Source organism: Syngnathus typhle, linkage group LG4 (assembly GCF_033458585.1).
Source record: "Syngnathus typhle isolate RoL2023-S1 ecotype Sweden linkage group LG4, RoL_Styp_1.0, whole genome shotgun sequence".
Taxonomy (NCBI): domain Eukaryota; kingdom Metazoa; phylum Chordata; class Actinopteri; order Syngnathiformes; family Syngnathidae; genus Syngnathus; species Syngnathus typhle.
The window spans coordinates 2,116,478-2,260,656 of NC_083741.1; the positions used below are offsets into that span (position 1 = coordinate 2,116,478).

General features: G+C 44.9%; 1 protein-coding gene, 1 long non-coding RNA gene and 2 other non-coding genes across 4 annotated transcripts in view; 2 read left to right on the forward strand and 2 right to left on the reverse strand.

The window, feature by feature from the left end:
• Nucleotides 1–24,006: 24,006 nt before the first annotated feature.
• LOC133153340 (U2 spliceosomal RNA) lies at nt 24,007–24,197 on the reverse strand. Its single transcript, XR_009714312.1, has one exon. It is a non-coding gene; the product is annotated as a U2 spliceosomal RNA (small nuclear RNA).
• A 3,308-nt stretch (nt 24,198–27,505) lies between these two features.
• On the forward strand, nt 27,506–92,567 carry LOC133153249 (uncharacterized). The gene is made up of 3 exons (XR_009714280.1): nt 27,506–27,892; nt 82,650–82,883; nt 92,370–92,567. It is a non-coding gene; the product is annotated as an uncharacterized LOC133153249 (long non-coding RNA).
• LOC133153341 (U2 spliceosomal RNA) lies at nt 34,151–34,341 on the reverse strand. Its single transcript, XR_009714313.1, has one exon. It is a non-coding gene; the product is annotated as a U2 spliceosomal RNA (small nuclear RNA).
• A 7,684-nt stretch (nt 92,568–100,251) lies between the features above and the next one.
• LOC133152748 (SH3 and multiple ankyrin repeat domains protein 2-like) overlaps nt 100,252–144,179 on the forward strand; it is a 63,336-nt gene continuing 19,408 nt past the window's right edge. The window contains exons 1-5 of the mRNA XM_061276625.1: nt 100,252–100,366; nt 107,089–107,240; nt 120,153–120,320; nt 127,721–127,837; nt 132,513–132,590. Coding sequence (XP_061132609.1) covers nt 100,252–100,366; nt 107,089–107,240; nt 120,153–120,320; nt 127,721–127,753 — 468 coding nt within the window. The 3' untranslated portion in view covers nt 127,754–127,837; nt 132,513–132,590. The remainder of the gene's footprint in view (nt 100,367–107,088; nt 107,241–120,152; nt 120,321–127,720; nt 127,838–132,512; nt 132,591–144,179) is intronic.

Here is a 144,179-nt window from a genome sequence, read left to right on the forward strand (position 1 = left end):
CGTACCCCTGGTACCTCAGAGCTACCCGGCTGCCGCGAGCGATAACCGGCGAGACACTTCCAGAGCCTCGGCTAAGCATTTTCGACGGCCCGCTGGTCTTCCAGCGGAGCTCCGGCCGGTCCTCGGGGGGGCGCTCCACCTAACTTTATACGCCCGATTAGGCTTCCAGGGCCGCGGCTAAGCATTGTTAACCGATTATGGAGCTTTTTGCGTACCTCCAGCTGGAGCTCCAGGGCCGTTCCGCCTAACCTTTTACGCCCGATTAGGCTTCCAGGGCCGCGGCTAAGCATTGTTAACCGATTACGGAGCTTTTTGCGGACCTCCAGGTGGAGCTCCAGGGCCGTTCCGCCAAACTTTTTACGCCCGATTGGGCTTCCAGGGCCGCGGCTAAGAATTTTTAACAGATTATGGAGCTTTTTGCGGACTTCCGGCTGGAGCTCCAGGGCCGCTCCGTCTAACTTTTTACGCCCGATTAGGCTTCCAGGGCCGCGGCTAACCATTTTTAACCCATTATTGAGCTTTTTGCGGACCTCCAGCTGGAGCTCCAGGGCCGTTCCGCCCAACTTTTTACGCCCGATTAGGCTTCCAGGGCCGCGGCTAAGCATTTTTAACAGATTATGGAGCTTTTTGGGACCTCCAGCTGGAGCTCCAGGGCCGTTCCGCCTAACTTTTTACGCCCGATTAGGCTTCCAGGGACGCGGCTAAGCATTTTTAACCGATTATGGAGCTTTTTTGGGACCTCCAGCTGGAGCTCCAGGGCCGCTCCACCTAACTTTTTATACCTGATTAGGCTTCCAGGGCCGCGACTAAGCATTTTTAACCGATTATGGAGCTTTTTGCGGACCTCCAGCTGGAGCTCCAGGGCCGTTCCGCCCAACTTTTTATGCCCAATTAGGCTTCCAGGGCCGCGGCTAAGCATTTTTAACAGATTATGGAGCTTTTTTGGGACCTCCAGCTGGAGCTCCAGGGCCGTTCCGCCTAACTTTTTACGCCAGATTGGGCTTCCAGGGCCGCGGCTAAGCATTTTTAACAGATTATGGAGCTTTTTGCGGACTTCCTGCTGGAGCTCCAGGGCCGCTCCGCCTAACTTTTTACGCCTGATTAGGCTTCCAGGGCCGCGGCTAAGCATTTTTAACCGATTATGGAGCTTTTTGCGGACCTCCAGCTGGAGCTCCAGGGCCGTTCCGCCCAACTTTTTACGCCCGATTAAGCTTCCAGGGCCGCGGCTAAGCATTTTTAACAGATTATGGAGCTTTTTGGGACCTCCAGCTGGAGCTCCAGGGCCGTTCCACCTAACTTTTTACGCCCGATTAGGCGTCCAGGGACGCGGCTAAGCATTTTTAACCGATCATGGAGCTTTTTTGGGACCTCCAGCTGGAGCTCCAGGGCCGTTCCGCCTAACTTTTTACGCCCGATTGGGCTTCCAGGGCCGCGGCTAAGCATTTTTAACAGATTATGGAGCTTTTTGGGACCTCCAGCTGGAGCTCCAGGGCCGTTCCGCCTAACTTTTTACGCCAGATTGGGCTTCCAGGGCCGCGGCTAAGCATTTTTAACAGATTATGGAGCTTTTTACGGACCTCCATCTGGAGCTCCAGGGCCGTTCCGCCTAACTTTTTACGCCCGATTGGGCTTCCAGGGCCGCGGCTAAGCATTTTTAACCGATTACGGAGCTTTTTACGGACCTCCAGCTGGAGCTCCAGGGCCGTTCCGCCTAACTTTCTACGCCCGATTGGGCTTCCAGGGCCGCGGCTAAGCATTTTTAACAGATTATGGAGCTTTTTGCGGACCTCCAGCTGGAGCTCCAGGGCCGTTCCGCCTAACCTTTTACGCCCGATTAGGCTTCCAGGGCCGCGGCTAAGCATTTTTAACCGATTATGGAGCTTTTTGCGGACTTCCAGCTGGAGCTCCAGGGCCGTTCCGCCTAACTTTTTACGCCCGATTAGGCTTCCAGGGCCACGGCTAAGCATTTTTAACCGATTACGGAGCTTTTTGCGGACCTCCAGCTGGAGCTCCAGGGCCGTTCCGCCTAACTTTCTACGCCCGATTGGGCTTCCAGGGCCGTGGCTAAGCATTTTTAACAGATTACGGAGCTTTTTGCAGACCTCCAGCTGGAGCTCCAGGGCCGTTCCGCCTAACTTTTTACGCCCGATTAGGCTTCCAGGGCCGCGGCTAAGCATTTTTAACCGATTACGGAGCTTTTTGCGGACCTCCAGCTGGAGCTCCAGGGCCGTTCCGCCTAACCTTTTACGCCCGATTGGGCTTCCGGGCCGCGGCTAAGAATTTTTAACAGATTATGGAGCTTTTTGCGGACTTCCGGCTGGAGCTCCAGGGCCGCTCTGCCTAACTTTTTACGCCAGATTGGGCTTCCGGGCCGCGGCTAAGAATTTTTAACAGATTATGGAGCTTTTTGCGGACTTCCGGCTGGAGCTCCAGGGCCGCTCCGCCTAACTTTTTACGCCCGATTGGGCTTCCAGGGCCGCGGCTAAGCACTTTTAACAGATTATGGAGCTTTTTGAGGACTTCCAGGTGGAGCTCCAGGGCCGTTCCGCCTAACTTTTTACGCCTGATTGGGCTTCCAGGGCCGCAGCTAAGCATTTTTAACCGCTTGTGGAGCTTTTTGCGGACTTCCGGCTGGAGCTCCAGGGCCGCTCCGCCTAACTTTTTACGCCCGATTGGGCTTCCAGGGCCGCGGCTAAGCATTTTTAACCGATTATGTTGCTTTTTGCGGACCTCTAGGTGGAGCTCCAGGGCCGCTTCGCCTAACTTTTTACGCCCGATTAGGCTTCCAGGGCCGCGGCTAAGCATTTTTAACCGGTTATGGAACTTTTTGCGGACCTCCAGGTGGAGCTCCAGGCCCGTTCCGCCTAACTTTTTACTCCCGATTAGGCTTCCAGGGCCGCGGCTAAGCATTTTTAACAGATTATGGAGCTTTTTGAGGACTTCCAGGTGGAGCCCCAGGGCCCTTCCGCCTAACTTTTTACGCCTGATTGGGCTTCCAGGGCCGCAGCTAAGCATTTTTAACCGCTTATGGAGCTTTTTGCGGACCTCCAGGTGGAGCTCCAGGGCCGCTCCGCCTTACTTTTCACGCCCGATTAGGCTTCCAGGGCCGCGGCTAAGCATTTTTAACCGGTTATGGAGCTTTTTGCGGACCTCCAGGTGGAGCTCCAGGGCCGTTCCGCCTAACTTTTTACGCCCGATTGGGCTTCCAGGGCCGCGGCTTAAAATTTTTAACAGATTATGGAGCTTTTTGAGGACTTCCAGGTGGAGCTCCAGGGCCGTTCCGCCTAACTTTTTACGCCCGATTGGGCTTCCAGGGCCGCGGCTAAGCATTTTTAACCGATTATGGAGCTTTTTGCCGACCTCCAGGTGGAGCTCCAGGGCCGCTCCGCCTAACTTTTTACTCCCGATTAGGCTTCCAGGGCCGCGGCTAAGCATTTTTAACCGGTTATGGAGCTTTTGGCGGACCTCCAGCTGGAGCTCATTCGCGCGAGACCGAAAAAAACAAAAAAAAACGACATGAAAATGAAGAATCGAAAAAGCTCGATTTTTTTCAACCGGGGCGCAGGGAGTCCTAACCGGGGCGCCGCCCCGGCTCGCCCAGGCTTAGCTACGCCTCTGGTCCAGACAATTATGACAATAATATTCCCATGAAACCTTAACTTTGGGTGAGCGTGGACTACCTCAAATTATTCCGAATTATAGCGAAAAACCGATGTCGTACGGCGTCGAACGGCGTCAGCACTATGTTGTTTTCAATAAAAACATGAAGAACTCACGTTTGCGTCAGTCAATTTAAATTTTTATAAAGGGTTATTCTCATTTGATGTCTTTAAATTCATCCGCGATCTGCCATCGAAGCGGGGTGCATTAAAAAACCAGTCGTACAGACGGAAACGTTTTGTGATCAAATCTTTCATAACGAGAATGATTTGAGTGAATTGATTTGAATGAATTGAGACGAAATTTCAGTTCTGAAGGCTCCTTTTGTCCCAAGCAAAGTGACAGATGGTGGGGAGGGGGGATAAAAATTGTAAAATTAATTCACTCAAATCATTCTCGTTATGAAAGATTTGATCACAAAACGTGTGTGGCTTTTTCTTAAATGAACACGTTTGACATTGCTATCGTGTCAGCTTTAAATTATATTGCGCTGTCATGTTAAAGCAAATTAATAAATGCAACAATATTAATTTGCTTTGAAAATACTTGAGTAATAAAATAAAATGGATGGATGGATGAATGATGATCACAATTAAGTAAAAAGTCTTCTTTGTAATATACCGTTTTTTTCCGTGTATAGTGCGCCCCCATGTATAGTACGCACCCTAAGAATGGCATGCTGATGCTGGAAAAAAGCTTGTACCCATGTATAATACGCATCCAATTTTTAAAAAAAATTTTTTTTAATTTTTTTTCTTTTCTTTTTTTAAGTCCCAATGATCGTCACACACGCAGGGAGGCAATGGGTCCCATTTTTATAGTCTTTGGTATGGTCTTAACTAGGCTGGATGTAATTTTCTTTGTTGGCGTTGATTTCTCCGACTGCCCGTAAACGCACCACCGCGCTCCGTGCGCGCACGGGAAAGAGGCGGCTCTGTATGGGAGAGACATTGAAGAGGAATAAAAACACCCTTGGAAACCAAAACTTGCCCCTCGTCGTGACTCGGAGCCGCAACAAATTTTTCGGTAGGGTACATTGTGACAGACAGCAAACTAGCAGGTGATCGAGCGAGCGTCTGATACAAGAGCATTGCGGTCGTATGGAGCGTGTTTGAAATGAACAGCAGAGACGAAAGGAACAAGGCAAAGCGTTGTGAAATAAAATATTACCTGTAATACGCATTTTGTTATTTGCTGATTGAAACTGCTAATTAAACTGTGAATTGAAACTAATAGGAAGAAAACATATCTCGCTCTTAATATGGCTGACGTGTCTTGCGCATACGTTCTGCGCATCTGTAATGGCGGCCTCCGTATGACGTCCGGTCCGCGATGGAGATTAAAAACAAACAATATTTGACAATAACACACCATCAAGGATTGCACCATCGCATCAAACGATGTGTTGTCAATTATGGATTTTTTTGACTAAGTGTGTTGGGCAGGATGGCTGAATGCGATGCGCGATTGACAACAAACAAGAAGAAAGGTGAGTTTTATTTCGGGGGAGATTTGTCATGTTTCGTCCCCAGTTTTGCTATGTGTCTAGGTTGCCATAGTTTCTGTTCGCGTCGCCCCTCTCTTCCTGTGTCACCTCAATCGATGTAACGTGTTTTGTATTTAAGTCCTGTCTGCCCCTCGCTCACCGTTGGATCATTGCATGTGTTACTGTCATTCTGTTCCTGTCTTTGGTAATGTCACCCTGTCTTTTTGTTCCACGACTTTGTCGGTCAGTCCTGTTGTTGGTTTTGTTGTACCATGACTTTCTTTAAAAAAAAAAAAAAATTAAAAAAAAAATTACAATTTTTTTTGTACCCATGTATAATACGCACCCCAGATTTTAGGACAATAAATTAGTTAAATTTTGCGCACTATACACGGAAAAAAACGGTATACTCCTTGTAGCCTGTACCCAAAAAGAGGAGTTTCTTTGCATCGAGGTTTATGCAAAGAGCTCACGTAATTATATTGTTGCGTTTTGGTGAAGTTAATGAGTGTTCTGTCTGTTTGACTGGTCTTTGAATGCACCCCGCTTCAATGGCAGAACGCGGATGGCATCAAATGAGAATAATCTTTTATAAAAATTAAAATTGACTGACGCAAACGTTAGTTCTTCATGTTTTTATTGAAAACAACATAGTGCTGACGCCGTACGACATGGGTTTTTCGCTTTCCAAATAACGGGTCGTCACTAATTATTTGTGTTTGGATAAATGTCTGAGCTATAATGGTGTAATTAATGATTAAAACTTGAAAGCATCTGTTTATTGTATTCGTTTATATGTTTAATAAAGACAAAGCCATCACAAAACTGTTGTAACTATTTAGATTTTGATCTAAATTAGCCTTGAATAAAGACTAAGCAGTCACATGAATTAACAGAAAAAATGGACAGCCGGACTCGGACTCGGACTCATGGCCAAGAGGCCGGACTCGGACTCGGTGCAAAAATCCGACCGAGTCCACAGCCCTGGTAGATTTACTCAAAACATTAACAGAGCAGCCTATTTTGACATGAAATAGCCTCGCGGGTACAACAGCTATTCGGTGACGCCCCCTGACTACAGTTGCCGTAATGTTGGGAAGCGATGCGACCTTGTAATTTACTAGTCGTACTAAAACGTACTGAAACATTTCGGCAGAGCACTGTGTACAACCAGTATGGATCAACAAATTCATCAATTGATGCATATATAAGGCGCTCTGCATTATAAGGCGCACTGTGTTTTTCTTAGTAAAATGTAAGTTTTTAGGTGCGCCTAATAGTGCGGAAAATACGATACTTGTATCAGGAGGTTGACATGCTGCTTGTTAAAACTGGCACTTGTGTCGGGAAGTTAGACCTGTTGCTTATTAAAATGAAAGGAGTTTGACTGGCCCACATCAGCAAAAATTGTTGGATACGGCTCGCCTAACATGAACCATTAGTTGCCACGGCAACAAGGTCTTCCCTTGCTACCAGCCGAAACCCCCATATTCCTCCAACCATGCATAATGCAACATTTCCACATCACTTGAGTTACTGTAAAGTGATGGACTTCATTTATAGACTTATGTGTGGACAACAGAAATCATGCTGACTGCAACAAGAAATTTATTTTGGAAAACAGTAATATGATGACTGGACAATATCATGTTAACAATAATGCTGGATAGCTTTGTACAAAATGCTGAGTTGTGAATCATCCATCCATATGTCCACCCGTCTGTCCATCCATTTTAATGACTGTTCATCTAGGGATGGAAATCAGAAGAGAAGTTGACGGAGAACGTGATTTAGGGTCAATGTACTTGTTTAATTGACTAACTGTACCTTTCAGTCAATGCAGCATAACTCACTTGAATATTCTGATCAATAATTTCACCATTTCTAACCATTGGTGTCATGCCTCATCCTCGGGTGAAATATTATGTCTATGTCAAAGTCTGCTTTATTGTCCATTTCGTCACATGTCAAGACATACAAAGAGATTGAAATTGCATTTCCCACTATGACACGGTGGAGACAAGACATATTACACCCAATTGGTCCACAGACAAACAAAACATTCAAGTAAACAATAAAAAAAGTAAAAATAAGAAGGCACATACAATGAATAAATAAGAGCAACTTGGCTGAAATGGTGCAATCGTGCATACACCAGACAGTCAGTATAATAGCGCAATAGGACAAGTGGAGTAGTTTAAGTGGAGTAGTGCCCAAAAGGCCAGGATGTTATGCAGCCGATTGTGGAGGGGGGAGAGGATCCTAATAGCCTGGTGTATGAAGCTGTTGGTAAGTGTGGTGGTGTGTGAGTGGAGGCTTCTGTACCTCTTCCCAGAGGGCAGTAGATCAAACAAATTATGAGCGGGGTGACTCACATCACTCACAATTGTAGTCGCCTTGCGGGTGAGGTGTAAATGTCCTTCAGGGAGCGGAGTGAAGCACCAATAATCCTTCCATCTGTGTTTACTATGTGCTGTTCGCGTTGCCCCTCCCCTCCTGTGTTACCTCAATCAATGTAATCACAGTCACCTGCCTCTTGTCACCTGTCTCATATTTAAGTCCTGTCTGCGTTTCACTCGCCTGTCGGATCGTTGATGTCTTGATGTGGTTCTTGTTTCTTTTGGTTCCTGTCTTTCCCAGTTCTGTTTTGGTTGGCCAGTCTGTCGGTCGGTCAGTTAAGTTCTGTCACTTTGCCGGTTCTGTTACTTTGTTCCCCTTACCCTCTCTTCCAACTACCTTTTCCCTTCAATAAACCCTCGTGTGCTGTGTGTTTCAGCTCGAGGTTGGAGTGACAGCTCGTTCAACTGACAGATCAGTTTCATCGACAACCTTCGTTCTTCTAACACTGACGAAACTGTCTGAAAAGTTATCAAGCCCGACTTGAAATCGGCAAGGCAAAGCGCAAAAGACTTGTTCGTGAGTACACCGAAGCAGCATCGCTTGTTTCAGAGGGGGAGTGCACAACTAGCCGCGAAGCTACAACACACTGCTTCATTGCTAAAAAACCAACAAGCGCGTTCCAAACATGGGTCCGAAGAAGGCATCAGCGGCTCCCCTCTTTTCGGTGGAGGAGACCGAAGATATTAAAAAGGCGTTGGACTTCCTCACTGAAGAAGTCTCGGTTATCAGGATGGAGCAGAAAGCTATCCTCAAGCTGGTCGAGGAGGTCAAAGCTCTCCGCAGCCGGAATGAGGAGAACGAAAAGAAAATCACCTTCCTGGAAAGCAGGGTTGCTGACCTGGAGCAATACACCAGAATCAACGACGTGATCATCTCCGGAGTTAATATCAAAGCCCGATCATACGCCCGGGCAGTGGCCGCTGGCGAGGGAGGTGAGCCCGACGAACTGGATGTTAGCTCCACGGAGCAACAGGTGGCTACTTTCCTGCAGTCCAAGGGGATACAGCTGGACTGCGACAACATCGAAGCTTGCCACCCTCTGCCCAAGAGGAGCCCCGGAGACAAACCCGCTGTCATCATGCGGTTTGTCAACAGAAAGCACAAGATTGCACTATTAAAACAAGGAAGAAAGCTGAGAGGAACCGACGTCTACATCAATGAGCACCTGACCAAGCACAACGCTGATATTGCCAAAAAAGCACGCTACCTGAGGAAGCAGAAAAAAATTCAACATACCTGGACTACAAACTGTAAAATATTTATCAAGCTCAATGGAACACCGGAGGAAGCAAAAGTGCTGATGGTAAGGAGTATCGAGGAGCTGGATAGATACCAATGATCATCATGCAGGACTGTAAGTAAACTCTACTCACAACCATGACACACATCGAAAGGAATCAAGCATCTACACCTGAAGACATCAGTAACATAACTCAGAGGATTAGTGAACACGACAAACTGGAATTCCAATCATTTCAATACACTGACCACAGTTCACTGGATATGGAACATGATATAGACCCGGATAACAACTTATTTAACTCAATCAACAATAACTGCAGTTATCATACTAATGAGGAATTTAATAGAATCAATACAGATAGTAGACTGTCTATTATACATATTAACAGTAGGAGTCTGTATGCCAACTTTACAAACATTAAGGATTATCTTCATCAGTTTACTCGCCCATTCAACATTATTGCAATAACGGAAACATGGATCAACGCAGTAAAAGAGGCGGACTTTGAGCTGGAGGGGTATGACTTTATACACATAGATCGACAAAACAAAGGTGGAGGAGGAGTTGCGATATATGTGGAAAAGACATTAAACGTCAGGGTGATACAGGATATGTCAATGGTAGTTAACAACATATTGGAATGCATAACAATTGAAATACTTAAGGAAAAAAAGAAAAATGTAATCATTAGCTGTATATATCGGACACCAGGTTCCAGCATTGAACTGTTCACAGAATGGATGGAGGAGGTATTTTCAAAGGTCAGTTGCAAAACAATTTTCATCTGTGGAGACTTCAACATTGATTTACTCAATCCAAACAAGCACAAACTGACCGAACACTTTGTTAACACAATATATAGCATGGACTTGTATCCAAAAATCACTAGACCAACCAGAATAACTTCTCACTGTGCCACTCTTATTGATAATATATTCACAAATGACATTTTAAACAACACCATAAGTGGGTTATTAGTCAGCGACATCAGTGACCATTTGCCAGTTTTTATGATTTTTGATGACAACTATAAAACTATCCAACTGGCCAAAAAACAGGAATACAGAAGAATTAAAACAGAAGAAACAATAAACGCATTTAAAAATGGTTTAATGTCACAAAATTGGGATATTATATACAATGAAAATAATATTAACTGTGCATATGAGGAATTCTTAAAAATTTTCAAAAGGTTATATGACAAATACTGCCCTGTAAAAGTATATAATAGGAAACTAAAGTATGTAGATCATCCCTGGATTACAAAGGGCTTACAAAATGCCTGTAAAAAGAAAAATACACTTTACAGAGAATTTATAAGACAAAGAACTAAAGTGGCAGAAAATAAATATAAACAATATAAGAATAAACTAACTAATATTAAAAGAGCTGCTAGAAAAGAATACTATAGTAAGATAATAAATGATAATAAAAACAACACCAAAGAAATATGGAATATAATGAATACTGTAATAAAAAATGGCTCTAAAAAAATTAATTATCCTAAATATTTTACTATCAGGAATACTGATGAGCATGATATGCAAGAAGTGGCTAAAAACTTCAATGCATTCTTTGTAAATACGGGACCTGATCTGGCCAAACAAATCCCAGATTCAGTAACAACTGAGGAGCAATGTAATAGTTTAATAGATAGGAATCTGAGCTCAATGTTCCTCAAAGCAGCGGATGAGAAAGAAATTATAAAGATAGTTTCCCAATGCACAAACAAGACATCCAAAGACTGCGATGACATTGACATGAGTATCGTAAAACGAGTAATTGAGGGGGTCTCTAAACCATTAACATACATCTGTAACCTATCATTTCAGACCGGTATATTTCCAGATAAAATGAAAATAGCAAAAATCATACCTTTGTATAAAACCGGGAACAAACACCACTTCACAAACTACAGGCCTGTATCATTATTATCACAATTTTCTAAAATACTGGAAAAACTTTTCAATAACCGACTGGACAAATTTATAGATAAACATAAAATACTCACTGGCAGTCAATATGGATTTAGATCCAACAGAGCAACATCACTGGCAATAATTGACACAGTGGAGGAAATTACTAAAGCAATAGACCTAAAACAATATACAGTTGGGATATTCATTGATCTAAGAAAGGCATTTGACACAATAAATCATGAAATATTATTCAATAAATTACATCGGTATGGCATCAGGGGGGAACCATTAGCTTGGATCAAGAGCTATTTAACAAAAAGGAAACAGTTTGTGAAGTTGGGTGACACTTGTTCAACGTGTTTGGACATTAGTTGTGGCGTCCCTCAGGGGTCAGTGTTGGGCCCTAAACTTTTTTTATTATATATAAATGATATATGCAAGGTATCACATAATTTGAAGATGGTTTTGTTTGCAGATGATACAAATATTTTTTGTTCTGGTAGTGATTTACACACCTTAACAACACTAATAAATAATGAATTAAGCAAATTAAAGGTATGGTTGGACAGCAATAAATTATCCTTAAACCTAAGCAAAACAAGAGTAATACTTTTTGGTAATCACAGAACTAATTTGAAAATAGAGATAAAGCTGGATGGGGTTAATATTGAAAGAGTGAATGAGATTAAACTTTTAGGGGTGATAATAGATGATAAGATCAGTTGGAAATCACAAGTTAAACATGTACAAACTAAAATCTCAAGGTGCATCGCAGTATTAAATAGAGCAAAACAGGTTCTGGATCATACAACACTTCGCATCCTTTATAATACATTAGTCCTTCCATATTTTATGTATTGTGTAGAAATCTGGGGTAATAATTATATAAGCACAATATATCCACTTATTATTTTACAAAAAAAAGCAATACGGATCATTCATGGGGCAGGATACAGGGATCATACAAATTCATTATTCTTAGAGTCAAAACTCATCAAACTCAAAGATATAGTGGAATTCCGGACAGCACAAATACTTTTCAAAGCAAAAAAAAATCTGTTGCCAACTAATATTCAGAATCTTTTCATTGGGAGGGAAGGGGGTTATAAATTAAGGGGGACATTTAATTACAGGATTAGGAAGGCACGTACAACAAAAAGAACATTCTGTATTTCAATATGTGGAGTTAAATTATGGAATACTTTGGAGGAAACGCTCAGGGAATGTTCAAACATCTATCAGTTTAAAAAAAGATATAAAGAAGAAATTATTTTTACAAGGTACAGGAATGAGGGTGTATGAGTACTAAGGGGTGCTTAGTAATTATTGATTTACGTTTCTTTGTTGGTTTTGTTTGTCTGTTTGTCTTGTTCAGGCTGTTTTTATTTTGTTTTTATTTGGTTTATTTCTACCATTCAGGTATTTTGTGTTGTATTTGAGGTATGTATGAATGTTAAGTGTCTGTGTGTGAAATATACGTACGTATTAATAGTGTGTTGGTACATGTTTAGTGTCTAGTGAGCAGCAGGTGGGGGATAATTTAGTAATTTAGTACTTTGTTGAGATAACTGAGGCAAAATGATTTATGGCTGGGTATTTACGGATTATTAAATAGGGGGTGGGATTAAATAAGTTATACTTCTTCCTACTCCTTTTCAGACATGTGAATGTGACTTATGGTTCTTTAGCGGCTATATGTTATATGTATGAATGTAGGTACGTCTGTATGTGTATATGCATGTATTTTGTCATGTCCTTTATTGTGTACAATAAGCTTATTCTTCTTTTTTTCACATGTTTGAAATAAATAAACGAAACGAAACGAAACCCTGGTCCAAGCTGCATTTGGTCGCCCTGCTCCATTCTGATCCGTGACAGGATGATCCAACCACTTCAGCAACCAGCACCTGGACCAACCTCCGCCACCAGCTCCCGCCGGATCCGTGGACGTTGCCAGACTTCGAGCCAGCTGCGCACAGCTCCGCCTTCCAAATGCCGCTGATCGCGGTCCGGACTTCCAAATGCTGCCGATTGCAGTCCTGACTTTCCGTATGCCACCGATTGAGGTTCAGAGTCTCCATTTGCCGCAGAGCGCGGCTGTGCTTCCTGTGTTTCCGCCGATTGCAGCTCTGACTTTCCGTATGCCCCCGATTGCGGTTCAGACTCTCCGCTTGCCGCAGAGCGCAGCTCTGCTTCACGTGTTTTTGCCGATTGCTATTCTCTCCCCGAGTTACCGCCGAGCCCGATTCTGTTCCCCGAGTTACCGCCGAGCGCGGTTCCGTTACCCGAGTTTCCGCCAAGCGAGGTTCCATTCCTCGAGTTTCCGCCGAGCGCAGTTCCGTTCCCCGAGTTTCCGCCGAGTGCAGTTCCGTTCCCCAAGAGTCCCCCGAGCGCGGTTCCGTTCCCCGAGTTTCTGCCGAGCGCGGTTCTGTTCCCCAAGTTTCCGCCGAGCGCAGTTCCGTTCCCCGAGTTGCTGCCGAGCACGGTTCCGTCCCACGAGTTGCCGCCGAGCGCGGTTCCGTTCCCCGAGTTGCCACCCAGCGCAGTTCCGTTCCCCGAGCAGCCGCCGAGTGCGGTTGTTTCCCCAGTTGCCGGACTTCGTTTGACCAGTGGGGTCAATTGGACTGGTGCGCTTCCCGCCCGCCACACCGTACACCCCGTGGGGGTTTGTTTTTTTAGGACGTCGGGAGCCATCCCTTGTGGGGGGGGTACTGTCATGCCTCATCCCCGGGTGACTTATTTTGTCTATGTTGCCATGGTTTCTGTTGGCGTTGCCCCTCCTCTCCTGTGCCTCAATCAATGTAATCACAGTCACCTGCCTCTTGTTACCTGTCTCATATTTAAGTCCTGTCTGCGTGTCACTCCCCTGTCAGATCGTTGATGTCTTAATGTCGTTCTTGTTTCTTTTGGTTCCTGTCTTTGACAGTTCTGTTTTGGTTGGCCAGTCTGTCGGTCGGTCAGTTATGTCAGTTTTCCGGTTCTGTTAGTTTGTTCCCCTTACCCTCACTTCAACTACCTTTGCCTTCAATAAACCCTGGTCCAAGCTGCATTTGGTTGCCCTGCTCCATCGATCCGTGACATTGGTCTGTGTTTTTCATAATTTAGACAATGTGCCAAATGAAATGCAGATAACTGATAAATTTATATCTCTAAACTAATTTATATTTAAATTTTATTGCATTTATATATTATATTGTATTTTATAATTATTAGTTATATATTTTTTATTATATTATGTTTACAGATTTTTACATAAATATGTAAAATAAATATAATAATAAAAAAAAATACAATGTTTTGACCCAATTGTATTCGTTTAACCTTTTAAATTTAAATGGTAACTCAATTTCTGGGCCCAAAATGACACGATTGTTGGTCGGTCCTTTTTTAAGTACTAGGATCAAATTGTACCCAATTGAGTTATTTTTGACCTACCGGTTTTTTCCATGTATAATGCGCCCCCATGTATAATACGCACCCTAAAAATGGCATGTTGATGCTGGAAAAAAGCTTGTACCCATGTATAATACGCACCCAAATTGTGACTCCTACTTAAGTCCGTGAATGTAAAATTATTTCAGAAAAAATATCATCTTTGGAAACAACCAGATGTTATTCTGCCGGTCAGTATCACTTTGCATGCGCTAGCATACTTAATACCGAAGAAATGTTTCGGATTTGTGTAGGGTACATTGTGACAGCAAACGAGCAGGTGATCTAGCAAGCGTCTGATACGAGAGCATTGTGTTCTTATGGAGCGTGTTTGAAGTGAACAGCAGAGAAGAAAGCGCATCTGTAATAGCGGCCTCCGTATAATATCCGGATTTAAAAAATATATATATTTTTTTATTTTTTATTTTACCCATGTATAATGCGCAACCCAGATTTTAGGACAATAAATTAGTTAAATTTTGCGCAGTATACATGGAAAAAAACGGTAATTGTTTTTTGAATGTGAGAATAAAAATAGATGAAGAAAAAAATATCTCTATACTGGATGTTAGAAGCAAACCTGGGACCAAATCCTGTGAGAGTCTAGAACAGGGGTGTTTGCAAAGTTTTTGACTTGCGGGCCAAACTGGGTTCTAAATTTTGACCGGGGGGCCGAAGCAGGAGCATATGGATGTAGTGTTTGTGTGAAGTAATATAAATGACAGGCAAAAGTCATTGCCTAAAAGCTTTTTACTTTTAGTAGATACTAAACCATGGATATTAAAAAAAGCTTTTTGAAAACAAATGCATTTATTAACAGCATTAGAAAATATTTCACCAAAAAACTATCAGTGATTCCTAGTAAATACGACACTGTTATGATGAATAACATTTTCCATCACTTCAGCGCCTGGAGATCAGATTTATGAAATATGTTTATCTAATGAGGCGAAATCACATCCAACGGCAAACATTCTGACCAAATACATCATCTTGAAGAATCAGTGAAAGAATACATCTAAATAAAGTAATAAAGAAATCAATAGTATTGTTGGTTTCCCTTTTTTGCTAGTGCATCATCGTCTGGAGCAATGTTCCCTCTAATTTTTCATGTATCTGGGCATACACACAAACTCCCTGAGCAAACTGAGGACTACTGTGAGCAACATCAGATATGCACGCTTTATTTTTCAATAAGTAACTTGGTCCACTTAAAAAAAGACAAAAATCTGAAAAATGTGATGTGTAGATGTTATACAGTATGTGAGAGTCCTGCTTTGGCCATGGGAAGAGTCCTGCTTTGGCCATAGGAAGAGTCCTGCTTTGGCCATGGGAAGAGTCCTGTTTTGGCCATGGGAAGAGTCCTGCTTTGGCCTGGCTGAGGGTCCGTTCTGGAAGATATGAGAGATATACACCTTTCAGATATAACATTTTGCTCACATTAAAACATTCACATTTTGCATAATGACTTGTGCTGTAGCTTTTGATACAGTGCAAATTCCTGTAACACTGTAAAATATCTAATTACACAATTTTTCTTGGCATTTCTACTACCCATAAATGATCTAATGGTAACAACATTTAATGATCAATATCCATAAAGACAAGATCTTAATGACCGTCACTAGAATATGCACAAATCTGACTTAAATTTTACCTTATTTTTCACGTCTGTCCTTCTCACTTCTCCAATGGTTGTACACTTTGTCCAGGTTGATGGCTTCGTCTGCTTCTTGCTTTGACTTTATGCGCATGCTGGTCCAAATGTGTCACTTCAAGACGATTTCTGGATTTTGTTTTGATATGATTCATTAAACTAAATCCTCTTTCACAGTCAGCACTGGAAGCTTGAAATGTTGCACAAATATCCACAAGCTGTGAGATCTCCTTTAGCTCCTCACATCTAAGTACCGTTTTTTTCCTTGTATAATGCGCAAAATTTAACTAATTTATTGTCCTAAAATCTGGGGTGCGCATTATACATGGGTACAAAAAAATATATATATGTATATATATTTTTAAGAAAGTCATGGTACAACAAAACCAACAACAGGACTGACCGACAAAGACGTGGAACAAAAAGAGAGGGTGACATTACCAAAGACAGGAACAGAAACCAAACAGACATCATGACATCATCCGACGGTGAGCGAGGGGCAGACAGGACTTAAATACAAAACATTACATTGATTGAGGTGACACAGGAAGAGAGGGGCGACGCGAACAGAAACTATGGCAACCTAGACACATAGCAAAACTGGGGACGAGACATGACAAATCTCCCTCAAAATAAAACTTGAAATCACCTTTCTTCTTGTTTGTTGTCAATCGCGCATCGCATTCAGCCATCCTGCCCAACACACTTAGTCAGTAAAATTCATAATTGACGACACATCGTTTGATGCGATGGTGCAATCCTTGATAGTGTGTTATTGTCAAATATTGTTTGTTTTTTAATCTCCATCGCGGACCAGACGTCATACGGAGGCAGTATGACTGCGCATGCGCACTATGGATCCGATGCGCAGAACGGATGCGCAAGACACGTCAGCTATATAAAGAGCGAGAGTTGTTTTCTTCTGTCAAGTGACATGGAGGTACGAGATTGTGTAAACTTAGGTAGTGAATTTGGCCCAGGCACATTGGCTATCCCAAAACATGTAGTAGTTCAGAATTTCACCAGGAGATGGTGTTAAAGCTTGACATAGGGGTGACCTGATGGAAATGAACAAATCTAACAAATTAAATAGTTAGCAATTGGGAGGACACGACCTGTTCAAACACGTAGATATGCACAATTTTGGAATATGAATTTGCTATGCCATAATTTTAAGATGCAACAGCTTGAGCAATATCAATATATGTGTTTAGGTTGGAAGAACCCATTATTGTGTTAAGTACTATTATGTGTTGAGATTGATCTTTATTAGACAAGATATATGTGATTCATGTTGCAATGTTTTGTCCAACCTGTATTTAACATTGGTGTTCCATCCATACCTGAATGCATTAAGTTAAGAGGAGACTTAAGGGCTGATACTAGAAGTAAAGAGCGAGCAAAACAGGAAACATCTGTTTCCGGTGATTGCAGCTTGAAGCAAGGTTGCCAAGACAACCAGTGGTTTCTAGCCGGCGTGGACAGGCATCAGCTAAGGAACATTCTCGAAACTTCTAGAAACTTCCAGGAAGGCCACCTGACGTGCGGGATGATGTCATTCTGATGAGGTAATACCAGAAGCCTATAAATAGGTTGCCCGGATACAGAGCGGGCGCGCTTCTTCCTAGTCAGGGCGATGGCCGTGACGCTGCCCGGAGTAAAAGAACAAGGATGGATTTTGCATTCTTTTTGAGATTGAACCAAAATCTACTAAGATGAATTTCCAGAGTCTTCGAATTGGACTTTGTCAAATTTTAAACTTTGAGGAAAGCAGAGGAGAGAGCCGATCCTGGCAGAAAGGGGAAGTCGCCACTTTTACTTTCTCCTCATGGCCAGACCTTTCCTCTTTTTTAAACAGAATTCGGATTTTGGAACAAAGGAGAGCCGATCACTCGACTTGTTCAACCAAATAGGATTTTAGACCTTTAGTCTCCTCTCTTGTTCTGTCTGGGTGAGTCTTGTTATTTTGTTTTTTCGACTTGCAATTCTTTTTCTTGCTTATTCATTAAATCTCTTCTTGAGCCTAAATTCGGTATCGATTATTTCGTATTAACTATGTCGAGCATGGTTTTATATGCGGTAATTACAACTTTAAAATGTCTTTATTTCCCTATCATAGTCATTCTTTGAATCCGTTCAATTCTTTTTAAAGTGAAGACAGCTTTAATCCTTAACATCAGGAATTGTCAGATCTGGTTCGAAGTAGTTATCTTGAGCTCAGCTAGGGCGAGGGCGCTCTAGTGAATTAACGAATCCTTGAGGTCTTAACAAAGGCATCTAAAAAATATCCGTAACGTAATACCAGCATCAAACGACAGGAGGGAGCCATCATTACGGTGCGGTCATACCGGCGACTTGTCTCGAATTGAGTTACTCGGCTTGCGCGTCGGATGACTTGAAAGGGGTTGGCGTCGTATAGAAATTACATTGATTCTGGTAGAATTAATTTAACTCGGGTGGTCAGCTACGGACGAGTCCCTCCGCCCCGGCTTATTGAACCCGATACTGGGGAGCCGGAGGCACTTCGATAAAAAGTGCACGTTTGACACTTCCTATTAGTTTCAATTCACAGTTTAATTAGCAGTTTCAATCAGCAAATAACAAAGTGCGTATTATAGGTAATATTTTATTTCACAACACTTTGCCTTGTTCCTTTCGTCTCTGCTGTTCACTTCAAAAACGCTCCATACGACCGCAATGCCCTCGTATCAGACGCTTGCTCGAACACCTGCTCGTTTGCTGTCTTAATGTACCCTACACAAATCCGAAACATTTGTTGCGGCTCCGAGTCACGACGAGGGGCAAGTTTTGGTTTCCAAGGGTGTTTTTATTCCTCTTCAACGTCTCTCCCATACAGAGCCGCCTTTTTCACGTCCGCACGCCTTTTTCAAATGTGCGCACTGAGCGCGGTGGTGCCTTTACGGGCAGTCGGAGAAATCAACGCCAACAAAAAAAATTACATCCAGCCTAGTTAAGACCATACCAAAGACTATAAAAATGGGACCCATTGCCTCCCTGCGTGTGTGACGATCATTGGGACTTAAAAAAAAAAAAGAAAAAAAATTAAAAGTTATTTTTTTAAAAAATTTAGTGCGTATTATACATGGGTACAGGCTTTTTTCCAGCATCAACATGCCATTTTTAGGGTGCATATTATACATGGGGCCGCATTATACACGGAAAAAAACGGTAGACCTTTCTCACTTGAAAAAGAAAAAATCTCACCCAATTTCACCGCTTTTTCTTCAATTTGCACATACTCCGACAGCTATTCCATCTTAAAAGAACTGCATTTCTTTTTTACTGTGGCTTGGTGAGTGGATGTATCGCCGCCTGTTCGTTTCGCCATGATGCGGGGTTTGTATTAGCATCAATTAACCTGCTAGCTAACCTGCACGGCGCATATAGGGAGGGCCCAGACGCAAGCACCGTCAATGCCATGATTGGCTTTGTACCGTAAGTGAACCGTATTGTATCATTGGCTGGACACCTGTCACTCACTGAGTGAGAAACAAAAAAAAACAACATTATTGGGTGAATTAATTAGATTAGTTCTAATATTAATATAATATTATAATTGATATAATATATTATAATATATTATAATCTAATATTAATTAATACGTTATGTCGATGTTGTTTATGCGCTGGATAGATTTTGGCAGAGCGCTGTGTACAACTGCGCTTAAACATTTTGAGTGAAAAATCACAGCGTGTAAAACACCGCTCTGCCAAAATGTTTCAGTACGTTTTAGTACGACTAGTAAATTACTAGGTCGCATTGCTTCTCAGCATTGCGGCAACTGTGGTCAGGGGGCGTCACTAAATAGCTGTTATATGGACCAGTATGGATCAACAAATTCATCAATTGATCCATGTTAGGGTTTGCAGAATATCTTCATCGTATGATTATGTTGGAATGTAACCTGTAATAATTTAACTAGCTTGTCCTGTCTAGACAAAAGTAGTTGACCAAAGTGCTAAGATCTTTTCAACTTATTGACTAGCTGCAGAGGAAGCAATCAAAGTTGCTTTGTTTACAGAACGTCGTAAAAGGTCCCCTGCTATGCTTTGATCAGCAGGGGACCGTCTTCACCTTATCCTGTGTGTTCCCACACCCCCACTTTCAACCCCACTCTGTTTCTCTCAATAAATAAGCACCTGACGAGGCCTGAGTCAGACTTCATTCGACCATCGCTGTAAGCACAGCGACGAGTGAACTCTCCGCCTGCAGGTGTCTAAAATGACTTGCTTGACTCCTGTGTGGTTCTTGCAAAATAAGTTAGAGTGAGCACCACCCTGACAATCCATATATAAGGCGCTCTGCATTATAAGGTGCACTGTTTTTAAAGTGCAAAGTTTTTAAGTTCGCCTAATAGTGCGGAAAATACCGTGGTTCACGAAGCATACGTATAAGGGCCTTCTTTCACCAGTCTCAATCCAAATACACAGTGTAGGTCCCTTTCAAATGGGTAGGCTAGAACAGTGGTCCCCAACCTTAATTGCGCCACGGACCGGTTACGTATCAGAAATATTTTCGCAGACCGGCCTTTATATAAATGAATACATTGATAATAAATATATAAATACAATGAAATAAAATGATCCGACTGTAATTGGGAGGGAATGGCCAATTTATTTCATCCACCCATCCATTTTCTGAACCGCTTAATCCCCACGGGGGTCTCGGGAGCGCTGGAGCCTATCCCAGCCGTCATTGGGCAGTAGGCGGTGGACACCCTGAACCGGTTGCCAGCCAATCACAGGGCACACAGAGACGGACAACCATTTGCACTCGCACTCACATCTGGGGACAATTTGGAGTCTTCAATCGGCCTACCAAGCATGATTTTTTTTGGGATGTGGGAGGAAACCGGAGTGCCCGGAGAAAACCCACGCGGGCCCGGGGAGAACATGCAAACTCCACACAGGGAGGGCCGGAGGTGAAATCGAACCCGCACCCTCCTAACTGTGAGGCGGACGTGCTACCCAGTGCACCACAGAGCCGCCAATTTTTTTATTTTTTCAAAATAAATTCGTACTTATTTTTGCTAGCTTTCCGGGCTCGACTGGGAAACATGTCACATGACCGAGACAAGCGTCTTGACCTGAATTAATGAATCGTCGATAAAAAAATATGTTTTTTTTTTTCCTGTACAGCTTGGTGGCCCGGTACCAAGTGACCCACGGACCGGTAGCAGCCCGTGGCGTGGTGGTTGGGGACCTCTGGTCTAGAAGAGCATGAAAGGCAAAGGTTGATATGTCGCAAAGAAGTTTGAAGGGTCATCATACTTAATGGCTACACCAACAAGAGTTGGGCCAAAAGAACAGACCTAAACTTATGCTGAAGTGGCAGGATTTAAACCCAAGCCTCAGGAGAGACTGGTACCTTAATCCAGCGCCTTAGACCGCTCGGCCACACTACCTAGCACCTGTAATGTCAACATTGAATTTTGTTGACAATTCTATTAAAACATGCGAAAATGGAGAATGAATAATTGGTTTCTCCACCAGCCCTTGGTACCGGGCCGCCAAGCCGCACAAGAAAAAAATAAAATATTTTTTTATCCACGATGAATTAATTCAGGTCAAGACGCTCGTCCCGGTCACGTGACATGCTTCCCCAGTCGAGCCCCCAAAGCTAGCAAAAATGAGTAAGAATAGTGCTGCCCAACTGAGCTTTGTTCATGATGTAATGAAGCATGTACACAACAGAGGCGAAACAAAATGAGTGACAATCAGAATCCAGTTGCGAGTTGGAACCGAATGCTCGTTTGCCGATTAGAGGACATCATGAAATACTAGTTCTGAGCAGCAGAGCGGCCCAGCGGGAGCGTACTGGGCCCGTAACCCAGAGGTCGATGGATCGAAACCATTCTCTGCTTCTTGGAACTTGTTGCCTGGTGGTGTTTGAAAAGCTTTAGATATTCTTTCAAGTCATGCTTTTGAGAAGAAATGTTGTACGGATGATATTTTCCACACGTTGGCTGTGCTGCATGGAAGTTGACTCATCCTCAATGCATACAGTTTACGAGGCATATACATGCCTTCTTTCACCATTCTCAGTCCAAATACACAGTGTAGTTACCTATTAAATGGGTACTCCAAGGTGGAATGATAGGCAAAGATTGATATTTCACAAAGACCTTTGAAGGGTCCTGATACTTTATGGCTACACTGACAGGAGTTGGGCAAGAAGAACAGAACTGAATTGATGCAGAAGTGGCAGTGGTGGGATTTGAATGCCCGCCTCAGGAGAGACTGGAGTCTAAATCCAGCGCCTTAGGCCACATAACATAATAACGTAACAAAGAAGAAACAACAAGCTGACGATCCAACAGCTTACCCGAGGCGCCTTAGGAGGCGCGACAAGCACATGTGCCCTGCAGAAACAACACCATACCTGTACAAACAGGTAACCTATTAAATGGGTACTCCAAGGTGGAATGATAGGCAAAGATTGATATTTCACAAAGACCTTTGAAGGGTCCTGATACTTTATGGCTGCACTGACAGGAGTTGGCCAAGAGGGTACCACCAGACTCTCAAACAGCTTCATACTCCAGGCTGTCAGGATCCTGAACTCGCTTCCCCGTTCTGCGTAGCGTCCTGTACTTTTACTGTCTGTATGCACACTGGCTTTTATTCGTTGTGTTATCTATTTATTTATTATTTATTGTTACTCTTATTATTTATTGTTTGTGCCTTCTTGTTTTTTATATTGCGTCGTTTACTTGTATGTCTATCGTGTAATATGTCTTGTCACCGTGGGATAGGGAAAACGTAATTTTGATCTCTTTGTGTGTCTCGGCATGTGAAGATGTTGACAATAAAGCAGACTTTGACAATCAATCGCAACAGGCGAAACGACTTCAAAGACAACGGGAATCCAGTTGCAAGTGTTGGGGACTAATGCTTGTTCGGCGATGAGGGGACAGATTGAGTTTTGAGTGATCGGCTGCAGGGTAGCGCGAATGGAGCGTGCTGAGCCAATGGCCCGGATGGCTTGATTGATTGTTGAAATAATTTTCTGCTATCTGGAGCTCGTTGAACAGCCTCCTAACTTCTTTCAAGTGTTGCTCTTGAATAGAAGTATTGTGACGTTTAGACTGTCTACACATTGATTGTTGCACATGAAAGTTGACCCATTGTCAATTACGTTTCACATGGAATATGTGTGACTACTTTCACCGGTCTCCTCATGAGAGACCGTAGCGTTAATTCAGTGCTTTAAACCGATCGGCCACACTAAAAACTCTTGAATCTTCTTAGAATCCCCAACTTCAATTTAAGATGCAGATGCCAAGTTCCTGCTGCGGCCCTGAAACAGGATTTGCAAGCCTTTGTGTCGCACTTGGTTCAGGACTCTCAATATTTAACAATCAAATCAGGGCGCAGACACAGTTTCCCACTCTCACAAATTACGCAGTCGAGATTCCCGTATTTGGAGAATTCGCAGGGGTTAATGTGACCGTCAGTGCAATGGGCACATCTCACCCTGGGTGAACTACCTTCGTGATCACAGTCAGGTTAGGTCTTATTCCTGGGGACACAACCACTTATTTTACATCCTCTCTGTTAGATGACGGTGCCATTTGTAAACTAGCGAATGGTGTGATGGTACTAGCCCAGTGCTTCTCAAATAGTGGGGCGCTATACCTGGGGGGCGCGTGTGACCCTGGGGAACAGGCTTTTTTTTTGGCAGTACTAGAATAAAGTGTAATTTTGTATTTTCACAGCAGGGGGCAGTGGCGCTCTCATTGTTACTTCTGTGACGTTTGCGACAGTGCAACATTTTACGACTTACAAGACAAGTTAGGATAGTCACGGTGGGGAGGGGGGGGCGCGAATAGTTTTCTTCTTGCTAGGGGGGGGGCGTAACAGAAAATAATTCAGAAGCACTGTACTAGTGGATGAGAAATGTGCGTGTGTGTGTGTGTATACTACTCACAGGGCATAAGTGGTAACAGGCGCAACGGTGGAGCATGCAACCGCTGAATGAGCTAATGCGACAAGCCTCTGGTGATGGTTGCAACCTGGGTTTGACTCACTGAAACTCGTGAGCAGTTGTGCAGATGTTTGTCGGCCAATTGTCCATCTGGCTGACCTGAACGCCTTGTTTTCTTCTGCCAGGCCTTCTGTGAAAAATTGAGCATCCAAACCGTCCTCGCTGCGTTTTATTGAATTTGCATTTCAATTGACCATCATAGGTAGGTACACCAGTCCCAGATATACTGAAACACCAGGTTGATGCGCAGAGTGGGCAGAGCAAGCTCTGAATCTCATCTCTCTGTTCCAAAAAGTAATTTAATATGAAGTCCCTCAAAGGGGACAAATCAGATATTCAAATGATAAGAACAGATACTATACTTGATCTTAGCCAAAAGGCAGAGAAGCAATGGACTATCCAAGTGACGGACTCGCTTACAGGCCTCCCTGTCCACCCATTCTCACCGACGATTACAGTACGGCACAGAGTGCTGCTCTTCTGGGCACTGGTAAATCGGTAACTCGGAAGTCCACGCCGCCACACACCTGGAGGTCGACGCCGGTGCTTGGGGCCGTGTGGTAGTGAACTGCGTATTTATGTTATAGTTATTTGCTATATTTTATTTCGTGTAGCAACTTGTATATGTTTTTATCGTTACAGTTCAGTACTTCTTGGCTCGTTGAACTCTTGTTTTGTTAAATAAAGAGACGTTTACCAAATCCACGTCTTTCCTTGTACTTTGTTAACGCTATAATATAGTTATTTACTAGATCTGTGGAATAACGACGAGGCTGACGTCAGGGCGCACGCGCGGCGTTGTTGACAAAGGACGAGGAATTTGATCGATGGATTTAATGATTTGGAGTGACACAGATGGTTTGATAATATCGTTGTTTATATGATAGTTATTTGATATATACTTTATATATCGTTATATGGGTCTGTGGAAGATTTAGAATATTTAGATGTCAGCGGCTCGGCGCATACGCGGCATCGTTTCTATTAAGGACGATCGATGGATTTAATGAATTGGAGTGACACAGATGGTTTTATAAACGTGTTATACCAGCTCAGTGGCCTAGTGGTAGAGTGTCCGCCCTGAGACTGGAAGGTTGTGGGTTCAAACCCTGGCCGGGTCATACCAAAGACTATAAAAATGGGACCCATTGCCTCCCTGCTTGGCACTCAGCATTAGGGTTGGAATTGGGGGGGTCAGATCACCAAATGATTCCCGAGCGCGGCACCGCTGCTGCTCACTGCTCCCCTCTCCCCCAGGGGATGGATCAAAATCACATGGGGATGGGTTAAATGCAGAGGACAAATTTCACCACACCCAGATGTGTGTGTGATGATCATTGGGACTTTAACTTAACTTTGTTTAGTATGTAATAGTTATTTGAATAACTCTGAATGTTACGTCAGGCCCGTTCTCAGCTCTTCGTTTGTGTTTATGTCACGTTAGCATACCTATCGTTTAGCCTGTTGTTGATCGTTCATGTCTGTTCTTGGTGGTGGATTTTGTCGAATACATTTCCCCCAAAATGCGACTTGTACTCCGGAGCGACTTATATATGTTTTTTTTTCACATTATTGTGCATTTTATGGCTCATGCGACCTATATTACGGAGCGACTTTTAGTCAGAAAATTAGGGTATATATGTTGTTTATTGTGCATTTTATGGCTAATGCGACCTATATTCCGAGCGACTTTTAGTCCGAAAAATACGGTAGTTCACAAGGCATATGCCTCCTTTCAGCAGTCTCTACCCAAATACACAGTGTATCTATTAAATGCGTAGTCCAGATGAACATGAAAGGCAAAGATTGATATTTCGCAAAGAACTTTCCAGGGTCATCATAGCAAACAGCTGCACCGACAAGAGTTGGGCCATAAGAATAAACTGATGCTGAAGTGGCGGGATTTGAACCTACACTTCAGGAGATACTCGAGCCTTAACCAAGCACCTTAGACCGCTCAGCCACACTGCCAACCACCTGCAGTTTCTACATTGAATTTAGTTGCCATTTCTATTTAAAACGTGAAATTGGAGGACAAATAGTTGGTTTCTCCACCAGCATCCAGGTTAGTGCTGTCCGACTGAGCTTTGCTCATAATGTATTGAAGCCTGTACACAACAGAGGCGAAACAATATGAGTGACAATCAGAATCCAGTTGCGAGTTGGAACCGAACGCTTGTTTGCTGATTAGAGGACCTCATGAATAACTCGTGTTGAGCAGCAGAGTGGCGCAGCGGCAGCGTGCTGGGCCCTTAACCCAGAGGTCGAGGGATCGAAACCATCCTCTGCTGTTTGGAGCTTTGGATGTTTTTTCAAGTCACGCTTTTGAGAAGAAATGTTGTACGGATAATATTTTCCACATGTTGGCTGTGCTGCATGGAACCTGACCCATCCTCAATGCATTCAGTTTACGAGGCGTATACATATGTGCCTTCTTTCACCGTTCGCTGTACGCAGAGTACCTATTAAATGGGTACTCCAGGTTAGCATGAAAGGCAAAAATTGATATTTCGTAAAGACCTTTGAAGGGTCCTGATACTTTAAGGAGTTGGGCAAGAAGAACCTAGACTTGAATTCAAGTCAAGTCAAGTTTATTTGTGTCAACATCATGACATCATCCGACGGTGAGCGAGGGGCAGACAGGACTTAAATACAAAACATTACATTGATTGAGGTGACACAGGAAGAGAGGGGCGACGCGAACAGAAACTATGGCAACCTAGACACATAGCAAAACTGGGGACGAGACATGACAAATCTCCCTCAAAATAAAACTTGAAATCACCTTTCTTCTTGTTTGTTGTCAATCGCGCATCGCATTCAGCCATCCTGCCCAACACACTTAGTCAGTAAAATTCATAATTGACGACACATCGTTTGATGCGATGGTGCAATCCTTGATAGTGTGTTATTGTCAAATATTGTTTGTTTTTTAATCTCCATCGCGGACCAGACGTCATACGGAGGCAGTATGACTGCGCATGCGCACTATGGATCCGATGCGCAGAACGGATGCGCAAGACACGTCAGCTATATAAAGAGCGAGAGTTGTTTTCTTCTGTCAAGTGACATGGAGGTACGAGATTGTGTAAACTTAGGTAGTGAATTTGGCCCAGGCACATTGGCTATCCCAAAACATGTAGTAGTTCAGAATTTCACCAGGAGATGGTGTTAAAGCTTGACATAGGGGTGACCTGATGGAAATGAACAAATCTAACAAATTAAATAGTTAGCAATTGGGAGGACACGACCTGTTCAAACACGTAGATATGCACAATTTTGGAATATGAATTTGCTATGCCATAATTTTAAGATGCAACAGCTTGAGCAATATCAATATATGTGTTTAGGTTGGAAGAACCCATTATTGTGTTAAGTACTATTATGTGTTGAGATTGATCTTTATTAGACAAGATATATGTGATTCATGTTGCAATGTTTTGTCCAACCTGTATTTAACATTGGTGTTCCATCCATACCTGAATGCATTAAGTTAAGAGGAGACTTAAGGGCTGATACTAGAAGTAAAGAGCGAGCAAAACAGGAAACATCTGTTTCCGGTGATTGCAGCTTGAAGCAAGGTTGCCAAGACAACCAGTGGTTTCTAGCCGGCGTGGACAGGCATCAGCTAAGGAACATTCTCGAAACTTCTAGAAACTTCCAGGAAGGCCACCTGACGTGCGGGATGATGTCATTCTGATGAGGTAATACCAGAAGCCTATAAATAGGTTGCCCGGATACAGAGCGGGCGCGCTTCTTCCTAGTCAGGGCGATGGCCGTGACGCTGCCCGGAGTAAAAGAACAAGGATGGATTTTGCATTCTTTTTGAGATTGAACCAAAATCTACTAAGATGAATTTCCAGAGTCTTCGAATTGGACTTTGTCAAATTTTAAACTTTGAGGAAAGCAGAGGAGAGAGCCGATCCTGGCAGAAAGGGGAAGTCGCCACTTTTACTTTCTCCTCATGGCCAGACCTTTCCTCTTTTTTAAACAGAATTCGGATTTTGGAACAAAGGAGAGCCGATCACTCGACTTGTTCAACCAAATAGGATTTTAGACCTTTAGTCTCCTCTCTTGTTCTGTCTGGGTGAGTCTTGTTATTTTGTTTTTTCGACTTGCAATTCTTTTTCTTGCTTATTCATTAAATCTCTTCTTGAGCCTAAATTCGGTATCGATTATTTCGTATTAACTATGTCGAGCATGGTTTTATATGCGGTAATTACAACTTTAAAATGTCTTTATTTCCCTATCATAGTCATTCTTTGAATCCGTTCAATTCTTTTTAAAGTGAAGACAGCTTTAATCCTTAACATCAGGAATTGTCAGATCTGGTTCGAAGTAGTTATCTTGAGCTCAGCTAGGGCGAGGGCGCTCTAGTGAATTAACGAATCCTTGAGGTCTTAACAAAGGCATCTAAAAAATATCCGTAACGTAATACCAGCATCAAACGACAGGAGGGAGCCATCATTACGGTGCGGTCATACCGGCGACTTGTCTCGAATTGAGTTACTCGGCTTGCGCGTCGGATGACTTGAAAGGGGTTGGCGTCGTATAGAAATTACATTGATTCTGGTAGAATTAATTTAACTCGGGTGGTCAGCTACGGACGAGTCCCTCCGCCCCGGCTTATTGAACCCGATACTGGGGAGCCGGAGGCACTTCGATAAAAAGTGCACGTTTGACACTTCCTATTAGTTTCAATTCACAGTTTAATTAGCAGTTTCAATCAGCAAATAACAAAGTGCGTATTATAGGTAATATTTTATTTCACAACACTTTGCCTTGTTCCTTTCGTCTCTGCTGTTCACTTCAAAAACGCTCCATACGACCGCAATGCCCTCGTATCAGACGCTTGCTCGAACACCTGCTCGTTTGCTGTCTTAATGTACCCTACACAAATCCGAAACATTTGTTGCGGCTCCGAGTCACGACGAGGGGCAAGTTTTGGTTTCCAAGGGTGTTTTTATTCCTCTTCAACGTCTCTCCCATACAGAGCCGCCTTTTTCACGTCCGCACGCCTTTTTCAAATGTGCGCACTGAGCGCGGTGGTGCCTTTACGGGCAGTCGGAGAAATCAACGCCAACAAAAAAAATTACATCCAGCCTAGTTAAGACCATACCAAAGACTATAAAAATGGGACCCATTGCCTCCCTGCGTGTGTGACGATCATTGGGACTTAAAAAAAAAAAAGAAAAAAAATTAAAAGTTATTTTTTTAAAAAATTTAGTGCGTATTATACATGGGTACAGGCTTTTTTCCAGCATCAACATGCCATTTTTAGGGTGCATATTATACATGGGGCCGCATTATACACGGAAAAAAACGGTAGACCTTTCTCACTTGAAAAAGAAAAAATCTCACCCAATTTCACCGCTTTTTCTTCAATTTGCACATACTCCGACAGCTATTCCATCTTAAAAGAACTGCATTTCTTTTTTACTGTGGCTTGGTGAGTGGATGTATCGCCGCCTGTTCGTTTCGCCATGATGCGGGGTTTGTATTAGCATCAATTAACCTGCTAGCTAACCTGCACGGCGCATATAGGGAGGGCCCAGACGCAAGCACCGTCAATGCCATGATTGGCTTTGTACCGTAAGTGAACCGTATTGTATCATTGGCTGGACACCTGTCACTCACTGAGTGAGAAACAAAAAAAAACAACATTATTGGGTGAATTAATTAGATTAGTTCTAATATTAATATAATATTATAATTGATATAATATATTATAATATATTATAATCTAATATTAATTAATACGTTATGTCGATGTTGTTTATGCGCTGGATAGATTTTGGCAGAGCGCTGTGTACAACTGCGCTTAAACATTTTGAGTGAAAAATCACAGCGTGTAAAACACCGCTCTGCCAAAATGTTTCAGTACGTTTTAGTACGACTAGTAAATTACTAGGTCGCATTGCTTCTCAGCATTGCGGCAACTGTGGTCAGGGGGCGTCACTAAATAGCTGTTATATGGACCAGTATGGATCAACAAATTCATCAATTGATCCATGTTAGGGTTTGCAGAATATCTTCATCGTATGATTATGTTGGAATGTAACCTGTAATAATTTAACTAGCTTGTCCTGTCTAGACAAAAGTAGTTGACCAAAGTGCTAAGATCTTTTCAACTTATTGACTAGCTGCAGAGGAAGCAATCAAAGTTGCTTTGTTTACAGAACGTCGTAAAAGGTCCCCTGCTATGCTTTGATCAGCAGGGGACCGTCTTCACCTTATCCTGTGTGTTCCCACACCCCCACTTTCAACCCCACTCTGTTTCTCTCAATAAATAAGCACCTGACGAGGCCTGAGTCAGACTTCATTCGACCATCGCTGTAAGCACAGCGACGAGTGAACTCTCCGCCTGCAGGTGTCTAAAATGACTTGCTTGACTCCTGTGTGGTTCTTGCAAAATAAGTTAGAGTGAGCACCACCCTGACAATCCATATATAAGGCGCTCTGCATTATAAGGTGCACTGTTTTTAAAGTGCAAAGTTTTTAAGTTCGCCTAATAGTGCGGAAAATACCGTGGTTCACGAAGCATACGTATAAGGGCCTTCTTTCACCAGTCTCAATCCAAATACACAGTGTAGGTCCCTTTCAAATGGGTAGGCTAGAACAGTGGTCCCCAACCTTAATTGCGCCACGGACCGGTTACGTATCAGAAATATTTTCGCAGACCGGCCTTTATATAAATGAATACATTGATAATAAATATATAAATACAATGAAATAAAATGATCCGACTGTAATTGGGAGGGAATGGCCAATTTATTTCATCCACCCATCCATTTTCTGAACCGCTTAATCCCCACGGGGGTCTCGGGAGCGCTGGAGCCTATCCCAGCCGTCATTGGGCAGTAGGCGGTGGACACCCTGAACCGGTTGCCAGCCAATCACAGGGCACACAGAGACGGACAACCATTTGCACTCGCACTCACATCTGGGGACAATTTGGAGTCTTCAATCGGCCTACCAAGCATGATTTTTTTTGGGATGTGGGAGGAAACCGGAGTGCCCGGAGAAAACCCACGCGGGCCCGGGGAGAACATGCAAACTCCACACAGGGAGGGCCGGAGGTGAAATCGAACCCGCACCCTCCTAACTGTGAGGCGGACGTGCTACCCAGTGCACCACAGAGCCGCCAATTTTTTTATTTTTTCAAAATAAATTCGTACTTATTTTTGCTAGCTTTCCGGGCTCGACTGGGAAACATGTCACATGACCGAGACAAGCGTCTTGACCTGAATTAATGAATCGTCGATAAAAAAATATGTTTTTTTTTTTCCTGTACAGCTTGGTGGCCCGGTACCAAGTGACCCACGGACCGGTAGCAGCCCGTGGCGTGGTGGTTGGGGACCTCTGGTCTAGAAGAGCATGAAAGGCAAAGGTTGATATGTCGCAAAGAAGTTTGAAGGGTCATCATACTTAATGGCTACACCAACAAGAGTTGGGCCAAAAGAACAGACCTAAACTTATGCTGAAGTGGCAGGATTTAAACCCAAGCCTCAGGAGAGACTGGTACCTTAATCCAGCGCCTTAGACCGCTCGGCCACACTACCTAGCACCTGTAATGTCAACATTGAATTTTGTTGACAATTCTATTAAAACATGCGAAAATGGAGAATGAATAATTGGTTTCTCCACCAGCCCTTGGTACCGGGCCGCCAAGCCGCACAAGAAAAAAATAAAATATTTTTTTATCCACGATGAATTAATTCAGGTCAAGACGCTCGTCCCGGTCACGTGACATGCTTCCCCAGTCGAGCCCCCAAAGCTAGCAAAAATGAGTAAGAATAGTGCTGCCCAACTGAGCTTTGTTCATGATGTAATGAAGCATGTACACAACAGAGGCGAAACAAAATGAGTGACAATCAGAATCCAGTTGCGAGTTGGAACCGAATGCTCGTTTGCCGATTAGAGGACATCATGAAATACTAGTTCTGAGCAGCAGAGCGGCCCAGCGGGAGCGTACTGGGCCCGTAACCCAGAGGTCGATGGATCGAAACCATTCTCTGCTTCTTGGAACTTGTTGCCTGGTGGTGTTTGAAAAGCTTTAGATATTCTTTCAAGTCATGCTTTTGAGAAGAAATGTTGTACGGATGATATTTTCCACACGTTGGCTGTGCTGCATGGAAGTTGACTCATCCTCAATGCATACAGTTTACGAGGCATATACATGCCTTCTTTCACCATTCTCAGTCCAAATACACAGTGTAGTTACCTATTAAATGGGTACTCCAAGGTGGAATGATAGGCAAAGATTGATATTTCACAAAGACCTTTGAAGGGTCCTGATACTTTATGGCTACACTGACAGGAGTTGGGCAAGAAGAACAGAACTGAATTGATGCAGAAGTGGCAGTGGTGGGATTTGAATGCCCGCCTCAGGAGAGACTGGAGTCTAAATCCAGCGCCTTAGGCCACATAACATAATAACGTAACAAAGAAGAAACAACAAGCTGACGATCCAACAGCTTACCCGAGGCGCCTTAGGAGGCGCGACAAGCACATGTGCCCTGCAGAAACAACACCATACCTGTACAAACAGGTAACCTATTAAATGGGTACTCCAAGGTGGAATGATAGGCAAAGATTGATATTTCACAAAGACCTTTGAAGGGTCCTGATACTTTATGGCTGCACTGACAGGAGTTGGCCAAGAGGGTACCACCAGACTCTCAAACAGCTTCATACTCCAGGCTGTCAGGATCCTGAACTCGCTTCCCCGTTCTGCGTAGCGTCCTGTACTTTTACTGTCTGTATGCACACTGGCTTTTATTCGTTGTGTTATCTATTTATTTATTATTTATTGTTACTCTTATTATTTATTGTTTGTGCCTTCTTGTTTTTTATATTGCGTCGTTTACTTGTATGTCTATCGTGTAATATGTCTTGTCACCGTGGGATAGGGAAAACGTAATTTTGATCTCTTTGTGTGTCTCGGCATGTGAAGATGTTGACAATAAAGCAGACTTTGACAATCAATCGCAACAGGCGAAACGACTTCAAAGACAACGGGAATCCAGTTGCAAGTGTTGGGGACTAATGCTTGTTCGGCGATGAGGGGACAGATTGAGTTTTGAGTGATCGGCTGCAGGGTAGCGCGAATGGAGCGTGCTGAGCCAATGGCCCGGATGGCTTGATTGATTGTTGAAATAATTTTCTGCTATCTGGAGCTCGTTGAACAGCCTCCTAACTTCTTTCAAGTGTTGCTCTTGAATAGAAGTATTGTGACGTTTAGACTGTCTACACATTGATTGTTGCACATGAAAGTTGACCCATTGTCAATTACGTTTCACATGGAATATGTGTGACTACTTTCACCGGTCTCCTCATGAGAGACCGTAGCGTTAATTCAGTGCTTTAAACCGATCGGCCACACTAAAAACTCTTGAATCTTCTTAGAATCCCCAACTTCAATTTAAGATGCAGATGCCAAGTTCCTGCTGCGGCCCTGAAACAGGATTTGCAAGCCTTTGTGTCGCACTTGGTTCAGGACTCTCAATATTTAACAATCAAATCAGGGCGCAGACACAGTTTCCCACTCTCACAAATTACGCAGTCGAGATTCCCGTATTTGGAGAATTCGCAGGGGTTAATGTGACCGTCAGTGCAATGGGCACATCTCACCCTGGGTGAACTACCTTCGTGATCACAGTCAGGTTAGGTCTTATTCCTGGGGACACAACCACTTATTTTACATCCTCTCTGTTAGATGACGGTGCCATTTGTAAACTAGCGAATGGTGTGATGGTACTAGCCCAGTGCTTCTCAAATAGTGGGGCGCTATACCTGGGGGGCGCGTGTGACCCTGGGGAACAGGCTTTTTTTTTGGCAGTACTAGAATAAAGTGTAATTTTGTATTTTCACAGCAGGGGGCAGTGGCGCTCTCATTGTTACTTCTGTGACGTTTGCGACAGTGCAACATTTTACGACTTACAAGACAAGTTAGGATAGTCACGGTGGGGAGGGGGGGGCGCGAATAGTTTTCTTCTTGCTAGGGGGGGGGCGTAACAGAAAATAATTCAGAAGCACTGTACTAGTGGATGAGAAATGTGCGTGTGTGTGTGTGTATACTACTCACAGGGCATAAGTGGTAACAGGCGCAACGGTGGAGCATGCAACCGCTGAATGAGCTAATGCGACAAGCCTCTGGTGATGGTTGCAACCTGGGTTTGACTCACTGAAACTCGTGAGCAGTTGTGCAGATGTTTGTCGGCCAATTGTCCATCTGGCTGACCTGAACGCCTTGTTTTCTTCTGCCAGGCCTTCTGTGAAAAATTGAGCATCCAAACCGTCCTCGCTGCGTTTTATTGAATTTGCATTTCAATTGACCATCATAGGTAGGTACACCAGTCCCAGATATACTGAAACACCAGGTTGATGCGCAGAGTGGGCAGAGCAAGCTCTGAATCTCATCTCTCTGTTCCAAAAAGTAATTTAATATGAAGTCCCTCAAAGGGGACAAATCAGATATTCAAATGATAAGAACAGATACTATACTTGATCTTAGCCAAAAGGCAGAGAAGCAATGGACTATCCAAGTGACGGACTCGCTTACAGGCCTCCCTGTCCACCCATTCTCACCGACGATTACAGTACGGCACAGAGTGCTGCTCTTCTGGGCACTGGTAAATCGGTAACTCGGAAGTCCACGCCGCCACACACCTGGAGGTCGACGCCGGTGCTTGGGGCCGTGTGGTAGTGAACTGCGTATTTATGTTATAGTTATTTGCTATATTTTATTTCGTGTAGCAACTTGTATATGTTTTTATCGTTACAGTTCAGTACTTCTTGGCTCGTTGAACTCTTGTTTTGTTAAATAAAGAGACGTTTACCAAATCCACGTCTTTCCTTGTACTTTGTTAACGCTATAATATAGTTATTTACTAGATCTGTGGAATAACGACGAGGCTGACGTCAGGGCGCACGCGCGGCGTTGTTGACAAAGGACGAGGAATTTGATCGATGGATTTAATGATTTGGAGTGACACAGATGGTTTGATAATATCGTTGTTTATATGATAGTTATTTGATATATACTTTATATATCGTTATATGGGTCTGTGGAAGATTTAGAATATTTAGATGTCAGCGGCTCGGCGCATACGCGGCATCGTTTCTATTAAGGACGATCGATGGATTTAATGAATTGGAGTGACACAGATGGTTTTATAAACGTGTTATACCAGCTCAGTGGCCTAGTGGTAGAGTGTCCGCCCTGAGACTGGAAGGTTGTGGGTTCAAACCCTGGCCGGGTCATACCAAAGACTATAAAAATGGGACCCATTGCCTCCCTGCTTGGCACTCAGCATTAGGGTTGGAATTGGGGGGGTCAGATCACCAAATGATTCCCGAGCGCGGCACCGCTGCTGCTCACTGCTCCCCTCTCCCCCAGGGGATGGATCAAAATCACATGGGGATGGGTTAAATGCAGAGGACAAATTTCACCACACCCAGATGTGTGTGTGATGATCATTGGGACTTTAACTTAACTTTGTTTAGTATGTAATAGTTATTTGAATAACTCTGAATGTTACGTCAGGCCCGTTCTCAGCTCTTCGTTTGTGTTTATGTCACGTTAGCATACCTATCGTTTAGCCTGTTGTTGATCGTTCATGTCTGTTCTTGGTGGTGGATTTTGTCGAATACATTTCCCCCAAAATGCGACTTGTACTCCGGAGCGACTTATATATGTTTTTTTTTCACATTATTGTGCATTTTATGGCTCATGCGACCTATATTACGGAGCGACTTTTAGTCAGAAAATTAGGGTATATATGTTGTTTATTGTGCATTTTATGGCTAATGCGACCTATATTCCGAGCGACTTTTAGTCCGAAAAATACGGTAGTTCACAAGGCATATGCCTCCTTTCAGCAGTCTCTACCCAAATACACAGTGTATCTATTAAATGCGTAGTCCAGATGAACATGAAAGGCAAAGATTGATATTTCGCAAAGAACTTTCCAGGGTCATCATAGCAAACAGCTGCACCGACAAGAGTTGGGCCATAAGAATAAACTGATGCTGAAGTGGCGGGATTTGAACCTACACTTCAGGAGATACTCGAGCCTTAACCAAGCACCTTAGACCGCTCAGCCACACTGCCAACCACCTGCAGTTTCTACATTGAATTTAGTTGCCATTTCTATTTAAAACGTGAAATTGGAGGACAAATAGTTGGTTTCTCCACCAGCATCCAGGTTAGTGCTGTCCGACTGAGCTTTGCTCATAATGTATTGAAGCCTGTACACAACAGAGGCGAAACAATATGAGTGACAATCAGAATCCAGTTGCGAGTTGGAACCGAACGCTTGTTTGCTGATTAGAGGACCTCATGAATAACTCGTGTTGAGCAGCAGAGTGGCGCAGCGGCAGCGTGCTGGGCCCTTAACCCAGAGGTCGAGGGATCGAAACCATCCTCTGCTGTTTGGAGCTTTGGATGTTTTTTCAAGTCACGCTTTTGAGAAGAAATGTTGTACGGATAATATTTTCCACATGTTGGCTGTGCTGCATGGAACCTGACCCATCCTCAATGCATTCAGTTTACGAGGCGTATACATATGTGCCTTCTTTCACCGTTCGCTGTACGCAGAGTACCTATTAAATGGGTACTCCAGGTTAGCATGAAAGGCAAAAATTGATATTTCGTAAAGACCTTTGAAGGGTCCTGATACTTTAAGGAGTTGGGCAAGAAGAACCTAGACTTGAATTCAAGTCAAGTCAAGTTTATTTGTATAGCCCTAAATCACAAGCAGTCTCAAAGGGCTTCACATAGACAAAAATTGACAATTATTCTCAAAGCCTCCCCTGATCTTAAGCTCCCAAAAGGGCAAGGAAAAACAAAAAAAAAACCTGTCAGGGGAAAATGAGAAACCTTGAGAAGGGACCACAGATGGAAGGATCCCTCTTTCAGGATCACCAGGCAGCAATGGATGCAGAGAGGGCACAAATAATACATACTATGAAAATCAATGAAAAGGTGGTTGACAGACATTTTCTTGGCCCTCGGTGTTACTAAAAGACTAGCGTTTTGCGAACAAAGGTTACAAGACGGAACATAAAGAACAACTAGGTCGACGAGATATGAATGCGCTAAGCCATGCAGTGATTTATAGGTTAATAGAAGAACCTTGAAGTCACATCTTAAATGGACCAGGAGCCAATGTAAGTTGGCTAATATTGGGGTAATGTGATCAGATTTTCTTGGCCGTGAAAGCAACCTTGCAGCAGCATTTCGTACTAACTGTAGACTTTTGATGCGGGACTTAGATAGACCAGAGAATAATACATTACAGTTGTCCAGGCGCGACGTGACGAACGCATATATAATAGTTTACGCATCACCGGTCGAGAGGATCGGACGAATCTTTGCAATATTACGAAGGTGAAAAAACTCAATTCTGGTTATAATCTTAATGTGCTTTTGAAAGGAGAGCGTTTGGTCAAAGATTACCCCGAGATTAGTTACAGTATCGCTCTGAGTGATAGTACGGTTATCTATAGTTATAGTGGTTTCCTTAAATAAGTGTTGATAACGAGTTGGACCAATTATCAACATCTCAGTTTTATCTGGGTTAAGACGAAGGAAGTTGAGAGACATCCATTGCTTGATCTCCGCAAGGCACGCCTCAAGATTACAACAATCCCACGGATCTGTCTTCGATAACGGCATATATAATTGGGTGTCATCCGCGTAGCATTGAAAACTAATATTATATTTACGTCTTATGTCCCCAAGCGGAATCATATAAATATTAAATAGAATTGGTCCGAGTACCGATCCCTGTGGGACACCACACGTAACATTATAGAGCTCAGAGGACGTATTGCCATGGACCACTCAGTGCATCCTGTCTGATAGATAGGAATGGAACCAGCCTAGTGCTGACCCTGGATTACCAACACAACTTTTAAGACGCCCTAATAAAATATCGAAGTCTACAGTGTCGAAGGCAGCACTAAGATCAAGTAGTAACAATAGAGATGAAGTGTTTGAATCCATAGCTATGAGGAGATAGATCGTTAGTCACTTTAGCAAGTGCTGTCTCAGTGGAATGATTAGCTCTAAAACCAGACTGAAAAGAGTCATATCGATTATTGGCGACCATGTAGAGTCAGCTTTGCCACTGTATCAAATAGGCGTTTAGGATTGGTTTTATTGAGATTAATAACTTGCGAGAAATACTGAGTTTTTGCTAAGATAAGCGCATCTTTATATTTCAGGAGGCTATCCTGCCATGCCTGATGGAAAACCTCAAGTTTGGTTAAACGCCATCTGCGCTCATGCTTTCTACATAATTGCTTAAGCGTACGCGTTTCATCTGTGAACCACGGAGTAGGCAATCTACGCCAAGTTTTCAGACGTAACGGCGCCACAGAGTCAATGGCATTTAACAATGTCGCATTGAATTCATTTGGAAGATTATCAATAGAGCCGATGTATGCGGGAAATATGGCGGTTGCCGGTGACAGTAACTCAGATAGCGCAGTTGCAGTCATGGAGTTAAAATTACAGCTCCTATTATTCTGATTGCTCTCTTGTCTTTGACAAGGAACTAAAATTTCAAAGTTTGTTAAGTAATGATCAGACAGAACAGTAGTGTATGGCAGTACTGCTATATTTGAAGTTGCAAGTCCTCGGGATAATACCAGATCTAAGGTATTTCCATTCCTATGCGTTTCTGCTTGTACGGCTTGCGTAAAACCAAACGTATCAGTTAAAGTCTGAAACGCCGAAGTAAGTGGCTCTGACGGTAAATTCATATGGATGTTGAAATCGCCCATAATAATTATATTATCCGCATTGGTCACTAGATCAGCCACGAATTTTGAAAATTCATCCAGGAAGCCAGAGTAAGCCCCGGGTGGACGGTAAATAACAGCAAGATAAAATGATGGTAAAGCGGTGGATCGAACAGTGAGAATTTCAAATGTTTTAAATACGTTGATTGAACAAGGCTTAAATCTAAGCTTGGAATTTGAGATGAGGGCGACACCCTCTCCCTTTTTTCGAGGACGCGCCACATGCGAGCTCACAAAATCTGGAGGCGAGGCCTCGTTAAGCGGTAGCAGTTCATTAGGTTTTAACCAGGTCTTGCAAAGACCAAAAACGTTTAGATTATGTTCCGTGATGAGGTCATTAAAGAGAACTGCTTTCGTATGAAGCGATCTAATATTCATAAAACCGAGTTTAAGTGTAATCGGTCGATCAGGGTGCGTATCTATCGAAGGATTTTTAAATATTAGTAAATTAGTAAATATTTGTTACACATGTAAAATTATCAGAAACAGGCACCATTTCATCAGCAAAACCGGTCGGGGTGGAGTGATTGGATTTGTCTACTACCCCAGTAGAAAGTGTGTTTATGTGTACTGTAGCACTATTCAAACTGTCACGCTCTAGTCTGCACGAGGAGCTATGTGCATGCTGGAAGTCTAGCCTAGCGCTAGTTAACTTTAGCTTAACAGACTCCAAACCCATCCTGACAGGTGTTCTAATCACCTGTGCCCCGGCCTGCTCTAAAGTGACCTGTCATGAGTGGCTCAAACAGTAATCTATATTCCTAGAAAGAATGAAGGCGCCTTCACGGTTAGGGTGAAGGCCGTCCTTCCTCAGCAGGTTGGGGCGGCCCCAGAAGGAGGGCCAGTTATCTATAAAATACAGTCCCTGCTTTTTACAGAACCCAGCCATCCATCGATTAAGGGAGACTAATCTACCAAACCTCTCATCAGTGCCTCTCCCAGGCAGGGGGCCAGAGACAAATACTCGATGCCGACTCATCTTTCTGGCGAGATCACAAGTCCTCGCTATGTTTTTCTTTGTGATCTCTGATTGTCTCATCCTAACATCATTGGAGCCGACGTGTCCGAGTAGCTAGTGTTGTTGGAACTACGCTGTTGACTAGACCTATTGCGAGTCAGCTCCCTAAGATTAGCTTCTATGTCGGGTGCTCTGCCCCCAGGAATACACATTACCGTGGCTGGATTGTTAAGCGTAATATTTCGGGTAATGGAGTCGCCTATGACCAAAATGCGAGGGCCAGGAGACCGAGATGACTTTGGACAGCTATGCGTCTTACCTGGCTCATCGCGATTAGCAAGCCGCTTGGGCTAACTGGGCTAGCGGGCTGACTACAGTCCGCATCTGTGTCCGCCACATCTACTGTTATCGCGGAATTCTGCTCTAACTGGCGGACACGTCCCTCTAGCAGGGACAACCTCTCTAAGAGAAGGGTGCAGTTGGTGCACGAAGCCGTACAAACCTCTTGATCCGCAGCCATACTTTGTGTCCGATGATCGACGGTCGACAAACGACCACGAAGCCTCCGCTCTGTCAGGGACTCCGGCTGTGTAATAAAAAGATTGAACAGTGTAATAAAAAGATTCAAACTTACTTTAGAATCAGGGAAACTAGTTCCACGCTGGAGAAAACAAAATCGTCCGAGCCTGAAATGTGTTGGGAGTCTGGGCTGAGAAGGAAGGAAGGGCTGGGCTGGCTCAGCTCTATCTTTACCACGACGGACCGGTACAGAGTCCGCATTACTGCCGACGCTGCACCGATCCGCCTGTCGATCTTGCGCTCCATCCTCCCCTCACTCGTGAACAAGACCCCAAGATACTTAAACTCCTCCACTTGGGGCAGGATCTCATCCCCGATCCAGAAAGGGCATTCCACCCTTTTCCGATCGAGGACCATGGACTCGGATTTGGAGGTGCTGACCTTCATACCGACCGCTTCACACTCGGCTGCGAACCGCTCCAGTGAGAGCTGGAGATCACGGCCTGAAGAAGCCAACAGCACCACGTCGTCTGCAAAAAGCAGACGCAATGCTGAGGTCCCCAAACCGGACACCCTCAACGCCTCGGCTGCGCCTAGAAATTCTGTCCATAAAAATTATGAACAGAATCGGTGACATACGGCAGCCTTGGCAGAGTCCAACCCTCACTGGGAACGAATCCGACTTACTCCCGGAAATGCGGACCAAACTCTGGCATCGGTGATACAGGGACCGAACCACCCTTATCAGTTGGCTCGGTACCCCGTACTCCCGAAGCACCCCCAACAGAACCTCCCGAGGGACACGGTCGAACGCCTTCTCCAAGTCCACAAAACACATGTGAACTGGTTGGGCGAACTCCCATGCACCCTCGAGGATCCTGCTGAGGGTGAAGAGCTGGTCCACTGTTCCACGGCCAGGACGAAAGCCACACTGTTCTTCCTGAATCCGAGGTTCGACCTCCCGACGGACCCTCCTCTCCAGCACCCCTGAATAGACCTTACCAGGGAGGCTGAGGAGTGTAATTCCACTGTAATTGGAACACACCCTCCGGTCCCCCTTCTTAAAGAGGGGAACCACCACCCCAGTTTGCCAATCCAGAGGCACTGTCCCCGATGTCCACGCGATGTTGTAGAGACGTGTCAGCCATGACAGCCCCACAACATCCAGAGCCTTTAAGAAATCCGGGCGGATCTCATCTCAGCTTTGCCACCGAGGAGTTTTTTAAGTATCTCAGTGACTTCGACCCAAGAGATTGGAGAGTCCGCCTCAGAGTCTCCAGGCCCTGCTTCCACAATGGAAGGCGTGTCGGTGGAATTGAGGAGGTCTTCGAAGTATCCTCCCCACCAACACACGACGTCCTGAGTCGACGTCAGCAGCACGCCATCTCCACTGTAAACAGTGTTGACGTTGCACTGCTTCCCCCTCCTGAGACGCCGGATGGTGGACCAGAATTTCCTCGAAGCCGTCCGGAAGTCATTCTCCATGGCCTCGCCAAACTCCTCATACGTCCGGGTTTTTGCCTCAGCAATCGCCGAAGCCGCGTACCGCAGCCCAAAACGGCCCGATAGCACTCCTTCTTCAGCTTGACGGCATCCCTTACCGCCGGTGTCCACCAGCGGGTTCGGGGATTGCCGCCACGACAGGCACCAATGACCTTACGGCTACAGCTCCGGTCGGCCGCCTCAACAATGGAGGCGCGAAACAAGGTCCACTCGGACTCAATGTCCCCCGCCTCCCCCGGGACGTGGGAAAAGCTCTGCCGGAGGTGGAAGTTAAAGCTCTTCCTGAGAGGGGATTCCGCCAGACGTTCCCAGCAGGCCCTCACAGAGCGTTTGAGCCTGCCAGGTCGGACCGGCATCTTCCCCCACTATCGGAGCTAACCCACCACCAGGTGGTGATCAGTTGACAGCTCCACCCCTCTCTTTGCCCGAGTGTCCAAAACATGCGGCCGCAAATCCGATGACACGACTACAAAGTCGATCATCGAACTGCGGCCTAGGGTGTCCTGGTGCCAAGTGCACACATGGACACCCTTATGTTTGAACATGGTGTTCATTATCGAAAATCCGTGTCGAGCACAGAAGTCCAATAATAGAACACAAGTCAAGTCAAGTCAAGTTTATTTGTATAGCCCTAAATCACAAGCAGTCTCAAAGGGCTTCACATAGACAGAAATTCACAATTATTCTCAAAGCATCCCCTGATCTTAAGCTCCCAAAAGGGCAAGGAAAAACTTAAAAACCCCTACCGGGGGAAAATGAGAAACTTTGAGAAGGGACCACAGATGGAAGTATCCCCCTTTCAGGATCACCAGGTTGGAATGGATGCAGAGAGGGCACAAATGATACAACATGAACATCAATGAAATAAAAAGTGGATGTCCATGTCAGAGCAGAGGGCTGCCGAAGGAGCCCTCAATTGTCCTGGCAGTGTCTACGAGAAGGTTGAGCTGCAGTTCCCCCATCCTGAATTGGCCCACGAGAATCCAGATAGCCACTGTCAGCATGGGTGCCACCTAACCACCTCCCTGGCCGGGGAGGGGGGAGGGAGGGGGTGGAGAGGGAGAGAAAACAAACTCCAGCCGAATCGGCCACTACAGGTTAGTTAAAGGCCATGTCATAAAAATGTGTCTTTAAACGTGTCTTAAATGTTTCTACTGAGGTAGCAGTTCTAATATCCATTGGTAGGGCATTCCAAAGCTCTGGAGCCCGAATAGAAAATGCTCTAGAGCCTGCAGACATTTTCTTGGCCCTCGGTGTCGCTAAAAGGGTAGCGTTTTGCGAACGAAGGTTACAAGACGGAACATAAGGAACAACTAGGTCGACGAGATATGAATGCGCTAAGCCATGCAGTGATTTATAGGTTAATAGAAGAACCTTGAAGTCACATCTTAAATGGACCGGGAGCCAATGTAAGTTGGCTAGTATTGGGGTAATGTGATCAAATTTTCTTGACCGAGAGAGCAGCCTTGCAGCAGCATTTTGTACTAACTGTAGACTTTTGATGCGGGACTTAGGAAGACCCGAAAATAGTACATTACAGTAGTCCAGGCGCGACGTGACGAACGCATGTATAATAGTTTCTGCATCACCGGTCGAGAGGATCGGACGAATCTTTGCAATATTACGAAGGTGAAAAAACGCAATTCTGGTTATATTCTTAATGTGCTTTTGAAAGGAGGGAGTTTGGTCAAATATTACCCCGAGATTAGTTACAGTATCGCTTTGAGTGATAGTACGGTTATCTATAGTTATAGCGGTTTCCTTGAATAAGTGTTGATAACGAGTTGGCCCAATTATCAACATCTCAGTTTTATCTGGGTTAAGACGAAGGAAGTTGAGAGACATCCATTGCTTGATCTCCGCAAGGCACGCCTCAAGATTACAACAACCCCGCGGATCTGTCATCGGTAACGGCATATATAATTGGCATATATAACCCTAACCCTAACCCTAACTGACGCAAACGTGAGTTCTTCATGTTTTTATTGAAAACAACATAGTGCTGACGCCGTACGACGCCGTACGACATCGGTTTTTCGCTTAAATTCGGTATAATTGGACGTAGTCCACCCTCACCCATAGTTAAGGTTTCATGGGAATATTATTGTCATAATTGTCTGGACCATATATGATAATTGTTTATTGGTAGTTATTGATAGATCTTGAAGATGTCAAGTTATAGGTGCATATAGCACGTTCATTGTAAGAGGGGAAGAGATGTTGTGTATTTTGGGCTAACTCAAATTCCGTAGTAGAAAAACCCCGGAAGTGGGATGGGCGCATTCTGTGTTGTTGTGGTACGCCCTGTGATCGCACTGTGAGTAAGGAATAAAGCAGTTATCATTCACGTCGTTGTCCGACCTATTCTTGCTATCTAAGAACCTGGAAAATAGTAAGGATATAACATATATCACGGGTCATTACGACGAGTTTGGTGGAGTTTTTACTGCTTCTTCCCACTCCTACCACGCTGACTGTAACCTGACACTCTCTGGCTGCATCTTGCCTCTTTTTTTTTTATTGTCGGACTCGGTGGACTCGGTCAAAATCAGCACTGAGTCCGAGTCCGGCAAAAATGACCGAGTCCGACCGAGTCCGAGTCCCCGAGTCCGAACCGAGTCCACAGCCCTGGTGCTGACGTCCTCGGTGCTTTTGTTGATGTAGGCTGACACAGTCATGGCGTACTCATCAATGTTGATCTGATTGTCATATGTTGCTGCTGATTTGAACATGTCCCAGTTAGAGCACTCAAAGCAGTCCTGGAGTTCCTCCGTGGCCCCCTCAGACCACACCCTCACCTGCTTCACTGTGGGTTTTGCTCTCATCAGCAGGGGCCTGTATGCAGGGAGTAGCATAACAGATAGGTGGTCTGAAGAGCCGAGGTGGGGGCGGGGGGCTGCTCTGAATGCATCTTTTATATTGGTGTAAACCAAGTCCAGACAGAGTGTTCTCTCCCCGAGTTGGAGAATCCACGTGTTGGTAAAAATGAAGGAGAATAGTCTTCATATTAGCCTGGTTGAAGTCCCCAGCAATGAGGAAAACAGCCTCTGTGTACGTGGATTGCAGCTCACCGATTGTCCGATAGAGAACTCTCATGGCTTCTTTATATTAGTGCTGGTCCTATTACAGAAAGGACCCGAGAAAACCCGACCACGCGGCCCAGATGCCGACTCACTCCGTTCGTTATTGTATTTTCGTTACTTTGAGGATTGTATTAACCGCTAATCATGCCTCCAAAGAAAGCAAGTGGGAGCAGTAAAGCTATCCTAAAACTCGAAGACGCTCTTAAAGACAGGGAGCGCCCGGCGCGATGCGGTTGCGAGATCAAAGTCAAAGTCAGCTTTATTGTCAATCTCTTCACATGTCAAGACACACAAAGAAACCGAAATTACGTTTTCTCTATCCCACGGTGACGAGACATGTTACACGATAGACATACAAGTAAGCGACACAATATAAAAGCAAGAAGACACAAACAATAAATAATAAGAGTGATGAATAAATAATAAATAAACAGATAACACAATAAATAAGAGGAGCAAAACGGAGCCAGTGTGCATACAGCAGACAGTAAGCATAGCACAAAAGTACAAGACGCTACGCAGAAAGGGGAAGCGAGTTCAGGATCCTAACAGCCTGGAGTATAAAGCTGTTGGTGAGTCTGGTGGTGCGGGAGCGCAGGCTCCTATACCTCTTCCCAGAGGGCAGAAGATCAAACAACGAGTGAGCGGGGTGACTCACATCACTCACAATCGTGGTCGCCTTGTGGGTGAGATGGGAGATTTAAATGTCTTTCAAGGAGGGGAGTGAAGCACCAATAATCTTACCAGCCGTGTTCACTATGCGCTGCAGGGCCTTCAAGTTGTAGTCAGTGCAGCTGCCACCCCAAACAGCAATACAGCTGGAGAGGACGCTCTCAATGGTGCCACGGTAAAACATAGTCATGACGGCCGAAGGAGCGCTCGCTCGCCTGAGTTTCCGCAGGAAGTACAGGCGGCGCTGGGCCTTCTTCGCCAGTGATGCGGTGTTGGTGGACCAGGAGAGATCCTCACTGATGTGCACCCCAGGAACCTGGCGCTGCTCACTCTCTCCACCACAGCACCGTCGATGGTCAGCGGCAGGTGTTGGGCGTGACCCTTCCGGAAGTCAACAACAATCTCCTTGGTCTTGTCGACGTTCAGCAGGAGGTTGTTGTCCCTGCACCACGTGGTCAGAAGGTCAACCTCCAGCCTGTATTGAGTCTCGTCTCCCTTGGTGATGAGACCCACCGGAGTCGTGTCGTCAGCAAACTTCACTATGCGGTTGTCGCTGTAGGTTGCAGTGCAGTCATGCGTCAGGAGGGTGAAGAGCAGCGGACTGAGCACGGAACCTTGGGGGGCCCCCGTGCTCAGCGTGATGCTGGCGGAGATTTTGTCACCAACACGTACCACCTGTGGCCTCTGACAGAGAAAGTCCTGTAGCCAGTTGCAGAGGTAGGTACTGAGGCCCAGCTTGTCAAGTTTGCTGATGAGACGTTGCGGCACAACGGTGTTGAAGGCAGAACTGAAGTCCACAAACAGCAATCTCACATACGAGTCCCTTCTCTCCAGGTGGGTGAGGGCCGAGTGGAAGGCAGAGCAGATGGCATCCTCAGAGGACCGTTTGGCTCAGTACGCAAACTGGAAGGGGTCAATGGTGGGGGGGGAGAACGGAACGGATGTGCTCCATGACAAGCCGCTCAAAGCACTTCACGATGATGGGCGTAAGTGCCACGGGGTGGTAGTCATTGAAGCAGGACGGAGCAGGTTTCTTCGGCACAGGTACGATGGTGGCAGCCTTGAAACACGACGGGACGATGGACCAAATTAAAGCGTATGTAAAGGCAACTTTAACATGCTCTAAAAACCACTCAGCATGTTCGATTATATTCACCTGTATCCAAATAATATTATAGAATTTGAAATAAAATTGCATTTTCGAGCCAAATACAGTCAATATTTGTGTATTTCTCGATCTTTCCCGCCCCTGTCATGAACCGCTCCGTTCTGGATCACGTGGTACCGTGACGTAGATGGACTCCCCCCATTGTTAACCGATTGATAACGCGAAGAACCACTCATTTTCCTGGTGTTTTGTCTCCAATACGTCACATATAAGCTTCATTTACCGTTTTTTTCCGTGTATAGTGCGCAAAATTTAACGAATTTATTGTCCTAAAATCTGGGTTGCGCATTATACATGGGTACAAAATTAAAATTTTTTTTTTTTTTTTTAATTATTATTATTATTATTTTTTTTTGATTAGACAAAACAAAACCAACAACAGGGCTGACCAACAAAGTCGTGGAACAAAAAGACAGGGTGACATTACCAAAGACAGGAACAGAAAGTAAACAGACATCATGACAGTAACACATGCAATGATCCGACAGTGAGCGAGGGGCAGACAGGACTTAAATACAAAACACGTTACATCGATTGAGGTGACACAGGAAGAGAGGGGCGACGCGAACAGAAACTATGGCAACCTAGACAACATAGCAAAACTGGGGACGAGACGTGACAAATGTCCCTCGAAATGAAACTTGAAATCACCAAGTTTTGGTTTCCAAAGGTGTTTTTATTCCTCTTCAACGTCTCTCCCATACAGAGCCGCCTTTTTCACGTCCGCACGCCTCTTTCCCGTGCGCGCACGGAGCGCGGTGGTGCGTTTATGGGCAGTCGGAGAAATCAACGCCAACAAAAAAAATGACATCCAGCCTAGTTAAGACCATACCAAAGACTATAAAAATGGGACCCATTGCCTCCCTGCGTGTGTGACGATCATTGGGACTTAAAAAAAAAAAAAAAAAAATTCATAAAAAAAAAATTCATAAAAATTGGGTGCGTATTATACATGGGTACAGGCTTTTTTCCAGCATCAGCATGCCATTTTTAGGGTGCGTATTATACATGGGGGCGCACTATACACGGAAAAAAACGGTAGTTTACAAACTGGTGTTAAAACGTCTGTTCCACGATGGTGAAGGTTTGTGTTGTCAAATTTTGTAGCAATAAGATAAGATAAGATAAGAGGAACTTTATTAATCTCACGTGTGAGAAACTGCATGTAACAACAGCCCGATTACAGGAAGGTACAAACGCACAAAACCCACAGTTTACATCGTTTCTCAGCAATGGAATTCATACGACGACAATGGGTTTGTTTTGTCCAAACGAAACAAGCCGATTTTGAGACCCCGCGTCCAGACTCTCAAGCTGTCATTTGTGGAGCTCATTTCCATCAAAACTTCAAAACTAAGAAACTTCTCAAGCCAGACGCAGTCCCTACAGTCCAACCTGTGCCCACAGAAGAACAATTGGTTGCCATGTATGTAACAACCAATCATCATGGTGTTTATGGTATATTTTTTTTACCTGTCTTGATTCATAAATCAGAGGCATTTACAAGGCACTTTTGAATGAGACACAATAATTAAACTGTGACCTGTGACAAAACCATGAAAGTACGTTTACTGTCAAAATATCATTTTACATTATAATAATTTTCCTGGTCATGGGACAGTCACAACACAGTCATTCATGAAAATCAGTCAAATGCAAAATGTAAACAAGGACCATGTGAAAATTAGGTCATTGCAATCTCCGGTTAGAATATCTTATTTTTTTCCATTTTGCGCGTAGGTATTAACAAGTACAATCGTTTTAAATTATTCACAATTATTTAGGCAGTTAATTATGGGATATTTTGTTACAAACCGGTCAGTATTTCCAAGCCGATCCGCATTTTCCTGCCGACGGCCACGATGATCGCCATTTTCGGTTAGATGTTCTCCCACTGGGGTACTTCTCACCGGTTCAAATTGGTACCCTTGTACCCCAGGAAAGAAATCATACTCTTCTTCATTTTCATCTGAAGGTGAAGAATCATCTGAGGGATATTCGTCAGACGACTGCTGTATCCGCCATTAGGTTTACATGGGCTAAGTGACTCGGCAACGCTTGGCGTCCTATAATCTACGTCACAGTCACTTCGGCAATTTCCGGGATGAACTTCAACGATCACATACAAACCGTTGATTTATCAAATACATTTTGGGACCCCATAGTGTATTTTTACATGCCCTTTAAGCTCCCTACACTTAAATTTTGGAAAGTGCATCAGGACTTTAAAAATATTTTCTAAATTTCAGCAACGGCTCTTTCACAATAATGCGACCAGTGCGTTGCAGTTGCGCGGTGCAGTTGCACGGTTGGCGGCGCGCTACGGTTGCACGTTCGGCGGTGCGCTGCAGTTGCGCAATCGGACAAAAATGCACAAATGAAAAAATGCTTAAAAAGGCGTTTCTATTAGTCTTAATTAATTAAAATCTTTTCCATTATTTGTAATAGGAAAAATACATTTGAAATTCGAACGATTCACTTCTCTAACCGCCTTCTGGAACGGATTGTGGTCGAAAACTGAGGTTTGACTGTACTTGTATGCTCATAGGCAAGACTGTTATGTTTAAAATGTGTGCTTACCTAGAATCATTGGAAATTTAATTAATTATTGAGAATTTCATAGCGCATGGATTTGTTTAATTCCATATTTAATTAATAAATGAAACATTTCATTAATTTATGACATTTTCAATGAGACATTTTGTGGCTTATTTATTTACTTGTTTAAGTTTGGCATGCTCAGTCCTCAATACAATTCAGCTTACACATGGACTTTATCTTCACCTCAAGTGAAGACGACTTCACTGAGTAGTGCACTGCTGTCACTATATGATGTATTTCAACATTATTGTAGTCTGTATATATCAAACTGAGATGAAATGTATCTTACTGTAGGGCGTCAAATGAATCACACTTGGCAGCCAAATGTTGGCAATTCTGGGTAAAATACCCTTGCGCTAATTCTACTCTTGTTTTTGTGACTTGAATTGTGTTTAAAGATGATTTATTGTCTTCTAATTCAATTGTCAACCGGTGGTCCTCGGCCCTCTGGTGGTCCGTGGTGGTATTTTGGGTGGACTGCAAAATTGAAACTTGAAAATCTTTTACACTTGATAGTCCCTATTGGACTAAGCCAACCTGTGAAAATAAGTACCCGCCTTCCATTTTAAAACGGTAAACCGTGTACACCAACTGAGTGGGTTCAATTCTCAAGCTCGTTGATCATGTAAAAGTGTCCTTGAGCAAGGCTATATATATATATATATATATATATATATATTGCTCCCAGTAGGGCCTGACAGAGCCATTCATGGCAGCAACTATTTACTTTTTCTGTCTTCTTGGGTTTTCATCAAGTATAGCATATTTGAACGGTCTACCCCTCCCCCAAGCAAAGTTATGAGGTGCGTGGCTTGGTTATAGAGTAATAGACTTCAACCTTGAATTTGGTGGGTTCAATCCTCAAGTCAATTTAGACTTGATTTATTTTCCAGCTAATTTTGTGAGTCATTTACATCCAAATTATGTCATATGTACCTGAGAATACCTAAATAGAAATACAGATGCAAATAAATAGCCTGTATAGGTCTATCGTCATTTGGTGCAAAATAAAATAATATTCCGCCAAAGCAGTGGTCCCGAGTTGCTTCTTGGTTACAATGGTGGTCCCTTGGACAAAACCAGTTGAAAACCCCTGTTCTACATCAGAATCGTTCCTCGTACTGACTGACCAGAGACTCACAAACTATGGGATGTGTCAGGAATGAGTTGAGCCAGGGCGACCAAATGCAGGTTGTACCAGGATTTATTGAAGGGAAAGGGAGTTGGAAGGGAGGCAGGCAGGGAACCGACAACACAGACAGCAAACAGACAGACCGACCGACATGAAGTCCCATTGGACACGGTTAAAATTCTGACCGTGAGCTCCCAGACAGACCGAGGAAAAACCAGATGACAAGAACAGGAACTCTGGGCACGAACAGGAATGGACACAACAGTAGACAGGGAGAAACAGACGGGCACGGCTTAAATACACAGGGTAACAAGAGGAAGCAGGTGACAGACATTACGGTAACGAAAGGGGTGTGGCCGAGCGAACTGCAGGCCGAGCGTGCTCTGGACGGGCGTGACAGTATCCCTCCACAAGGGACGGCTCCCGACGTCCCAAAAAAGAAAAAATCCAAGACTGTCCAACAAGGGCCGGGAGGAAATGGGGAGGCGGCCGCACGTCACACACCGCCGAAGGCCGACTGGGTGACGGTTGGTGGATCCGCGCCGCCGGATCTGGTGACGTGCGCAGCATCCGCACCGTCGGAACTGGGTCGGGGGGCGGACGTGCGTCTTGCGCCGCTGAAAACCGACTGGGTGACGGCCGCTGGATCTGCGCTGTCGGAACAGGTGGCCGGCATCAGGACTGGGTCGGGGGGCGGCCGTGCGTGATGCGCCGTTGAAGGCCGACGGTGACGGCCGCTGGATCTGCGCCGCCGGAACAGGTGGCGACCGCAGCATTCGCACCGTCGGCTCTGATTTGGGGGGGCAACCGTGCATCTTGCGTCGCTGGAACTCAGCTCCTTGGCGACCATGCAGCAGTTGCGGGAGCCGGCAACGGTTGGTCCAAGCGCTGGTCGCTGTGATGGTCGGTGTCTTGTCAGGAATGAGTTGAGCCAGGGCGACCAAATGCACCTTTAACTAGGATTTATTAAAAGGAAAGGGAGTTGGAAGAGAGGCAGGTGGGAAACCGATGACACAGACGGGAGAGAGACTCACGGCCAGCAAACAGACAGACCGACCGACATGAAGTCCCCTTGGACAAGGTTAAAATTCTGAACGTGAGCCTTCAGACAGACTGAGGGAAAACCAGATGACAAGAACAGGAACACTGGGCACGAACAGGAATGGACACAACAGTAGACACCGACAGGGAGAAACACACGGGCAGGGCTCAAATACACAGGGTAACAAGAGGAAGCAGGTGACAGACATTACGGTAACAAAAGCGGTGTGGCCGAGGGAAGTGCAGCCCGAGCGCGCTCTGGAACAGGCGTGACAGGATGGTTATTTAGGTTGTGGAAGAAGCTGTTTTTTGTCTTTTTTCGCTGACGCCAGTGTGCCGTTACACACACCACTTGCTACTGAGAGATATACCAGATCACTTACCTTTAATTTTAATTTTTTTTTTTTTTTAATTGTGAGGTAACACTAATAAATTGCTGTTGGGGAGGAGAAAAATAAAAGGGCAGGAAAAGAGCGAGCGTGTCAGCCCTGTCTCCTTCCTTAAATGACATTGAGAGATCTAGTTGTATATTCATTTATTTACCCCCACCCCCCATCAATATTCACGCCGGAGAATTGTAAGAGTGGTTCAATCAGAATCAGACCATGAAAATTGTGCGTTGTCTCATTTTCACAGCTCTCCTTCAACTCCCTCTTCTTAGGCAGAGGGCTGCACCCTGGGCTTCTTGACAAATAGGTTTGTAGAGCACTTATAAATTTGAATACAATCAATGTAACAAAAAACACATTTCGATGCAGTTTTTCTTGATATACTATATATAATTTTGCCTTCTAAGCTTCACAGGTGATTTATCTTTGACAAAGCAGTAAATTGCCTTGGATTAATTAGCAGCTGCTTATGTTGCGATGGTGTGATAGGGAAATAAAAAATTAAATTAAATCTGGTAAAAAAAAAGTACTATCCGTAACATTGTAATAACATATCTACACATTAACATTAAATCACTATTTGGTCAACAATGACGCAAAAAATTATTGTTATATACTTATATTGTTTGCGATATTTGTACTGACATTATGATCATTACCAGGGCAAACATACACTCACAATCAAACCAAAGGACACAAAGGAACTTAGAGTGCCCAATTAACCTACTATGCATGTTTTTGGAATGTGGGAGGAAACCAGAGTACTCGGAAAAAAACTCACGCAGGCTCAGGGAGAACACACAAACTTCACAAAGCACACTCCGAGGCCAGAGCCCTGCACATCGGAACTGTGGACCGAACCCTGCACATCGGAATTGTGGACATGCAAACCAGTGCGCCGCCGCCTCACTAATATAATACAGCAAAATTGAAGCGGCGTCACTGCAGAGGTTCTGAGATTTGTGTGAATAGTCATGAAATGAACCAAATGCCAAAGGAAAACACCTATGTGCACAGTTATACTGTATTAGCAGAGTTATTCAAATAAAATAAGTCATACTGTGGAGACAGAGAAAATGATGACCGTCACACAACTCACTTTGGTTTGCCAGTGCCCATGAACACATTGGTATCACCTGGATTTTATTAAGAACATTTGTAAAACAGAAATAGTAAAAGCAGTACTTCCTGCTTAGCATCATTCAAAATAAAAGTATCAATATACAGAGCACATATACTAACATACTGCACTTTGTGCTGTGTACACAATTGGGGCACTTCATGATGTGTTCAAGGGCAGCTCGGTAAAAGTGGCAAAAACAGCTTGAAGCATATTTGTCAAACCTCTGCCTGTTTTGAAGTGAGTTGAGTCACCTGCCACCAAAAAGCACTTATGTACAGTGGGGCAAAGAAGTATTTAGTCAGCCACCAATTGTGCAAGTTGTCCCATGAACAAGATGAGAAATGACTGTAATTTTGATCATTAAAATCTTTAATTTTAATAAACTATGTCCCCCACATAGAGACAAAATGAAAAAGAAAATACAGAAAATCACATGGTCTGATTTTTAAAGAATTTATTTGCAAATTATGGTGGAAAATAAGTATTTGGTCAATAATGACCTCGATCTGGGGGTCCACGCAAGAGCTCACTTATTTTCTACCATAAATTGCAAATAGATTCTTTAAAATTCAGACGATGTGATTTTCTGGATTTTTTATTTCATTTTGTCTCTCATAGTTGAAGTGTACCTATGATGAAAATTACAGGCATCTCAACTTTCAAGTGGGAGAACTTGCACAATTAGTGGCTGACTAAATACTTTTCTGCCCCACTGTATATCGCAGATATGTGCTCAGAAGTCAGTGCAAAAAATCTGTTAATTGACAGCCCATATTGTGAAAAGTTTGTAAGTTGGGTCATTCGTATCTCAAGGCATTGATTCAGGTATTATATCACAGACTCTGGGGCCAAATCCACACAGAATGAACTGATAGCACCTTTAATTGCTCCTCATTTGCGCCCGCAGTTTGTGCTCCTTTTTAGTGCGCAATTCACAATGGATATTGCGCTAATGACATAACAGCGGAAATACAAACAAAGTTTGTCAGCTCAGTGCCGTTTGCACCTGTTTCCCCACCCCTACTTATTGCACACATAGCAGAGTCCTGAACCATGTCAGAACGATGGTCGGTAGGAAAAGACTCAATTCAGATCACAACTCAAAAATTTAGATCCGTTCATTCCATTTTTACGGTTAGCAGTACGCAAAAACGACACAATCCTTGAGTGAATTTGGCTTTCTGTGCAGTCGTAAAGCACTTTTATAAGATAAAAATTAAGAGGGTAGTTATTTGGAACACACTGAGATACATTCGCAGATGATTGAATAAACTTTTCAAAAATTGGCCTCAAATAATTCACTATTATTATATTACAAATGGTTTATTCTTTTATTGTCATTATTCATCATTACATTTAATATAGAACGTAACTACCGTTTTTTTCCGTGTATAGTGCGCCCCCATGTATAGTACGCACCCCTAAAAATGGCATGCTGATGCTGGAAAAAAGCTTGTACCCATGTATAATACGCACGCAATTTTTATGAATTTAAAAAAAAAAAATTTTACTTTTTTTTTGTCTTTGGTATGGTCTTAACTAGGCTGGATGTAATTTTTTTTGTTGGCGTTGATTTCTCCGACTGCCCGTAAACGCACCACCGCGCTCCGTGCGCGCACGGGACAGCAAACGAGCAGGTGATCGAGCAAGCGTCTGATACGAGAGCATTGCGGTCGCATGGAGCGTGTTTGAAGTGAACAGCAGAGACGAAAGGAACAAGGCAAAGTGTTGTGAAATAAAATATTACCTGTAATACGGATTTAGGTAGAGAACTGAACTCTCACTCTTTATATAGCTGACGTGTCTTGCGCATCCGTTCTGCGCATCTGTAATGGCGGCCTCCGTATGATATCCGGTTTGCGTGTGTGCGAGAGCGAGAGAGAGCGAGAGAGAGAGTGTGAGAGAGAGCGCTCAACCGTAGCGCGCCGCCGACTGCCCAACTGCACCGCACTGGTCGCATTATTGTGACAGAGCCGTCGCTGAAATTTAGAAGATATTTTTAAAGTCCTGATGTACTTTCTAAAATTTAAGTGGACCTCAGTGCGCACTGCGCAGGGAGCTTAATTTGGTGCGGTCGCGCAACCGCAGCGCGCCGGGCGCTCACTGTCGCATTGCTTAAAGAGCGCCTTTGTGTTTTAGGATGAACAGCAGAGACCAAAGGAACAAGGCAAAGTGTTGTGAAATAAAATTTTACCTGTAATACGCATTTTGTTATTTGCTGATTGAAACTGCTAATTAAACTGTGAATTGAAACTAATAGGAAGAAAACAACTCTCGCTCTTAATATAGCTGACGTGTCTTGCGCATCTGTAATGGCGGCCTCCGTATGACGTCCGGTCCGCGATGGAGATTAAAAACAAACAATATTTGACAATAACACACCCTCAAGGATTGCACCATCGCATCAAACGATGTGTCGTCAATTATGTATTTTACTGACTAAGTGTGTTGGCCAGGATGGCTGAATGCAATGCGCGATTGACAACAAACAAGAAGAAAGGTGAGTTTTATTTCGGGGGAGATTTGTCATGTCTCGTCCCCAGTTTTGCTATGTGTCTAGGTTGCCATAGTTTCTGTTCGCGTCGCCCCTCTCTTCCTGTGTCACCTCAATCGATGTAACGTGTTTTGTATCTAAGTCCTGTCTGCCCCTCGCTCACCGTTGGATCATTGCATGTGTTACTGTCATTCTGTTCCTGTCTTTGGTAATGTCACCCTGTCTTTTTGTTCCACGACTTTGTCGGTCAGTCCTGTTGTTGGTTTTGTTGTACCATGACTTTCTTTAAAAAAAAAAAAAAAATGTAAAAAAAAAAAATTAAATTTTTTTTTTCTTTGTACCCATGTATAATACGCACCCCAGATTTTAGGACAATAAATTAGGTAAATTTCGCGCACTATACACGGAAAAAAACGGTAATAAAACATAATCACATACTGTAGTAAATATTCATGTCCCTCCACATATATATATTTGGGGGCCTCATTTGCAGGTCAGGTTGAATAATTTATTCCCTCCTGTGACTCAATATGTCACGTGCTGGCGCCACCTGTGACAGGACCACGCCCCCCCCGTGAGACGAATCGCCGCCACCTGCCACGGGCTCATGGACAGCGCTATATCAGCGCCACCAGCGCAGACCCGAGTGTCAGTCTGTCCCGTGATGTTGCTTCGCTCATATGTCCCTGAGAAACTGACTCATTTGACAATTCAGAGATCCCGCGGAATTGCCTGTTCCCCTCAGCCAGATCACCGCTCCAGCACCAGCTGTTCCCATATTACCCCCCACAATAAAGTCTCTGTCGCTACGCACTTGGCTGTACTGTCTGATCCCTTACAGTACAGACTGACCAAGGCTATGCATCCAGCGAACGACGAGACGGCATTGAGCCGACTGGAGTGAGCCGAGACCGCAATAAGCAGCCTGTCTGCCGACATCCGGAATCTGATGTAGGTTGGTCAACAACAACAGCTACAGCATCAGGCGATCGCCCAAGCCCTCCAGAGATTGTCGATGGCTGCGTCCCCGGCTGTCACGGCACCCCCGCACCGCCCGTCAACCAGGAGGCCAGGAGGCTCGTGGACATCCCGGAGCCCCGCCTCGGCAACATCGAGAAGTTCAACAGAGATCCCAAGCATGTGAGGGCATTTGTGACTAGTTGCCGTATAATGTTCAGCTTCCAGACCATCACGTTTGCGTCGGAGTCTGCCAAGGTCGGGTTCGTCCTCACCCACCTCACGGGCGAGGCGCGGCTGTTGGGCCTGGCCGAATACGAGAGGATGGCCCCGGCTTGCGAGTCGTTCGACGCATTCGTGGAGGAATTGCTCTGCCTATTCGACCTGGGCTCGGCCACTGAAGACGCCGTCGAGGAACTGGCAAAGCTGCGTCAAGGTAGCCGATCGGTCGCGGATTACGCACTTAAGTACCAGACGTTGGCTGGCAGCAGCGGATGGAATGCGCCGGCGCTCGTTAACACATTCCTCAATGGCCTCGCTGATTACATGAAAGACGAACTAGTGTCCTACGATCGCCCGCGTACCCTGAAGGGCGCGATGGACTCTGCGGCCCGAATAGACCGGCGGATCCGGACGCGGCGGCGCGATCAAGAGCGTGGTCACCTTCCTCCGTCTGTTGGGGACCCGCCAACCACACCACCCGCCGAGCCCATGGATCTGGGAGAGGCTCGGGTTCCTTCAGAGGAGCACCGTCGACTCCTCTCACTGGGCTTGTGTTTTTACTGTGGGGAGGGGGGTCACCAAGTGGCGGGGTGCCCGTTAAAAGGCCGGATCTCACGCGGCGTCGGGGGATCCGCGTGAGCTCGACCAGCACCGGCTCTCCCAGTCCCAGCACGCTCACGCTACAGGCACGTGTCCAGCTTGCGGCGGGCGACCAGAACGTGGCAGCCCTGGTGGACTCCGGGGCGGAGGGGAACATCATGGACATTTGCCTGGCACGTCAGTGGGGTATCGACTTCCTGCCTCTGAGCCCGTCCATTCCCGCGCGTGCCATTGATGGCCGTCTGATCGGCGAGGTGGCTTTCGTGACGGAACCAGTTAAGTTACTGCTCTCCGGCAATCACCACGAGACCATCCAGTTTTTCTTCTTTCCCTCCCAGGACGGCAGCTCATTCTGGGGCACCCTTGGTTGCGGCAGCACAACCCTGTGCTGGACTGGGAGGTGGGGGTGGTTCGGCAATGGAGGGAACGCTGCCATCGGACGTGCCTGAGGGTGGCCACCAGCCCACTCGGTAGAGCCCCGCCCAGGTACAGTCCCGACATCTCCACTGTACCAGCAGTGTATCACGAACTCAAAGAAGTTTTTAGTAAAGCCAGGGCCACTTCTCTTCCTCCACACCGGTCTTACGATTGCGCCATCGACCTGTTGCCCGGCGCCTTCCCTCCCAAGGGACACGTCTACTCCCTGTCCGCTCCTGAGCGCCGGGCTATGGAGGAATACATCCGGGAGTCCCTGGTGGCCGGTATCATACGGCCGTCCTCTTCACCTGCGGGAGCGAGTTTTTCTTCGTGAAGAAGGAGGGCACGGTCCGCCCGTGCGTCGACTACCGGGGAATAAACGAGATCACTGTAAAGAACCGATACCCTCTGCCTCTTCTTTCTTCCGCCTTCGAGAGCCTTCAGGGTGCCACCATCTTCACAAAGCTGGATCTTCGCAACGCCTACCACCTGATCCGCATCGGGGAGGGAGACGAGTGGAAGACGGCTTTCAACACCCCGAGCGGACACGACGAGTACTTGGTGGTTCTGTTTGGGCTCATCAACACCCCAGCAGTTTTCCAGTCCTTGATAAATGACGTGCTACGAGACATGCTGGACAAATTCGTGTTCGTTTATTTGGACGACATCCTCATCTTCTCCCGCTCGCTCCCTGAGCACATCAAGCATGTTCGGGCGGTGCTGCGCCGCCTCCTGGAGAATTCGCTCTACGTGAAGGCAGAGAAGTGCGAGTTCCACGCCTCTTCTGTCAAATTCCTCGGCTACGTGGTGCGTGAGGGGTCCATCGAAATGGATCCTGGGAAGGTGCAAGCGGTCACGTCATGGCCTGTTCCCGAACAGTTCTTGGGTTTCGCAAACTTTTATCGCCGTTTTATCCGTTGATACAGCACAGTGGCCGCGCCCCTCACCGCCCTTACCAGCCCCGCCTCCCCATACAAATGGACGGAACGGGCAGAACAGGCATTTCAGGGGCTCAAGAGGAGGTTCACATCCGCTCCCATCCTCCGAGTCCCCGATCCCGACAGTACGTGGTCGAGGTGGACGCCTCGAACGTGGGCGTCGGGGCGGTGTTGTCCCAACGTAGCCGCCAAGATGATCGTCTCCACCCGTGCGCTTTTTTTTCTCGCCGCTTGTCAGCCTCAGAGCGGAACTATGATATCTGTAATCGGGAGCTCCTCGCCATCAAGTTGACCTTGGAGGAGTGGCGTCACCACTCCGTTCATTGTCTGGACCGACCACCGCAACTTGGAGTATCTGCGATTGGCCAAGAGGCTGAACTCGAGACAAGCACGGTGGGCTCTGTTCTTTGACCGGTTTGAGTTCTCTCTTTCCTACAGACCGGGTTCCCGTAACGCGAAGGCGGACGCCCTGTCGCGTTTGTTTCCTGGTGGGGAGGAGGGACAGGGTCCGCCTCCCACTATCCTCCCGGGCTCGGTTCGGGTGGCGGCTCTTTCATGGGAGATTGAATGCCAAGTGGAAGCCGCTTCACGCGATCAACCCGGCCCCAGCAACTGCCCGGAAGGTCGCCTGTTCGTCCCTGAAGGCCTGCGGTCGTCCGTCCTGCAATGGGCGCACGACTCACGCCTCACGTCATCCCCGAGCTGCACGCACGAGCTACGTGGTAGCACAGCATTTCTGGTGGCCCACCTGGCAAGTGGACACCAGCGATTACGTCAGAGCCTGCCCGATTTGTAACCGCTGTAAGACGTCTACTCGTCCTCCGGCCGGGCTGCTCCAACCCTTGCCGGTCCCCCAGCGTCCCTGGTCTCACCTGTCAATCGACTTCGTCACTGGCCTCCCCCTCCTCGGAGGGAAACACGGTGGTCCTCACGGTGGTGGACCGTTTCAGTAAGATGACGCACTTCATCCCTCTGCCTAAGCTCCTGTCTGCGAAGCAGACTGCCCCCATCATGGCGCGGGAGGTGTTTCATCACCACGGTCTCCCACAGGACATCGTGTCGGACCGAGGTCCACAATTCGCTTCCACCTTCTGGGCGGAGTTCTGCCGACTCCTTGGCACTACGGCCAGCCTCTCCTCAGGGTTTCACCCTCAGTCCAATGGTCAAGCGGAGCGCCTGAACCAGGAACTGGGCAAGTACCTCCGATGCATGGCCACCGGGGACCTTGGGTAGAGTACGCTCACAATCCCCTCCCCAGCTCGGCCACAGGACTTTCGCCTTTCCACTGCGTCTTCGGGTACCAGCCGCCCTTGTTCGCCCACCAGAAACGTGGTACGGCGTGCCCGTCGGCCCAGGCTTGTGTCCGCCGTTGTCATCGTGCCTGGGCGAGGGCCCGGATCGCTCTTCTCCGCTCTGTTTCAGGCTACGCCCGCCAGGCGAACAAGCGCCGGACGCCGGCTCCGGAGTACAGGGTGGGGCAGCGTGTGTGGCTCTCAACGCGGGATTTGCCGCTGCGAGCGGGATCCCGCAAGCTGGCGCCCCGCTTTGTTGGACCGTTCCCTATTCAGAAGGTGATTGGCCCGTCCGTCTTCTCCTTCCAGGGTCCATGAGGATTCACCCCACGTTTCATGTGTCCCGTGTGCGGCCCTTCTTTGAGAGCGTGCCGGCGCCCGTTCCGCCGCCCCAGCACGTCGTTCCGGGTCCGGCTTACGCTGTCCGCTCCTTGCGGCGGCGCGGTCGTGGCCTCCAATACCTCGTGGATTGGGAGGGTTATAACGACGCACACAGCTCCTGGGTTCCGAGCCGCTGAATACTCGACCGTTCGCTCATCACGGAGGTCCATCGCTGTCATCCGGACCAACTGGGTCCTCGGCGCGGGCGCCCGAGGAGGGACGAGGGGCCCAGGGGCAGGGGTCCGGGGCGGTCTTGTCCGCCGGTACCGGGGTCTTCTGCTCCCGCGTCCGGCGATCCTGCGTCCGGCGAGGAGTCGGACGTTTCGACGGAGTACTGACCCCCCCCGCCTTTTTGTGTTGTTTTTGTGTTTGGGGACGTCAGGAGCCCTAACCCTTGTGGGGGGCTTCTGTCACGTGCTGGTGCCACCTGTGACAGGACCACGCCCCCCCTGTCAGTGGAATCGCCGCCACCTGCCACGGGTTCATGGACAGCGCTATATCAGCGCCGCCAGCGCAGACGTGAGTGTCAGTCTGTCCCGTGATGTTGCTTCGGTAATATGTCCCTGAGAAACTGACTCATTTGACAATTCAGAGATCCCGCGGAATTGCCTGTTCCCCTCAGCCAGATCGCCGCTCCAGCGCCAGCTGTTCCCATCTTACCCCCCCACAATAAAGTCTCTGTCGCTACGCACTTGGCTGTACTGTCCGATCCCTTACACAATATAGTTTATTTTGTTATTCATATAATTTATTTTGTGTTATAATTCATTGTGTGCAGACAGGCCTCAGATGTAAGCATTAGGCGGAACTGGGTCATGTTTTTATAATGGAACATTTTTTATTAAACCCTCTGTTGAACATCAAACTTGAATGATATTAATGTAAGAATGGGCTTCAATATTGTATCACCATGCGTGCAGTCTTTGTTTTATGGTTCCAATCACCAAAATAGTGTCTTCGATCGTGCAAAATTGACCAAGCCATTAGGATAGAAAAACAATCTGCATTTCTGTAGTACCTCCATTTAATCACTACGAGTGCATTTTTAAATATGTGGATGCTGATGGAATTATACTGTATACATCATAGCAATACAAACACTATTTGTCTCCTGATGACAGCCAAGAACTGGTGGACATTTTCCTTTGTTAAAAGCTGTCTATAACAAAGTAGGAAGGAAGATGCCAAATGTAGACAGTGTTCCTTCCCTATATTGCGTTTCACATATTTTTCGGGGGGGTGTCAGCGTTTCATGCTTTTATTCATTTAGTTAGGAGTTGTAAACGGCGAATTGTGTGCACTTACATAGTTGTTTTATCTACACCATATGGTGCCCTAATTATCCATCCATCCATCCATTTTCTGAACCACTTATCCTCACAAGGGTTGCGGGCTAGAGCCTATCCTACTTAACTTTAGGCAGTAGGCAGGGTACAAGCAACCAATCGCAGGACTCACCAGCTAGTCGTGGGGCACACAGATAAACAAGCATTCCCACTTAGAAACACACCTAAGGACAATTTAGAGTGCCTAATTAACCTGATATTCATGTCTTTGGAATGTGGGAGGAAACCAGAGTACCTGGAGAAGGGCACAGGGAGAACATGGAAACTCCATACAGGAAGACCAAAGCCAGAATAAAACCCTGTGTCTCTGAACTGTGAAGACGTCCTAAGCAGTGCTCCACCGTGCCGCTGTACTCAAATCATTGGTCTCGTATTCACCCATTCATGCACCAATTATTATTCAATGTGTATTGTAACAGCTCGTGCTTGAACTGTTTCCATCTGGACTGCCTGGTGCACTGACACACCATGTCTCTTTTTGGATCACCTAGATCACCGACACTCTGTTTTTTGTGTACAATATGAATATGATACTATATATAATAAAGTTTTGTAAGAAGCAATTTTTCTTTACTCCAATAACAAAGCAATGATAGTTAGTAGTTTAACATCGATTCCTCCGTTTTCTACAGCTTATTTGTGGCGGGTCGCAAAAGCAACAGTTTTAGCAGGGAAGCCCAGACATCCCTCTTGCCAGCCAATTCTTCTAACTCTTCCGGGGGGATCTCAAGGTGTAGCCAGGAGATAGAGTCTCTCCAGTATGTCTCGGGTCATCTCTGGGGCTTCTGAAAGGACATGCCCAGAACCCCAGGAAGACATCCAAGAGGCAACCTAACGAGATATCACCGAGCCACCTCAATTGGTTATTTTTGCAAGAACCACACAGGAGTCAAGCAAGTCATTTTAGACACCTGCAGGCGGAGAGTTCACTCGTCGCTGTAAGCACAGCGATGGTCGAATGAAGTCTGACTCAGGCCTCGTCAGGTGCTTATTTATTGAGAGAAACAGAGTGGGGTTGAAAGTGGGGGTGTGGGAACACACAGGATATGGTGAAGACGCTCCCCTGCTGATCAAAGCATAGCAGGGGGCCATTTACAACTTTCTGTAAACAAAGCAACTTTGATTGCTTCCTCTGCGTCTGGTCAATCAGTTGAAAAGATCTTAGCACTTTGGTCAACTACGTTTGTCTAGACAGGACAAGCTATTTAAATTATTACAGGTTATATTCCAACATAATCATACGATGAAGATATTCTGCAAACCCTAACATATCCCTCCTGTTTTATCATATGATTGTCAACCCCGATCAGTCAAACATAAGTAAGAAAATAGAATGAAAGCAATAACTTCCAGTGAAGATGAGGTTTTTCCTCAATACTCCAGTCCAAATTGTGTGTGTAATTTAAAAACCTGCGGCCAGATTAAATGCAGGAAAAGAGTTACACGGTCCCTCTGCCTTAGGCGACCAGAATGTTATCAATCAAGACAAAAATTGCTCGTTATTGTTCAGCCGTTGGGGGCTTGGCACGCCCACTGGTGGAGGGTGAGCACCATTCTCACCCCCTTCGCAGATCTGCTCCGTCCGGGGAGAACTTGGGAATGTCTGCTGCGTGGTCGTTGTCTTCAGTGGCTCAGGGTGGACTACCTGGCCACCAAGGGGGAAGAGGATTATTCTGCCTCTGTATGAACTGGGGGCGGGGACTGTTGATGGGTGATCTGGTTCCTTGCAGGAACCCTTCACTGGGGCGCACTGGGACAGATTATACCACGAATCTCCTTTGCCGGCCAGCCGGACGGCATGTGAGCTGCGCTCCACCAATTTATAGGGTCCAGTCGACGCAGGCTCCATCCCCCACCTTCTTGGGACCTTCAGCCAGAACGTTGGGGTGATCTGGACCTCGGGCTTTGCTTCCGTATCCGCAGTAGTTTGCTGACCAAATCCCGATCTGGATCCGCCACCGAAAGAACAGCAGCACGTCCGGAAAACAGCACCTTTTCTGCAACCTTTGCATTAGTCATTTGAGATGTTTCTTCTGCTCCTTTTATCACTGTTTTGGTTGCCCTGGTTACAGAGGCGTTGCTACACCAAAGGGAGGGAAGATTGTGTCTGTAGCAACGTTGATTAGCTAAGGAATGTAGTGTTGGTGTGAACTAGCACTTCATTGTCGGCCCGTGACCCCCGCAGAGTTTGTCCATCTGTTCTTCTCCAGTTGTTGGCCGAGTCGTCCGCGAGTGAGATCAGATAACTTCAATTGCCGCTTTCCTGTGGAACAATGCAACCAGACCTTTGCTAGACTTTACCTACTTAGTAAATTAACACTCAATAACAATAAGTAACTTGTCCTAAACACTAAAACAAATGTTAAGTAAATGTAAGGTAACTGGTATGCAGTTCCTTAAACAAACATTGAGTAAATATAGGATAACTTGTACGCAACTACTTCAAACTGTGTTTAACACTTAACAAAGAAAAAAAGTTCTGATCAACAACAATCTATGAACCAAACCTACAGTTAACTAAAAGGAATGGAGTTTCTTTCAACCAAATAAGAACATTTTGCCTATGCAAATAAGCTCTGCTCATTGTTAGTGAAGGCCTCTTACAGGAACAAAAACACACAGATAACATATGGACAGGAAGGATACATATGGCTGACAGGGATCAAAAGACATCCCTGTCACTAAAGAGAAAGAACCTAGATAAAAGGAAAGCCATAAACTTGTAAATGACAAGGTCTACAGGTCTGGCAGGCCAAGGCTTCACTTAAATTATTCCAACATTTCCCTCCTGTTTATCACACATTTGCTAAATTTTTACATTACCAAAAACAACCACTTCTCTTGATTTTCAGTTGTCGGATCACAAGTATGAGCAAAAATAAGTTTACACCAAAAAAGGATAAATGTTGCGATATTATCATTTGGAAACACACAGATCTGGGAAAAAGTCTGTAAACTCAAGTGCAAAAATTGCATCATCATCATCGTTATCATCAACATGCTGCCGTTCAGACATTAGGCATACCCGGGCCATCTCGTCGTCCATGGGCGAGATTGCTGTAGTGATAAGACGATTAAACAGAGCACGGAGACATGGAATACAACAACATCCACACAAGGTGAGTATAGCAGTAATTGAGGACACAAGGGCTTTATACTTCCCAAAAGCAGTCATCCGCTTGTTGTGCTCTTTCAACCACGTGTTGAGGGATTGCAAGCTTGCAATCACCTTCGTCAGGCTCCCATCAGGGGCGGTGTCATTCTGGATGAAGGTGCAGCATTGTTCCCTAAACATTGCGCAGACCCTTCCTTTCCCAGACAACAACATAACAAGAGCATTGCGGTTCTGGTGTGACATTAGGGAAGGTGTGGCTAGCTGTTCGTGCACTGCCTCAAGTCCCGCTTGTGTCCGTTTGCCCATTTTCTGCATGTTGCAATGGATGTAATTTATCCTGTCAACGTTCTTGTTCATCGTCCACCAGCAGCAAATGGAGGACTCCCATCCCGCTTCAATTTGGTCAATTAATTCTTATTAATCAGGAACTCCTCTGGGGACTTTAATTGCATCAATTTCAGTCAGATCATCGCCGCCTCTCAAATTTAAAGATATTATGTTTTTGTTTTTTCCAGCTTTTTCCCAGATCTTGGCATGTCGGTACATATACAATTTTGGTTGACTACATTCTCTAAAAGCAATGGTTTCTTTTCTTTTTCTTCCATTCAACGGATATTATATAGAACACTCTGTCGCACATTTCACAATCAGTAAACAAACTATCCACATTCAATTTCGAGATATTGATTCCATTTTTTAACATCTACAGCAGTTGTTGACAAACTATTATTTCTTTACATAACGTTTTTGCCACTGTTAAGGCCTTCAGTGTATATTTTGAAGCCAATTCAATCAATTTTGAGAATGCATCTATTATGACCAGGCATTATAACCCTGTGGATTGTGTTAAGCACATGTTAAACAAGCTCTACAAAATTTTTTTTTATAAACGTTTTGAATATGAATCAAATTCATATGTTGTATAAAGCTGACTGAACTGCCCTTCCATCCCCCCCTGTTGAGCCAGGTGTCAACGGCACGTGACAACACCATGGCTCAATACAGCTGCCCATTTGTATCGTCTCCTTTCCTTTCTCAACGTAACAACCCAATCCACCAATCGAATAAAAAATAATAATAATAAACAAAATAACTGCTGGTAAAGTAATATAATAGTTAACTGTTGTAGTTTCATAACTTTAACTAACTCAATCGCTCTCTTATTCTCAAATTTTAAATTTAGCTTTGAAATGTCGGTATTTCATAATTGTTCATCATCTAATTCCAGAAAGCAAGTTCTTTCCATCTCTCAAATTTTGTCTAACCAAGGCTAGGCATTAAAGGAGCGTGGACCAGTTTCTGCCCATAAACAAATTGCTCGCTTTTTTAATTTTTCCTTCCTATCTTAACAAAATCGGTTTTGTTTTGCGGTGCAAATCAGATAGACTACAGATAAATAAATTCTTTAGTGCACCTATATTAGCGAATTTCATCCTTTTAACACATAACACAACACACAGACAACACAAAAACAGCAGAGACACAGCTCACAAACAATACCAACAAACAACGCTGCGCAAACGCCATCCCCTTTTTTGACGTTTGGGTAGTACTTTTATCCTTCGTGCAACTATTGTCACACCTTCCCTAAGCATCACCCTGCATCAATATCACTTGCCACCACGCACTCAGCACACCCCCGGAGTGGGTACGACCCCACTCCGCGCGCAGCCACAGCAAGGGAAGCAAGAGGGGGGGTGGCCGGCATTTTCATACTGATTTATCCCAGCCTGGCCAGTACTGGGACAATCAATGCCGTCGTCCCCCACCCCCGCCAACCCAGCAAACAGCTACCCGCAGAGTCCAGAGCCCCACACCTACATCAGTCTCCCCCACAATCAAATTACAATATCAACCACCACAGGAGCCGGCTCCTACACCCTTTTCACACCACAATACGACAACCGCCAAACGCAAATGCCAGGTCAAGGACTGTTCTTCGTCTGTCCTTTGCAACTGTTGTAGTCAATTCCATCGCCCTTTTGAACTGGGCAGATAGGGGTTTTTGCGAGAAGAGTTTGAGCACTTCCTAATGATTCCCCCTAACCAAAGACCATTTATGACAGGGGCTATCCTATTTATCGCCTCCTGCTTTAAAGGAGATTCCCTGGTCTTTGTCGGATCTGGGCTGGGGGCATAGATGTTAAGTCCTGTAGCAAATGGTTCCTTTGATCAGTCAAACAAACGTTGAGCATTTAACTTACTCAAAATCACTCTTCTTTCAAAGTCGCTCAACTCATTTTCCATAGTATTCTCCAACAACTTCAACCATTCAACCTGTATTTTCCCTTCAGTCGGGCATTCAGTCATCAATGCTCATTTGCATCTCACACAGCCTCCAAAAAGGAGTCTTTCTTTCACATTGGTCCCAATTCATCCAAGGTCTCCACCCAACATTCATATACCATTTTCAACTCAAGGTTCCTGATAGAACAATCCACCAATGCAAAAAACTCCACACAAAAAAACTGCTTGCAAATTAATCTGAATTTTCTCCTTGATTTCAAATTCAAAGAACTCAATCTCTCAGATTCAGCTTGCATATAGAAGTTTGTATAATCTTACAACACAACCAATCAATAATTTCCATTAAATGTAGCATACAATGTACAGAATTCTGTATTAGCATGAGCGGTCAAAAAGGGGGGGGGGGGAGCTTGACATGTTGAAAATTTTGCTTTTCCTCTGCCTCTTCCTCCACCCTTTGATTGCTATTGTTTTACACGACGACACACTCTCGCCAAGTGGCCCCGTTTCCCACAGTTCCAACAGTCCAAATTTGAGCTGGAGTTTGAATTGAATGGCGGCCTGCGGCCTTGTTGGTCTCTAACTCTTCCTCTGCCCTTTTGGGAACTTCGGAAGAAGACCGTTGTATCTTCATCTAGATCATTACCATCATCTAGATGAAATACATCAGAACATATGCCTTTCTCAATCGTCACAACGCAAGCAGTTTCTGCTTCCACCAAGTGTTTCCTCACCCAGTTGCCTAAGTCGGGGGGTGAAACAGTGAGGAGCGCATTTCTAAGATGTTGCAGATAAGCACTCTCAGCTGCATCATCGAATGGGATGCCACTGTGCACCCAGAATTCTTTTCCAAATCTTAATTGAATGGTGGTCTCATCACTTTTTATCTCTCCATTTTTTGTCTCTTGAATTTGTTCTCTTCTCTCTTGTGAAGCTTTCAACCACATTCTAGCACAATTCAACTCTCTCTCTTTCGCTTTTCTTTTTCTGTCCCTTTGTCATCTATCTACACTCTCCTCCAAAACATCAACTACTATCTTCCACACTTCAACTTTCAACTTCCCTTCTACACCATACTTTTTCTTCCACTTCGGCATGTATTGCATACAATTAAGACATTTACTCGCCATGAACTTCTCATCTTCTTCAAGAGGTAGAGATCTACCGTTCTTATTTCCCATCTTAATTTGGTATTTTTGGTTTATACAATTTTTACAATTTTTTTTTTCTTTTCTTTGAGGATGCAGGTTTAAATTGACCTTCCACGAAATTCTCTTTGCAGTCAATTTATCCTACCAGTCGCACTCTCTCAACCACACAACATTCATGCAAACAGCTTGGAACAACGGGCAAAAAAAAAAAGAATCTACGCCCTTCTTCAATTAAGAAAAAGAAGCTCTGTTCTTTTTCTTAGCCCGTTCCTTCCACTGGGACTTGAACCCCAGCTGTTTCACAGCTTGGAAAAACCAAAGCCGTATCTCATAGCCCGGACAAACCAAAGCCGTATCTCATAGCTCGGACAAACCAAAGCCGTATCTCATAGCTAGGACAAACCAAAGCCGTATCTGCGCTTTTTTCTATGACTTACTTGTCTCCTCGGTCCGCTGCAATGCTGGACCCCGTCAAACCACCTCTGACAGACGAAGGCAGACCTAAGATGCTGGCCCAGCGAAGAAATTCTCTTCCCAGGACTTTCTTTTCCAGGTCCCCCTAAAGGACGCTGGCTTGTCGACAATGCAGCATGTCCTCCTCCGTCAGCCAGATGGCGGGTATGAGGGTTCCGGGTTTCGACACCAAACTGTTAGGGTGGTGCTCACTCTAACTTATTTTGCAAGAACCACACAGGAGTCAAGCAAGTCATTTTAGACACCTGCAGGCGGAGAGTTCACTCGTCGCTGTGCTTACAGCGATGGTCGAATGGTCTGACTCAGGCCTCGTCAGGTGCTTATTGATTGAGAGAAACAGAGTTGGGTTGAAAGTGGGGGTGTGGGAACACACAGGATATGGTGAAGACGCTCCCCTGCTGATCAAAGCATAGCAGGGGGCCTTTTACGACTTTCTGTAAACAAAGCAACTTTGATTGCTTCCTCTGCGTCTGGTCAATCAGTTGAAAAGATCTTAGCACTTTGGTCAACTACTTTTGTCTAGACAGGACAAGCTAGTTAAATTATTACAGGTTATATTCCAACATAATCATACGATGAAGATATTCTGCAAACCCTAACAAGTGATGTCTCTCCAAAAATTCGAGTGGCCCCATAAGCAAAGATGTTAGCAGCCCCCCTTTTACCAGCTCAGTGGACTAGTGGTAGAGTGTCCGCCCTGAGACTGGAAGGTTGTGGGTTCAAACCCGGGCCGGGTCATACCAAAGGCTATAAAAATGGGACCCATTGCCTCCCTGCTTGGCACTCAGCATTAAGAGTTGGAATTGGGGTTGTTAGATCACCAAATGATTCCCGAGCGCGGCACCGCTGCTGCTCACTGCTCCCCTCTCCCCCAGGGGATGGATTAAAATCACACGGGGATGGGTTAAATGCAGAGGACAAATTTCACCACACGGTCATTGGGACTTTAACTTAACTTTATTTTTTTCCTTCTCCTCTCTCTCTTTTCTTTCTGTGGCCCCACATCTTTTGTACCTCGTAAGACAACAGCTGTGGTTCGAGTCTGTCTACTGGTTGCTTTCGATGCCCCTAAAAGGGCATGGACAAGGGTCTTCCTGGTCACGGACAAATGGCCCTTCCATATTCTAATTACCTACACATTACTTGGGACTTTAACTTTTTTAACCAGCTCAGTGGCCTAGTGGTAGAGTGTCCACCCTGAGACTGGAAGGTTGTGTGTTCAAACCCCGGCTGGGTCATACCAAAGACAATAAAAATGGGACCCATTGCCTCCCTGCTTGGCACTCAGCATTAAGGGTTGGTATTGGGGAGTTAGATCACCAAATGATTCCCGAGCGCGGCACCGCTGCTACTCACTGCTCCCCTCTCCCCCAGGGGATGGATCAAAATCACACGGGGATGGGTTAAATGTAGAGGACAAATTTCACCACACTCAGATGTGTGTGTGACAATCATTGGGACTTTAACTTAACTTTATTTTTTTCTTTCTCTTCTCTCTTCTTTCTTTCTGTGGCCCCACATCTTTTGTACCTCGTAAGACAACAGCTGTGGTTCGAGTCTGTCTACTGGTTGCTTTCGATGCCCCTAAAAGGGCATGGACAAGGGTCTTCCTGGTCACGGACAAATGGCCCTTCCATATTCTAAGTACCTACACATTACTGAAACTACAGCTTCTCTGTACCGCAAAAATAGTTTATAGTAGTCTCACTGCTGCTAGTTTATCACCTAAAGGCAACATAAAAAGACGCATACAATCCAAAATTTACTACAGTAGCAAAGTTGATCGCCAGGTAAATCAATAGGTTTACCTTTTGGCTCAGCTCCTTTGCCACGATAGACCAATACAGAGTCTGTACCATAGCAAGCTTTGCAGCAATCCACTTGTCAATGTCCCGAGTGTCCAATCCCCCCTCGAGAGGACTGGTTTATCAGAACCCAATATATGTCTGGAGGAAACTTCAACGACCAGTCGGAACTCCTCTGCCTCGCACATCAGCTCGAGGTAGTTCCCTGAGAGGTCCTGGAGAGGTAACATTTCATGTCCCTAAAGCTAGCTTCTGTAGCTGAGGATCAGCCCACCAAGGTGCCCAACTTTGGCACCTGCCCAGCTCACAGGACACCAGACCCCTTTGGCCCCTCCAACAGGTGGTTAGCCCACAGGAAGGTTATATTAATATTAATGTCCAAATTATTTTTGGCATTGAAGATTTATGATATGATTAAAATTATGTCTAGTAGATCATGTTACTACTTAAATTGACACCAGGGGCCATGAATATCCCTAATAATAATAACGTTTTGAAGATCAAGTTCCTACTTGTGTTTTGAGTTCTCACTACAACGGATTGATTCACCTCAGGGGCAAATGGCGAGATTTGTAGTGAAGTAAAGATACAGTTTATATCATAATCTAGCTGGCAGACATATTGGTGAACAAGTACTTTACCATACCAACAAAAATAGTTCCCATTGGGGAGGATAAATTATTTCCCTGACACACGATGATATAAATAAAGCGGTGTGGTGTATAAAACCAAAGTTTAAAAAAAGGACAATACAGCACACCATGAATGGCTTGGTGACCATGCCTGTCACTCAGTTTTTCAGACATAGTCATCTTGCCGTTAAATTAAGAGGGAATCAAATACAATTCGTTGGCTATTAATTTGCATGTATGAGATTCATTAAATTGCTTTAAAATACCACCACTGTCTGGAGTCTCAAGAAACAAACAATATATAATAATTAACATAGAGCTGGCTTTTGATATTTTAATAGTCTTGAGAAATTAAATTATAAACACAACAGGAAACTCAAACAAATACTAGGACAATGACATAATTAAGCAGTGAGTGGTACATGTTTGGATGAAAAAAACATTGATAGAACATGAATTGAGAGCTTTTAAACAAATGAACAAACACAAATAACATGTTAGTAGACCCCTAAAACCTACCACTGAATAATGCAGGCTTAATATGAGATGGTCAAAATGTTTACACTGTAAGCAAAAACACTTTGGAAATGTCTTGACATTCACTGACATTTACACTCTGGAATGACAATTGCAATGTGCAGATAAATAAATGAAAGGCAACCACCAATTAACTAAAAGATGTCATGGGGTTTTGCCATTCGCTGCTGGGTCCGTGCAATTTCAAGGTTAGCCAATTTGTTGAAAGCCTAGTCAAGAAAAAAGTGCACTTCCATGTATCAACAAGCATTCTCACTCTAACTGGAACAAAAACGATTAACTACGACAAGAAGAGGGTTCTCTTTTCTCTCATTTTAATCTTATGTGTTCACACAGGTGTGCAAACTCTTCTTTTGTTTACTTGTGTCTTGATGTGCTTTTTGTTACCATTCATTCTTTTCTCAAGATTGAGAAGCTTTGCCAAGCGGTACTGGCAATGTGGGACAAATGTTCAAGCCTTAACCTTGACTGAGGTCTTACCTTTTTCCAAGTGCTCAGTATGACTATTTTGACACTCGACTCAGAATACAATTAAATTGTTTTCTGAGTTCTTAAGAGGGCCCCCTTCTTCTTGTTCCTTTTCCTACACCTATTACCACTAAACTGTTGTGCGCTGCCTTGGTTTTATCCTCTTCAATAACTTTGTGTCCATTCCCAGGTGCTATGCAACTGACCTGGCAACTTGACCTGGACAATAAATCTCTCAGTACTGTCACTTCGAAGATTTTAACATCGGCCTAATTAAGCCTGGGCTTGATTACTTATCGCGATAGATTTCAGGTCGATTGTGGTGATTGTGTGTGTGCTTCTTGATCAAGCATGTGCCTGTGTGACGGGACAGACAGGACAACCAAATGTGTCACAGTACTCTCGTTTATTGTATAGGAGACAAAGGGGATTACAGGCAATGTAGTGAAGCAGATGCGTCAGCGAAGCTGGCAAGGGCAGAGCAGGCTCGTGGTCAGGGACAGGCAGAGAATGAAGCAAAACACAAAGCAGGTAGGGCATAGGCAGAATTCTTGGTCGAAGAATGGGCAAAGGGTCAGGCCAAGCAGAAGTCATACACGGATCGAGCAACAGGTAAACGGGCTTGGTCCGCAACGCGAGTCAGTTTGGGGAAGGCAGGCAACAGATGGGTCGGGATAGCAACATGGACGACCTGACAGAGAGGGCTGGGTGTGCGAGGTTTATATAGCGTGGCGAACAAGCTGGGTGGAGTTGCGGGCACTCATCGTTAATGTCGTCTGACCGGACGAGAGCGATGCGCTGTCCAGGGTATTGGTCAGCCTGGTCACAATACACATATTCTCTTGTTATTTTACACACACACACACACACACACACACACACACGCACACACACACACGCACACACACACACACACACACACACGTGCACACACACACATATACGTACATATATATGTTAAAATAATTTCTAGATTTTTCAATTTTCAGGGCAGATACTTTAAAACAGGCAATTTGGAAACAAATGGAAAAAAAAAGCGTGATGACAATCAGGATTGAATGATTAGGGTGGCGTGGCTCGATGGCAGAGTGGTTGTCTTCCAACTCTAAGGTTGTGGGTTCAATCCTCAACCCTGGTGACCATGTTGAAGAGTATGAGCAAGACACTGAATCCTAACTTGCTTCCAGTGGGCTTTGCAGTGCAGCAGCCTCCCATTGATGTATGAATGAGTGAATGTTGGTAGGTTGTATTATTGAACATACAAACATAAAGTGTTTAGATTCGTGGGAAAGGAGAAAAAAATAAAAATAATTCATTATAGATTTAAAATTCTTTACATGTTCAAAGGGAGTGGTAGGAAGTTTAAATAAGTTATCTGCCCCTACCCCCAGTCTTATTTCTGTCACTTACTAAAACAGTAGCAGAAGCATATTCCACATATTCCTATTATCAAAGTCAAAGTCAAAGTCTGCTTTATTGTCAACATCTTCACATGCCGAGACACACAAAGACATCGAAATTACGTTTTCCCTATCCCACGGTGACACAATAGACACACAACTAAACAACGCAATATAAAAAACAAGAAGGCACAAACAATAAATAAGAGTAACAATAAATAATAAATAAATAGATAACACAACGAATAAAAGCCAGTGTGCATACAGACAGTAAAAGTACAGGACGCTACGCAGAACGGGGAAGCAAGTTCAGGATCCTGACTGCCTGGAGTATGAAGCTGTTTGAGAGTCTGGTGGTGCGGGAGCGCAGGCTTCTGTACCTCTTCCCAGAGGGCAGAAGCTCGAACAAAGAGTGAGCGGGGTGACTCACATCACTCCCAATCGTGGTCGCCTTGCGGGTGAGATGGGAGGTGTAAATGTCCTTCAAGGAGGGGAGCAAAGCACCAATAGTCTTACCAGCCGTGTTCACTATGCGCTGCAGGGCCTTCAAGTTGTAGTCAGTGCAGCCGCCACCCCAAACAGCAATACAGCTGGAGAGGACGCTCTCAATGGTGCCGCGGTAAAATGTAGTCATGACGGCCGGAGGGGCGCTCGCTCGCCTGAGTTTCCGCAGGAAGTACAGGCGGCGCTGGGCTTTCTTTGTCAGTGATGCGGTGTTGGTGGACCAGGAGAGATCCTCACTGATGTGCACCCCCAGGAACTTGGCGCTGCTCACTCTCTCCACCACAGCACCGTCGATGGTCAGCGGCAGGTGTTGGGTGTGACCTTTCCGGAAGTCCACAACAATCTCCTTGGTCTTGTCGACGTTCAGCAGGAGGTTGTTGTCCCTGCACCACGTGGTCAGAAGGTCAACCTCCAGCCTGTATTGAGTCTCGTCTCCCTTGGTGATGAGACCCACCAGAGTCGTGTCGTCAGCAAACTTCATTATATGGTTGTCGCTGTAGGTTGCAGTGCAGTCATGCGTCAGGAGGGTGAAGAGCAGCGGACTGAACACACAGCCTTGGGGGGCCCCCGTGCTCAGCGTGATGCTGGCGGAGATTTTGTCGCCAACACGTACTACCTGTGGCCTCTGACAGAGGAAGTCCAGTAGCCAGTTGCAGAGGTAGGTACTGAGGCCCAGCGTGTCAAGTTTGCTGATGAGGCGTTGTGGCACAATGGTGTTGAAGGCAGAACTGAAGTCCACAAACAGCAATCTCACATACGAGTCCCTTCTCTCCAGGTGGGTGAGGGCCGAGTGGAGGGCAGAGCAGATGGCATCCTCAGAGGACCGTTTGGATCGGTACGCAAACTGGAAGGGGTCAATGGTGGGGGGGAGAACGGATCGGATGTGCTCCATGACAAGCCGCTCAAAGCACTTCATGATGATGGGCGTAAGTGCCAGGGGGCGGTAGTCATTGAAGCAGCACAGGTACGATGGTGGCAGCTTTGAAACATGACGGGACGATGGCCTGCTGCAGGGAAGTGTTAAAGATGTCTGTGAAGACATCCGTCAGCTCACCAGCGCAGTTCTTCAGCGCACGACCCGGGATGTTGTCAGGGCCCGCCGCCTTACGGATGTTGATAGCGGCAAGCGCCCTCCTCACGCTGTCGGCGGAGAGGCACAGGGGCAGCTCGTGTGAAGGGGGAGTGGCCTTCAGCGGGCAAGTGCTGTTCTGAGCGTCGAAGCGAGCAAAGACGCGGTTGAGGTTATTGAGCAGACGGACGTCGCCCTCACAGCTCTGCGGCGCGGGCTTGTAATCCGTGATGGTCTGAATGCCCTGCCAAAGGCTCCGTGCGTCCCTGCTGTCCTTGAAGTGGGCGGTAATTTTGCACGAGAACGCCCTCTTTGCATCTTTGATGCCCCGGGACAGGTCAGCCCTCGCAGTCCTCAAGCCAGCCTCATCCCCCATTCTAAAGGCTTTGTCCCTGGCCCTCAGCAGCCTGAAGACAGCCCCCGTCAGCCATGGCTTCCGGTTAGCCCGAGTGACGATGGATTTTGAGTGAGTCACATCATCAATGCACTTCCTGATGTAGAAGGAAACAGAGTCAGTATACTCCTCAATGTCTGTCCGATCGTCGCAAGTGGCAGCCCTCCTAAACATGTCCCAGTCAGTAGAGCCAAAGCAGTCACGCAGTGCATCAGAGGCACCCTCAGGCCACACCCGTACCTGCTTGCGAACTGGCCTGGATGCTCTCACCATTTGTCTGTATGCGGGCAAAAGCATAACAGGTACATATGTTGACATTGAGTGTTCCACTTTTTACGCTTATTTGGGTGGAATTTTTTGTTATCAACTGCATTTTTTCTTACTCTTTGTAAATATTTTTATAGGAGGCTTAATATAATATAATGTAATATATTACAGGGCTAACCTTGTAACAAGGTTACAAAGTGTGCTTATCAACTTACAAGGGCACTTAAAATTGAATAGCAGAAAATATCTTTTTACTTGTAAAGTGCAGTACTATCAACATTTGAAGTCTACAAATGTATTCACTAAATTCATAGCAAGCAAATTGGTATGTCAAACTGCTCCTCAAACTATAGCTGGTAATAAAGCGATAATAAAGCTTTGGTCAGGGTATTTTGGGGTCTTTGTGAATTAGGCAGACTTCACTGTCATCTCACCGGTCAGAAAGTCCAAGATGGGGGAGGGGGCGGCTTTGAAAGCTCCTTTATGCGAAGAGTAGACCAGGTCCAGGAAGCTGTCGCCACCCGTAGGAAAATTAACATGCTGGTGAAGCCTCGGAAAAACAGACTTCAGGTTAGCGTGATTAAAATCCCCAGCGAAGATGGTGAAACCGTCAGGGTGCGCTGTCTCTTGTTCACTGACAGCCTGGTACAGTTCAATAAGAGCCGCGATCCTGTCGCCTTCGATGTTGGAAGGCGGGATGTAAACCGCGACGAGCAGAATCGCGGTAAATTCCCTTGGCAGGTAAAAAGGACGCCACTTAATGATCACGAACTCCGCCAGTGGCGAGCAGTGCTTGCATACCACTACAGAGTCCCGGCACCATTCGTCACGGATGTAGACGCAAATTCCACCTCCACGAGATTTACCCCCTTGTACAATGGCCCGGTCCGCCCGATAGCACGCTAGCCGCTCCAGATGTACAGCAGAGTCCGGAATGTTGACAATCAACCAAGTCTCCGTGAACACGAGCACACAGCAGTCCCGCACTGTCCGGTTTGCAGATCGCAGCAAGCAAATGTAATCCATTTTGTTGTCCAGCGATCGAACATTCGCCAGAAGAATGGAGGGCACGGCGAGCAGGGTTGGCCGCCAGCCTGGCCCGGACGCCCCCGTGTTTGCCCCTCTTCAGCCTCCTCGCACACCGCTTTCGACGCTTCCCAACCGGGGGAGGAATAGCAGACGAGCCCGGCGACGCTTCAGGACGTAGCAGGCCGAGCTCCTTTAATGTTCCCGCATCAAAGTCCAGAACTTGACAAAACTCGCTTTGGCCGATGTCAAGCAGAACCTGCCTACCGTACTTGTAGTACGACTCAGTACGACGAGACGAACAAAAAAAACTGCCGGACAAACACTCATTAGACGGACAAAACACCGTTTAACCACAAGTTAATGGTCTATTTCATATGTATATGTACAAACAAACACACGCACGCACACACACACACACATAGATTCAGAAGAAAATAACAGTACCGTACATTTCGGACTATTAGTCGCTACTTTTTGCTCAAGTTTTGAACGCTGCGGCTTGTAGTCCGGTGCGGCTTATCTATGGATTTTTTCGTGATTTTTGTGATGACCTGATCACTTTTATACACTCGTAAAAAGGCTGTGGACCACTGTTGTGCAGCAACCAGTTTGCTAGGTGGAGGGATACATATGTGACACGGTCACTGGGGAGAAGAGTGGTGTGCTGATCGCATGTCCGCCAGACAAATAATGCCGTATAATTCACACAAATAGACAGAACGAGATCAAGACAGACATTACTGAAGAAAGGTCAAGTCAAGTCAAGTTTATTTGTATAGCCCTAAATCACAAGCAGTCTCAAAGGGCTTCACATAGACAAAAATTGACAATTATTCTCAAAGCATCCCCTGATCTTAAGCTCCCAAAAGGGCAAGGAAAAACTAAAAAAGAAACTACTGGGGGAAAATGAGAAACCTTGAGAAGGGACCACAGATGGAAGGATCCCCCTTTCAGGATCACCAGGTTGAAATGGACGCAGAGAGGGCACAAATGATACAATATGAAAATCAATGAAATAAAAAGTGGATGTCCATGTCAGAGCGAAGGGCTGCCAAAGGGCTGCCGAAGGGCTGCCGAAGGGCTGCCGAAGGGCTGCCGAAGGGCTGCCGAAGGGCTGCCGAAGGACCCCTCAATTGTCCTGGCAGTGTCTTCGAGGAGGTTGAGCTGCAGTTCCCCCATCCTGAATAGGTCCACGAGAATCCAGATATCCGCTGTCAGCATGGGTGCCACCTAACCACCTCCCCGGCCCGGGAGGGGGGAGGGAGGGGGTGGAGAGGGAGAGAAAACAAACTCCAGCCGAATCGGCCACTACTGGTTAGTTAAAGGCCATGTCATAGAAATGTGTCTTTAAACGTGTCTTAAATGTTTCTACTGAGGTAGCAGTCCTAATATCCATTGGTAGGGCATTCCAAAGCTCTGGAGCCCGAATAGAAAATGCTCTAGAGCCTGCAGACATTTTCTTGGCCCTCGGTGTCGCTAAAAGGGTAGCGTTTTGCGAACAAAGGTTACGAGACGGAACATAAGGAACAACTAGGTCGACGAGATATGAAGGCGCTAAGCCATGCAGTGATTTATAGATTAATAGAAGAACCTTGAAGTCACATCTTAAATGGACCGGGAGCCAATGTAAGTTGGCTAGTATTGGGGTAATGTGATCAAATTTTCTTGACCGAGAGAGCAGCCTTGCAGCCGCATTTTGTACTAACTGTAGACTTTTGATACGGGACTTAGGAAGACCCGAAAATAGTACATTACAGTAGTCCAGGCGCGACGTAACGAACGCATGTATAATACGTAGTTTCCGCATCACCGGTCGAGAGGATCGGACGAATCTTTGCAATATTACGAAGGTGAACGCAATTGTGGTTATATTCTTAATGTGCTTTTGAAAGGAGAGAGTTTGGTCAAATATTACCCCGAGATTAGTTACAGAAAGGAAAGCTTTTATATACAAACCGTCATTATGGGGGACAAAAGAAATGCATATGATGCTGCTTTTAAGTTAAAGTCAGTCGATGTTGATGACATTGTGTTGCATCACCCTTTTCTTTATTTTCCCGTCACGTCTACTCTGGAGCTATACGTGTCGCTCGTTAGTTTAATGTAACTTAGCGCTTCGTGCATGAATAAAATTAGCATGAACAGACCCTCATTATGGAAAATGCTAGAAGAAATGGATAAAAGCGACAAAGGAAGAGAGACTGACGAAATGTGTGGCGAAGGATATCTGACGCTGTTCCAATCGGACACTGAGGAGGAAGACTTCGATGGTTTCAGTACACAGGAGAAAGGTGAAGACGGCTGTTATACTGGCTCTTTTTTACTTTTACTGGTATGTTTTTTTAACCAGCCCTGTTAGTTTTTGCTGGTGCGGCTTATAATCATGTGCGGCTAATAGCCCGGAAATTACGGTACATTCATTTTGATGTGCATTCCACTCGCGGAGAGAGAGTGAAAATAGACAAATTTTGTTTGATGTCATGGGTTTTGGGCAGATTCGTTGAGAACAGCCAAAAGGCATATATTCCACATGATTTACTTACAGTGGATAAACAGCTGTTTCCGACTAATACTTGCTGTAGGTTCATGCAATACATCCCTAATAAACCCGACAAGTTTGGAATCAAGTTTTGGATCTTAGCTAAAGTTGGAACGAAGTACTGCCTCAGTGTGAGGCCGTATCTTGGAAAGGCTGAGCAGAGAGTCAACAGTTTGGGGACACGTGTAGTGATGACACTTATGGAGCCGTACCTTGGGTGCGGCTACGTCTGACAACTTTTTCACGAGCAAAGACCTGGCACTGAAGTTTGTGCAAAAACGAACATCAATAGTTGCCACCATGCGATGCAACAGGAGAGTGATTCCAAGCTCTTCAAAGACGGCCACTCATGAGTCAATGTTTTACAGGTCTGACCCAATACAGTTGGTCAAATATCAGTTAAAGCCCTCAAAACTGTTGTTCTGTTATCAAGTCTGCACAAAGATTATCTGTGCCAGACAGATAGCAAGAAGACGTTTCTAATATAACTATTACTTGGAATGTATTTATTGTAAAGTTCTTAAGAGACTTCAGCTATTGAAATGTATAATTGATAGTGCATTTTCTATTTTCATGTTTCTATTAAATTGTCCATTTGCATAATATTTACATCCAAAGCTGTGTCTGTTTTCATAGAATTGGTTATTTGGATCGAGGTAATTTTTATAATCAAATGTCTGATGTTCACTATATTGAAATGTTGTTAGTTTCATTTCTTCACTGAGCAGATTTGTCATCATTTACTATTTTTTGTATATTTGTTGTGTGTTCGTTTGTGCTGGACGTATTTTGGTATACTCGTGTGGGAATGAACAATGACTATCATTTTGCAGACAGCCAATTTCTCCTCTATCATGTGACAGGTCAATGTAACCTTTATTTACTCATACTGTATCATATTTCTGTTGTTTATTCTTTTGTTTTTATGTATTTGGTTGTTTTGTCTCTGTCTTCTTTAAACATGTTCAATAATCATCCCCAAAATAAACAATGATGGAGTCAGCGAACCTGCCTCATTGACATTCGGTATGTCATAAAGGTGTCTTGCACCTGGAGGAAAATCACACTCTGATACTCCGCACCAACGCCTCATACTGACCTACTAAGACACCACGTGAGGTCCATCCAAAGTCATCACGATTCATCTGGTTCTCCATGAGGAGAAGCCTTTGAAGCACCCACCGTGCGAAAATCTTTTGGAGGGTGCAGCCTACTAATTGGGAAACAACTAGTTAGATACTAGGGTATTGTCGTCAGCTACTATAACCACTACCAAGATCCACACAGCAAAAGGGAGATTTGTTATCTTCGACCACGATGGACGGTCTCAGAGAACAGAAGCTATTTCTGTACATTATGTACTATACATACTGTACATGCATACACAACGACAATGTATTGTCACTGTATCCCCATAATTTGTTCCAAATGAGCGTGTCTTTATGTCTGTATCTAAAGTAGGAATAAAAGTCGTAATCTCAATAATTAATGCAACATTCCAATTAATGTCTTAACAATAGCAGGCAAAACCTACATAATTGTCTCTCGAACGTTTTGTGAAGCGGCACACATATTCTTATACAAGGTGAACGGGAGCGTTAAAGGCACAGTCATGTCATACAAAGTGCTGAATAAGCAGCTCTGTAACTCACTTTACTCTTCATTTTAGACCTTTGACAATGTTCTGCTTAAAATGTCTTAGAATTTTTTTTATGGTGTTTATAGTTAACTTTTCCTACATCTTCTGTTGCTCGGCTAATTTGTTATTTGTTATTTGTTGTTACGCCGACTACGCCTGAATAGCCAATAAGTACCTTGACAGAAAATGACACCACATCACATTAAAGGCATGCAGAAAAAAACAATAAATACAAGCTTTGTCCAAATGTTTAGCTTTTTTTGTTGTTACAAACATGTCAGAACAACGTGTACATGAATATTGAAACATCTAACATTATTGAAGCAATTAAATTACAAATGACAAATGACAAATATCCCTCGAAATAAAACTTGAAATCACCTTTTTTCTTGTTTGTCGTCAATCGCGCATCGCATTCAGCCATCCTGCCCAACACACTTAGTCAGTAAAATTCATAATTGACGACACATCGTTTGATGCGATGGTGCAATCCTTGATGGTGTGTTATTGTCAAATATTGTTTGTTTTTTAACCTCCATCGCGAACCGGACGTCATACGGAGGCTGCCATTACAGATGCGCAGAATGGATGCGCAAGACATGTCAGCTATATAAAGGGTGAGAGTTGTTTTCTTCCTATTAGTTTCAATTCACAGTTTAATTAGCAGTTTCAATCAGCAAATAACAAAATGCGTATTACAGGTAATATTTTATTTCACAACACTTTGCCTTGTTGCTTTCGTCTCTGCTGTTCACGTCAAACACGCTCCATACGACCGCAATGCTCTCGTATCAGACGCTTGCTCGATCACCTGCTCGTTTGCTGTCTGTCACAATGTACCCTACACAAATCCGAAACATTTGTTGCGGCTCGGAGTCACGACGAGGGGCAAGTTTTGGTTTCCCAGGGTGTTTTTATTCCTCTTCAACGTCTCTCCCATACAGAGCCGCCTTTTTCACGTCTGCACTGATCGCGGTGGTGCCTTTACGGGCAGTCGGAGAAATCAACGCCAACAAAAAAAATGACATCCAGCCTAGTTAAGACCATACCAAAGACTATAAAAATGGGATCCACTGCCTCCCTGCGTGTGTGACGATCATTGGGACTTAAAAAAAAAAAAAAAGAAAAAAAAATTTTTTTTTCTTTTTTTAAATTGGGTGCGTATTATACATGGGTACGGGCTTTTTTCCAGCATCAACATGCCATTTTTAGGGTGCGTATTATACATGGGGGCGCATTATACACGAAAAAACCCGGTATTCATGACATTGGCAAATTTCAAGCTAAAGGCGATTTTAACTTGGGAAATGTTTTTTTACTGGGAAAATAAAAACACTCAACCAATTCAACCAGTAGTGGGACTCATTTAAAAGTGTTAATTCACACATTATGTTTTATTTAATCATATTTTAATACAGCACGATTGGGTGCACAAATGAGTGAAAACTGTGGGCCAGTCCCACGTCTGATAAAAGCAGAGGGTTGCGCCAGAGAAAGGCAGCCTGCTGGACATGCTGAAAACTTTGTCAAACAATACCAATCTAAAGAATTTCATATTGCAACACCTTTAAAAATGCTCGTTTAAAAACAAACCAATTTGTGTTAAAAATTTAACGGATTTAGGAAATTGAGGCAATTTGAAAAATAATTTGACCCAACTTTCTGCATTGTTTTTTTTACAAAACAACCTAATATACTGTTTCCGGTGGGGCAAATTGTTAGTCAACTTTCTGGTTAGGGCCATCTTTATAACTCAGCAGTTTTAAGGGTGTAATGAAATGAAATTCAGCGATTTTGAATGGAATGTCAAATTTACAAGCATCCTCATAGGATATCTCCAAACAGAACTGATGGTTTCACGTGTATCTTTGTAATGAAGAAATTAAGTGAGACTGACTGACTAATGCTTCTTCCCTGTCTGATGCAGCTAGACTTAGCTGCGCCAGGCCTGATGACAATCCCCCGGAGCCCCACTTCTAGTGAGGATGAGATGGCCCAGAGCTTTTCTGATTATTCTGATGACTGCGCCTCTGAAAGCTTCCATGAAGAAACCATTTATGAAACTATTAGGGCCAGCGCTGAGCCTTCACCATACCACATAGACGACATTCACATAAACTCACAGGTGATCCGCATTATCATCCCTGACCTGCAGCAGACGGTGAGTGACTTGAATGGATGCCACAAAGGGAGTCTAAAATACTATAATACACATTGTGTGTGGTTTAAAGAAGTCATTGTCAAATGGAGAATGAAATTTGCTCTTGAACATAAATATTTGGAATTTTAATTTTTGAAATCGATTATAAAACTACTCCAGTGTGTCCAAAAGAAATCAAGTCCGCATTTGGTTTTCACAGAAATCATCTCATTCAAGTAAATAAGACACGTTAATAGTAGAAAAAATTAACCATTAATATATTAATTTCTAAATATGGCTTAGCATTTTTGTCAATCGCTATTATGTTTATTGCATGTACTGTATCCTGGTTAGCACGTCCGCCTCACTTTTTGGAGGGTGTGGGTTCGATTCCACCTCCGGCGCTCCCTGTGTGGAGTTTAAATGTTCTCCTCATTTTCTCCGGGTCATCCGGTTTCCTCCCACATCCTAAAAACAAGCTTGGTAGGCCGAATGAACACTTCAAATTGCCCATGGGTGTGAGTGCGGATTGATTGTATGCCCTGCGATTGGCTGGCAACCAGTTCAGGGTGTCCCACGCCCACTGCCCGATGACAGGTGGGATAGGCTCCAGCACGCCCACGATCCCCGTGCTTACAAGCGGTATGGAAAATGGATGGATATTTATAACTTAAATTGTAACTTCATCTATAAGCAGGTAGTGAACTGAACAGTTTTAGCAGACATATTATGCCAATTAACTGCCATCGCTGATGTAGTATTTAAAAATATATAAATAAACTGCTCATTTCATTTTCTGCTTTGAAATAATGGCCTGGATTTCACTCCTCAAAAGACATTCAGAACATTGGCGCCCTTTTTAAAAAAATATATTAAGAAAAACTAACTTTCTAATACAATACCGCGACACCCGTGGGGACAAGCGGTACAGATAATGGATGGATGTATTCAGACCTGCTAACCTATTAAAATTCATTTCCAAAACAATTTCAAAAGTCAAAGTCAGCTTTATTGTCAATCCCTTCATATGTCAAGACACATAAAGAAACCGAAATTCCGTTTCCTCCATCCCACGGTGACGAGACACAGTACACGATAAACATACAATTAGACGACACAAAATAAAAACAAGAAGGCACAAACAATAAATAAAAAAGAATAAATAAATAAAATGAGTGATGAATAAATAATAAACAAATAACCCAATAAATGGGAGAAGCAAAACTGAGCCAGTGTGCGTACAGCAGACAGTAAGCATAGCGCTAAGTACAAGACGCTACGCAGAAAAGGGGGGCGAGTTCAGGATCCTAACAGCCTGGAGTATGAAGCTGTTGGAGAGTCTGGTGGTGCGGGAGCACAGGCTCCTGTACCTCTTCCCAGAGGGCAGAAGCTCAAACAAAGAGTGAGCGGGGTGACTCACATCACTCACAATCGTGGTCGCCTTGCGGGTGAGATGGGACGTGTAAATGTCCTTCAAGGAGGGGAGCGAAGCACCAATTATCTTACCAGCCGTGTTCACTATGCGCTGCAGGGCCTTCAAGTTGTAGTCAGTGCAGCCGCCACCCCAAACAGCAATACAGCTCGAGAGGACGCTCTCAATGGTGCCGCGGTAAAATGCAGTCATGACGGCCGGAGGAGCGCTCGCTCGCCTGAGTTTCCGCAGGAAGTACAGGCGACGCTGGGCTTTCTTCGCCAGTGATGCGATGTTGGTGGACCAGGAGAGATCCTCACTGATGTGCACCCCCAGGAACTTGGCGCTGCTCACTCTCTCCACCACAGCACCGTCGATGGTCAGCGGCAGGTGTTGGGTGTGACCCTTCCGGAAGTCCACAACAATCTCCTTGGTCTTGTCGACGTTCAGCAGGAGGTTGTTGTCCCTGCACCACGTGGACAGAAGGTCAACCTCCAGCCTGTATTGAGTCTCGTCTACCTTGGTGATGAGACCCACCAGAGTCGTGTCGTCAGCAAACTTTACTATGCGGTTGTCGCTGTAGGTTGCAGTGCAGTCATGCGTCAGGAGGGTAAAGAGCAGTGGACTGAGCACGCAGCCTTGGGGGGACCCCGTGCTCAGCGTGATGCTGGCGGAGATTTTGTCGCCAACACGTACCACCTGTGGCCTCTGACAGAGGAAGTCCAGTAGCCAGTTGCAGAGGTAGGTACTGAGGCTCAGCGTGTCAAGTTTGCTGATGAGGCGTTGTGGCACAATGTTGTTGAAGGCAGAACTGAAGTCCACAAACAGCAATCTTACATACGAGTCCCTTCTCTCCAGGTGGGTGAGGGCCGAGTGGAGGGCAGAGCAGATGGCATCCTCAGAGGTCCGTTTGGCTCGGTACGCAAACTGGAAGGGGTCAATGGTGGGGGGGGAGAACGGATCGGATGTTCGTCATGACAAGCCGCTCAAAGCACTTCATGATGATGGGCGTAAGTGCCACGGGGCGGTAGTCATTGAAGCAGGACGGAGCAGGTTTCTTTGGCACAGGTACGATAGTGGCAGCTTTGAAACACGACGGGACGATGGCCTGCTGCAGGGAAGTGTTAAAGATGTCCGTGAAGACACCCCTCAGCTCACCAGCGCAGTCCTTCAGCGCTCGACCCGGGATGTTGTCAGGGCCCGCCGCCTTACGGATGTTGATGGCGGCAAGCGCCCTCCTCACGCTGTCTGTGGAGAGGCACAGGGGCAGCTCGTGTGAAGGGGGAGTGGCCTTCAGCGGGCAAGTGCTGTTCTGAGCGTCGAAGCGAGCAAAGAAGCGGTTAAGGTCATTGAGCAGACGGATTGGCAATATTTCCATACTTTTAACCTTTTGTGAAGAACATTATCGCGGCATCCCATTACTTTATTATAAGAATACTGAAACATACCGGATAAAAGTGACCGGTGTTATTTATTATCAACTCGCACTAGGCCAACGGTCAAAAACATTCTTGCAAGTCGATTTCTGGTTGCCTATTTTTTTAAAGAAGGTTTTGGAGTGGTCTAGTCTACCTCCATTATTGAATCTGATTGAAATTATATGGCATTGCCTTGAAAATGTTATTTATGCTAAAAGAAAAACCCTCCAGTATTGATGAATAAAAACCATTCTGCAAGGAAGAGTGGAACAAAATTTCTCCAAAGAGATGTGAAAGACCTATTGCCTGTTATAGAAAATGCTTGATTTCAGTTGTTGCTGCTAGGGTGGGTCAACCTTTCACTAGTCGAGCGGCTAATCATTTTTGCTCACAGGGCAATCCAAGTGCTGGTGTAGTTTTGAATAGTTTCTTTCCCTTAATGAATAAAATTTGTGAGTGGATGGTGACCAGTTCACAATTTTCTTTGCCTCTCACCCATTGACAGCTGATAGAGGCTCCTCCACACCCGTGATCCTTTAATAACTGCCTTTTGTTTTTTCTTGCGTTATATTTGTCTTTTGTTTGATCATCTTAAATATGGGCAAACTATCACAAAAAAAGTAAGAATTTGAGAAAAGGGCAAATACTTTTTCATGGAACTGTATAGCTTCTTTCCAAAAGCCATCACCACCCTAAATACACACATGCACCGGCCACCAAACACACACAAACCTCTCACTGTATGAACTCTGTCTACTCAGTTTACACTATTTATATTATTTATATTTATACTATTTATGTTCACTCTTACCAGGAACCAGCACCTTGTAAAGCAGCCTGTGATTTTGTTGTACCTCCAGTCAGTCTGTTGTTGTACAATGACAATGAAAGCTTCTATTCTATTCTATTCTATTCTATTCTATTCTATTCTATTCTATTCTATTCTAAAACCAGTCCTTCACCGTTTAAATGAGGTCTCACTCATGCGAGTAAACACGTCTTCCCCCTGTTTTTCTTTAATTTCTCTCTAACTTAATGTTTTGCTTATATCTTCACTATATATATTGCCTTTTAGTCTATTTGAATAGCTGAGTTGTGGCCCTGACCTGAAGCATTTCATTGTTGAAATAATGCCACATTGTTTTTAAAGACATTCATTTCCAGGACCTTTTTGACCATTCCAGGTGGGATTCTGACATAATTACAGTTTTAAATCAGCACAATGTGAATAGATTGCCTTGGATATATTTCAGTTTATTCAGTTGAGTAAATTCAAACTTTTTCCCAGTATACTCTTCCCAGAACATAGACAATAAACTGCGTTGCAATTTTGTGTTTTTGGCAGACACAAAGAATTGGTATTTCAGCTTCCTCATCTTCGAAGACTCATTTGACACATGATTAACTATACAATGACCAGTAGTAACACATTTCGGATTCACTGTTTGTATGCTTTGCAGGAGGTAATCTCTTTCGCTTGGGTGTGTGTGTGTGTGTATTGCTCAGAAATTCCAGTGAAGGATTATTTCCAAGAGGGGTTTCAGTGGAGTGTCATCAAGTAGATGCATGGTCCATTGTTTGTTGGCTTTGTCAAATTTTGGGCATTTTAGCGCCAAGCTCTAAATTGTTCTTCTCCTGGCAGTAAAGTTAAGGTTAGTTAGAAGGCATGCAGCAGCTATTGTGACTGGCTATTCTTGGCTATTTGTGACTTTAGTTAGAACTTTTAGAAAATACACTACCGTTCAAAACTTTGGAGTCACCCAGACAATTTAGTGTTTTCCATGAAAACTAACAGAATTCCACAATGGTTTTCTAATCATCCATTAGCCTTCTAACACAATTAAAAAAACAAATGGACCATTAGAGCACGAGAGGGATGGTTGCTGGAAATGGGCGTTTAAGCATTATTGATTATTGAAAAACACAGACTGAGGCAAAAACCCGGGCGTGGGAGGAGTTTGGTGAGGCCATGGAAAATGACTTCCGGACGGCTTCGAGGAAATTCTGGTCCACCATCCGGCGTCTCAGGAGGGGGAAGCAGTGCACAGTCAACACTGTTTACAGTGGAGATGGCGTGCTGCTGACCTCGACTCGGGACGTTTTGAGTCGGTGGGGAGAATATGTCGAAGACCTCCTCAATTCCACCGACACGCCTTCCATTGTGGAAGCAGGGCCTGGAGACTCTGAGGCGGACTCTCCAATCTCTGGGGTCGAAGTCACTGAGGTAGTTAAAAAAACTCCTCGGTGGCAGGGCCCCGGGGATGGATGAGGTCCGCCCGGAGTTCTTAAAGGCTCTGGATGTTGTGGGGCTGTCATGGCTGACATGCCTCTACAGCGTTGCGTGGACATCGGGGACGGTGCCTCTGGATTGGGAGACTGGGGTGGTGGTTCCCCTCTTTAAGAAGGGGGACTGGAGGTTGTGTTCCAATTAAAGGGGAATCACACTCCTCAGCCTCCCTGGTAAGGTCTATTCAGGGGTGCTGGAGAGGAGGGTCCGTCGGGAGGTCGAACTTTGGATTCAGGAGGAGCAGTGTGGCTTTCGTCCTGGCCGTGAAACAGTGGACCAACTCTACCCCCTGTCAGGATTCCCGAGGGTGCATGGGAGTTCGCCCAACCAGTCCACATGTGTTTTGTGGACTTGGAAAAGGCGTTCGACCGTGTCCCTTGGGAGGTTCTGTGGAGGGTGCTTCGAGAGTATGGGATGCCGAGCCAACTGATGAGGGTGGTTTGGTCCCTGTATCACCGATGCCGGAGTTTGGTCTGCATTTCCGGCAGCAAGTCGGATTCGTTCCCAGTGAGGGTTGGACTCCGCCAAGGCTGCCCTTTGTCACCGATTCTGTTCTTAATTTTTATGGACAGAATTTCTAGGCGCAGCCGAGGCGTTGAGGGTGTCCGGTTCGGGGACCTCAGCATCGCGTCTCTGCTTTTTACAGACGACGTGGTGCTGTTGGCTTCTTCAGGCCGTGATCTCCAGCTTTCACTGGAGCGGTTCGTAGCCGAGTGTGAAGCGGTCGGGATGAGGGTCAGGACCTCCAAATCCGAGTCCATGGTCCTCAGTTGGAAAAGGGTGGAATGCCCTCTCCGGATCGGGGATGAGATCCTGCCCCAAGTGGACGAGTTCAAGTATCTTGGGGTCTTGTTCACGAGTGAGGGCAGGATGGAGGGCGAGATCGACAGCAGCGTCGGCAGTAATGCGGACTTTGTACCGGTCCGTTGTGGTGAAGAGAGAGCTGAGCCAAAAGGCAAAGCTCTTGATTTACCGGTCGATCTATGCTCCTACCCTCACCTATGGTCACGAGCTATGGGTCGTGACCGAAAGAACGAGATCCAGGATACAAGCGGCCGAAATGAGTTTCCTCCGCAGGGTGTCCGGGCTCTCCCTTAGAGATAAGGTGAGAAGCTCGGTCATCTGGGAGAGACTCAGAGTAGAGCCGCTGCTCCTCCAGGTTGAGAGGAGCCAGATGAGGTGGCTCGGGCATCTCATCAGGATGCTTCCTGGACGCCTCCCTGGAGAGGTGTTCCGGGCATGTCCTACCGGTAGGAGACCCCTGGGACGACCTAAGATACGCTGGAGAGACTATGTCTCTCAGCTGGCCTGGGAAAGCCTTGGGATCGCCCGGGATGAGCTGGATGAAGGGGTTGGGGAGAGGGTAGTCTAGGAGTCCCTCCTAAAGCTGCTGCCCCCGCCACCCGACCCCGGATAAGCGAAAGAAGATGGATGGATGGATGGATGGATGGATGGATGGATGGATGGAGTGCTCTGTTTCTCCTACTTACATTTCATTATTCTGAACTGGACGCATTTCAAATTTTTAACAAGACTGTTTATTGTCTCTTCCAAATGACGTGAGACAAGGTACCGTTTTTTTCCGTGTATAGTGCGCCCCCATGTATAATACGCACCCTAAAAATGGCATGCTGATGCTGGAAAAAAGCCTGTACCCATGTATAATACGCACCCAATTTTTATGAATTTTTTTTAATGAATTTTTTTCTTTTTTTTTTTTTTTTTTTAAGTCCCAATGATCGTCACACACGCAGGGAGGCAATGGGTCCCATTTTTATAGTCTTTGGTATGGTCTTAACTAGGCTGGATGTAATTTTTTTTGTTGGCGTTGATTTCTCCGACTGCCCATAAACGCACCACCGCGCTCCGTGCGCGCACGGGAAAGAGGCGTGCGGACGTGAAAAAGGCGGCTCTGTATGGGAGAGACGTTGAAGAGGAATAAAAACACCCTTGGAAACCAAAACTTGGTGATTTCAAGTTTCATTTCGAGGGACATTTGTCACGTCTCGTCCCCAGTTTTTCTATGTGTCTAGGTTGCCATAGTTTGTGTTCGCGTCGCCCCTCTCTTCCTGTGTCACCTCAATCGATGTAACGTGTTTTGTATTTAAGTCCTGTCTGCCCCTCGCTCACCGTCGGATCATTGCATGTGTTACTGTCATGATGTCTGTTTGCTTTCTGTTCCTGTCTTTGGTAATGTCACCCTGTCTTTTTGTTCCACGACTTTGTCGGTCAGTCCTGTTGTTAGTTTTGTTTTGTCGCTTGGCTTCCTTTGCCAGTGATGCGGTGTTGGTGGACCAGGAGAGATCCTCACTGATGTGCACCCCCAGGAACTTGGCGCTGTAATCATTGTAATTGTCGTCAGCTGCCCCTCATTACCCGTCTTGTACTTAGTAAGTCCTGTCTGCGTGTCACTCCCTGTCGGATCGTCGTGTTAGTCTGTTCCTATTAGCACTGTTAGTTCCTGTTTGCCCGCCCTGTTTGTCCTGCCCGTTTATCCCTTGTTCCCCGTTCACGTCGTCTTCGTCTTCCCACGTCTGGTTCCCGTCTGTTTCGGCTGCCCGTACGTTGCTATGTTCTCCTGCCCGTTTGTTCCCCTTGTCCTGTCCTCCACCACCCGTTTCCCTTCAATAAACCCTGGTCCAAGCTACATTTGGTCGCCCTGCTCCATTTCTATCAACCGACAAAGTGGCGAGTTCCTTTTGCGGTCTCTTTGAGGAGTATTATGCAAATAGATTAATTTAGCACAATAATTTAGTGATTCGTCAAACCTGAGATGAATCGCAATGACTGATTTTGCACATTTAAATACTGCATTTGAAAGGCAGGTTAAAAAAAAAAAGAAAAATGCAAAACGTGCAGCAAAATGAGAGGGGATGGCCAAATTTTTACTGCTTATATAATGTACACATTTTTATATTCCAGAAACAAAAAAAATTACCGTCTATTCAGAAAGGCAACTTTTGAGCTACTGTATGATTTATGACCTGCGCTCATGAACAAGGACTCATGCCTATGACAAAACTCCTTTTAAAAATGCATTTCAGTGCCTCTCGTCTATTGTGGGTTATTCTCATGAGGGTCGTGGGCATGCTGGAGCGTCTCTCAGCTGACTGGGCAGCTAGCGGAGTACACCCTGAACAGGTTGCGAGCCACTCAAAAGGCCGACATAGACAAACAAAACTGGAGTACCCGGAGAAAACCCATGCAGGCACAGGGAGAACATGCAAACTTCAGAAAGGAATCAGTATGAGGCGACTTGCTAACCAGTGCTCCACCGTGCCACCCCAGCAGAAGAAAACAGATATTGTGGAAGGAAGGAAGGAAGGAAGGAAGGAAGGAAGGAAGGAAGGAAGGAAGGAAGGAAGGAAGGAAGGAAGGAAGGAAGGAAGGAAGGAAGGAAGGAAGGAAGGAAGGAAGGAAGGAAGGAAGGAAGGAAGGAAGGAAGGAAGGAAGGACAGAGCAGTTATAAATTTCCTCCTTCTGTAATGTTAACTAGATTAAAAAAGGAGGGAAAAGTTAAAAATTCAGTGAACACCCTCGATCTCCAGACTACACAGTTTCCGCATACGTACACCATGTTAATAAAATTGGTTATCCAAAAAGTAGGCCCACATCAAAGTCAAAGTCAAAGTCTGCTTTATTGTCAACGCCTTCACATGCCGAGACACACAAAGAGATCGAAATTACGTTTTCTCTATCCCACGGTGACAAGACATATTACACAATAGACATACAAGTAAACGACGCAATATAAAAAAGAAGGCACAAACAATAAATAATAAGAGTAATAATAAATAATAAATAAACAGATAACACAACAAATAAGAGCCAGTGATGATAACCATAATAATCTTGTAACAAAGATTAACATATACACCCTTATGAACACATACATTATGAGACAAAAAACACAACATTTCAAGGGAAAGAAAAACACAAAGTCAAGACACAATTTCATTGCAACATGCAAGGTAACGCAACCAAGTGTTCACAAGTTCATCTGGCTATTATGTGTCTCATTCAATCAGTTGTGAGTGTTATTTCTTCCCCCCAACTACCAACCACTTCTGGAAAGTGCTTCGTTTTTGTGATTATCATTTTCTTGTTTGCTTGTTTTTTTTGTGGTTACCTTTTTTTTAGTTTGTTTAGCTTGTGTTTTTGTGGTTTTTGTGATTACTTTTTTCTCATTTAGTTTTGGTTAGTTTTTGTTTTTTCTGTGTGTTCAATCACCTTTTTCTTGTTTGTTTAGTTATATGTTTTTGAGATGTGCACTTCACGACCACCGTACAGGCCAGTTTTTAATTGTGTAATTTTCAACTATATTTAGTAGCTGTTTCAAATGTTGTGTCAAAATCTTCCAAATCTTTGCTCTCTCCCACTCCCAAAACCAGAAATGTATGCGTTTCAACCCCAACGCCACAGTCTGGGTTGCCAAGCAGCGGATCCTGTGCACACTCAATCAGAGCCTGAAGGATGTGCTCAACTATGGCGTTTTCCAGCCTGCCAATGGTGGAAGAGATGGCAAGTTTCTTGATGAAGAACATTACCTCAGAGAGTACCCTCAGCCAATCAGTAAAGGTGTTCCGTGTTTGGAGGTACACAACCATTAAAATGATTTACCGTCTTTCTCCGTGCATAATGCGTAAAATTTAATTAATTTATTGTCCTAAAATCTGGGATGCGCATTATGCATGGGTACAACAATTTTTGAAGAAAATCTCGGCGGCCGAAATTCGGGTCCGATGCGCAGAACGGATGCGCAAGACACGTCAGCTATTTAAAGAGCGAGAGTTCAGTTCTCTACCTATTGGTTTCAATTCACAGTTTACTTAGCAGTTTTATCAACATGGTTAAGAGAGCAAGTTATAGTATAGCATTTCAAAAGAAAGTCATTGAAGTGGCAGAAAAATTAATAAATTAATAATAGTTCTCTTCTCTTCTTGACTGACAATGAATGCGATAGTTTAATACAATCAGCAAATAACAAAATGCGTATTACAGGTAATATTTTATTTCACAACACTTTGCCTTGTTCCTTTCTTCTCTGCTGTTCACTTCAAACACGCTCCATACGAACACAATGCTCTCGTATCAGACGCTTGCTTGATCACCTGCTCGTTTGCTGTCACAATGTACCCTACACAAATCCGAAACATTTCTTCGCTATCGAGTTTGCTACCGCATGCGCAGTGATACTGACCGGCAGAATAACATCCGGTTGTTCACTAAAATGATCTTTTTTCTGAAATAATTTTACGTTTACGGACTTAAGTAAGAGTCAAAATTTGGGTGCGTATTATACATGGGTACAGGCTTTTTTCCAGCATCGACATGCCATTTTTAGGGTGCGTATTATGCACGGGGGTGCATTATGCACGGAAAAAAACGGTAGTTACAATTACATTAGTAAGGAGTAAATATACGATACACACTTATACTTTGGCTGAAGACTACACGTGTAGTAAATGTGGATTAGGGTTCGGGTGGTCTCCAAGTACTCACTTCACATGTGCTTCTGTTATATCAAACTGCGAGTGAGCGTGCCTCATTGAAAGGAAATAAAATAATCCGTTTTGACTGGCTATGATTGAAGTCTATTGTGACCACTCCCACAGCAGCGCAGCACTCCCTCTCACAGGTTCCCCAACCTGCACTCGTCTGCGGTTCTAACCTGCCTGCGTACAGATACGCCACACGCCGTGTCGTATTTACACCAGTCATGAAAATAGAGCCTTAATCATTAGTAGGCACAAGCTGAAAACATGTTATAAAAGAGCCACCGCATGTACGACTCAGTTTTATCATTTGATAATTTTCCTCTAATTAATGCATTCCAGTGTTTCACTGAGTTGCTAGCATCAACACTAATGGTAAATTGCTGTAGGGCCAAAATTGCGAGCTCTTACATTAGAATAGAATGTTAACAACTGACAAAATCTTAGTAGATTTCCTTGCCCACTAGACCTAGTAACTGACATGACTATACGCATCTCTCACATGTAAATATACTAACTTAAGTTATGGTATCATTAAATTATCAGGCATTGTACATAGTCACATATAACACATCGGGAAAACACCTCAACCTTCTTTTGTCACGGATGGATCGGAGCAGGGCGACCAAGTGCAGCTTGGACCAGGGTTTGAAGGAACTCAAAAGACAGACTCGTCAAACTGACATGACTTAACAAAACGATAACATGACTGACTGACTCGAAACAGACTTGAAAATGACAGGAACCAAAAAGACATGAAGCGTGGCGACAACAACATTACGACATCAGGAACCAAAAAGACATCAAGACAACAATGATCCGATGAGGCGTGAGGGGCAGACATGACTTAGATACACGACGGGTAACAAGAGGCAGGTGAGAATAATCTAACTAATCATGGGCACACAGGAGGAGAGGGGCGAGCACACAGACAGAAACCATGACAACAGACACATGGTGGAATGGCTGGGAACGAGACGTGACATCTTTACTTCTTGGTGAAAGTATGATAATTTGACATTGCAACTGTTGCAACTCTATTACACATCTAATTTGACCCATTGATGTTCTGTAGAGATTCATTGTTTTATGTTTTAACGTTTGTCTTTGGCATTACAGTTTCGCTACAAGAGCCGAGTTTACAGGCAGCCCAATTTGGATGAGAAACAAATTGCCAAAGTTCATACACAGGTAAGAATGTTGATGCAACAGAATAAAAACCTAAACCTACCAAAAAAGTACATAAGAGTTTAATGATAATATTTAGCATTGAGGTTAATCCAGTTGCATTTTACTGCTACAAAGGAAGTTAACAAATTTTCTGATTTAACCATTTTTCTCATCAAGAATTCCACTACTGAACGATTGGGGGTTTTGTACTAGTTTTCCACCTGCACGTTGGGTGAGAATCATTTTTGGGACTAAGTTGGTTCTATTTATGCATAAAATTATTGCTAAGTGTTTGCAAAGACATGGAACAGCAGTAGTTTGCTGATGACAGGGTGTTTTACGTATCCGCAGTAAACAACCCATCAAGCCTCAGTGATCATATGGAGACAGTGTGTTGCTATTTTAATGTCTCTAAAGGAATCATTTAACTCTGAACTACACCAAAATGATATTGATGTGTTTATTGATGTGGACGAACGTTTTTTTTTTCCCTCACGACTCACACAGATAAAATAGGGGTTGTCAATGATTTTGAATACTTGAATATCACTGTGAAGTTAAATGCATGTATAAAGCAGTTGCGTAAAACTGTACAAATCAGTCTGAACTGTTTTAGATTTACCAGGTCACTTCAACAGCATGCATAGGGCCACTGATTCAGTAACCAGGCCAATTTCCTCAAACTACAAACAAACCTTGACATTTTTCAATCAGAAAGCCACACAAATTGCATCATTTTAAAATTATTTGAAAATATAATATCTGAAATTTCTCTAATTTGAAATGCTTAAATGGGCTGGGCCTTAAACCAGTGTCTCAGTCAATTAAAAAGAATGACAAGGGAGAGTATAAGCAAGCAGAACTCTAAAATTCAAAAAGCGCAGAATAAGACAAATCGCTTTCGGTAGAAGGTCCGCACACTCTGCCACAGAAAATAAATGGAACAGAAGCTAAAAAAAAATTATGCAAAAGTTAAACTTAATGAGCTGTCACCTTATGTGCCCCAATGATCGTAGTTGTCTTGGGGTTTATACCCCTGGTAGAGTCACCCATGTCAAACAGGTCCCTAGGTGAGGGACCAGATGAAGCATGACTCACAAAATCCTTCATGATGAGAGACAAGAATGGACTGTTTTCCCTTGCCTGGATGTGGGTCACCAAGGCCAGGCCTGAAGTTGGGGCTGGAAGGCTGGGCCCTCACTCACGGGACCGTAAAGTTAACTCCCGCACCTCCAGACTCTCAAACAGCTTCATACTCCAGGCTGTTAGGATCCTGAACTCGCTCCCCCGTTCTGCGTAGCGTCCTGTACTTTTACTGTCTGAACTGTCTGAATGCACACTGGCTCTTATTATTTATTATTTGTTATTACTCTTGTTTATTGTTTGTGCCTTTTTGTTTATGATGTTTTTTACTTTTGCGCTATGCTTGCTGGCTCCGTTATTTATTGTGTTATCTGTTTATTTATTATTTATTCATCACTCTTACTATTGATTGTTTGAATTTTTGCCTTCTTGTTTTTATATTGTGTCGCGTACATGTATGTCTATCGTGTTATGTGTCTCGTCACCGTGGGATAGAGAAAAACGTAATTTCGGTCTCTTTGTGTGTTGTGACATGTGGAGAGATTGACAATAAAGCTGACTTTGACTTTGACTCCTTCCTGTAGGCTTGCCACCTGTAGGTAGGAGGGGCAAGAGGGGTCGGGTGCAGAGAGAGCTGCCAAAGGTGGTCCGATCACTGGCTACAGAAAGCTATCTCTAGGGACGTGTAATCTCTGGCAGGGAAGGAGCTTGAGCTGGTGAGAGGCAGAAATGTTCCGACTAGACATAGTTGGACACACCTACGCACAGTTTTGGCTCTGGTACCAGTCCTCTCCAGAAGGGTTGGACTCTTCCACTCTGGAGTTGCACATAGTGAGAGGTGCCTAGCAGGTGTGGGCATACTTATTGCTCACCAATTTAGCAACTGTACATTGGAGTTCACCCCGGTAGACAAGAGGGTAGCATCCCTCTGCCTTCGGGTGGGGAGGATGGGTTCTGACTGTTGTTTGTGCATATGCACCAAACAGCAGTTCAGTTCAGATAAAAGTCCTTGGAAGGACTGCTGGAAAGTGTTCCTTCTGGAGACTCATTCTGCTGGGTAACTTCAGTGCTCACGTGGGCAATTGTGTGTGAGTGATCCATGTTCCGTGCCTCCATCGGATCCTATCGGGCCTTTTGTGGCCTGTGGAACTCCAAAGGTAGCTGACAGGTACCAGATGGCCAAGTGGAATGCAGCTTTGGTGGTCGCTGAAGCAAAAACTCGGGCATGGGAGGAATTTGGTGAGGCCATGGAAAAATGACTTCTGGATGGCTTCAAAGAAATAGGGTGAGAGATAGAGATAGGGTGAAAAGCTCAGTCATCCGGGAGTGACTTGGAGTTGACCCAACTGCGGATAACCGGTAGAAAATGGATAGATGATCTACAAAATACAAAATTGTTTGGGTCCTGATATAATATATACACTGTAGAGCTCTGAGGTCTGCAGACTTGGGTCCAATAATAGTGTAGAACCCAGAGTTCAAAGTAAACATGGTGGTGCTACATTTAGCTGTTGTGCTGCACACAAATGCAATAATATAACAACAGAAGTTAAATTACCCCCGAGTGTACGTGCTTCAAAAAACAGGCTTAAAACATTTCCCATACATTTGATTCAGGTCCTCTAAACAATGTTAATCTTTTCTTTTCTTTTAGACATTATAGAAAGTCACTTTTATTTCAATACTTCAAAATGCTTTTAACCTCTTTTAATGTTTCTAAATGTTGTCAAAGTACATTTGAATTGAATTGAGTAAGGTTTGCCTTGTGTATAAAATGTCAAATGTGCTGTAGAAATAAAACTGTAATGCTTTGCCTTACAAAGAAACACCACAAGTATTATGCTATTTAACCTATTTAGAATTACACTTATTATATTGTCAGTAAACGGGATGTATGCTTATGCTCAGAAACTCCAAATACATTAAGTGTATGGTGCTAAATTCTTGTTGGCAGTGTGATGCATTATCAAAACCCGTGCTTCATCTATTGCTCAGGAGGAGTCTCTTTTTCCTTGCCAGCTCCAGCAGCAGAGCACGTTAACACTGCATCGCTGTTCCACCCACAAGAGTAAAAGTCAAGTGTGTTCAACCATTTGAAGAATCTGTTTCCTCCGCCTAGTTGTTTTAGGCTCACCTTAGACAGCTATCCATCCCACAGTGAAAACAATTGCATTGTGCGGCCAAATTGAAAATGCTTATGGACACTGGCTGTTTTTGGCATACCAGAAAATGTCTGACAGTTACTGTAACTCTACACACAAATACATTTTTATGAGAGTAGGAAAGACGACAACTGGACAAAGGAAAAACTGCAGAAGAAGGTGAACCAAATAGCAAAACAAGTTTGCATTCTTGATATAATATACATCACAATGTGTGTATTTAGAATGGTAATAATCATCAGAGAGGAAACAATTTTTACCTGGATTTGAACTGAATATACTCAGTTTTTATTAATTTATTTATTTAGCAAAGTGAACAGTAGCTGTACTCTATGATCAGACTTGGGTGCACCCTGACTTTTGCCCTAAATCAGATGTGATTGACTCCAGAGTCCCTATGACACTGATCTATGCTAAAGAAAACCAAGGCGTGGATAGATTTGACATATTTCTTGCCTTGATCCGATAGACAGCCATTCTCCAGTACTGTTAAAGGAAAGGTGATGAATGAAGAAACTTTCTTTGCAGAGAGAGGATTTCAGCTACATCAAACAAACCATTGTGTTAATTAATTTGACAATGAACTCCTGACATCTCCTGATATTAAACAAGCAATGACTCATCAGTGACATCTAAGAAGTAGCCAAACTGCTGTGCTCACATTTTGTTTGCTTGGCCAAATCAGCTTGTTCAAGATAGTGTGGAGTGAATTCAGAGATTTATCTCTAAATATAGTGTTTGAAAATAAAAACTGAATATATCTTCTCCTTTGTCTTCTTTCGCCTCTTCTTTGTCTTCTCCATCTTCTTCCTCTTCTTCATCCTGTTCTCATTTGTCTACCTTGTCTTCTTTTTGTCTTCTATAAAATCTTCTTCTGTTAGTTAACTGGCGTATTATAGCTCATTGGTGCATGACTTCATCTACTGTACAGGAACCGCAAAGGGACTTGAAACCCGATGCTATCTACAATATGCTGTAGGTCAAAGTTGAGCGTTTCATGCGACACGTTTCCATACAAAGTCAATTTCGTTTAATGGGGAATTGGCATTTGATCATGGCTAAAATCTCAACAAAATGTTGCTTTAGAATGATATGCCTCCTTTAACTCTACAGATTGGCCTTGTTGGAGGTCTGAATTTTCTTGCTCTTATTTTGTAAAACTTATAGCACACACACTAACAATCAAGCAACCTCCGTAAACATTACTTTTTGTTCATTTCTGGCAGAAGGCTGCATGCTTTCAATGCTCTTTTTTTTAATTGCTGTACAGCAAAACAAATGAAAATATCCCAGCAACCTACCATACAGTCAACAAAATAAAGCGCTCTCCTTCCCTTCTCGTCATGCACTGTGGTGAAAAAATATCTCTGTACATTGGTCTGAGAGATATACTATACAACCAAACAAAAAAAGTGGGCTAGCCTTGCTAGGTGCTATATTGGCAGTTTGTGGGTACTAACTGGCACTTCCGATGGAACAATGTCCAAATTTGAACGCAGTGAAAGATATTGCAATTTGTGGTCAATTGCAATTTTTAGGACATCTTGCCATTATCCATTCAGCTTTACCACTTGAACTCAAACTGACAAAATGTTTGTTTGTCTATTTGTGCCCTGCCATTGGCTGGCGACGAGTTTAAGGTGTTCCCGCCTGGGAATTATTTAAATGATCTTACCGCACAAATTATTTAATTTTTTCAATTATTTGTTGATCTTTGGATAAAAAATGCTGAAGTCTTCTCTGCCTTTTGTCTTAGTCAATCCATCTTCTCTCACCGTCCATGAAATGATTGCCACTCATTGTCTTGATATTCTTTTGCTATATCATTCCTCATTTTCTCCTGTCCTTGAGGGAGCTGTTCTCTTTATCTATTTTTATCACATGGCCTGGAATGAAAGCAAATGGGAACAGAACTGGAAAAAGTGAACATCCATTCTACTCTGTCATCACTCTCTAAATTCTTGGCGTCTTGCGTTTAGTAATTCTTTTGTTTCCCTTTTTAAATACATCATTTTTTTTATCCCTCTGTTATTGTTAAATCCCTGCTCTGATGTGTGATGTAACCTTAATTCCCATTAGTTCTGGGCTCCTAATTTGCTTTTTCACACTTACCAAAATATGTCAATTCATCCAGCTCCAATACTGTTTATCCCATCCATTCACAATGTGCTGGGTCAAGGGAAAGCTGGAGTCTATCCCAGCTGACTATACGCAAAAGACTAATTACAAGTACACTCTGAACTTACATATAGAGACAGACAACCATTCACACTTCACCAAAGAGACGCTGAACACATGCTGCCTGCACCAAAGTCAGGCTTTCAGTGAAAGTTGATTCTAATAGTCTATTGTCCTTTGTGGCGATGCAGGCCAATCTGAAGAAGTTCATGGAGCTTATACTCCACAATCAGATGGACAAAGTGTCAAAGATGTTAGAGAGAGGCCTCGATCCCAACTACCATGACAGTGACACTGGTGGTAAGTCTACACCAAATTAGAACAGTAATCTTCAAGTATTACCCTAAGTATTCAAGCAGTTTGATGTTCTTATGGGTGTCTTGCTGTTGTCATATTATTACGTATTATTGGTATTTTCTAATATGGAACTTACAGGTGACACACAAAAGCACACAAAAAACAAAAAATATGCAGTTATTGGTCACTTTTGCCCAAATCTCATTCCAACCTTTAAACCAAGTGTGTCCAAACTTGCGCAGGGATCTTAATTTAGTCCGATCGCACAACCGCAGCGCGCCGGGCGCTCGCTGTCGCATTGCTTTAAGAGCGTCTTTGTGTTCCGAGTTGTAAGATGGCACTGCTCTCGGGCCATGCCCATCTGAAGCAGTTCCTGATCCCGTTCGACTTGTCTATTTCCCTGGCACGATCCTCGTCTTTTTTCTCTAAAACCTTCACCATGCTGGCCAAAACTTTTGCTAATCAGGCAAATGATGTGACGAAAGTAGCGCCAAAAGGCTGCCGAAAATAATTCAGCTGTTGTCGCAATACTGCCCCCCCCCCCCTTTAGCAGTGATCTATTCAAGGAGCAGAATTACAAATATTACTCTAGTAATATTACTAATATTACACAAGAATCAACAGTCATCTGCTTTCTGCATTTGGTCATGTAACGTTCACAAGCTGAGCCGTGATTGGTTGTTACCTGATCACTGAGTAACAGTGACATAATTTTCAGTTGACAGCTAGTGGCAAAAAAATACACACATCCAGCCCACGGGGCCGTTTAATCCGGCCCGCCAAACCTGAATATATTGTATTATTAATTTTTTGGGGGTAATTTTCCCTGCAATTACTATGTTTCCCCAGTAGATGGGGAAGCGCCCGCCCGCGCATTTACTCCCGGGAGCCGTGTCAGAAAGCTCGGTGCACACTCACAAGTGCGTGTGCGTACTCAGTAATATTATAATAATTTCATCTATCAGTGCCGAATTTCGAGTGTACTCTGTGACGTCAATATTCTCGTAATTCGTGTGCTGAGTTTTCAGATACAGTTTTACGCTAATGGCCCCCACAAACCTTCCCCTGGAATCCTTCCATTAAAATGAGTGGCCCGAAGAAAAGAAAGGTGGACACTGAGTGCCGAATGTTAAAAAGTGTGGACAATTTAGCTTGACCTACGTGTGTCAGAAGACGTTCAGCCACATGAACGTCAACAAAGCCCGTCACAGATCTAGGTTAACGGACCGACACCTCGTCTCTATCCTAAGAATTACCACAACAAATTTTACTCCAGACTATGATGCACTAGCAAAAAAGGGAAACCAACAATACTATTGATTTCTTTATTACTTTATTTAGATGTATTCTTTCACTGATTCTTCAAGATGATGTATTTGGTCAGAATGTTTGCCGTTAGATGTGATTTCGCCCTGACCTGCAGGCGCTAAAGTGATGGAAAATGTTATTCATCATAACAGTGTCGTATGTAATTAGAATCACTGATAGTAGTTTTTGGGTGAAATATTTTTTTAATGCTGTTAATAAATATATATATATATATATGGAAAGATGGCGGCGCGTGCATACGCAGCGACCTCTCTCTGTCCCGCCCAAACGGTGTTTTGTCCGTCTAATGAGTGTTTGTCCGGCAGTTTTTTTTGTTCGTCTCGTCGTACTGAGTCGTGCTACAAGTACGGCAGGCAGGTTCTGCTTGACATCGGCAAAAGCGAGTTTTGTCGAGTTCTGGACTTTGATGCGGGAACATCAAAGGAGCTCGGACTGCTACGTCCTGAAGCGTCGCCGGGCTCGTCTGCTATTCCTCCCCCGGTTGGGAAGCGTCGAAAGCGGTGTGCGAGGAGGCTGAAGAGGGGCAAACGCGGGGGCGTCTGGGCCAGGCTGGCGGCCAGCCCTGCTCGCCCGGCCGTGCCTTCCATTCTTCTGGCGAATGTTCGATCGCTGGACAACAAAATGGATTACATTCGCCTGCTGCAATCTACAAACCGGACAGTGCGGGACTGCTGTGTGCTCGTGTTCACTGAGACTTGGTTGACTGTCAACATTCCGGACTCTGCCGTACATCTGGAGCGGCTAGCGTGCTATCGGGCGGACCGGGCCATTGTACAAGGGGGGAAATCTCGTGGAGGTGGAATATGCGTCTACATCCGTGACGAATGGTGCCGGGACTCTGTAGTGGTATGCAAGCACTGCTCGCCACTGGCGGAGTTCGTGATCATTAAGTGCCGTCCTTTTTACCTGCCAAGGGAATTTACCGCGATTCTGCTGGTCGCGGTTTACATCCCGCCTTCCAACATCGAAGGCGACAGGGTCGCGGCTCTTAGTGAACTGTACCAGGCTGTCAGTGAACAAGAGACAGCGCACCCTGACGGTTTCACCATCTTCGCTGGGGATTTTAATCATGCTAACCCAGGGGTGGGCAAACTACGGCCCGCGGGCCACATCCGGCCCACGGGACCGTTTAATCCGGCCCGCCAACCCTGAACAAATTGTATTATTAAACTTTTTTTTTGTGGTCATTTTGCCTGCAATGACTGCGTTTTCCCAGTAGATGGCGAAGCGCTCGCCTGCGCATTTACTACCGGAAGCCGTGTCAGAAAGCTCGGTGCACACTCACAAGTGCGTGTACGTACTCAGTAGTACGGACTTGGCGCACTCTCGCTCTATTCGTATCAGTCCCGAATTTAGAGCGTGGGCTTTGACGACAGCGTTCTTATAATTCGCGCGCTGAGCTTTCAGATGCAGTTTTGCGCTAAAGCCACCCACAAACCTTCCCCTGGAATCCTTCCATTAAAATGAGAGGCCCGAAAAAAAGAAGTGAGTGCCGAATGTTAAAAAAGAGTGGCCAATTTGGCTCGACGTACGCGACGTGACGTTCAGCCACATGAACGTCAACATCAACCCGTCACAGATCAAGGTAAACGGACCAACACCTCGGATCTCGCCTAAGAATTGCCACAACAAATTTTACTCCAGACTATGACGCACTAGCAAAAAAGGGACACCAACAACACTGTTCCCACTGAAAATGAACGGGAGGCTCTCAAGTTTATTGTAAAAAAATGCATTTTGAATATGATTTGTACACATAGCAGGGATTGAAACTAGCGACCATTCTCATTTTCAAACAATGCAGGATGCTCAAAGACATTGATGCACCACCTATTTGCGACTAATCTTAACCTGTAAAGTTCTTAAGGCTTACTTTAAGGAAGTGTTTCCCGTTTCCTCACCTCTGTTACCAGGTGTTTGCGAGTTAAAACTCTGCTCTGATTTTCAGATACCCCTCACCGTGTTGCTGTTTTGATGACTTTATTTGGATGTATGCTTTCACCGATTCTTCAAGATGATATATTTGGTCAGAATGTTTGCCGTTTGATGTGATCTCATAAGATAAACATCTTTCATTAATCTGACCTGCAGGCACTGAAGTGATGGAGATTGTTATTCATAATAACAGTGTCGTATTTTATGAGAATCACTGATAGCAGTTTTTTAGTGAATTATTATTTTTTTAATGCTGTTAATAAATGCATTTGTTTTCAAAAAAATTGTTTGGAATATCCATGCTTTACTACCTACTAAAGGCCAAGATCTTTTATGCAATGACCTTTACAGGTCGCTTATATGACTTCACACAACGCCTACGTCCATCTGCTCCTGGTCCGGCCCTCCGGTCCAAATTTAGAACCCAGTTCGGCCCGCGAGTCAAAAAGTTTGCCCACCCCTGTGCTAACCTGAAGTCTGTTTTTCCGAGGCTTCACCAGCATGTTAATTTTCCTACGCGTGGCGACAGCTTCCTGGACCGGGTCTACTCTTCACATAAAGGAGCTTTCAAAGCCGCCCCCCTCCCCCATCTTGGACTTTCTGACCATATCACTGTTATGCTTTTGCCCACATACAGACAACTGGTGAGAGCGTCCAGGCCGGTTCGCAAGCAGGTACGGGTGTGGCCTGAGGGTGCCTCTGATGCACTGCGTGACTGCTTTGGCTCTACTGACTGGGACATGTTTAGGAGGGCTGCCACTTGCGACGATCGGACAGACATTGAGGAGTATACTGACTCTGTTTCCTCCTACATCAGGAAGTGTATTGATGATGTGACTCTCTCAAAATCCATCGTCACTCGGGCTAACCGGAAGCCATGGCTGACAGGGGCTGTCTTCAGGCTGCTGAGGGCCAGGGACAAAGCCTTTAGAGCAGGGGATGAGGCTGGCTTGAGGACTGCGAGGGCCGACCTGTCCCGGGGCATCAAAGAAGCAAAGAGGGCGTTCTCGTGCAAAATTACCGCCCACTTCAAGGACAGCAGGGACGCACGGAGCCTTTGGCAGGGCATTCAGACCATCACGGATTACAAGCCCGCGCCGCAGAGCTGTGAAGGCGACGTCCGTCTGCTCAATGACCTCAACCGCTTCTTTGCTCGCTTCGACGCTCAGAACAGCACTTGCCCGCTGAAGGCCACTCCCCCTTCACACGAGCTGCCCCTGTGCCTCTCCGCCGACAGCGTGAGGAGGGCGCTTGCCGCCATCAACATCCGTAAGGCGGCGGGCCCTGACAACATCCCGGGTCGGGCGCTGAAGGACTGCGCTGGTGAGCTGACGGATGTCTTCACGGACATCTTTAACACTTCCCTGCAGCAGGCCATCGTCCCGTCATGTTTCAAAGCTGCCACCATCGTACCTGTGCCGAAGAAACCCGCTCCGTCCTGCTTCAATGACTACCGCCCCGTGGCACTTACGCCCATCATCATGAAGTGCTTTGAGCGGCTTGTCATGGAGCACATCCGATCCGTTCTCCCGCCCACCATTGACCCCTTCCAGTTTGCGTACCGAGCCAAGCGGTCTTCGGAGGATGCCATCTGCTCTGCCCTCCACTCGGCCCTCACCCACCTGGAGAGGAGGGACTCATATGTGAGATTGCTGTTTGTGGACTTCAGTTCTGCCTTCAACACCATTGTGCCACAACGCCTCATCAGCAAACTTGACGCGCTGGGCCTCAGTACCTACCTCTGCAACTGGCTACTGGACTTCCTCTGTCAGAGGCCACAGGTAGTACGTGTTGGCGACAAAATCTCCGCCAGCATTACGCTGAGCACGGGGGCCCCCCAAGGCTGCGTGCTCAGTCCGCTGCTCTTCACCCTCCTGACGCATGACTGCACTGCAACCTACAGCGACAACCGTATCGTGAAGTTTGCTGACGACACGACTCTGGTGGGTCTCATCACCAAGGGAGACGAGACTCAATACAGGCTGGAGGTTGACCTTCTGACCACGTGGTGCAGGGACAACAACCTCCTGCTGAACGTCGGCAAGACCAAGGAGATTGTTGTGGACTTCCGGAAGGGTCACACCCAACACCTGCCGCTGACCATCGACGGTGCTGTGGTGGAGCGAGTGAGCAGCGCCAAGTTCCTGGGGGTGCACATCAGTGAGGATCTCTCCTGGTCCACCAACACCGCATCACTGGCAAAGAAAGCCCAGCGCCGCCTGTACTTCCTGCGGAAACTTAGGCGAGCGAGCGCTCCTCCGGCCGTCATGACTGCATTTTACCGCGGCACCATTGAGAGCGTCCTCTCCAGCTGTATTGCTGTTTGGGGTGGCGGCTGCACTCACTACAACTTGAAGGCCCTGCAGCGCATAGTGAACACTGCTGGTAAGATTGCTGGTGCTTCGCTCCCCTCCTTGAAGGACATTTACACCTCCCATCTCACCTGCAAGGCGACCACGATTGTGAGTGATGCGAGTCACCCCGCTCACTCTTTGTTCGAGCTTCTGCCCTCTGGGAAGAGGTACAGAAGCCTGCGCTCCCGCACCTCCAGACTCTCAAACAGCTTCATACTCCAGGCTGTTAGGATCCTGAACTCGCTCCCCCGTTCTGCGTAGCGTCCTGTACTTTTACTGTCTGAACTGTCTGACTGCACACTGGCTCTTATTATTTATTATTTGTTATTACTCTTATTTATTGTTTGTGCCTTTTTGTTTATGATGTTTTTTACTTTTGCGCTATGCTTGCTGGCTCCGTTATTTATTGTGTTATCTGTTTATTTATTATTTATTCATCACTCTTCCTATTGATTGTTAGAATTTTTGCCTTCTTGTTTTTATATTGTGTCGCGTACATGTATGTCTATCGTGTTGTGTGTCTCGTCACCGTGGGATAGAGAAAAACGTAATTTCGGTCTCTGTGTGTTGTGACATGTGGAGAGATTGACAATAAAGCTGACTTTGACTTTGACTTTGAAATGCATTTGTTTTCAAAAAGCTTTTTTTTTAATATCCATGCTTTAGTACCTACTAAAAGTAAAAACCTTTTATGCAATGACCTTTACATGTCATTTATATTACTTCACACAAACACTACATCCATCTGTTCCTGGTTCGGCCCCCCGGTCAAAATTTAGAACCCAATTCGGCCCGCAAGTCAAAAAGTTTGCCCACCCCTGGACTAGATTGACATTCCCTGATGTAAACCTCACAACTGGCATAGAAAAACTCAAAACCTTTATGGAGTCATAAAGGAGCACTTCCCAAGTATCCGCTCATGCTCACGGTAAGAGAGCCCTAACGGGATAACCTTTATTTGATGCAGAGTGGGCAACATTTCTTGCATAGGAGCCAAGTTGGCTGCTCTTGAAGTGTACCAGAACTCTGACACCATGTTGATTTACCCAAGTAACATGTCTACTATTTAAAACACCCATGACACCATATTCCCTGTTTCTCCTCTAGAGAGCCCCTTGACCATGACAGCACATCTGGATAATGTGGTGGAGATGATAAAGGTTCTTAAGAATGGAGGCGCTCACTTGGACTTCAGAGCCAATGATGGCATGACAGCCCTCCATAAAGCAGCACGTTCCAAGAACCAGGTTACACTCACGGTGAGAGAACATACTGCGTCTGATTCACTAAGATCTGAAACAGCAAGTGATCATTTGCTTGCAGGTGGCAAGAGGTGTAAAAGTTGTGGAGACTGCCATATTGAAAAGACAGTTGTAAGCTTTAGGTTTGTTAGTTTTCTGCTTAGAACGTTTGGCACAGTACAGTAAGAACAAATTTAAGTTTGAAATACCGTAAATTTCCGCGACTTTTTTCCAAAATTTTGAACCCTGCGGCTTATACTCAGGTGCGGCTTATATAAGGATTTTTTCGTGATTTTTGTGATGACTTGATCACTTCAAGATTCAAGAGTTTTTTATTCACCATGTTTGAGCGTGGCTCCAGCACACCCGCGACCCCCGTGGGGACTAAGCGGTTCAGAAAATGGATGGATGGATGGATGGATGGATGAATGTTTGAGCGTGCCAAACAAGTTATTTGACTTCGATAAAACACACCCTCTGTTCAACATTTAGGTGACTAACAACACACGGGACATGTGAAAAATGGCGAAAAAAAAAACTTTTCACTTTTATACACTGCGGTATCTTGAAGAAAAAAACACAACAAAAATACTATTTTGAAACACTACTATGGCTGCTGCTTATTCTGGCTGTGTTGCTTGTGACTATTATGAGCTTTAGTAGGAATGCACACTAGGTGACCTGCGTCAAAGGGCTCTAAACCCTTTCTCTTACTCTGCCATGTGACTCAGAGATTACACAAAGCAGTGGCGCTGTTTGGACCATCTGCATAGTATTAAACCCAATCAATCGGCATTTAAATTCAATTCTTCTGACATTTTGCTCACCAAAAACAAGTTGTAATGAACGTGAACTTTTAATGCATTTTATTCAGAAGGTTACTTTGAACCCCGAGGCTTAAATGGCGGCGTTGTAGTGGGTTGACATAATTCACCCGGAACCTAAATTCACGTTACAGAGTTCCGGTGGGACAGTTTACACGTGTGGGACTTTCCTGTTTAGAGTAGGGTGTGTTAGGATCGTAAAAGGAAAAGAGTTTTTTACGGCCTCCGGGGCGCTCTAGCAGGAAGCAAGAGCGAGACAGACGAAGAAGAGATAATGCGCCAAAGAAGACGTGCTAGTTTGTCAAGACGGTTGCGTCACTCTTTTCTTTATTTTGTGGCCTGTCTACTCTGGATCTATACGTGTCGCTCGCTAGTTTTGTAATGTAATTTAGCGCTTCGTGCATGAATAAAATTAGCATGAACAGACCCTCATCACACTCGAAGAAATGGATAAAAGCGATGACGAAAGAGAGACTGAGAAAGTGTGAGGCGAAGGATATCTAACGCTATTCCAATCGGACGCTGAGGAGGAAGACTTTGATGGTTTCAGTGCACAGGAGGAAGATGGAGACAATGAAGCTCTTTTCTTACTTTTACTGGTATGTTTTTTAACGAGCCCTGTTGGTGTTGTACTACCGTGTTGCTGCTGTGTTATTGCCGCGTCTCAGTGACTTTTACCGGGTATGTTTTTTTTAATCCAGCCCTATTAGTCTTGTGTTACTTCCGTGTTGCTGCGGTATTACTGCCGTGTTTGGAAAGAAATGTTAAGGTATGTTATTAAAACTTTAAAAAAGCTTTCTGTGTCCAGTCTTTCTTTGTTAATAACTCGCGTTAGAAAGAAATGTTAAGGTATGTTATTAAAACTTTAAAAAAGCTTTCTGTGTCCAGTCTTTCTTTGTTAATAACTCGCGTGCACACTTCCGTGTTGCTGCGGTACTACTGCTGCGTCACAGGTAATGTTTAGAAAGACATGTCAAAGTATGTTATTAAAACTTTAAAAAGGCTTTCTGTGAACGGTCTTTCTTTGTAAAAAACGTGTGTGCACATGCGGCTTATAGTCCGGTGCGGTTTATATAAGAAAAAAACTAAAATATCCCCCAATTTTAGCTGGTGCGTTTTATAATCCGGTGCGGCTAATAGTCCGGATTTTACGGTAATTGAATTGGGTTGGCATCGTGGTGCACTAGTAAGCACGTCCGCTTCATAGTTAAAAGGAGCAGAGTTACGTCGATTGACTACTCAAAATTATCCGTATGTGTGAGTGTGAAATTCACACTGTGAATGGTTGTTTGTCTATGTGTGCTCTGTGATTGGCCGACTGGTCCAGGGTGTAGCCCGCCTACCGCAGCTGGGATGGGCTCTAGCATGCCGGTAATCCTCACGAGGAAAAAGCAGCTTGGAAGCTGAGTGAGGGAATGAATGAATGAATGAATGAATGAATGAATGAATGAATGAATGAATCAATCAATCAATCAATCAATCAATCAATCAATCAATCAATCAATGAGACAGTGGATTACAGAAAAAATTACAGAAGAAAATAATAATTTGTAATAATTGTGTAATAATTTTAAGCTAGCAACCACCAAAACTGTCAATACACCAACTAGTTTCATAATGTAGGCAAATGGAGCCCTGATCATAATGTTTTGCCTGTATGCTACCTGTATCCATCCATCAATCGCTTGTCCCCACGAGGCTCGCGGGCGTGGTGGAGCCTATCCCAGCAGTCATTGGGCAGGAGGTGGGGCGACACCCTGAACCAGTTGCCAGCCGATTGCAGGGCACACAGAGGCGAACAACCATCCACACTCGCACTCACACATAGGGGCAATTTGGAGTGCTCAATCGTTTTTTGGGATGTGCGAGGAAACCGGAGTGTCCGGAGAAAACCCACGCGGGCACGGGGAGAACATGCAAACACCACACAGGGAGGGCCGGACGTGGAATCGTACCTGCACCCTCCTAACTGTCGTAATTTCTTCAAATATTAATTGGGTCGCTTTCAGATAGGTATTGAAGTGGGAGAAACAGCAACATGTATGTACTTTGTTAAATTAGACAAAGTCATGTACTTTTTCATCTTCATACTGCTCGGTCGGGAGCACAGATGCAGCACACGGAGCTGTGTGGCCTTCCAATACACATGGGCACAGATGGCGGACGCTTTTGGGGTTAACGCGATTCCCAAAATCTGGGCCCCAAATTGAGGTTCAGGTAAATTATTTCAGCTATGTAGACTGTTCGTTTATTACGTGCGACATTAATTTGACATCTTCAATGATGTCTCTGATCTTATGGTTGTCATCTTCCGAAGTGTTTATCCTCATGATGGTGGCAGGCGTGCTTGCCTCATTTCTCCAAATTACCTGTATTTCTACCTCTTCCCAAATTGCGCTTTTCCTGCTCTCCTTGTGTGTGTTTCTAACACCAATTCAGCAGTAAGCCTAACTCCTGCTAAGGTAGACACTGAGTCAGGGTATAGCTTCCAAAGCTCCTTTTTATTGCAGTGTTCTCCCAAAACATGGAGTAAAACTGAAAAGCGATACGGAAAAAATACGACATGAACATTCATACTTTCAATAAAGACTCCTCATAAATAATACGAAAATATGATAGAGCTTTAAAATATAAATGGAAACTTACAGACGATGATGTCGAAGGCACAAACAGAAACAAGGATGACCATGGATGAACACTTGACTAGCACTAGCTGCACACGGCTTGTTGTGATTACGACAAAAATGGTCGACGGCCGACTTCCTGCTAGACATCGCCTTCAAAATAAAAGTCTATCTGTCGAACACAATATAAACCAATATAATACAGTCGAACAGACAAGTTTCGGGGCAGAACACTCCCCGCCTGGTATCTGACAAGATGCCACACATTGAACTAAAACATCCTACAGTTAAATGTTTCAGTCCTGCCTTTTCAGAAGCAGAACAATCTCTGTAACTGGTCTAAAGAACTTCTTCATGGATCCATCTTTAACAACTCTCATCTCGACCTTGCGAACTCTTCCATCACGTCCAGGAAAGGTCTTAGTCACAAGGGCCATGGGCCAGTCGTTACGACACGTTTTACTGTCCTTCAACATAACGACATCCCCATCTTCAATGTTAGGTCTCGATTCCTGCCATTTGTGTCGAACTTGCAGAGTGTGCAGGTATTCGCGCTTCCAGCGACTCCAGAATTGATCAGCCAACCTTTGTACCTGGCGCCACTGCTGCTTGAACAAGTCTTTGTCGGTGAACTTCCCAGATGGAGGTAGGCTGGTGTGAGTATCTGAGGAGCATCTGGATCAGCTGAAATAGAAACAAGCGGTCTAGAGTTGATAATGGCTGTCGCCTCTGCCATAAAAGTGCACAGGACTTCATGGGTCAAACTTGAGGAGTGAGTGCGCATCAGCATTGAATCCAAAATCCTCCTTGCGACTCCGATCATGCGTTCCCACGCACCACCCATGTGTGAGGAGTGTGGTGGATTGAAATGCCATGAACAACCTTGACTGTTGGTGTATGTTTGGACCTCTGATTCCTTCAGAACTTTCTCAAACTCCAGCTCTTTACAAGCACCAATGAAGTTGGTTCCACGGTCTGAGTGTAGCTGTTGAGAAGGGCCACGGATTGCAAAGAACCTTCTCAGGGAGTTGATGAAGGAGGAAGTATCCATGGACTCAATCACCTCTATATGGACGGCGCGGGTACTCAAGCATGTGAACAGAACAGCCCATCGTTTACTTTGAGCTAAGCCTCCTCTTGTGCGCCTTGCTGTCACAAACCAGGGACCGAAGACATCCACACCAGTGTATGTAAAGCAGTGCTTCTCAATTATTATTATTGTTACGCCCCCCCTAGCAAGAAGAAAACTATTCGCGCCCCCCCTCCCCACCGTGACTATCCTAACTTGTCTTGTAAGTCGTAAAATGTTGCACTGTCGCAAACGTGACAGAAGTAACAATGAGCGCCACTGCCCCCTGCTGTAGTAAACGCGCAATTACACTTTATTCTAGTACTGCCAAAAAAAAAGCCTGTTCCCCAGGGTCACACGCGCCCCCCCAGGAATAGCACCGTGCCCAGCACTGATGTAAAGGGAGGTGAAGTGCTCAACCGTTCTTGGGGAAGGTCCGACATTTTCTGCCTCTCTCTTCTTCCACAAAGTTTAAGACAGGTGACACATCCATGTAAAATACTGCTTATGCGTCTCTTACCACCAATCAACCAAATGCCAGCGGCTCGTACAGCGCCCTCTGTGAAACTTTGGCCTTGGTGTTCAACCCGTTCGTGATGATGTCTTATGAGCAATGTGGACACATGATGTTTACCTGGCAGAATGATTGGATGTTTTTCAGGATCGCTGAGATCTGCCAGCTTCAGTCTCCCTCCAATCCTCAACAAGCCATCTGGGCCTATAACAGGATTTAGTTTTGACAATGAACTTTTCTTGTTAACGTCTTGCCCCTTGGAGAGGGGGTCGTATTCTTCAGAAAAGCAGGCTCTTTGTACAGCACGAAGGATGACTTCAGATGACTTTGACAACTCATCGCCACTGTGAGGCTTTGAACACTGGTGCCATCCGGAACATACAGTGACATCCTGGTTTGTTGACTTAAAAGAACGAGTTACATGGAGAAGAGTTGCCACCACTCTTTGCAATGACTTCCAAGATGAGAATCTTTCAAATCTCTTTGGATCCAAGCGCTTGTCTCTTTGGCCCGTCATGCAACTTGTTACTTGTGGTCGGATCTCCACATCTGAGTCTGGATCGATGATTTCAAATGACTGTTGATGCTTAGTGGCAGCTTGTTGTTTGTATAGAAAGGCTGGACCTGTGAACCAGTTGGTTTGTGTGAGGATGGAAGCTTGAACCGATCTGGAGGCATGGTCAGCTGGGTTGTGTTCCGTAGGCACGTACCGCCATTGCTTTGGGTCTGTGGATTGCCGGATCCTTTGAACTCTGTTGTGGACATACACATAGAAACGTTTTGACTGATTATGTATATATCCCAGCACCACTTTACTGTCACAATAAAAGGTGACTGCGTCAAGTGGAAGATCAATCTCTTGAACGATGAGTTCAGCCATTTCTACAGCTAGCACTGCCGCACAAAGTCCCAGTCTGGGAATGGTGGGTTCGCTGGGAGGAGAAAGTTTGGCTTTTCCTAAGATGAAGCCCACGTGGATCTGGCCATCCTCGTTAGTTGTTCTGAGGTATGCGACAGCACCAATAGCTTTTGTAGAGGCATCAGAGAAGATGCAGATCTCCTTTTGCTTTGCCTTGGAAGGAGAAGTGGTGGTATAAGCACGAGGAATGTGAAGATGTTGCAATTCCTGAAGAGAATCTCTCCATGTTTCCCACAGTTTAAGTTTTTCTTGGGGAAGAAGAACGTCCCATTCAGTTCCTTCAAGAGTAAGCTCTCTCAATAGTGATTTTCCTTGAATGGTCACAGGAGCAACAAAGCCAAGCGGGTCGAAAAGACTGTTTATTGTAGAAAGAATCCCACGACGTGTGAATGGCTTGTCATTGACTGACACTTGGAAGGTGAAAGTGTCTATTTTGATTTCCGAGCTCAAACCAAGACTTCTTTGGGTGGGCGCTGTTTCTGTTCCGAGATAGAGATCTTTAATGTCTTTAGCATGATCCCCTGCTGGAAATGCTGTCAGGACTCTAACATTGTTAGACGTGATCTTGTGGAGTCTCAAGACAGAGACAGAGAAGCTTGAGTCTTTTGCAGCAGAGCAATTGCTTCCTCTCCGGTGGGTGTTGAGACCAGGCCATCGTCGACATAAAAATCTCGCTCCACAAAGTGTCTGGTGTCTGACCCGTATTGCTGTTCTCCCTGCTGGGCTGCTCTTCTGAGACAGTAGGTGGCCACAGCTGGGGAAGAGCTATTGCCAAATACATGTACCCTCATCCGGTATTCAACAATGTCTTTGCTGGGGTCGTTCTCTCGGAACCAGAGGAAGCGCAAGTAATCTCGGTGGTCCTCTCTTACGACAAAACAATGGAACATCTGTTCGATGTCTGCCGTAACAGCTATTTTCTCCCTCCTGAAGCGAATGAGAACTCCAATGAGACTGTTATTCAGGTCTGGCCCGGTGAGCAGGACATTGTTGAGTGAGAGGCCATTGGATTGTGCACTAGAATCAAACACAACTCTGATTTGTCCAGGTTTTCTGGGATGGTAGACTCCGAACATTGGTAAGTACCAACATTCTCTTCCCTTTTGTAGCGGAGGGGCTGGTTCAGCATGGTTGTTGTCAAAGATTTTTTGCATAAAGGTGACAAACTGTTCTTTCATCTTTGGCTTCCGTTCCAGAGTGCGTTTCAGAGATGAAAGGCGGGTCATAGCCTGCTCTCGGTTGTTTGATAAGGGAGGTCTGGGTGTCTTGAAAGGGAGAGGTGCCACCCAGCTGTTACACTCATCTTGGAAAACTTGATCATTCATTATTTTGATGAACTGTTCATCTTCGATGGAGAAGGCTCGCTTGTCGTCATTGTCAGTCCTTGCAAAAACTGTAAGGCCAAGCGAGTCATCTGGTGAACTGTGAGAAAGACCAATGACGAAACTGGGACTGGTCGCTTGCTTGAGATTGATGTGGCTCATGCATGCCCTGAACAGCGAAGGTCTTCCATCTTCTAGTACATTTGTTTTGTAGCTGTGAATGATAGGCTTGTGGAATTTTCCCAAACACACGTCACCCACCAGCACCCATCCAAGATCAAGTCTTTGCGCAAAAGGAGTATCTCCAGGACCATTAATCTGCTACCTCACTTTATGAATGCGAAGAATGTCCCTACCCAGCAGAAGAAGAATCTGGGCATTGTCGTCCAAGGCTGGGATTTCGTTGGCAATACTTTTTAGATGGGGGTGGTGGAGAGCAGCCTCTGGAGTTGGTATTTAGTCACGATTGTCCGGTAAATCGTCACATTCTGTGAGTTCTGGCAGCGACAAGTTAACACCACCATTAACTGCTTCGATATGGTAGCCGGTTGCTTTCCTGCCAGAGACTGTGGCTAAGCCAGCACATGTTTTGAGGGTGTAAGGGTATGCGTCTGTCTCGATTTTGAAGATGTCAAAAAACTGTGACCGAGCTAGAGATCTGTTGCTCTGGTCATCGAGCATGGCATACATTTTTTCGGCTTTCTCTGGTTGATTGTCTGGATATACTTTAACGGGGCAGATCTTTGAGCACGACTTTGCTTTGAGATGATCCCCGCACACTTTGGTGCACAGAGAACTTACGACTGGAGTTCTCGTGGTTTCTTCCAACTCTGACTCCCCGCCATCATTCTTCGGGGAATTTGAGACTCTAGCTGCCCATTGTGGTGGACCAGGGTGAAGAGCCGTTATATGATTTTCACTGTCACACTCGTCACATTTCAGGTGTGCTTTGCAATCACGAGCTGGGTGGGAGGATGATGAGCAACATTTGAAACAAATGCCTTGTTCCTTTAAGTATGCTTTTCTGTCTGCAAGAGTTTTTAGCCTGAAGCCCCGACATTTCTTTAAAGGGTGGGGCCTTTTATGGATTGGGCATTGCTTCGACACGTCCTCTTCGGAAGCTGTTTCATCTTGTGTAACATCAGTAGAAACTTTTGTCTTGTGCACTGAAACCACTGTTCTAGGAGCTTTATGTTTTGGCATTGCTCTTTCAAATGTTAGGTTGTTTCCAGAAAGGGTAAAGCTGGGATCGTTCCTTGTTTTAGCTTGGTAGCAGATAAAAGAGGTGAAGTAAGAAAAAGGCGGGTAACTGACCTTATGATCTTGCTTGTACCTTGATCCCTGAGAAAGCCATTTCTCTTGCAGGTTGAATGGCAATTTTTCCACAATTGGTTTTATGCCACGAGCGGTGTCCAAGAATGCCAAGCCTGACAGGTATCCATCTTCTTTTGCTGACAATAACTCTTTTAAAAGGTCTCCAAGTTCCCTTAATTTTTGGCTGTCCTTATTCGAGATTCTAGGAAAGTCGTCGAGCTTTGCGAAAAGCGCATTTTCAATGACTTCTGGAGCGCCAAAACATTCATCAGGTCTTTCCCAAGCTGTTCGTAGAGCTGCATTTGGGTTGCCAATGTTAACTGCTCTCAGACGTCTCACGTGTTCAGATGATTCTTTTCCAAGCCATTTTGAAAGCAGATCCAACTGTTCACTAGCTGTCAGATCCAAATCTTTGATCGTGTTGAAGAAGGAGGACTTCCATGCTCTGTACGATTCAGGACGATCATCAAAGTTTGATAGGCCCGTGCAAACAAGTTCTTTGCGTGCCAGGTACTTTGCCATGTCCAACATAACTGAAGACTCTGGACTGGTTCGGTACGTGAGATGTGTCAGAGTACTTTGGGAAAGTTAGCTTGGATGTGGGATTGGTGTTGTAAGTGTCTGTCTCTCTTTTGACTTGGAAATTCTCTTGGGTGTGCGGTTGGACTGATGATTTAGATTCATGTATTGCCTGAGAACTCTGAAGTGATGTTGGTCTCTGTTGAAGTTGAGGTGGGGCTGGCCAAGAATCTTTCATAATATATTCTTCTTCTTTGTGAACATATGGTGTTGGCGCGTTAAGGTGAGGCTCAATAGATCGCTCTGCGGTCTCTGAGAAGACTACAGGTTCAGGGAGCTTGTCAAAATGTGTAGTTTGGTCACGAACATATTCGCTTACGCGTTCTTGTGTGTCTTGCTCCACGACGGGGAAGCTCCTTTTGCTACGGAGCTCCTCTTCCTCTATCTCCGCTGCTGCCTCTAAAGCTTCTGCCTGGGCATTAGCAGCTGCAGCTTCTCTTTCCAACTGCAAGGCATCGAGGCTGGCTTCTAGTCTTGCTTTGTTCACCTTGATACTGATTTCACGCTCTGCAAATGCTGCACGTGCACGAGCAGCCTCTGCTTTGGCTCTTGCCTTTGCAGCAGCAGCGCTGACTGATGATTTGGTTGAGCTAGAGCTTTTACGACTGACCGACGATCCACTTTGAGATGACTTGAAGTCTTTTGTTGTAGTATTTTTATTCTGTTCGTTGTCCATGTTCATGTAGTCTGCTGCTGTGTATTGTGTTGCCAGCTGCGTATCGTCTTTTTACTTTCCTGCTCTCTTTGTGTGTGTTTCTAACACCAATTCAGCAGTAAGCCTAACTCCTGCTAAGGTAGACACTGAGTCAGGGTATAGCTTCCAAAGCTCCTTTTTATTGCAGTGTTCTCCCAAAACATGGAGTAAAACTGAAAAGCGATACGGAAAAAATACGACATAAACATTCATATTTTCAATAAAGACTCCTCATAAATAATACGAAAATATGATAGAGCTTTAAAATATAAATGGAAACTTACAGACGATGATGTCGAAGGCACAAACAGAAACAAGGATGACCATGGATGAACACTTGACTAGCACTAGCTGCACACGGCTTGTTGTGATTACGACAAAAATGGCCGACGGCCGACTTCCTGCTAGACATCGCCTTCAAAATAAAAGTCTATCTGTCGAACACAATATAAACCAATATAATACAGTCGAACAGACAAGTTTCGGGGCAGAACAGCGCTCTTCTGTCATCTCTTCTTCTGCGCATCCAGGTCATTTTGAGGACACACCAGATAGACTGGAGTCACATTAAATAATATAATGTGAACGCTCACACACAAAAAAAAATCACATATTTGTTTGATTCTGTTCGCACCAAGCATAGTATGTAAATTGGGTGTATTTGCGTAACATTACATCAAAAACTTAGGACAGTGCACCCAAAGAATTTCCACAGTGTGCAGGAATGAACCAAAAGTGCCGAGTAGTCATACAGTGTTTTTTTCCCAGGAAGCCAAGTCAGAGATGAAAGTGACCTGCAATTTCCATAGTTGTGCAATTTCTGTATCCACCACTGGTGTAGCGCCATCATTGCTATTTACCATCATTATTGTTCATACTATATAGTGGACGGGGCTGCCAATGATTAGGCTAACAACAAAACACTGTTAATGACCAAAATAACATTCTTACATTCTGATGTACAGTACAGTACAGTACTATTACACTGTATGTTACTGTCGCACACATGGACGCGAATCACTCCACGCTGTCACGGAACAGAGACAAAATGCAGCACGATCCTTTATTGAAAAAGGGGGAAAGGGGAAGTGGAACGCTGGGCTTGCGGTCTGGCTGGCGTGGCTGAGCAGCTGAGCACAGCGCATAGTCGTAGTCGGAAGCAGGCAGGTTGTCGAGGGAGGCGGTGATCAAGGCGTGGTCGGTCAGTTTACGGAAGCAGTTGGCAACAGAGATCGTTCAGGGGACAAAAAGGCAGTGGTGTCACGGGCAGGGTAAGTAGACGAACTGACAACCACTGGCAGAATACACAAAGATTAAGTAGGGGACCTAACGAGCTGTAACAGGTGCTGGCAATTCCTTGATTGGGGCTTGGCTGGGAGTCAGGTGACGCAGGAACGTGACACACACATGTGGGGTTTGTTGTTAAAATAATACATTTGCTGAAACACACACAATAGCGGCAGTTACAGTCACGACTCAGCGAAACTCCCGCTCACTGTCAACTACTTCCGGGTACTGAGGTCTCCCGTAGTTATCCCAGGTGCCTTATTGAAATCCCCAAATATTCGCCACTGATACCATACAGTACTATTTGCATATAACGGCATATAACGTGATCAGAAACATCACAAAGTAAAAAAAATAACAAGGCGGTGAGTATGAATTAGGGATGGGCGATACCAATGATTTTGGATTCGATCCGATACCAAGTATTTCCTGCCCAAAAATACCCGATATCGATCCGATATCGATACCGGAAGTGTAATTTCCCGCCAAAATATAACAATTTAAATGCAGTGGCATTCTTGCTCTTGGAGAGTCATTTATTGAATTTTGTAGAAAAAAGTATTACGTCATGTACATGAATTATTAACCTTTTTAGAAAAACATTAGTGGAAGATGCATATAAATAGTATAACTTTAATTAAAAGGTGCTATTCTTTACTTTTCTCTCTTTCTCTCTGTTGTTGGGAAAAAGTTTTGTTTTTTAGTATATTGTAAAAAGAGACATGGTACCAACAGAGATGCAGGGCTTAATCGTCATGAGCAGCAAAACTATCAATTTGTAAAGCCACTGGATACTTACATTTAATATTGTAATACTTTAGTGTTGTTTATAGGAAGTGGAGTTACAAATAAAACGTATAGCGTTCGACCACAAATTGAAAAGGGGAAAACTTTATTTATAAATGACTGACTAAAGCGCAGTAATTATTGCTTCAAATAGCACATCAACCACAAATGCTTACAATTTTTGGTTAGCACCTGATACCTGGAGATGTCTTGCCTTTCTGAAACGCTGCTTTTAAGGTACTTTGGTACCTTAGCCTCGGTGTGGCTGCAGGGTTTTCCGTCACTGCCTTAGTGTCTGCGGCACGTTTCAACTGCAGCTCTTCATGAACCGTGGGGTGAATTTTACTTAAATGTTTTGTTAAGTTTGTGGTGTTGCCACAATATTTATTCGTTTTGTGACATATTTCACATCTTGCCTCATTGTCATTAACTAAAATATAACACCTCCAAACCAGACTTCTCTTACGTTCGGACTGGGCCGCCGCCGTGGCCATGCTTGTTTGTGTTTGGATTGGAACGGGAAGCGGAGGAGGAGGGCTTGGCTTGTGAGAAAAGGGGGCGGGAGCAGAACAGAGCAGGACACGCCGGTGCAGCAGGCGGAAGGAAAAGTAGTACTAGCATGAGTGCAAGTCGTCAAATTGGAGCAGAAAAAAAAGAGGAAAAATATAATTAAATAATTGTAAGTATCGATATTTTAGCTAGGGAGATCGATATATATCGATATTTTGGTATCGATCCGCCCATCCCTAGTATGAATGTCCATTCAAATGTCCCATGGGCCCCACACTACTATGACATTTGTTGCTTTATTTCAGTCTGGTATACAACTTCCCTATCTTTTGCACTTAAAAACACTGACTATGTCAGTTTGTAATTCAGAGTTGTGACTCAGAAACTGGAATGGTTGACATACCTTTCTATATAATTCAGATATCCTTTTTTCTGTCCTTTTTGTTTTGGACTTGCCATTCACACCATCACCTGCTCCCATTTTGCAGACACTGTTGGAGCTGGGGGCATCTCCAGACTACAAGGACAGTCGTGGTCTGACTCCTCTGTACCACAGCGCAGTTGTGGGGGGAGACCCAGGTTGCGGTGAGCTTCTTTTGAACCATCACGCCTCTGTGTGCTGCCAGGATGAAAATGGCTGGCATGAAATTCACCAGGTACACACAATGAGTTTCACCAGCTGCACTCATTTTCACAGAGGGTCTTTGGGCTGCTTAGTTATTTGGTAAAGCTTGCTTTGGGTGACCACACAGTGTGGCAGCTGCTATCCAGTAAAGAAGATAAAAGGCATGTTGGGCAAGTCGCCCTGCAGCTATGACAACTCTCTAAGCACCTCTGTGCTGTGTGTGTGTGTGCGTGTGTGTGTGTGTGTGTGTGTGTGTGTGTGTGCGTGTGTGTGTGCGTGTGTGCGTGTGTGCATGTGGGGGTGCGTATGTGTGTGTGTGTGGGTGCATGTTTGTGCGTGCTTTTTGTCCGCGTCTGTTGAACCATCAGTTTTATCAGACTGCTCATATCTCACGTAGTGTTCACTTCCAATTCCTTTGCCTTTCTCAATCTGTCACACATCAGACGCAAATAATGATCATCTTTCAGGCTGATTATACAATAGAAAGCATATTACCTGCAGGTATGTTATTATATTACATTCACACCAAAGTTAAATGTTTCATCTGGAGTTTCATGTGTTTTTATGATGGAGTTTGATCATGAGGTACTTTAATGTAGCTGCTTCATTTGTTACTGGAGAAAAGGTACTCCTATGAAAGGATTTTTTTTTAATATTGCTAGTCAATCAGTTGGCCGATAGTTGTGGTAAAACGTTGTTTTATGCTCTTGTTATCTCGGTTCACAGTTCAATAATTAATATAATACAATAAAAACAAACCATGAGACAGGTTTGAAAAGAAGGAAATCACTGCCTACCTTAATGGAAGACCTGGCATGCACAAAGCTACTTTTGGAAGTAACATCCTGATAGTGGTTCATGTGGTACATTTAAAATGGCACTCTATAGATTGCCTTTCTTTGCCAATGTCACTCTTGCATTCAGATCAAACAAGCTGCAAGTGAAAAATATCTTAACAGAGCTGAAGACTAGCTGCAAGCTACTCCTGACTCTGTGTAAGGTTACCAACGGTTTTCTTTAAAAAAAAAAAGAAAGAAAATGTAGGCGCAACACTGAAAGGGTGCGCAGGCTGTAATATACACCAACATAAACTGTATAAGAAAATAACATGCACACACCCAAAAACATTTCTCGAAACTAAATATATTTTCTTCCCCTACACCAGGTGTGTCCAAACTACGGCCCGCGAGCCAACTGCGGCCCGCGGTCCAGTTTTTATTGGCCCGCAGCAAATTCTGAAAACATAATTGAATATGGCCCGCACAAGAAGCTTGAGCTCAGCTCTGCTGCACTTCTCAGTTTCAACACTAGATGGAGCCCGCCACACAAATAAAATCAAGCGAAGAAAAGCTTTTACCGCGAGTCCCTAGAAATGGCTGCACCGAAGAAACGCCATATGGCAAGTGAGTGTAGAATATTTCAAACACGTTGGGAAAATGAGTATTTCTTCAAAGAAATCAACAGAAAGTGTGTCTGTTTGATTTGTAATGAAGATGTTGCTGTGATGAAAGAATATAATGTCCGCGCATTTACTCCCGGCAGCCGTGTCAGAAAGCTCGGTGCACACTCTCAAGTGCGTGTGCATACTCAGTAGTACGTAGTAATTTCATCTATCAGTGCCAAATTTCGAGTGTCGGCTGTGACGTCAATATTCTCGTAATTTTTTCAGATACAGTTTTACGCTAATGCCACCCACAAACCTTCCCCTGGAATCCTTCCATTAAAATGAGTGGCCCGAAGAAAAGAAAGGTGGACACTGAGTGCCGAATATTAAAAAAGAGTGGACAATTTGGCTCGACCTACGTGTGTGAGAAGACGTTCAGCCACATGAACGTCAACAAAGCCCGTCACAGATCTAGGTTAACGGACCGACACCTCGGCTCTATCCTAAGAATTACCACAACAAATTTGACTCCAGACTATGATGCACTAGCAAAAAACGGAAACCAACAATACTATTGATTTCTTTATTACTTTATTTACATGTATTCTTTCACTGGTTCTTCGAGATGATGAATTTGGTCAGAATGTTTGCCGTTGGATGTGATTTCGCCTCATTAGATAAACGTATTTCATAAATCTGACCTGCAGGCGCTGAAGTGATGGAAAATGTTATTCATCATAACAGTGTCGTATATAATAAGAATCACTGATAGTTTTTTGGTGAAATATTTTTTTAATGCTGTTAATAAATGCATTTGTTTTCAAAAAGCTTTTTTTTAATATCCATGCTTTAGTATCTACTAAAAGTAGAAACCTTTTATGCAATGACCTTTACATGTCATATTACTTCACTCAAACACTACATCCATCTGCTCCTGGTTTGGCCCCCCGGTCAAAATTTAGAACCCAATTTGGTCCGCAAGTCAAAAGGTTTGCCCACCCCTGCCCTACACCCTTCTGGGCCTACTTTGGATCAGACCGTGATTGACTGGTTTCAAAGTCAAAAAGTCAAAGTCAGCTTTATTGTCAATCCCTTCATATGTCAAGACACACAAAGAAACCGAAATTCCGTTTTCTCTATCCCACGGTGACGAGACATAGTACACAGTAGACATACAAGTAGACGCCACAAAATAAAAACAAGAAGGCACAAACAATAAATAATAAATGATAAATAAATGATATGAGTGATGAATAAATAATAAACAAATAACCCAATAAATAAGAGGAGCAAAACTGAGCCAGTGTGCATACAGCAGACAGTAAGCATAGCTCAAAGTACAGGACGCTACGCAGAAAGGGGGAGCGAGTTCAGGATCCTAACAGCCTGGAGTATGAAGCTGTTGTTGAGTCTGGTGGTGCGGGAGTGCAGGCTCCTGTACCTCTTCCCAGAGGGAAGAAGATCAAACAAAGAGTGAGCGGGGTGACTCACATCACTCACAATCGTGGTCGCCTTGCGGGTGAGATGGGAGGTGTAAATGTCCTTCAAGGAGGGGAGTGAAGCACCAATAATCTTACCAGCCGTGTTCACTATGCGCTGCAGGGCCTTCAAGTTGTAGTCAGTGCAGCTGCCACCCCAAACGGCAATACAGCTGGAGAGGACGCTCTCAATGGTGCCGCGGTAAAATGTAGTCATGACGGCCGGAGGAGCGCTCGCTCGCCTGAGTTTCCGCAGGAAGTACAGGCGGCGCTAGGCCTTCTTTGCCAGTGATGCGGTGTTGGTGGACCAGGAGAGATCCTCACTGATGTGCACCCCCAGGAACCTGGCGGTGCTCACTCTCTCCACCACAGCACCGTCGATGGTCAGTGGCAGGTGTTGGGTGTGACCCTTCCGGAAGTAAACAACAATCTCCTTGGTCTTGTCAACGTTCAGCAGGAGGTTGTTGTCCCTGCACCACGTGGTCAGAAGGTCAACCTCCAGCCTATATTGAGTCTCGTCTCCCTTGGTGATGAGACCCACCGGAGTCGTATCGTCAGCAAACTTCACTATGCGGTTGTCGCTGTAGGTTGCAGTGCAGTCATGCGTCAGGAGGGTGAAGAGCAGCGGACTGAACACGCAGCCTTGGGGGGCCCCTGTGCTCAGCGTGATGCTGGCGGAGATTTTGTCGCCAACACGTACCACCTGTGGCCTCTGACAGAGAGTCCAGTAGCCAGTTGCAGAGGTAGGTACTGAGGCCCAGCTTGTCAAGTTTGCTGATGAGACGTTGTGGCACAATGGTGTTGAAGGCAGAACTGAAGTCCACAATTAGCAATCTCCCATACGAGTCCCTTCTCTCCAGGCAGGTAAGGGCCGAGTGGAGGGCAGAGCAGATGGCATCCTCAGAGGACCGTTTGGCTCGGTACGCAAACTGGAAGGGGTCAATGGTGGGGCGGAGAACGGATCGGATGTGCTCCATGACAAGCCGCTCAAAGCACTTCATGATGATGGGCGTAAGTGCCACGGGGCGGTAGTCATTGAAGCAGGACGGAGCAGGTTTCTTCGGCACAGGTACGATGGTGGCAGCTTTGAAACACGACGGGACGATGGCTGTGCTATTATTATTTTGTTCTACATTGTTTCTCCATGCTACCTACATAGGATCTGTGTACCTAAGTTTATCATGCTGTTAAACATTCTTAAGCATTTTCCACGAACAACAAATGGAAAATGGGGTAAACAAAACAAAAATTCAAACAAAAACAAAACTAAATATCAAAAGTACTTCTAGATGTTCTTGAAAATACTGTGAATGTATACAGCGAAATGCTGGCTCCTCCACCTCTGTGGAAGCATTTAGATTTTTCCTTGTGGTGTGACTTTGAGTCAATTGACTCACTTGAAAAATATTGCATGAGTAAAGCTGTCACATCACACGAACCATAGCAAGGTCATTGTTGCACCTTTCTTTGCAACCAGAACTTTACATTCTCACTGCAAGACCTCAGGTTTCAATTATATGCAGAATATATTGCATGATGAGGGCTCACTTGAACTTTTTTTGTTGTAATATATGTTGAGATGATGTACATTAAAATGATGAGCTGTCATGAGTTGATTACATTTTAAATACTACAAACACTGCTCTCTTTTATACTGATGTAGTTCAGTATATCCATCCATCCATCCATCCATCCATCCATCCATCATCCATCCACCCATCCATCCATCCATCCATCCATCCATCCATCCATCCATCCATCCATCCATCCATCCATCCATCCATCCATCCATCCATCCATCCATCCATGTATTGTGATTTTCTTGCTTTAGGCCAGTGCTTCTCAATTATTTTCTGTGACGCCCCCTGTAGGGAGAAAACATTTTGCGCCCCCCATGCTTGTATCCATATTAACATTAAAGAAAACAATAAATAAATAAATAAATAATAAATAAACGACGAAATTTAGTTTTGTGTGCACCGAGTGCTTACAAAATGACAATAAAGTCTGTCTAAGTCTAAGTCTAAACAAATTATTATTATTAATAACATTGTTTTTTAGTCTGTAACAGATCAGATTCCAAATGCATACTGAAAAATAAATTATAATTAAACTATAAACATTCTTGACCAACTGCCGTTTTAGGCTGAAAAAATGCAATAAAATAATAATAAACATAAATAATATTAAATAACAGCAATAAATAATATTAAATTAAAAGTAATCAACAACATTAACTCAGGACCACATCATATAAACATTTTAACCTACAAAACAAAAACGAATAAAACTATTGGTGCTATTTTTTAATCAAAATGAAGCAGTACGACAGACAATATGCACGGCTGCAGGCGGTATCAGCTCTTCTGCAATGATGTGGTTTGTTTTGCACTCAGCAATTTGGTACGCTACTTTATATGATGCTGACAGAGCTCGCCGATTGAAGTAGTGTTCACAAAGCGGGATGATTGAATGAAAAAACTCGAGAATTTTATCAGCGTGATTAGGGTGCAATGTCTTTAAGTGCCGCCTTAATATTTTTGGCTTCATACTGTCCGCTGCCAACATTTTAAGGCACAGTAAACATACTGCTCTTTCCTCGTCTCCCACCGTAGTCACACTGAATCCGCTTCGTCATATTTCCTTGTCTTAGCTTTCGGGTGACTCTCATTTTTCTCATCTCCGTCTCTCTCCGCCGTTCATTTCAACCCTGTTAAATATTTTGCCATGGTGTCCCACTGCACTTTTCATCGCCTGCTCTGTACTGTGTGTGCGTATGTTCCGCTACACTATAGAGCGAATACCGTAATTTTCGGACTATAAGTCGCGGTTTTTTTTTTCATAGTTTGGGTGGGGGGGGGCGACTTATAATAAGGAGTGAAACCGCGATAAACAAACCGCGATGTAGCAAGGGATTACTGTAATTTGAATTTCCAGTGATGTCAGCAGCGCGACGCGGCGTGGCACGGCAGTTGTTTAGAAAAAGGACAAAGATTGATCACGGGATGACGAAGATGACGAAGGGCCCCACGTACTACCGGCATCATTAGCGGCTTTGTTTCCAAATGACACGGAGGACGAAGAGTTTGAAGGATTTAAGGATTTGGAGTGACACAGAAGGTTTGAAAAACTATTGTGCTTTTACGCACGCCCGGGCCTACTCTATGGAGCTCTCTTTCACTTCCGTGGATAGAAGTCGGGGGCCGGCGCTCGGCCGGGTGGCTGTCCGGGGATGGGGCTCGGACAATGCTTTTACGCACGCCCGCTCCTACTCTACCAAGCTGTCTTTCACCTCCGTGGATGGAAGTCGAGGGCCGGCGCTAAGCCGGGTGGCTGTCCGGGGACGGTGGATGGGGCTCGGTCATGGATTTTACGCACGCCCGGTCCTATTCTATGGAGCTCTCTTCCACTTCCGTGGCTGGAAGTCCAAGCTGCCACACGCCTGTAAGTTCGTTTTGTTAAATAAAGAGCCGTTTACCAAACCCACGTCTTTCCTTGAACTTTGTTAACGCTACAATCTAGTTATATACTAGATCTGTGGAATAACGACGAGGCTGACGTCAGGGCGCACGTGCGCCGTTGTTGACAAAGGACGAGGAATTTGATTGGTGAATTTAACAATTTAGAGTACACAGATGGTTTGATAATATTATTGCTTCTATAATAGTTATTTGATATCTAATTTATATATCGTAATATGTGACTGTGGAATATTTTGAAGTGCAAGCACCGTCAGCGGCGCGCACCCATTGTTGACAAAGGACGATCGATGGCTTTAATGAATTGGAGTGACACAGATGGTTTAATAAACGTGTTATTTATGTAATAGTTTTTTATAATAACTCTGAATGTTACGTTAGGCCTGTTCTCAGCTCTTCGTTTGTGTTTGTCACGTTAGCATACCTATCGTTTAGCCTGTTGTTGCTCGGTCATGTCTGTTCTTGGTGTTGGATTTTGTCGAATAAATTGCCCACCAAAATGCGACTTATACTCCGGTGCAATTTATTTTATTTATTTTTTCACTTTTTTGGGCATTTTATGGCTGATGCGACTTGTACTCCGGAGCGACTTTTAGTCCGAAAATTACGGTACTCCCTGCGCACACTCCCTGGCCACATTCTTACAATGATACCGCCACTTCCACCTACTGCCGTGGATGTCTAATTACCCTTTAATCTCGTACGGCCATAAAATAGCATGTTCCCCGGAGTCACACGCATCGCGCCTGGAATCGCACCCCACAATGTGAGAAGGAGTGCTTTCGGCACTTAAACATTTCAGGCGATCGCTCAACAAATGCGGTTCCTTTTAAACTTGAATCCTTTTTTCCAGATTTGTGCATTTTCTTTTTTTTTTTTTTTTTAGTTGATGTAATGTCTTTAATCTACCGCTCGCTATCATGTGTCTCCCATCCTTTTGCGGCCGGGTTCAAACAAAGTGCGGCTTCTTTCCATTCTGGTTCTAATCTCTTTTGCAGCACACTGACATCTAGTGTAAATGGGAGATTACTGCAACTTGCAAATTACTGTTTTCTGCGAGTGGAAGTAAATTGGGAATTTGTGTTTTCAGGCTTGCCGGCATAGACATGTACAACATCTGTAGCATCTTCTGTTCTATGGAGCAGACATGGGTGCTCAGAATGCCTCAGGAAACACTGCCCTACACATTTGTGCTCTATATAACCAGGTGAGTAGTGGGCACAAAATATATAAAATTATGTGAATTTTGTGTGTAAATATCAAAACATAGCAAGGTGAAGGGACAATATAGGAAACATATTACTGATTTAAAGTTACAATTGGAACAACTGAAGGCCTTCCTTATTTATATATTTATTACATTCTGATTTGAAACTGCCTTGTAATACAAGAACAGCATTTTGGATCACCTTGTGATCTACAATATATTAATACTTCATTGACACCTCTCATGCTGTGCTCATTTGAGTGTCTGAGTGCTAACGTTGCTATTTTGAGCGGTGGCAGAGATTTTACAAACTGATTCAATTCTGTTACCAACCAGTGCTTAAGACACGATGCTCTAACTGTGTGTGAGTGTGTGTGCGTGTGTGCGCGTGTGTGTGTGTGTGTGTGTGTGTGGATGTGTGTGTGTGTGTGTGTGTGCGCGCATTCGTATGTGTTTCACGTTTACATTCACCTTTGCTTTTGAGCATTTTTTCTGGTTCCATTTCTTCCAGTGGAAAGTTAGTTTAATTTTATAATATAAACAGACAGTTGGTACGAAACTAGTTTTTTAAATTCAGATCAGATGCAATCTTTGAATAATGTCTGCGTAAAAGCTGAGATTTTATATCGACAATGTTTTTTTTGTGTTTAGTAAAGATGTCTGTGAATATCAAAAAACAAACTTCTCTTGGTCAGCAGTAAATCGTAAACCTTACAGTTCTGAGGTTCAGGGTTCGAGTCTAGACTCTGGCCATCCTGCGTGGATTTTGCATGTTTTCTTTGTGCTTGCATTTGTCACGACTCGCCTCTCCTGTGTGCTCATGTCCGTGGTTTCTGTCTGTGTGCCACTCCCTGTCGGATCATTGCTTGTCTGTTGTTGTGTGCGTGTGTGTTTTTAACTCACAATGCATTCATTGCATGGTCTTACATAAACAAGAACGGAGAAGATTAGGAATGATGGATAGATATAATATAGTAGTTGCATGAACCCAGCTGAGACAAGTGCTCGTAACTCTTCAAAGTCAAAAAGTCAAAGTCTGCTTTATTGTCAATTTCTTCACATGTTTTTTCTCCAGGTACTCTCCAGGCATTCTCCCACATTCCAAAAGCATTCTTTTGGGCTTGATAAAAACTAAAATGCCTCTACAATGATTGTACAAAAAATGTATGTGCCCTCAAATCGGCTGGCCACCATTTCAGGGTGTAACCTACCTATTGCCCAAAGTCAGGTTCTAGTTCACCCCAAACACCAATGCAAAGGCTAACGAAAATGGAAAATAAGATTCTCAATATGATCGTCTTTTAATCATTTTACAGAGACACGAATTGTACCTGTTACTCAGTAGTGGCTCTGGTAACTGTTGTTCTTTAAAGCTGACACTTGAATCTTATTCATCTCACTCACCCACTCAATTAGCTTTTAAAATGAATCACTTTAGTGAATTTGCCTTTTTGATTCTTCAATGTATTCCTTTTCTAAAAGCTTGGAAACAACAAAGTGAGTCCAACAACTCCAAGTATGTGTTTCTGGCGACAGAATGCAGTTGAACAGTGTCCAGTGCATGCCTATGAGGTTAAAAACTATCTTTTTTTCTTTTCTTCTCATAATTTCATTGATCTACTTTAAAGCATTTTAAATATATTGTTTAATCTTTTCATCTTACACTCTTGTATTTCGTTAATTTCGGTAACCAGTATTTTATTGTACTGGTTCTTTTATCACAGACTGTGATAAAAGAACCAGTAAAATAATCTACTAAGTGTCTCAGTGAAGACAAAATGAACATAGTACAACTAAACAGTATTTTATTTCTGTGCTTTGATTTAAAACACTTTCGGATGTCCTTTTAATCATACTCTATAAATAAAGTTGTCCGGAAGTTTTATTATTTTAATTTATTATTTATTATTACTCTTATTATTTATTGTTTGTGCCTTTTTGTTTATGATGTTTTTTACTTTTGCGCTATGCTTGCTGGCTCCGTTTTGCTCCTCTTATTTATTGTGTTATCTGTTTATTTATTATTTATTCATCACTCTTACTATTGATTGTTTGAATTTTTGCCTTCTTGTTTTTATATTGTGTCGCGTACTTGTATGTCTATCGTGTTATGTGTCTCGTCACCGTGGGATAGAGAAAAACGTAATTTCGGTCTCTTTGTGTGTTGTGACATATGGAGAGATTGACAATAAAGCTGACTTTGACTTTGACTTTGACTTTGACTTTGAAGTAGGATGGCGGCGCATGCACACTCAGCGGCCTCTCTCTGTCCCGAACGGTGTTTTGTTTGGTCGTTTAATGTGGGTTTGTCCGACAGTTTTGTGTGTTTGTCTCGTCGCACCGGGTTGTGCTACAAGTACAGCGGGCTGGTTCTGCTCGACATCGGCGAAAGCGAATTTTGTGGCGATCTGGACTTTGAAGCGGGGACATTAAAGGCGCTCGGTCTGCTCCGTCCTGAAGCGTCGGAAGCGGTGTGCGAGGAGGCTGAAGAGGGGCGAGAGCGGGGGCGTCCGGGCCAGGCTGGCAGCCAACCCAGCTCGTGCCTTCCTTTCTTCCGGCGAACGTTCATCAACATGCCTGCTGAGATCTACGAACCGGACAGTGCGTAACTGCTGTGCATTTGGAGCGGCTGGCGTGCTATCGGGCGGACTGGGCCATTGTACGAGGGGGAACATCGCGAGGAGGTGGAATGCGCGTCTACATCCGTGACGAATGGTGCCGGGACTCTGTGGTGGGATGCAAGCACTGCTCGCCTCTGGCGAAGTTTGTGATCTCCAGGCTTTTGGGGTCCTGAACTCTCTCCCCCGTTGTTCACTCGTATGTTACTCGTGTACTGTGTCTCGTCACCGTGGGATGGAGGAAACGTAATTTCCATTTCTTTGTGTGTCTTGGCATGAAGGAATTGACAATAAAGCTGACTCTGACTTTGTCTTTCATATTGTTCGCCCACACTAAATCACTGAACATCTGTTATATCATGCCCAAAATACCTACTATATATAAACTACTGGTGCTGTGCATGATAAGAAGATTTGCATGGAGTTTTGTTAAATCCACAGATCAGAATTAGCTTCTGATCAGCGACACTTGATGTGAAGTGAAGTTGTCGACCTGGTGGCGGTGTGGTTGGCTGAGGAAATTGGGTTTGGTGATGTGTCCCTGTGATGCAGTACAAACACTGTATCAAATGTTACCTTCACATGTTCACTAAAACGGCTGGTTAAAATGCACACTCATTATCAAGCGACACACGTGAGGAGACCCAAAGACTAACTGGTCGAGATCCAGCACGCTGGTTATCATGGATCATTTAACAGAAGCTGGGATCACCATTGAACTCACAGTATAAGGGGGCGGGATGGAGGCAGGCTTCCATGAAACGGTATCTCTATATAATGTATGTAATTGTTGATCCTTGGGGTGTTTTGGAAATACCATGTCAAGCATGGCACTTCAGAGCAATTTTAAATTGTGGAAGAAAATGTGACTCTTTTAATCACTAGAGTATCTATCACAAGTCTCAAATTGTAACCTTCAAGTCTCAAGCAAGTCCCAAGTCACTGGGAAAAAAATCCATCCATCCATTTTCTATACCACTTGACCCCACAGGGGTCGCGGGTGTGCTGGAGCCTATGCCAGCAGTTATCGGGCAGTAGGCGGGGGACACCCTGAACAGGTTGCGAGCCAATCGCAGGGCACACAGAACACGAACAACCATTTGCACTTGCACTCACACCTCGGGACAATTTGGAGTGCTCAATCGACCCACCAAGCATGTTTTTGGGATGTGGGAAGAAACCGGAGTGCCTGGAGAAAACCCACGCGGGCACAAGGAGAAAATGCAAACTCCACACAGGGAGGGCCGGAGGTGGGGAAAACAAATCAAGCAAATCAATTTTGCATTTAACTTTGATGGTGCAGCCTGTAAAACACAAGTTCAAATTGAATGTTAAATTCAGGGAATGGCTAAAGATTGTCGAGTCCAATGGCTCATATGTTTGTGATATGGTGGATCTAGTGAACAATAGTGTTTAATAGTGCAAAAATGCACCCTATATATGTCCCACAAATTCATTTGAATATTCCAATGTAAAAATAAAAATTACACCAGTATTAGTGCAACTCTTAGATGTACGTAGAATCTCTGATACTATTTAATGCTAGCCACACAGGTATCTATCAATATCTGCATAGGAGTTAGTGTCACTATGAGCCATTTTCTAACCCTCGATAGCTTGTTATGGAGCTAAAGAAAAATCTTTGTATGTGTGTGTGCGCAGTCCATGCGTGGTTGAGCACTTTGTGGGCGATATGTGCAGCAGATTCAAGCCCCTCTGCAGTCTCCATTTATCTGTTCTCCTCCCTCGCTCTTCTCTCGATTTCTCGCGTCCTCCCTCTCTCTGGAGTGGAAGAATACATCCACGCTTAACAGCCAGTGAGGTTGCATTCCTGACATAGGTGGTAGATGTTCTGTTGTCGCTCCTCTCCCTGTGCCAGGGATGGGATGATTTTAAACAGTTCATGCTATACTGACTTCTTTTGCTTTGGACAATTCTTCTTATGTCACTGGAAGACAAGCAACCTTTCTCCTGACCAAAGTAGGAGAGTTGACGAGCCGCCTTGCTGTCTTAGATCACTTTATTCTGTCTTTAAATCTGTATTCTTTCATTCCCAGGATAATTGTGCCAAGGTGCTGCTTGTTCGTGGAGCTGATAAAGAAGTTAGGAACTACAACAGCCAGAGTCCCTTTCAGGTAAAACTAAAAGAAAGTGGGAAAAGTTTTTGCCCATTGCATGTTAATCACAAAAGCAAATTGATTTCAGCTTTTAGCACATGGGGAAAGCATTTAGGGTACATTTCATATTGTTTCCATGGTAACAGTACTATATGGTCAGGGTCAGCTGCAACAACTGTAAATGTCTTTCTGGGTAAGACTGGACTACGTAATCCAGATTTCTTTCATTCAATGAAATTTGGTGAGAAATCGAGAGTTGTTAACTGTGGTCATTGATATTTGTGGACGTTTGTGCTTTTTTGTACATTTTTGTATTAATACAATGGACTAAAAATACAGTGGAGCCTCTGTTTTCGAACGTCCCGGTTCTCGAACAAATTGGTATTCGCAAAAAAAATTAAGATTTTTTTTGCTTTGGGTGTCGGACGAAATTCGATTGTCGAACCTCGCGAGATGAGCCGAGAGGAGCGAATGCCAACTGACTCCGTTCGTTATTACATTCTCGTTACTCTGAGGATTGCATCAACTCTAATCATGGCTCCAAAGGAAGCAAGTGGAAGCAGTAAAGCCATTCTAAAACACAAAGACGCTCCTAAAGCAACGCGACAGTGGCGCGCTGCGGTTGCGCGATCGGACCAAATTAAGCTCCTCAATGCGCAGGCACTGAGGTCCACTTAAATTTTGGAAAGTCCATTAGGACTTTAAAAATATTTTCTCAATTTTAGCGACCGATCTGTCACAATAATGCTACCAGCGCGGTGCAGTTGCGCGGTTGGCGCCGCGATACGGTTGCGCGATCGGCGGTGCGCTGCAGTTGCGCGATCGGACAAAAATGCACAAATGAAAAAATGCTTAAAAATAGCGGGTTGATTTTGTTGCTTGGGACGAATTTATTATCTTTCCATTATTTGTAATGGCCCCTCCGTGAGTCGTCACCTTATTGTAGTGGAGGGGTTTGCGTGCCCCTATGATCCTAGGAGCCATGTTGTCTGGGGATTCATGCCCCTGGTAGGGTTACCCATGGCAAACGGGTCCTAGGTGAGGGGCCAGACAAAGCACGGCTCACATTACCCCTTATGATGAAAACAATTATTGGATCTCGTTTTCCCTCGCCCAGACGCGGGTCACCGGGGCCCCCCTCTGGAGGCGGCCGGGCCTTTGCTCATGGGGCCCGGCCGGGCTCAGCCTGAAAAAGAAACGTGGGTTCCCCTTCCCATGGGCTCACCACCTGTGGGAGGGGCCAAAGGGGTTGGGTGCGTTGCAAGCTGGGCGGCGGCCAAAGGCAGAGACCTTGGCGGTCTGATCCCGGCTGCAGAAGCTGTCTCTTGGGACATGGAATGTCACCTCTCTGGCTGGAAAGGAGCCCGAGCTGGTGTGCGAGGCAGAAAAGTTCCGACTAGATATAGTCGGATTTGCCTCCACGCACAGTTTGGGTTCCGGTACAAGCCCTCTCGAGAGGGGCTGGACTCTCTTCCACTCTGGAGTTGCCCACGGTGAGAGGCGTCGAGCAGGTGTGGGTATACTTATTGCCCCCCGGCTGGAAGCCTGCACATTGGGGTTCACCCCGGTGAACAAGACGGTAGCCTCCCTCCGCCTTCGGGTGGGGGGACGGGTCCTGACTGTTGTTTGTGTCTATGCACCAAACGGCAGTTCAGAGTACCCACCCTTTTTGGAGTCCCTGGAGGCGGTGCTGGAGAGCGCTCCTTCTGGGGACTCCATCGTTCTACTGGGTGACTTCAATGCTCACGTGGGCAATGACAGTGAGACCTGGAAGGGCGTGATTGGGAGGAACAGCCCCCCCGATCTGAACCCGAGCGGTGTTCTATTATTGGACTTCTGTGCTTGACACGGATTTTCTATAATGAACACCTTGTTCAAACATAAGGGTGTCCATGTGTGCACTTGGCACCAGGACACCCTAGGCCGCAGTTCGATGATCGACTTTGTAGTCGTGTCATCGGATTTGCGGCCGCATGTTTTGGGCACTCGGGCGAAGAGAGGGGCGGAGCTGTCAACTGGTGGTGGGTTGGCTCCGATGGTGGGGGAAGATGCCGGTCCGACCTGGCAGACCCAAACGTTCTGTGAGGGTCTGCTGGGAACGTCTGGCGGAATCCCCTGTTAGGAAGAGCTTAAACTCCCACCTCCGGCAGAACGTTTCCCACGTCCTGGGGGAGGCGGGGGACATTGAGTCCGAGTGGACCTTGTTCCGCGCCTCCATTGTTGAGGCGGCCGACCGGAGCTGTGGCCGTAAAGTCGTTGGTGCCTGTCGTGGCGGCAATCCCCGATGCCGCTGGTGGACACCGGCGGTAAGGGATGCCGTCAAGCTGAAGAAGGAGTCCTGTCGGGCCATTTGGCGTGCGGGACTCCCGAGGCAGCTGACAGGTACCGGATGGCCAAGCGGAACGCGGCTTCGGCGGTTGCTGAGGCAAAAACCCGGGCGTGGGAGGAGTTTGGCGAGGCCATGGAGAATGACTTCCGGACGGCTTCGAGGAAATTCTGGTCCACCATCCGGCGTCTCAGGAGGGGGAAGCAGTGCAACGTCAACACTGTTTACAGTGGAGATGGCGTGCTGCTGACCTCGACTCGGGACGTCGTGTGTCGGTGGGGAGAATACTTCGAAGACCTCCTCAATTCCACCGACACGCCTTCCATTGTGGAGGCAGGGCCTGGGGACTCTGAGGCGGACTCTCCAATCTCTGGGGTTGAAGTCACTGAGGTAGTTAAAAAACTCCTCGGTGGCAAGGCCCCGGGGGTGGATGAAATCCGCCCGGATTTCTTAAAGGCTCTGGATGTTGTGAGGCTGTCATGGCTGACACGTCTCCACAGCATCGCGTGGACATCGAGGACAGTGCCTCTGGATTGGCAGACTGGGGTGGTGGTTCCCCTCTTTAAGAAGGAGGGTGTGTTCCAACTACAGAGGAATCACACTCCTCAGCCTCCCTGGTAAGGTCTATTCAGGGGTGCTGGAGAGGAGGGTCCGTTGGGAGGTCGAACTTTGGATTCAGGAGGAGCAGTGTGGCTTTCGTCTTGGCCGTGAAACAGTGGACCAGCTTTTCACCCTCAGCAGGATCCTCGAGGGTGCATGGGAGTTCGCCCAACCAGTCCACATGTGTTTTGTGGACTTGGAGAAGGCGTTCGACCGTGTCCCTCGGGAGGTCCTGTGGGGGGTGCTTCAGAGGTACGGCGTACCGAGCCAACTGATTTGCATTTACCTGCTCTAAGGTGTACAGTTCTTTCTGCCCCTAAATTTCCAGGTACGCCGGGGTTGTGTAAATGATAATGCCCTCGATCTGCCGGAATGCCCAAATACCCAAACATGGTTAATGAGACTGGCCTTGCACGAGTCTATGAAAATAGGGACCCTACAGCTAATACACTGTATAGTCGCCGTTCATCTGGTTTCATGACCCTTTATTGGAGTGTGAGGGGAATGGGTGCGGATGAAAGACCTTGTTACTGGTGTTTCTGATGTATTACCCAGCTAAAGAAATGTTTATATACACGGCATTGTATAGAGATAGTAGAATGTATACTATATACCAGAAGGTTCTGAACTCATGTTTTCATGCCAGTGTTGTACTGAGCAGAATAATCATGCCTGCTGTCGTTCTGTTTTAGCAGCAATGCGCGTGAATGTAGGCCTTAGCTTACATTCTGTTGGTCTTCACGCTGCTAAATAGTTGCAACTGACATCACCACTGCTGGTTGCAGTCTTTTCGTACTGATATAGCACTCTGTTTTTGCTTCTTCTTCAAATCGTGCAACATTGCATCTTATGCATTATACAGTACACGTGTACATTTGTAATGGATGAATTGTTTATGACTCACTCTCATCTCAATCTCAGGGAACAACCCCATATGTAGTAGGAGCTTTGGTGCCATCGCTGACTCCAAATTTATATGCCTGAGGTACAAAGAATCCATATACTGTACTTGAGCTTGCTTTCTGCCCCCTTTTCTTGTCTTCCGGGTTAGAGCAACCCTGGCGTCTGGATTGTTGACTGCCACTTCTACCCCGAACCGTGTCCACTATTTGTTTGTCCCCTGTCTGTTTTGTGTTTCCCGTTTTAAGTGTGCCCGTTTTTTCTTTTCTTTTCTCGCCTTTTCACCTGCCCACCGCGTATCGCTGGAGCTTTGCTCGCACCTCTCTGATCCCGCTCCCTCTGACTATGAGCTACGCTAGCCAGCTAGCCAACCCACCACCGGACCCTACTACCTCCCGGCTCTGAGCCTGTAGCTGCTTGCTCTTGGCTCGGCAAACAGCTTCAACCCAACTTTCTGGCCACTTGGCCAGCGTCCTCGGGGGGAGCACCCGCTCGCTGCGAGCTTGCCGGTCGTGGCTCGGCTGTGTGCCGCCATGACACGCTGGGGCGTGCCGTTTGCACGGGTACAGTCGGGACTGACCAACACCACCACCCACTCCACCAACATCATGACTCGGCTGTTCTTATCTACCGCCCCCCAAAGTCACATCCGTCTTTTCTTTCTGAACTCTCTGAACTCCTCACCATCGTATCCTCAGTCTCCTATCGCCTCCTACTCATCGGTGACTTCAACATCCACATCGACCAGCCAACTGCTCCACTGACGTCTGACTTCACCTACCTTCTGGACTGCTTTCATCTCACCCAGCACATCAACTTCCCCACCCACACCAAAGGCCACACCCTGGATATAGTATGCTCCTCCTTTCCACTCACATCCAACCCCCGTCCTCTCACCTTTCCACTGTCAGATCATCTCTGCATCCTCTTCTCCGCCCCTCTACCCTCGCCTCATAATTCCACAAAACGCACCATCTCCTACCGCAACATCAAGACTGTAAACCCCATCACGCTTTGCCACCTCTTATCCTCTGCCCTTCCCTCCGACCCCATTTCTTCCTCCCCTGATGACCTTGCCACCACGCTGAACAACATCCTTTCTGACTCCCTTGATTCCCTAGCCCCCTGGAAAACGTCCTCTGTTACATTCACTAGCTCTGCCCCTTGGTACACCCCGGAACTCTGCTCCATGAAACAAACTGGCCGTCAACTCGAACGCCTCTACAAAAGAACCCGCCTCACCCATGCCGAAACCTTCAAACAACACATCTCCTCCTATCATGATGGTCTTCTTGCTGCCAAATCTGCTTACTTCTCATCTCTCATTAATGACACCAACCGGAACCCCCACATACTGTTCTCCACCGTCAACAAATTGCTCCAGCCACCGGTCACAAAGCCACCCTCCTCACCCGCCCTCTGTAACTCCTTCCTTGTCAACTTTAATAACAAAGTCGCCCAAAACAACAGTTCTCTGACCAACACCATCAATAACCCTTCCTCCCCCACCTCCCCTGCTCTCCTGCCCCCCCCCCCTTCCTGACCTCCCGCCCTTCCCCTCTCTCACTGCCTTCTCCCTTGTCGACTCCTCCACTATCCTAGACATCATTACTGCATCCAAGACAACCACCTGCTCTCTCGACCCTCTTCCAACGACCTTAACTAAGGCCTGCCTCCCTGTCCTCCTCCCCCACCTCACCATCCTTTTTAATCAGTCTCTATCCCTTGGCCACTTTCCCACTGTCTATAAATTTGCAGCCATCAGCCCATCCTCAAAAAGCCCACCTTGGACCCACTCAACCTCTCCAACTACCGTCCCATCTCCAACCTTTCATTCCTTTCCAAAACCCTTGAACGCATTGTCTTCGCCCAACTCCACACCCATCTCCAGTCCAACAACCTCTATGAACCCTTCCAGTCCGGATTCCGCCCACTTCACAGCACCGAAACAGCTCTTGTTAAAGTCACCAACCTCATTTCTGCAGACTCTGGTGCCCTCAACATCCTACTACTACTTGACCTTAGCGCAGCCTTTGACACTGTGAACCATTCCATCCTCCTCCAAAGGCTGCGCCAACTAGGTGTTGAGAGCACTGCACTCGACTGGCTCACCTCCTATCTCACCAACAGAAACCAGTTCATCTCTCTCTCCGGTCACACATCCATCCTCTCCCCAGTTACACAAGGGGTCCACCAAGGCTCAGTTCTTGGCCCCCTCCTATTCATCTGTTATCTCTTTCCCCTTGGTACTGTCATCCGCAAACTCAATTTGGACTTTCACTGCTATGCTGATGACACCCAGATCTACATCCGTACCACACCAACCCGTAACCCTTCCCTCACCCACTTTGAAACCTGCATCTCTACAATAAAAACATGGCTGACCCACAACTTTCTCAAACTCAACAGTGACAAAACAGAGCTCCTCCTCATAGCTCCTGGAGTCTTCACAAAGATTTTCAACCAGTCCCTTACCGAGTCCACCGTCCCATCCTGCTTAAAATCCTCCACTATAGTCCCTGCCCAAGAAACGTCACATCACCAGCCTTAATGACCCCGGTGGTCATGAAGTGCTTTGAAAAGCTGGTACGGGATCACATCACAGCACTCCTGTTCAGAGGTTTTGACCCCCACCAGTTTGCCTACGGGGCAAATAGATCCACAGAGGACGCAGTAGCTACAGCCCTCCACGCTGCACTGTCCCACCTGGAGCAGCCGAGGAGCTATGTGCGGATGCTATTCGTGGACTTTAGCTCTGCTTTTAACATCATCCTCCCCCACAGACTGGTGGACATACTGGAGGGCCTGGGACTTCCACACAATACTTGTAGGTGGATTAAGAGCTTCCTGACGGGTCGCAGCCAGAGGGTGAGAGTGGGCCGTCATACATCCACACCTCTCAGTCTTGGTACCGGCTCCCCACAGGGCTGCGTACTGAGCCCACTGCTTTACACGCTCTACACACATGCATGCACCCCCGCCCACCGCAGCAACACCATCGTGAAATTTGCGGATGACAACCGTGGTGGGGCTCATCTCAAAGGGGGGTGAGTCTTCCTACAGGGACGAAGTGGTCCGGCTATCGGAGTAGTGCGGAGAGAACAATCTGCTCCTAAACACGGCTAAAACCCAAGAACTGGCCATTGATTTTAGGAGGAAAAATAAAACGGACATTCCACCATTTATCATCAACGGGGTCTGTGTGGAGAGGGTGTCCTCCTTCCGCTACCTGGGAGTCCACATCGAGGAGGACTTCACCTGGGGCGTGAACACCTCTGAGCTGCTTAAAAAGGCCCAGCAGAGACTTTACTTCTTAAGGGTGCTGAGGAGACACAGCATTACACAAAGACTGCTGGTGTCCTTCTATCGCTGCTCCATAGAAAGCACTTTAACATACTGCATATGTGTTTGGTACTCCTGCTGCACTGCTGCTCAGAGGAAAAAACTCCAAGGGTAGGGATGGGCGATACCAATGATTTTGGAATCGATCCGATACCAAGTATTTCCTACCCAAAATACCCGATATTCGATCCGATATCGATACCGGAAGTGTAATTTCCCGCCAAAAAAACAATTTAAATGCAGTGGCATTCTTGCTCTTGGAGAGTCATCTATTGAATTTTGTAGAAAAAAGTATTACGTCATGTACATGAATTATTAACCTTTTTAGACATTAGTGCATTAGTGGAAGATGCATATTAATAGTATAACTTTAATAAAAAGGAGCTATTCTTTACTTTTTTCTCTGTCTCTCTCTGTTGTTGGGAAAAAGTTTTGTCTTTTAGGATAATCTAAAAAGAGACATGGTACCAACAGAGATGCAGGGCTTAATCGTCATGAGCAGCAAAACTATCAATTTGTAAAGCCACTGGATACTTACATTTAATATTGTAATACTTTAGTGTTGTTTATAGGAAGTGGAGTTACAAATAAAACGTATGGCGTTCGACCACAAATTGTAAAGGGGAAAACTTTATATATTTGACATATTTCACATTTTGCCTCGTTGTTATTAAGTAAAATATAATATCCCCAAACCAGACTTCTCTTGCGTTCGGACTGGGCCGCCACCATGGCCATGCTTGTTTGTGTTTGTTTGGATTGGAACGGGGGGCGGAGGAGGAGGGCTTGGCTTGTGAGAAAAGGGGGCGGGAGCAGAGCAGAGCAGAGCAGGACACGCCGGTGCAGCAGGCGGAAGGAAAAGTAGTGCTAGCATGAGTGCAAGTCGTCAAATTGGAGCAGAAAAAAATGAGGAAAAATATAATTAAATAATTGTAAGTATCGATATTTTAGCTAGGGAGATCGACACTCAAAAATGAGCAGCCTGGATCGATATATCGATATTTTGGTATCGATCCGCCCATCCCTATCCAAGGGATCATCAACACAGCACAGAAGATCATTGGCTGCCCTCTCCCCACACTGGAAGAGCGACACAGAACCCGCTGTCTCAAAAAACACAGAACATTCTGAAGGATACTTCCCACCCTGGCCACTCCCTTTTCGAACTGTTGCCATCAGGCAGACGCTACAGAGCAATTAGGTCAAGGACTAGCAGATTTTTACCCTACAGCGGTAGTCGCATTGAATGCAGCTAAACGTAAATGATTATGCCTGTGTATGTTCTTCTTCTGTGGGTTTTAGCTTTGTTAGGATACGGATTTTAGCTATTGATCTGACTCCAAACTATGATCAACACTTAACACAAGAATTGCTATGTTCTAATCCACACACTGGCGCACCTAACAATTTTGCGAGTTCGTTCTGTCAAAGAGAAGACCAGTAGATCAATCAGACCGAATTTACCAATTGTTTAATCCTGACAAAGCAAACTAATACAGGCGCCTGGGCCTTGGGTCCTTAACACAAAAACTCGTGTGCCTTCGTGACCAGAAAGACAAGACATTCTTCCGGGTTGCCCAGTTTTAAAGAAACATAATATGAATATTCAAGCATGCAAATTATTGTGTGGTGATTGGTCGATGGTCGATGGTCATCTCCTCCTCGTTTGGGTTTTCCCCTGCTCAGCACAGGTGTCTGGACCACAAAAACGAGTTGTTTTTCGCGTTCCCCATCGGCCTTGAGATATCCTCCCTTTCTGGACATTCTGTTCCACAATACTTTGAAGAAAACAAATTCATGTAGTCTGCACATTCCTTTCCACTTATTAAGCGAACACACTACTACTAAAAATTATATTGATATGATTATATGTGTCTAACGCAGCCTTAATAAATGTGTTTGCAAACTGCCGAAAGTACATTTCCCTTTATTCCCTCTCATGACCTCATTTATGAGGTCATCACCCGTTACTCTAGCAAGCAGCGACCAGCACACTGTCGGTCCTTTCTTCCCCCCGTGGCTCATGTTGAGTCACCAGGGTATATTGGCCGTTCGGTGACAACGGGCCAACGGTTTTCTCGATCAACCGGACAGTGAGTGACCTAATACATGGAATACAACAACAACCACAGAAAATCATCACTGCAGTAAAGCCACAGCAACGAGCACAGACATGATGAGGCCTTTCCAGCTTCCGAACGTTTTCATCCAATCAGACCAAATATTGGTGCGTACATCTGAATGATCTTTCATCTTTTTATTCAGTGTCCTTACTCCTTCCAACGCCTGGGTCAGTCGGCCCCCTGGTGCCGTGTTGTTGGGGATGAAAGTACAACATGCATCACCAAACATTCCGCACACACCATGTTCCTTAGCCAATAGCATGTCCAACGCAATTCTATTTTGTAACAACATCAATGACGTCGCAGCCAATTGTTCATGGAAATGATACATTTTTATTGGGGGTGATCCTTAGGAAAATGCTTTCGATTCCCGAGGACACTTGATTAACGAGTTCATACTTATCTGGCACAGCCCGGGGCACTCCTATGGCGTCAATATATGTTGGATCGTTGTCGCTCAACCATGTGGGCAAAACGTCTCTTTTGGCTCGCTTCAGGAGCCCCGCCAGTGGGGACTCCATGTTCCAATTGTGATTCTGCATTTCAATGGGGACAACCACCATAGGCATTATCAAAGACACGAGGGCACAGATACCTGATGCATCCTTTGGCAAGCGATGCTATAATTTGTTGTCACCACACCACAACCAGATGTCACTGGTCTTCCTCTGCTCCTTCCATCACTGCTAGTTGAATTCTGGCATGTCCTGTTAAAGCTTAAAAACAAGTGAATTTAAAAAAAAAAAAAAAACTTTGTACATCACAATTACAAATTGAAACCTACACACCCATTTCTATTTTACAACATACTCACCCATTTCTATTTTACAACCCCCCCTTTTGACACATTCATCCAATGTGTCATTATGTATCAAAAGGAACCTGCAAATGCGTCCCCTATCATCACCACACTCATTGTAGTCAGGCCCTCGGAACCTCTAGCTCCTCTACCACACACTCAGCAACAAAATCATCGCACTCCTGTCATTGACCTTATAGCCCTGCTGACAGCGGACATTTGTACACACTAAAAGAGACATCAAGTATCAAAATAAAAACAGTGATAAAATGAATCCTGGCGCCCGCGGATCATGTCCTGAAAACCATGTCATCAACAAGTTCATCATAAAAACCAAAAGGGCAAGGGTTAACATATTCTTGTAAATTCAACACAAATTTTCCACGAACGCAATCGACAACCTGCAAGAACGAAAACAAGTTACGCAAGCAGCGCGAAATCCGCTCCTTGGCTGGCGGCTGTTGCTGCTGCTGCAAAAAAAATTAAGTCACACAGAAAAACAAAGCAGAGCGTGCACTTGTCGCAAGCAAGCTCAAGCGTCAAACATTTGGTCACTGTCCACCTAGTACGTCACCCCGTCGGGTGAGCTCAAAGTCGTCACACGTCAAATCGTCCAAAGTCTTAATGTTCGATACTACAGTTTTTTCCCGTGTATAATGCGCCCCCATGTATAATACGCACCCTAAAAATGGCATCTTGATGCTGGAAAAAAGCCTGTACCCATGTATAATACGCACCCAATTTTATTTTATTTTTTAATTATTATTATTTTACTTTATTTTTTTAAGTCCCAATGATAGTCACACGCAGGGAGGCAATGGGTTCCATTTTTTTAGTCTTTGGTATGGTCTTAACTAGGCTGGGTGTATTTTTTTTGTTGGCGTTGATTTCTCCGACTGCCCATAAAGGCACCACCGCGATCAGTGCGGACATGTGAAAAAGGCGGCTCTGTATGGGAGATGTTGAAGAGGAATAAAAACACCCTCGGAAACCAAAACTTGCCCCTCGCCGTGACTCGGAGCCGCAACAAATGTTTCGGATTTGTGTCGGGTACATTGTGACAGCAAACGAGCAGGTGATCGAGCAAGCGTCTGATACGAGAGCATTGCGTTCGTATGGAGCGTGTTTGAAGTGAACAGCAGAGACGAAAGGAACAAGGCAAAGTGTTGTGAAATAAAATATTACCTGTAATACGCATTTTGTTATTTGCTGATTGTATTAAACTATCACATTCATCGCTCATTAGTAAATAGCTGACGTGTCTTGCGCATCCGTTCTGCGCAGCTGACCCATAGTGCGCATGCGCAGTTATACTGCCTCCGTATGACGTCCGGTCCGCGATGGAGATAAAAAAACAAACAATATTTGACAATAACACACCATCAAGGATTGCACCATCGCATCAAACGATATGTCGTCAATTATGAACTTTACTGACTAAGTGTGTTGGGCAGGATGGCTGCATGCGATGCCCGATTGACAACAAACAAGAAGAAAGGTGATTTCAAGTTTTATTT